Source organism: Acanthochromis polyacanthus, chromosome 2 (genome assembly GCF_021347895.1).
Source record: "Acanthochromis polyacanthus isolate Apoly-LR-REF ecotype Palm Island chromosome 2, KAUST_Apoly_ChrSc, whole genome shotgun sequence".
Taxonomy (NCBI): domain Eukaryota; kingdom Metazoa; phylum Chordata; class Actinopteri; family Pomacentridae; genus Acanthochromis; species Acanthochromis polyacanthus.
The window spans coordinates 47,181,482-47,324,354 of record NC_067114.1 but is presented as its reverse complement, the minus strand read 5'-3'; the positions used below and the strand labels follow the sequence as shown (position 1 = coordinate 47,324,354).

Below are 142,873 nucleotides of genomic sequence, written 5' to 3'. Positions count from 1 at the left end.
CGAGGTTTTCTTTAAAATAACTCGTGCATTTGAATGTCATAAAATGTTGTAATTTTGCAGTCAAAACTGTAAAATTAATTTTATTTTCTGTAAAAATGTGAATGTTTTGTGTGTTATTTTATAGATGGAATACCAAAAATGTTAAATAATGCTCATTTTTTCTGGCATATTAATATAATAAATTAATTTTACTGCTTTTATGTGTCCATATGGTCTTTCTGCTGTTTTATTTTATTGTTACATGAACCTGTCTGATTAGTTTTAATTGAATCTTTTCACATTTTTAAAAAAAATTCTGGACATTATGAAGTCTGTTTTGCTGTTTTGATTTCAATAATCAGATTATTTACTTGTCTCTGTAAGAAGTTATGTTCTGATTTCTGGTTTGAGGTTAAGGAAATGAATCTTCCAGTAAAGTTTCTTGGTTTAATCTCATTTCTTGTACTCTTCTGGCACCACTTGAGCCCAGTAAATGGCTGAAAGCGGTTCTGTGTGTTATTTGTTTTCAGTCTTCCTGTTTAAAGCCGGTGTGTTGAACTTGTGTGTGGTCAGGAGGTGGAGGTGGGGGGCGCCACAGACCCACATTTTTACCAAAACACTCGCCGTCTCTCGGCAACGCAACCAAGACCTAAACGCATTGACGAAGCACAATTGTGTTTGACACCAGGGAAGTGTTAACTGGATAATCCCTGACGGCCGCCCAGACGCTGCCTGCTGCTAATTCAGCAGCGGACAGACGGCTACTGTTCAAACAGCAAAACATACAACACAAGTTTACATACGCTGGGAAATCTGTCAAAGATCTGGAACATTCCAGAACTGAAGGACGTTTGGGCTTCTAAATGTTTGAAAACTCAACAGCTTTCTCAATCAATAATAGGTAATAAACTATCAGCTTTCACATCAATGGAAGCATTTTTATTCCACGCTTTGTGTTGTTTGCTAACCCTACTCTCAGGAAAATGCCAAATATTTTTCCAATATGTATATTTCTTTGAAGATTCTCATCACTTGAGTCATTTTAGAGAGATTTTTTGACCGATTTGGATGCATTTTTAATAATATTTCACGTTTTTGGTCAATTTAGAGATGTTTTTGTCGTTTCAGACAAACTTTGAGTCATTTAGGACAAGAACTGAGTCAGTTTGGACAGGGTTTGGGTATTTGGACAGATTAGAGTCATTTTAGAGTCTTTTGTCATTTTAGACAAGAATTGGGTCATTGTGGACAATCTGATTGAGAAAAAACTTGACTTCCTTTCACTTGAGTCATTTAGAAAAAGTTTATATTTGATCATTTTGGATCCAATTTTAGTAATTTTGGACATTTTTTTCAGTTATTATGGGGTTATAGTTATTACATCAGTACCACTGCCAGCACTGCTTTTCCTGGTCTCTATATAATTAGCTAATGTTTTAATTGTGAGGTAAAAGAAATATCTAGCTAAAAGTAATAATTAGTTAGGTAAATGTTTTTGATCATTAAGTAATGTTAGTCAGCTAATCCTTAGCTAAAAACAATAAATTATTTTCCCTAAAGTAAATATTTTAGTTGAAATTAAAGCATATTTAGCTGAAAGTAAATAGCCCGCTAGCTAACAGATACAAATATGAGCTAAAACAGAAGGCTAGCTAAAACTAAAAGTAATTGGTAGTTAGCTAAATGTACTGAATCGTGACCGAATTGTTAGCTTAAAGCAATAATGATTCTAAACTGTTTCTAAAAGTAAACATTTTTAGTTGAAATTATTACGATTCAGCTGAAAGTAAAGAATAGCTAGCTAAGTTATAAATGTGAGCTAAAATAATTGGCTTGCTAAAATTAAAAAGTAATAAGTAGTTAGGCAAATGTATTGAATTGTTAGCTTATCATTAGCTAAAAGCATAAATGATTCTAAACTGTTTTTCTAAAAGTACATATTTTTAATTTAAGTCTGTGGAATATTTTGCTCAAAGTAAATAGCAATTAGCTAAAAGTTATAAATGTTAGCTAAATTAAATGGCTAGCCAAAAGTAATGAAGGTTTGCTAATCGCATTAATTGTTTGCTAGTTAGTGAGTTCACTGTTAGCCAAAAGCAATAGAAGATTCTAAACTGTTTTCTGAAAGTAAACATTTTTGAAGTAATTAATTTTAGCTAAAAGCAATAATGCTAGCTAAGTTATGAATGTGAACTAAAATTAAAGGCTAGCAAAAGTAGTCAAGATTACTAAATGTATTGAAATTTGTTAACTAATTGTTAGCCAGCTAATAATTATCTAAAGCAATAAATGATTCTAAAGATCTTTCTAAAAGTAAACTTTAGTTTACAATTAACTATTCAGCAAAAAGTAATATATCTTGCTAAATTATAAATGTGGCTTAATAAGACTAGCTGAAAGTAATCAAATTAGATAAATAAACTGAATCGTTAGCTAATTGTAAGTCAGCTAGAGGTTACCCAGAAACGATAAATTATTCTTAACTGTTTTCTAAAAGTAAATGTTTTTAGTTGAAATTAATTAATGTTTAGCTGAAAGTAAATAATAGCTAGCTAAAAATTATAAATGTGAGCTAAACTAAATGGCTAAAAGTAATCAAGGCTACCTATCATATTAAATCGTTAGCTAATTGTTAGCCAGCTAATCGTTAGGCTAAAAGCAATAAATGATTCTAAACTGTTTTCTCAAAGTAAACATTTTTAGCTAAAATTACCATTTAGCTAAAAGTAAATAGCAGCTAGCACAGTCAGTAGTGGTTAGCACTGTCGCCTTGCAGCAAGAAGATCCCCGGTTCAAATCCCGGCCTGGGATCTTTCTGCATGGAGTTTGCATGTTCTCCCTGTGCATGCGTGGGTTTTCTCCGGGTACTCCGGCTTCCTCCCACAGTCCAAAAGCATGCTGAGGTTAATTGATCACTCTAAATTGTCCGTAGATGTGAATGTGAGTGTGATTGTGTGTCTGTATATGTAGCCCTGTGACAGACTGGTGACCTGTCCAGGGTGTCCCCTGCCTTCACCGAGTCAGCTGGGATAGACTCCAGCACCCTGACATAAGCGTTGTATAGAGGATAGATAAATAGCAGCTAGCTAAAAGTTATAATTCTGAGCTAAAATAAAAGTCTAACTAAAAATAATAGGTAGTTAGGTAAACGCATTAAATTGTTAATTGTTAGCTTAAAGCAATAAATGTTGCTCAATTGTTTTCTAAAAGTAAATAAAAGATATAAATGTAGCTAAAAATGATCACAGTTAACTAAACGTATTGAATCGTTAGCTAATTGTCAGCAAAAAACAATAAATGATTCAAACTAAGTAAACATTTTTAGTTAAAGATAATTATTTAGCTAAAATAAATGTTTGATTAACAATAACTTGATTGAATTTTACCGATCAGCTGATGAGAACAAACATTCTGATCAATAATCAATCAGAATCAGTTGTTAATACGTCGGTCGGTAAATATTGTGACATAAATCCTCAGATTCATCTGACAACAATAAAACCAGTAAATGTTTCCTGAAGGTCCACGTTTAATCGATCATTGATTATTGATCAGGAATTTGCTCCACATGTTTATTAGAATCACATTTTACTTCAGATGAAATAAACGTAAAGCAGCAGCAGATTCACATAAATACGGAGAAAAACTGTGCAGTAAAATCCTCATTTAGACGATCAGTGTGTGATATTAATGTGTGACCATTATTGATCCAGAATCCACCCATCACTGACGGTGTCTAGCTTTCTATTGTTTTCTGCCTGTTAAAGGATTTTGGGTGAATTTATCTTCATTTGAATCAGAATAAATAGTTGTGATTTTAAAAAAACAAGCAAGAAATTAAATATTTGTCTTTTACAGTTTCCTAATTTGCTGCTTTTCTCTGTTTTTTTATGATTGATTTAAAACCGTCACGTTAAAACCCGACGTCTCTGAGAAAATCACATTTATCTGAGCAAAAACACATAAATGAAGCAATAAAAGACGTTATTTTTATTATTATTATTATTATTATTAGTGGAGTCTGAAAGAAGATTAAATAAAAACTCTAAACTCAGAATGAGTCTCTTTGATTTCAGTCAAATTAAACATAAAACTGAAGCAAACGTCTGATTTAAACGGCATCAAAACTATTCATAATTACATTTATTTTCAGTCAACAAGTTGTGATTATTTCTGTTTATTGGATTAAAATTATTTAATAATTCAGCTTCTGTTGGTGCGAGGAGCAAACAGGAAAAATGATGTTTTTATGTTGTTTAGCTGCTAAATAAATCAGATTTTATAATTTAAATAGAAACTCAACATTTCATTGAAGAAAAGGAAGAAAATACTCAATTAAAAGTCAGTTTGTTCATTAAAGTTAAATAAATGAGAATTTATCGGATTAAAAACTGAGAACTCGTCACTGAGATAAGGATCAGTTTTTATTTTATTTAATTTCATTAATTTTACAGTTTTAACGTCTAAATATGAGATTCATTCATTTTATTTGGATTACTGTCAATTTTTATGCTGTTTTTTAGTCTGAATGTTGATTTTCTGCCTTTTTTGTCCGAATACATTCAAAGAAACAGTTTTAAGTGATTTGTACAAAAACAGAGAAAAGCAGCCGAAGAGGAAGAATATAGAATATGAATTTATTTTAGGTGATCAATCATTTTGATCACAGAATCAGAAAACTGAATAAAATGAAGCTTTAGTTTCTGATCCGAGGCCCAAAAAAGACAGAATAAAATCAGGTTTTATGTTTTTACATTAGAATAAAAGAAAAACTGAAGGTTTAAAAAGACTTTTATGAGCCGGAGGTGAAATTAAAGCAGAAATAAAACATTTATCTGGAGTTTAATCACATCAGAGGAATAAATCTGCTCCTCTTCAGGCTCACAGTCCGTCATTAAAGTGAATTATTGGTTCATTTAATTAAGAAAATGGACCAAACACATTCACCTAATTAAATTAAAACTATTCTTTAGTCGTTTTTCAAGCAAATGTTCAGAAGATTTTTACCTCATCTGACAGTAAATTTAAATTACTTCAGTTTTGAGCTGAAAGATCAAATAAATCAGCAGAAAATCAGAGAATTAAAGGATTTCAGGCCTTTTAGAGAATTTAATTTAGATAAAAATGAGGTTTGCTCTGAGAACTGCAGGAATCCTTTAATGATGTGATGAAGAGCAGAGTTCATGCTTTCAGCTTCAAAACCCCAAAAACCAGAAAATACAAAGAGTTCAGCATGCAGCGGCACAAAGACAGCAGCAAAACATCCCATAATACACCTACAGTCCTCATCATCCTCAGAAGAAAAGAAGCAGCAGAAAGACTGAAGAGTTAAAGAGTTAAAGAGTCATTAATCTGACTGCATTCAGCGCGAAGAAAAGAAGCAAACAAAAGCTCCAGAAAGACTCAGAAGCAGATCCAGCGATCCGTGAAGCAAAGAGGCAGGAAGGAGGACAGAGTGGAAGAAAAACGAGCAGAAAACACAAGAAAGTGGAAGAAAAACGGAGAAAAATGAAGGAAAAATGGGGAAAAAAGAAAGAGAAAAGAAAGAGAAACGGAGAAAAAGAAAAAAATGAAAGAAAAACTGATGATATCCAAATAAATCAAATAAACTGGAAAAAAATGAAGAAAACCAAATAAACTTAACAAAACTGAAATAAATCAAAAATAAATCTGGAATAAAACAGAAGAAAGCTGGAATGAAATTAAATGAAGCTGAATAAAAAGGGAGGAAATCTGAAATAAAAAGGAATAAAAGCTGAAAACGTGGAATAAAACTGGAGTTAAACTGAAATGAAACGGAAGGAAACTGGAGTAAAAGTGAATAAAAGTGGTTTTATTCTGCTGCAGGTCAGAGGTCACAGCCAGATGTTGTGTACTTTTCGGTAAATTAACGTGAACCGGCTCCGGTCAGTGAACCGTCACCGCGGACTGCAGCGTCTCTCCGGGCGCCGCCGGGCTGCTCTGTCCGGTCTGCGGGGACGTGGGGCTCAGGGACTGGGGAGAGTTCGCCAGGAAGGCCGGGATGTGGGCGGGGAGCCCCGGCAGCCCGGGCACCGAGCCGGGCGTCGGTTTGATGGGCACCGGGATGGCGGGCAGCGTCTGTCCGTGGCAGATGGACTTTAACGGCATCCCGTAGGCCGAGTAGTCACCGATGGGCGCCGCCGGGTCCATCATCCCGGAGCCGTACATGTGCGGCCAGGCGGGCGGCAGCTGGCTGTGCAGCGGGTATCCGGCGGGGCTGAAGGCCGCCAGGCCGCCGGGGACCTTGTACTCCCGGGCGATGATGTTCTCGATGGCGAACGGATGCTTGAAGCCGGACGGCGGCGCGGAGCTCAGGTTGTATCCGGCCGGCATCGGCGGCAGGTGCGCGGCGGCGTGCAGCGCGCTGAGCCGCAGCTTGGCCTGCTGCTGGAGGAAGTGCGCGGCGTCCTGCGGCTTGCTGGGACCCAACGGGTCGGGCGGCTGCAGGCTGCCCACCTTGAAGCGCTTCCTGCGCCGCAGAAAACTCCCGTTCTCGAACATGTCGCCGCAGTTCGGGTGCAGCGCCCAGAAGCTGCCCTTCCCGGGCTGGTCCGGTCTGCGGGGGATCTTGATGAAGCAGTCGTTGAAGGACAGGTTGTGGCGCAGAGAGTTCTGCCAGCGCTGCGTGTTCTCCCGGTAGTACGGGAAGCGGTCCATGATGAACTTGTAGATCTCGCTGAGCGGCAGCATCTTCTCCGGGCAGCTCTGGATGGCCATGGCCGTCAGGGAGATGTAGGAGTACGGAGGTTTCTGGTCGCTGTACGTGTTCCTGCCGGGACGAGGCATTGTTCTGGAGAACCGGACCGGACCGGACCGGCTTCAGTTCGGTCTGACTCTGTCCCGTCAGAGTGGAGAAACTTTATCCAAACTCCGACTCTACTGCCTCTTTACGCACAGACTCCAACTCTGTTTGTCCCGCATCGTCCCGCACACTTCCAGCTCCGCACTCAGGAAAGTTCCGGCAGCAGCTGCGGGTCTCTGCGGGTCTCCGGCAGCTGCAGCGCGGTGTCCGTCCTCCTCCTGCCCGCTGCGCTACGCCGCTGCCGCCTCCATGTCCAGGTCTGGACGGCGGAGACACCGGAGCCTCATTAAACCGGTTCACCGTCACATGACCGGAGGGAGGGGCGGCGTGGGGGTGGGGGCTCCGGTTCCTTTATTTACACCGAAACACGACAAGAGTCCCGTTAATCCACCGGAGAGGAGCGGAGAGGAGGAGAATCCAGCGGAGAGGACCGGAGGAGGTCTGATGGACGGAGCGTGTGTGTGTGTGTGTGTGTGTGTGTGTGTGTGTGTGTGTGTGTGACTAATTTCAGGACAAGTCGCTCCGCTGAGCCGCTGCTGGTGTTTTTAATTCTAATGTTTTTATTTTCGTTTCTTTTTGTTTTTATTTGTTTTTTCCTCCGTCAGTCTGGACCAGCGGCGGGTTTCTTCTCTCATTTTACCAACAGAACTCTGAACATCTTTCTTCCATAATTCGCTGCGTTTTGCTTTTTTAATAATCTTTTTATTTTCATGTTTCTTCTGTTTTTCTTGTTTCTGCTCAGATCTTTATTAAACCTTTGATTCTCTTCAGATTTAATTGTATTTATTTTTATTTTTAGCTGTATTTAGTTTCTTTATTTGCCCAAACTCTCCTTTTATTTAAAATCTTTTCTGTAGAAACGATGAGAACATTTTCTAGGAATCATTTTTAAATGTTTGAATCTTAATTTTTTCTTCTCGTTATTTTAAATCTTAATTAAAACGAATCTGCAGGTTTTATTAGAATTAAGAAGATGAATTCATCAGAGCTTCTGTTTAACGTTTTTCTGTGCAGATAAAAAAATAAATGAAATATAAAAACTATCAGAGCGTCTGTAACAAACATTATAATTATTATAATTATTCTGTTTAATGTTTGTTTTGTAGAAATAATTAAATTCACGAACTGCTGCAGCTTTATTTAGATTTATAATCAGAATAACCAGAGTTTAAGTCCACTAATAATATTTCTTACAGTTATCAGAGGATCAATACTAATTATTGATCATTAATTAATCGGTTCATTTTCTGACAGCTTTAGAGCCATAATCAATCATCTGAGGTGTTTCTCTTCCTCCGTGTTTCTCGGAGCTAAACGCAGCTGAGGGAGGATTAAGGAGGAGCTGCAGCTTTAATACCCCAGGGGCATCAGGGCGGCGGGGGGGCAGATAACAGCCCCAGTCAGAGCCACTTCCACACGTCCGACCTCCGACCTGCAGCTCCGCTTCCATCCATCCCATAATAATCAGCTGCTCCTGCTTATTTATGATGATTGTTTCCGAGTTTTAATGTCAGAATCTGTTCATAAAGATTTAAATCAGCAAATAAAGAAAATAAAGAGTTTTTATTAAATGTTTTTATTTCTTCACTTTTAGTTTGAATCTGATTTGAACTAAAGTTTTATTGTTTCACAGAAAGATTCATTTTCTTTTATTCTTCTTTCATTTTATTTGCCACGTTTAATTCTTTTTATTTTAAATCAGAGAAATCCTGATTTTATGTCAGTTATGAAAAAAAAATCACTATTTTGTTTTCTAATTAGTTATTTATAATCTATAAAATCTGATGATTATAATACTTTAATATGATTCTACTAACTTATGATCTGATTAATTTTACAGATAATTAAATTCCTTATTGATCCAAATCATCACTGATTAATTCTGTTTAATAATTAATCTAATGTGTTAATTATTGTCATGAATCATTAAAGACGTTAATCAGTTTTTGTTCTTACTGAATAAACAAACAAATGTTTGCTTTATAAATATCTAATTGGTAAATATTTACTGGGAGCCAATTAGAAACAGACAGCTGAAGCTCTGATTGGTTACTGAGCAGCCAATCAGAGAGCTGGAATCCTGATGACGTCATCCAGATAAATTCATTTTAATGTTAACCTTCAAACATGTTAATTTAAAACGTTTATCAGCAGAAACAGAGAAGAGCAGCAGATCAGACCGTTATTGATTTATTAAATAATGTATTGATTTATTAATTAACGTATTGATGTATTAATGATCGTATTGATCATTGTTTCCTCACATAAATAAAGCTGAACTGAATGAATCTGGACACACTGATTTAATTTAATCACCGATCAGTGTAACCATAACGATATTGATCATAGATATTCAATCAGCTGTCAGTTAATTATCAGCAGGAGGATCCTCGTTAACGGGACACTAATTGATTGATTGATTAATTAATTAAGCAGCAGCAGAAACAGGGCAGACGGTACAGAGGTTTAAACGGTTGAACAAAGAACTCCTGAACCTTCATCATCTCCTCATTCACTGTTTTTAAGCTGAGAACATTTAGATGAAGCAGAGCTCCTCAGCCCTCCATAAAACCTCCATCATTAACGTCTGAATTAATAAACTGAAAAAGAAGCACAGAAATTGAACAATCACTCTAAAATATGAATGTTTTACTGTAACTTCATAAAAAGATGTTAATCTTGTTACAGATTCTTCTCTTTTTGTAAAAATGACTGATATTAACTAATAAAATGACAGAAAATAGAAATAATGTGCACATTAAACCCCTAAATATTTGTGTTTTTATTTGTGACTTTAACAACATTTGGGCATAAAATGATTCTTTTTATTTAAATCAGCAAAAAGACATTTGCTGTTATTTAAAAGAAAGAATATAATTACTGAGGACTGACAAATAGTAAATAATTCAGTGTAGTTTTACAGATTTTATTTATTTTGTTAAATTACAGACAATTATGAGCAAAATCTTAGAATAAAGGTTTCATTTAGGTCTTAACCTTTAAAAAAACACCGAATACTGCTTAAAATGTGTGTTTGCTGTTTTATAATGTTTAAAAGTAAAATGAAACTATTAAATAGATAATTAAGGTTTGATGTGGACATTATTTTGTGTTACTTTATTTTTATTTACAGTTAACATGTGAGTGAATACATTATTTTATTGATTTTGTCTGTTTTTAAAGGAGTTATTATTTTGGTGTTGATTTAACATTAAAAGTATTTTTATTCATTTATTAATCCATCTCAGATTCAGAGTAAATCTCACTTCCACCTCAGTGGGACTCAAAGCTCTTTACCAGTTCTTCATTCTCATATTAACAAACATGAAGGGATCAAACCGCCGGCCGTCATTAGTGGACAGCCCACTTCACCAGCTGGTCCACAGCCGTCCACTGGGTGGTCCAGATGTTGGGTGCACCCTAGTCCTGGTTCTGTTTCAGAGTTCAGGTTAGAACCAGGTTTGGGTTTAGGTCCTGATTATGGATTATGCTAATGAGCGTCCCCATATAGCCAGAAAGACGTGCATGTGTGTGTTAGTGTGTGTGTGATTTTAAAGTGATGAAGATGATGAACATGATGAAGGCGGTGCTTTAACACCCTCCTCATCATCCATCGACACTTCAGCTGCTCTCAGAGACAAACACACACACTGGTAATGGTGCCTTTGTGAGGACACTAATTAACATAACGCATCATGAGGACTTCAGTCTGATTCTAACCTGAAACTGAGTCTGAGCTCTCAAACAAGCCTTTGAACATTGCAGTTTTAAAAAAGTCCACATTTTTCTGAGTGTGTCCTCATATTCCTACCACGTCTCCACTGTCCTCTGATGATGGAACCATTTCTTTACCATGTCTGATGTGTGTTTGGGATCATTGTCTGTTGAAACATCCAACTGTGTCCAAGATCAACCTTCTGCTGATGATTTTAGGTTTTCCTGAAGAACATGGAGGTGATCCTCCTCCTTCATTATTCCATTTACTTTGTGTAAAGCTCCAGTTCCACAGAGCATGATACTGCCACCACCATGCTTGATGGAAGGTTTGATGTCCTTGGGGTTAAAAAAAAAAAAAGGGCCTGCCCAAAATAGTCTGAAACCAGTCCTTAAAAAAGTCTAAAACAAGGACCAAAATCAAACCTGAACCAGTCAGAATACAGTCTGAAACCAGTCTTTAGCCAAAACTGAAACAGTTTTAGAAACAGTCCAAAACCAGTCCTAAAAAAAGGAAAAACCAGTACAAAATCTGGACCAAAACCAAACCTGAATGTCCAAGACCCGCCCCAGAACGTCAGAAACCAGGCCTCATCCAGGACCAGATCCAGAGTGAAATAAATCCTACACCAACTTTAAATCACATCCAGAACCAGGAGAACCAAGACTGGAACCAAACATAAGCCAGGCCCAAGGAAGTCCAGAACCAGTCCAACATCCAATCTGAAACCAGTCCAGAAGCTCTTCTAGAAAGCCCCAGAGCATGATACTGCCTCCTCCATGCTTGATCGTAGGTTTGGTGTTCTTGGGGTGAAAAAGACCCACCCAAGACAGTCTGAAACCAGACCTAAAAAGTTAAAAACCAGTACAAAATCTGGACCAAAATTACTCCTGTGAATGATTCTAGATGTTTAAAGTCACTTCGGAATGGTTTTGCACACATTTGGACCCATTTTGAATCGACTTCAACTGTTTTTGTGTCAATTTGGGCAAGTTTTAAATTTTTTTAGACATTTTAGTCAAGTTGGACAATTGTTGAGTGAATTTATGAGTTAATGTAGACATCTCCATCACTCAGTTTGGACCATTTCTGCATCATCCCAGGCAACTTTTGAATATTTTTAGACATGTCCAGCCACCTTGGACTATTTTTGAGCCAATTTACTTCAGAATCAATTTGTGCAATTTCTGAATCTTTATCAAAATGTTTTCAGTCACTTTAGAATAATTGTAAGTAATTTTGAGTGAACTTACAGTTTGGACAGGTTTTTAATAACTTTAGACATTTCTGTAGTCACTTTGAACAACTGAGTGAAGTTATGTCCATGTAGACATGTCTTCAGTCAGTTTAGGACGTTTTTGAGTCAATCTTGACAATTTTGGGCATTTTTACATCAACTGAGGCAACTTCTGAGTTCAAGTCAATGATTTTCTTCTACAGATCTTTGTTGAACTCCTCAGACTTTCCCCCTGTAGTGTTTGATTCTAATGAGTGGACCTAATGGTTCTGTTTAAACTGGATCAGAGGAGTCAGCAGCTGTAGTCAACTGGAATCACTCATTAGACGTTAGTAGGTCATGAAACACAAGTTGTGAGTTGAAAAACTCAAATTTCACAGGTTTAGTTGACAGTTCTGCCAAAGTTTAAATTGTCTGTATTTATTCTGTGAGAAAACAACAGTTAAGGTGCAGCAGAAAAAGTGAAATCTGAAGAAATGTGGAGACACCATGTTTAACCTCTAAGACCTGAGCTTTGGTTGGGCTGCATTTAAGGTTTCTTCTAGTTATTTGGGATAAGGAGCAACCAATAAATATAATAATCAGATAATATCTCATTCCTGATTATTACACACACACACACACACACACACATATATATATATATATATACATATACATACATACACACACACACACACACACACACACACACACACACACATACATATATATATGATATTTATATTGTCATTATTGACATGATTGTAATTATTATGAATAACACACTCTTTTTGAAAAAAAAGGACGTCCACATATGTGTCGTCAGGTCCTAGGAGGTAAAAGAATTAAATCTGATTGTTAAACTTTCATCACAGTTAGAAAACCAGAGTAAAGACAAAAAGTTTCATTTTACATTGATAAAAACCCAGAAAACAGACGATCTTCACTAAAGCAAGAAGATAAATGAGATTCATGTGAAAAAGAACTTCAACTATTATAGTGAACATTTAGGCTTCTTTTCTTCACTAAACTAAATCAACATAACATAGATGGAATGGATGGATGGATGGATGGATGGATGGATGGATGGTGTTGATCTTTGATAGCAGCGCTGAGGTCTGAGGGTCGAGGTCGGATCCGTTTCATAACTCAGCGGTTCGATTCCCCTCGACTCTCACACTCCAGTGCTTCCTGGCATTCAGGAGACGATCGCTCCAATTAAACCGCTGATTAAGCAAATCGGAGGCTGATTAGTAAACGAGCAGGAGAGCTGCTAATTAGCGTGTGAATGAGGCGCCGGCGCTCGTTAAGAGGCTCGCTGACAGATTATTAGTCCGCCCGGCTGCCGATAGACGATGGAAACAACCAAAACAGCTTTAATGGACGTTTTATTGCTCCTGATTCTGCTGCTTAATTGGATTTGGTCTTTTATCTTGTCTTTAAGCTGCTCTTCGGATCCATCTCTGCCTGATTTTAAAGCTCAATAACAACAAGAAGAAACTCGTCACATTTCCTGCTTCTCGCTCTTTTCATCCAAACTCGTCCCAAATGTCTGCAGAGATTAAAAAAAAGAGATTTTACAGGACAGTTAGTGAGCAGTGTGGCCAAAACTCCTTCAAGACCCAAAATGTGATGTAATATATAAAGAGAATGTTTATCTTGTGAAAGTATTAAAAAAAAACACCTCAAAGTTTGTCGAACTGCACAAACCAGCTGATGTTTAGTTAGATTTTTTGCTCTTTAGATAAAAACAGCAGCTCTTCTTATTGTTTAGTTTCATGTTTCTGATGATCCTGACGACTGCTTTAGTTTTACTTTGATTTAATGAGTTTACAGCCTTCAGCCAGCAGGGGGCGCTGCAGCACAGGAAGGCTATTAGAAAGGTTTTAATTTGTAGACATTTTGGGTTATTTTGTGATTTTAAAATAACAAAACACTGATGATGTCGTGGTTTCATAGTTTCTGGTTTCCAGTGAAAACGATGTTTATTTTAACAAACTGGTTGAGACCTAACATGGAGCTAAAACTGAACAAATATTTGATTTATCACCAGGAAAAAAAGGTTCATCTGGCTATTAATCCTGCTGTAACCAGAACCAGAATTAATATTTTCATTTCACTTTTAATTTAAAACAATTTGAGTGTTTCTCATGTTTTTTCCTCATAGTTTGGAGATAAATTTTATGTTCATTTCATGATGTTTACTAAAGTTTTTTCATAAAGTTTATCTTCTCATAGTTGTAATTATTTTCATATTTATGTTATCTCATAAATAAGACACAAATATAATTATGTTTTCTGTCCTAATTTGAAGTTTTTCTTAATTATGATGTTTTATCATAGTTTTCACTTGTTCATCTCCCAATTTTACATTTATAGCTCACAGTTCTTATGAAACTTACTTTTATGAATTTAATCTTCTAATTTCTCACTAGTTTGACCTTTTTCGCATAATTTATGTCATCTTGCTCATTTTTAAGTTTATTCATTGATTGTCGCTATTTATACATAAACTTTGGCTTTATTACTGTTAACTTTTAAAAATAACTTCATTTTTCTGTCATAGTATAAAATTATTTTGTTTTTTATCTGATTTTTCTTAGAATTTTTCTCAGAATCACGACCATCTTTCTGACCTCATGAGTTTTTATTGGGGCCTCAGTTTTACTAAATCTAAGATGCGAGAATATTTATTTCTGTTTTCCTTGCTTCTGTTTGGAGGCAGTGATGTTTTCTTTAAACACTTCGACGATCTAACGTGTGAATTTAAACACGTGGCGGTGAAGGACGGTTCCATGATGGGAGTGGATGGAATCATTAAACAAACTCAGTGTTTTTCTGCAGAGGCAGCTGTTATTCTCGGTGAAGTGCTCCCCGCTCGGCTTCCCGTCTGATTAGCGGCTTCATAAATGCAGCCGATCGCAGACGTGAACACGGCCGTCACTCGGGATAACACTCCACAACAGTTTGTCCGGGCCTAATTATTCCATTTGCTTGGACCTGGGTGCCATTTAGATAGGAGCTAATTCAGCGTGGTATAACTCAATTAAAATCCTCCTGACTGGGATTTATGGGACATCAGCAGCTCCTCAGTGGGACCAATGGGAGCGCTCCTTATTCATCCCCAAGTCCTCCTGATATTGCATTTCTGCAGCTCAATTAAATGCAGGAGCGATGAGGATGTTTCCTCCGTCTGTAATGAGGACATCTCCGTCCTCGCTGTGGGTTCAAGGCGCCGCTGAATTAGCGGGAGCTCAGCGCTCATTACGCCTGAAATTAACTTTTAAAAATGTCTCAAAGTGTCCTCTCTGATTAGACCGCAGAGCTTCTCAACCTGCAAACATCTGCAACACACATTTCTGCTTCATCAATGCGGTAATTTTACTGTCTATTGGTTCTTTTCAGGCGAATTGGCGGTAAATCAGACACTGGAGAGACGTCGGACTTTTAAGATGCTCAGGTCCACCAAAGTCAACAACAGAGACAAGAGTTTCTAGAAGATTCACAGGCAGGATGGAGGTCAGATCACCTGGAGAACATCTGAAGCTAAAAACATGAAGCAAAAGTTGAATAACAAAATGAAATGACTTCAATAAACCGTCAGACTCCCTAAACTATGTTCTGTGAGCTTCTAAAAGAGTTCAAGCTTTAAATCTGCAGAGAGGAATAAACCGAGTTCAGGTCCAGTAGAAGGAAAGAACCAGACCTCCTGAAACCACAAACTCCGAAACTGTGACGTCTTTTATACACGAGAAAGTCACTGAAGATCGAGATCTGATGCTTAAACCCGATGAAAGATAAGCAATGAAAAGGAAGGAAAGAAGGTCAGGAACTGGACTGAAGCTTGATCCAGAACAGGTTTAAAACATGAAAACCAGATTCAAAACCAGTCCAAGAATAAGTTCAACACCAGTCTAAACCAGTCTAAGCACCAGTCTAAACCAGTCCAAACCAGAAAACAACCGACAAAAAACAAGACAGAAAACTACAAAAACATACAAAAAGACAAAACTACAAAAACAAGACAAGATGAGAAAATTAGACACAATCTACAAAAAAATGTGACAAAACTACAAAACAAGAAAATAAACTACAAAACAAGACATAATGAAAGAAGAGAGATGAAAAATGATGTTTTATTGTTGACTACAATACAATAATACTGTAAAAAATACTACATATTTGTTTGTACACGTTTAAGTTTTTTTTACAGCAAACTAAGAGTTTTATTCTTTCATAAAATAGGAAAAATCTGCAAAGTAACTTTAAAGATAAAGTATAAATTCTCAAACCTTAATATACAGTTTAATAGCACAAATAAATATTTTTAAAAAATCTAACTTTCCTTTAGAATTACACCAAATGTCTGTAAAATCTGTTTTGACTGAAAAACTGTATAAAGCTTAATTTTATTTTCACAACTTTTAAAAATGTAGATTTTAACATTATTAACAGTTTTGTTTGTTTTCACAGTAAACATGTAGATGAATCCCTGATGTGTGATTTATGAGATATTTTCTATAAATTATCTGCTCTAAACTTGTTAAACATGTTTTACAGTGTGCTGGGCTGAATCAGGATTTAATTTGACACCAGAAAGTTCAAATATTCACAGATTTCTTCCTGCTGAAGCTCCCGATAATGAATTAAATATAAATGAAATATAAAATGAAATCCAGCTGTTCTGATCCTCAGATTACAGCCGTTTGCTCTGCGAGCCGTTAGCCACCGCCATGAATATTTAATTAATAATTAGTCATGTAATTCCTCCTGAGGAGTTATGATCCTGAATGTAATTATTAGCAGCCTTTTTGTTTCGTCCTCATTACTGTCAGGATTGATGTAACATAAACTCCATTAAAGATTAAAGTGGCTCCTTTAATTACGGCGCTCCAGAATTAGCCGACTCAGTGAAGTGCAAATGAGAGCATCGTTCAGAGCAGGCTGGGAGCGGTATGCTAATGCTGCTCACATGGAGACGCAGTGGAGCGACGCCACGGCAGCAGCATGGCAACCACACAGCAACCACATGGCAACAGCATGGTAACGACATGGCAACAACACAGCAACAGCATGGCAACGGCAATGCAACCACACGGCAACAGCATGGCAACAACACGGCAATGACACGGCAGCAGCATGGCAACCACACGGCAACCACACAGCAGCAACACGGCAACAGCATGGCAACCACACGGCAACCACACGGCAACAGCATGGCAACCACACAGCAGCGACACGGCAACAGCATGGCAATGACACGGCAACAGCATGGCAACCACACAGCAACTGCACGGCAACAACACGGCAATGACACGGCAACAGCATGGCAACTACACGGCAACCACACAGCAGTGACATGGCAATGGTCAGGCAACAGCATGGGCAACAACACAGCAACCACACGGCAACAGCCATGGCAACCACACGGGCAATGGTGGTTGCCAGTCTCGTATCTGCATGTTTTAAGCTATTTTCTTTTTCTTTGTGATTTCTTAAAGTTTTTTGTGTTATTTTCAGTCCTCTACAGTTTTTCAGACGTCACCAGTCACTAATAAACTCTTCAGATCTTCAGGTCCAGACTCGGTGAACTCGTCCACGTCTGAACCAAACAGAAAACAAACCGCTGAGGGCGACCACAGAGTTTAGATCTGCTTTAATGAATAATAATGAAAGCAACCGCTGCTCTTTGACACCAGCTTCACTCTTTCTGCTCAGGATCACGTTTAATTGGCTCCTTTAGAAAACAGCCAAACAAGACGATAATTACAGAACATTACGTTGGAATATAAATTGAAGCGGTTTTAGCTTTCACTCTGCTGTCGCAATAAAAACCTCTGGTCCTCCATGCATCCACGTTTAAACTGTTCGTAATGAAATTCCAAATGCGGCTCATCTAATGGAAGTGAAGATTGAAACCGTGTGCAGGGGTTTCTGTGGGTTTTTATAAGCTTTCCTGCTAACTCGGGTCCATTTACCATTGTTTAAAATGTTAATTAATGGACATGTCCCTTATGCTAAATAAAGATTAAAGGATGTTTTGTCCTCAGAGGTTCAGACGGAGTCTAAAGCAGCTTTTAAATCACGAATTAACAAGTGCTTCTGATTTTTTGTCTCTTTGTAGCTTAATGCACATCTTTATAGCAGCTTTTTGAAGCTTTTCTGCATCTTGCTTATAGCTGCTTGTTTCTTTGTAGCATGTCTTTGGTGCTGGTTTGCATCTTTGTGGTCTCTGCTACAACTTGCATTTTGCATTTTGTATCTGTGTCTCCTGTCGCTTTTGCAGCATCTTTGCATCTTTTAGTGGACATCTGCGTCGCGTCTGAACTGTTTTGCATCTTTGCATCTGTTTTTATGTCTTTTGCAGTCGTTTTTTGCCTCTTTGTAGCATTGGATTTGGCATTTTTAGTGACCATTGCATCTCTTAGCAGCTGTTAACAGTGTCTTTGTATTCGTTTATGTCTCTTTTGAAGCCATTTTACATCTCTGTAGCTTAGTTTGGTGTCTCTTTTTTGCTGCTTTGTGTCTCTTTGCCTACATTTTTTGCATGTTTTTGTGTCTTTGCATTGGTTTCGTATCTTTTTATTGCATCTTTTAGTAGCTATATGCATCTTTAGAACCGTTTTGTGTCTCAGTAGATGTTTTGTACCTTTATGCATATTTTCGTCATTATATGCTTCCCTAGTAGCTGTTTTGTGAGTTTTGAAGCAGTTCTTGTGTCCTTTGTAGCCATTTTATGTTTCCTTGTCTCTTTTGTCTCTTCATGTCCATCCTGCGTCTCTTTGTCTCTTTGAGTCTGTAGTTGTTTTTCCTGTTCAGTTGTTTCTGTATATTTGTGCTTTGGGACTCGACTCCAGCAGAAAAAATGTTTTTTCCTCAGAGATCCGCCGGTTTCTTCTGCAGCTGCTCCGATAAGGTTGCCGAGTGTTTGTGATCTGCGGTACATTTACCTCTGCTGATCTCAGGAGCTTTAGTCTGAAAACTGAGGCTGGCGGCTCATAGCATCAACACGTCCTCGTGTTCCTGTTTGCTGCTGCAGCGGAGAAACAGATTGGACAAATCAGTGAATTAACCCACAGATCTCCCGCTGGAAATCCCAGCCGGCTGGAGCTCTTCCAGGAGTTAAAGACGTCTGGAAGAGAAATGAAACAACGGCCTTCTTTAAGGTCAAGATTGCCAGTGGCAGCTCAGCTCAGGCGTCTCCGCTCAACGCCGCCGGCTCGGCTGATTGCTTTGCTCTCCAGATGATGTCAATTTTAGTCCGAGTCGTGTCGAGGACCCTCCGCAGCGCCGCTCTATTATCAGGCGGCGGCTCACACAGTAATAGCGCATTACAGTTCTAATGCTTCCGATTCACCAGCAGCTCCTTGGATCCTCACACTCCCAGTCGGAGCTTCAGCCGCTCGGCCTCATCGGGCCGCGAAGCATTAATCAGAGCGAGGCAGCGACGAGGGACAACCAGAGACTGAGTCATTAGAGACGATGAATCTGCTGTATTTACTCGTCTGTTACGCAATAATAAAGACGGAAAGCAGCGAAGGACAAAAGAAAACGATCTTTACACAGAAGATACCATTCATTCCATTTAACAGAAACCTGCTGCAGAACAAACCAACCGCTTAGAGCAGACCAAACATCTGGAGAGACCAGTTAGAGCAGAGCAAACATCTGGAGAGACCGCTTATTGCAGACCAAACATTCTGGAGAAACCGCTTAGAGCAGACCAAACATCTGGACAGACCGGTTAGAGCAGACCCAAACATCTGGACAGACCGCTTATTGCAGACCAAACATCTGGACGAGACCGCTTAGAGCAGACCAAACATCTGGAGAGACCGCTTTAGAGCAGACCAAACATCTGGAGAGACCGCTTAGAGCAGACCAAACATCTGGACAGACCAGTTAGAGCAGGACCAAACATCTGGACAGACCAGTTAGAGCAGACCAAAACATCTGGACAGACCAGTTAGAGCAGACCAAACATCTGGACCAAACCAGTTTAGAGCAGACCAAACATCTGGACAGACCAGTCAGAGCAGACCAAAACATCTGGACAGACCAGTCAGAGCAGACCAAACATCTGGACAGGACCAGTCAGAGCAGACCAAACATCTGGAGAGACCAGTTAGAGCAGACCAAACATCTGGAGAGACCAGTCAGAGCAGACCAAACATCTGGAGAGACCAGTCAGAGCAGACCAAACATCTGGAGAGACCAGTCAGAGCAGACCAAACATCTGGAGAGACCGGTTAGAGCAGACCAAACATCTGGACAGACCGGTTAGAGCAGACCAAACATCTGGACAGACCGCTTATTGCAGACCAAAACATCTGGAAGAGACCGCTTAGAGCAGACCAACATCTGGAGAGACCGCTTAGAGCAGACCAAACATCTGGAGAGACCGCTTAGAGCAGACCAAACATCTGGACAGACCAGTTAGAGCAGACCAAACATCTGGACAGACCAGTTAGAGCAGACCAAACATCTGGACAAACCAGTCAGAGCAGACCAAACATCTGGACAAACCAGTTAGAGGCAGACCAACATCTGGACAAACCAGTTAGAGCAGACCAAACATCTGGACAGGACCAGTCAGAGCAGACCAAACATCTGGACAGACCAGTCAGAGCAGACCAAACATCTGGACAGACCAGTCAGAGCAGACCAAACATCTGACAGACCGCTTAGAGCAGACCAAACATCTGGACAGATCAGTTAGAGCAGACCAAACATCTGGAGAGACCGCTTATTGCAGACCAAACATCTGGACAGACCAGTTAGAGCAGACCAAACATCTGGACAGACCAGTTAGAGCAGACCAAACATCTGGACAGACCAGTTAGAGCAGACCAAACATCTGGACAGACCGCTTAGAGCAGACCAAACATCTGGGACAGACCAGTTAGAGCAGACCAAACATCTGGAGAGACCGCTTATTGCAGACCAAACATCTGGACAGACCAGTAGAGCAGACCAAACATCTGGACAGACCAGTAGAGGCAGACCAAACATCTGGACAGACCAGTCAGAGCAGACCAAACATCTGGAGAGACCAGTCAGAGCAGACCAAACATCTGGAGAGACCGCTTAGTGCAGACCAAACATCTGGACAGACCGCTTAGTGCAGACCAAACATCTGGACAGACCGCTTAGTGCAGACCAAACATCTGGACAGACCGCTTAGAGCAGACCAAACATCTGGAGAGACCAGTTAGAGCAGACCAAACATCTAGAGAGACCAGTTAGAGCAGACCAAACATCTGGACAGACCAGTCAGAGCAGACCAAACATCTGGAGAGACCGCTTAGAGCAGACCAAACATCTGGAGAGACCAGTCAGAGCAGACCAAACATCTGGAGAGACCGCTTATTGCAGACCAAACATCTGGAGAGACCAGTTAGAGCAGACCAAACATCTGGAGAGACCGCTTATTGCAGACCAAACATCTGGAGAGACCAGTTAGAGCAGACCAAACATCTGGAGAGACCAGTTAGAGCAGACCAAACATCTGGAGAGACCCACCACTACGTTTTAACTATTATCAGCTGGTATTTTAATAATTTATCAAATGACAGATAAATGGTGAATAAACAGTTAAAAATTGTTTTAATTTACATGTTAACTAAGATAAACAAACAAACCAATCATTTAGCAGCAAAAAACAGACATAAAACCATCATTGTTAACCGTTACATTCCAGATTTATTAAAAAAAAACTGAACGGTAAATTAACAACAAAAAATAATTGGATTAATTTACATGTTAACATAAATAAATTCCAAAATTAAATGTTCGCATCAAAAATCTGTAATTTCATGAATGATAATTTGTGCTTTTTAGATGTTTGACTGTAGAATTAAAGTTTTCTTTTACTAGTTGTTTTTTCTGTGACTTTACTGGATATTAGTAGATGTCTGTCTGTAATTTAATAAACATATATGAAATAATGTTACGTTTTTGTAGCTTTTTGAGTCAATTTCTACTTGTTTCACATCGATTTGAAGTCATTTTGTGTCTTGACTAATTTGTTGTGCATCTTTGCAGCTATTGTGTGCATCTCAGCCTCAGCATTAATCAGCGTCAGGGGATACAGAATAATATAATGTTAACAAAATCTAAAAAACAAACAAATGAAACACCTGTAGAATGTTCTTTACAGAGTAATAAATTGTTGTACAAAACACCAGGAGCACAAATTTCCTCAAATTCTGCAACATGTTTGAATTTTTTAACTTCTAGTTGATTAAAAATGTAGAACTGGTGACTTTGCTAGTTCCTGATTAATTTGCATTTTAAAGAACAACCTGACCAACAGTTTTCAGATTTTCTTGTATATTCTGACCATTAGCTGAAGAAAAGTGTCTGCTAGAGTGAATAAATTAACCAAAATGAACAAAACCACTTTAAAAATGCTGATTGAAAATAACAAACTTACATGTGGAAACACTAAAACTCCTCAGAAACATTCAGCTGCTGCTTTATTTGTTCTCTGCAGTGAAACTACTTCTGCTTCCTCAGTTTCTTCTATAAAAACATGAATCTGCTCAAAAATAAACAGACTTTATTCCTGGATCTTTCATTTCCGTCTAAAGGCGTTGAAGTCTGAACATGGAACTGATTCTGGTTTGTCTTCGTCAGCGTTAAAGAAAAGGCCGTCGGTGAGTTTTCTGTTTTCTGTCTGTGCATATATTTGCAGCAGAACTCCATTAAACCGAAGCTGCTTGATAAATAAAGATTAACCGATCAGAAGATTAGCCGACGCTTTTGTTGTGAAATTAACTTTGAAGCGTGGCGTCTCCTGTCCGACGCCGTAATTAAATCAAAATCCTCCTCAAACACGTCGCTGCGCTCAGATTTGGGAACCGTCCGGAGTTTTTAAACAGCTTTAATCTTTCAATTAATTCTCAGGAAACTTCAATGAAACAAGCGGAGCCTCTAATCCGCCGTCGGACTCATTAAAACTTCTCTGCAGGTTTGAAGAAGCGGAGTTCAGCTGCTGGATGTTTATGAGTCAATAAGAGTCAGATTTTACCGCTTTCTGTCCCGTTAAACTGGAGGAAACGAACAAAATATGGAGCAAAGACTCACATTTACCAGCTGATAGGAAGCGTCACGATTCTCTGTTAAAATGACGCTTTTTTAGGCTGTCCAAAGTCAAAAATCTGTTTTCTAATTACAACCCTGCATCACAGGGCACTAAAATAACTGACAAAGTGATGTTTTTACAGCACTTTAACGTCGCTTTTTGTCCACGTAAAACTGAAAAAGAACCTTTAACTGATAAAAATCAAACTGAAGCTTCTTTAAACAGCATAAAGTCCAGCTTTGCTCTGGCTCTCTTGTTTAAACGCAAATTTTTATCATCAAAATCTGAAAAAAAGACGTTTCTACGGTGCTGTAGTTAAAAGTCCATTTTCTACGGCAACGAAAACGGCAAAGTTTGGGCTTTACACAGCACGGAAACCACAACGCTGTTTGTTACGCTGAAAAACAGCAAAAAAAAAAAAAGCTTTTTATTCATGCAGTGCTAATTAAGACGCTAATTTATATGATGTAAAAAGTCCAAGAGGCTTTTTCACTATAACACCAATTTCCACATTAAAAAAACTCTAAAAAGTGCCTTTTTTAAAACATCGTTTTAATCTGAAAGCTGCTTTTTATTGGTTAAAAACTAAGGAAGTGCTGCTTTGTATCTGTTTTGGGGTTTTTTAAGCAGCAAAAAACAAATGACATGCTTTTTCATTTTTACAGCACTAAAACTACAACTTTGTTTTTACGTCAAGAAAAACTACAAAAGAGACGTTTCATGATGATGCTTTAGCTACAACTTCACTTTCTATGCTAGTAATTAACGATAAAATAACTGTTATAGTGACACCGGTGTGTTTTACGGAAACAAAACGCTTCCTCGTCTTTATGGCGGCTAATGCTAACATAACGCTAGCGTTCTACTGACACGTAATGAAGACGTTGTTTCGTCCGTTAGACGGGCTGACAGAAGACGTTTTGAAGGTGAACACGAGTTTCAAACCACCCGAGCAGCACAGTATTTACCGAGATAACGTTCACTTAAACTAATCAGCACAGAGCATCATGGGAGTTTAGCATCAATGGGCGCCATAAAGACAACTGTTAATGACCTCCAAGCAGAGCTAACGTTTTAGTGCCGTTACGTTATATATCAGCTAGCACTTTAGCTAACATTACCTTCAGCCAAATATTAAATACTTAACATTTTAGATAATACTTTATCCATTACTTTTAGCTAACATTTTTGTATCATTCCTTTATTGAACCGTCTACATTTAGCTAACATTTGTCCATTACTTTAGCAAACTATTAATTCCCTTTAGCTAACATTTTGTCCATTATTTTTGGCTAACTATTACTTTCAGCTAACATATTATCGTCATTCCTTCAGTGAGCTCATGTTTAAGACAAACTGATGATTCAGTGATTGTTTATATCGGTGACAAACAGAAAACAGCTGATTTTATGTCAACAACCACGAGTCTGTTCACTAAAACAGAATCAAACTGTTATCAAGTTACCAATTATTGATTATTGATGATCCAAAACTAGCATCTCCAGCTTCCTGTCACAAACTGTTCTTCTTTTCTATCAGCTGTGTTTCAATAAACGGAGGATCAAACTTCTTCTGTGGTCGACAATGAAGCTAATCAGGATTGATTTCTAAATTTGTAGCTCGTATGTTGAACCTGATTCTTATGAGCTGCCACAGAACCGACTCTGGTTAAAACTATGTTTACGTTAGCATCGAGTTAACGGTTTATATTTGAGCATCTGATTGGAGAACACGTAAAAGCAGCGGATCCTGTTTGCTCTTAGGATCATGAACACAGATTGTGTTGACTCGTTTCGTCTGATTCTTGGTGTTGGTTTTAAACTGTTTCCTGACGGCAGCGTTTCCTGACAGTCCGGCGACGTCTTCATTTCCAGAACAGTGAAGTTGTGCAGAAATGACGAGGCTTGGATCATCATTATTCATCAGTGAGCAGATCGCTGCACTCACAGCTCCGTGTTTGATGCATTTCTGCAGCTGTAAAGCAGAATAAGTGCGAGTTTCTGCAGAATCAAGATGGATGCCGAGCACAGACGGCGGCGGCTGATGGAAGCCACCGGCGAGGCCACTCCATCTTAACATGGCCGCCCTGCGTCTTATGATATCTTATCATTAGTGGAGCAGACAGTGATGGAGCGCTGCCTCACCGCCGGGACAAAAGTAACCTTCTTTCCATAATAACGGCCATTCATCACTTCTTTAACTGTCACCGGACGAGAGCCGCAAACAAAGTGGGATTTAAGGATCCGGGGGGGTCCGGATCCACGCCGTCTGATGTGTTCAGGGACCGTGGGACCAGACAGCGCCGCCGCTATTAAACAGGAAGTCCTCCATTATTCTGCTGCCACGTCCCCGAGGACCACCCTCAGGTTCAGGTTGATCCTGTGAGACGCTGCTGAGGGCCGAGAGCTCCAGAGGTCATTTAAATCATCATAATTATTAAAATTATTATCAAAATATTAGAAATAATCTGCTGCAGAACTGATCCGTTTACCTGCAGGAAGCTTTTATTGATCGTCACGTTTGTACTTGTAATAATTTGATCTTTTTCAATTATTAATAAAAGTTAGATTTATTTTCCTGTTAACACATCAGATCTGTTTTTAATTCATCTGTCATCCTTCTTTATGTCTACAGATCATATTTATCCCTGCAGATTCTTATTTCTTTGTATTTTATTCTTTCCATACATTCTGTTCATATCTGAATATACTCGTTTCCTTCATTTAATTTCCATTTTTTTGTACATTACACGGCTTTAAAGACAAGATTTTTTTTTATTAATTCTGTAAAACAAATCTAAAATTTCCAATATTACAGCAGCAAATGGCATAGAAAATAAAGAACATCCTAAATAAACAGGTATACAGAAATAGAACATTCTGTTGGTGGTTTTACAGATTCTTACTTAAATGGAAAATATCAACAGAAGCATTAATAAGGAACAGATTTTTATGGTGTAAAATGTGAACAGGAAATAATAATACACCAGATATTTAAACTGTTCATCATTCACAGAATTATTAACGTGTTCTCAGTTCTCTTTTGTGTCTACTCTTATTTTCTAGATGCCATTTTTTTCTATTTACTAATAAGCGTTTTTTATTTATTTGTGTGTTGTGTTGCTCTTTGAATAAACTTCACTTTTCATTTTATGAACCCTTTATCTTCTCATTCAGTGTCTCTATGGAGGTTTCTTTGCATTTCCTGTGCTTTTCTTTGTGTTATCTCCACTTTTCTTTGTATATTCTCTGCTTCCTGCTGCTTTCTTGGTGATGTTTGTCTGTCTAGTGAATAATAATGTGTGTAGCTTTTTGTTTTTCACTGCAGAATTTAACAGAAACTCACAATAAAATCAAAATTAATCAGGACAACAAACACAGTGACAGTCAACTGTGTGTGTGTGTGTGTGTGTGTGTGTGTGTGTGTGTGTGTGTGTGTGTGTGTGTGTGTGTGTGTGTGTGTGTGTGTGTGTTCTGACAGTCAGCTGATCGATTTCTTCACTAACAGCTACAAACACAATCATCTGCTCGTTTGTCGGCTTAACTGAGACGTCGATACTGAACCAACTGAAGAGTCAAACACGAGTCATTAAACCTCCATCTGTCACACACAGGAACACACACTAACACACACAGCTGTGCATTTCCACACTACAGAAGACATCACAATGAAGCAGCTTGTTACTCTGTACATCTACCACCAACATCTAGACCTTTATGGACACCAACATCTAGACCTCTATGAACACCTAGACCTCTATGAACACCTAGACCTCTATGAACACCTAGACCTCTATGAACACCTAGACCTCTATGAACACCTAGACCTCTATGAGCACCTAGACCTCTATGAACACCTAGACCTCTATGAACACCTAGACCTCTATGAACACCTAGACCTCTATGAACATCGAGACCTCTATGAACATCGAGACCTCTATGAACATCTAGACCTCTATGAACACCAACATCTAGACCTCTATGAACACCAACATCTAGACCTCTATGAACACCAACATCTAGACCTCCGTGAACATCTAGACCTCCGTGAACATCTAGACCTCCGTGAACATCTAGACCTCCGTGAACATCTAGACCTCCGTGAACATCTAGACCTCCGTGAACATCTAGACCTCCATGGACACCTAGACCTCCATGGACACCTAGACCTCTGTGAACACCAACATGTAGACCTCTGTGAACACCAACATGTAGACCTCTGTGAACATCTAGACCTCTATGAACTCCAGGTTCTTGTTCCTACCAATGAGTCCACATCAACATTTAGTCTAAACATCTAAAAACTGGAACTTTGTCTGGACCAACTTGAACCCATCAGATTCTACTGATGTTATAGCCTCAAAAAGTGGAGAAATGTGGACCAAAGACTGGATTCCAGTAGAAATATGGATCCATTGATAGATATACACTTACAGGAACTTTATGGAGACACAATACCAAGCTGGACTGAAAAAAAGCACTTTTTGCTGCTTTCAAGGACCAATAATTATTGATTAGTGTGATTTTCGACATTTAAGACAATATTTATCTTAATTTGCACAAATTTAAAGTAATTTCTGACAAGATTCAAGTTGTCTTTGGTGAAATGTCGACCAGCGTCTGCATTTTTAGGAGGAATGTGTGTAGATCTGAGGTGAATCAAGCCTCATATGAAGATGGATGGACGGAGTTCTGCTGCAGCTCAGTGAGATCATCCTTTACCTGGACAGGTGTGACCGAGGCCGCCGCCATCATCACCACCTGACTGCTGCTGATATTTACCTGAAACCATCTAACTACAGCTGAGACTCCAGTTTATTAAAGCTGACAGCAGAACTTTAATGTGGATTTTAACAGGCTGACGGGTTCTAGTGGAAGGAATATTTATAGAAACTGTTTTAACGTCCACATAGCAGAGTATTAATATCGTTAGAGTTAATATCCACATTTTAGAGCTAGAAACTCTTCACACGTCTATTCATGAAGCAGATACTCTGGAGGAGACGCGTTTAGAAAAGTTTCTATCAGACTCACAATAAGCAAAAATCACATTTACTAGAGTTTTACACCTTCAGCAGTTAAATCTTATGTAAATAAATGTAATTTTAGCTAACATTTAATTGATATATTGCAGTTATTTTCAGATGACACTTAATTTACTGCTTTTAGCTATTTAATACTTTTAGATTAGCTTTAATTTAATCCATTACTTTTAGCCAACTGCTTTTCGCTGACACCGAGTTAATTTAGCTAACATTTAATCTGTTACTTTTTGCAACCTAATACCTCTAGCTAACATTTCAGCTAGCATTAGGCCAAATACGTTTAGCTTGCTGTCACTTTTAACTAAAATTTTAGCACCATTACTTCTAGCAAACCATTTAGTGCCTTGAGCTACCATTTTAGCTAATGTTAGACCCAGTCCTTGCAGCTAAAAATGTAAAACTTTAAGCTAACACTGAATTCACATTTTAGTCATCACTTCTAGCAAATTAAGTACCTTTAGATAACATTTTAGCTAACATTTGATCCACTATTTTTTTAGCTAAATATTACTTTTTAGCTAACATTTCAATGATATTACTTTTAGCAAACTATTTAGTAACTTCAGCTAACGTTTTAGCTAACATTAGACCCAGTTCTTTTAGCTAACTATTTGAAACTTTAAGCTAGCATTTAACTAACATTTAATCCATAATTTTTAGTAAACTATTCAGTACCTTTTTTTTTAGCATCTTAGCAACAATAAATCCATTACTTTTAGCAATCTACTACTTTTACATTTCAGTTCCGTTGCCTTTAGTAAACGGTTTATTCCTTCATTTTTGGCAATGTAAGTTGTCGTTAAGATTGAAATGATAGTTTTCTGTTTTATGTACCACCTTTAGCTTCTCTCAGACTAAAGTTTTGTGTTATGATTCTCAGACCAACACTCCCTGAACTCTGAAGTACTGTCGAGTTCCTCAGCCTACCCGTTACTGTTAAAGTAAATGATCGTGAACTGTATAATCTGAGTTTTTCTGTTCCTGTGGACTCTGTGTTTGAACTGGCAGAACCTATTGGCTTCAGCCTGTTAACTTCTGAGGAAAATGGGTTTTAAGTTGAAGCAGTGATTGGATTTGAGCTGAATAATGGATGTATGTGTTGAACAGTGACTGAGCAGTGACAGAGAGATTAATTAGCTGTTGGGACCATTTAACGGAGGCCTCGCTGCCTCCATGACGGATGTGACGGATCACGTCCATAAAGGAGGTCGAGTGTCCTATGAAGACATGAGTCTCTCTGACAGCAGGTTCAGTCTGAAGCTACTTCATCCCATTAAGGAGAAAAAGCAGGAAGGAGCGCAGCGGAAAAGAAAGTTAATATGTAATTTGCTTCGGTTTGTTAAGTGACCAAACTCGGAAAAACAGTCAAAGATCCTCCATCATGTCAGAAGAACCAGACAGAGAGGAAAGAGCTGCTGGTGAAAGAGAAACACAGAATAATAATTACAGAATGAGACACAAAACAACCACAAAGAACCACAACATGACAACAAAGAGACACAAAACAACCACAAAGAGACACAAAACCACAGAGGCACAAAACAACCACACAGAGACACAAAACAACCACAAAGAACCACAACATGACAACAAAGAGACACAAAACACCCACAAAGAGGCACAAAACAACAACAAAGAGGCACAAAACAACAACAAAGAGGCACAAAACAACCACAAAGAGACACAAAACAACCACAGAGACACAAAACAACCACAAAGAGACACAAAACAACCACAAAGAGACACAAAACAACAACAAAGAGAAACAAAACAACCACACAGAGACACAAAACAACCACAAAGAGGCACAAAACAACCACACAGAGACACAAAACAACCACAAAGAGCCACAACATGACAACAAAGAGACACAAAACAACCACAAAGAGACACAAAACAACCACAGAGACACAAAACAACAACAAAGAGACACAAAACAACCACAGAGAGACACAAAACAACCACACAGAGACACAAAACAACCACACAGAGACACAAAACACAAAGAGACACAAAACCACAAAGAGGCACAAAACAACCACACAGAGAAACAAACAACCACACAGAGAAACAAAACAACCACACAGAGAAACAAAACAACTACAAAGAGATACAAAACAACCACACAGAGAAACAAAACAACTACAAAGAGATACAAAACAACCACACAGAGAAACAAAACAACTACAAAGAGATACAAAACAACCACACAGAGAAACAAAACAACTACAAAGAGACAATGACTTCCATGAAGTGTCAGTGACCAATAGGAATACAGAGATGGTAACCTTGGTGACGGCAGACAGACTCAAGAACAGTCAACCTTTGATCAGCTGATCTCATCTATAGTCCAGGTTCAGGTGTGACTCTGAACACATCATTTCCCATCAGCCCCCTGTCATCACCCTGCTGCTCCTCATCCAATCAGAAGGCTCCACATATCCCAAAACATTGAAAGAGAGAGAGAGAGAGTGTGTGTGTGTGTGTGTGTGTGTGTGTGTGTGTGTGTGTGTGTGTGTGTGTGTGTGTGTGTGTGTGTGTGTGTGTGTGTGTGTGTGTGTCTTCCTTCCTTCCATCCATCCATCATGTTTCTGTGTTTTAACTGAAGGTCACTGGGCTGTAAATTTAATTATATCTGAGCTCGAATCAGGATCTGATCTCAGTAATTAATTAGTCTGACACCGTTTTGTGTCTGTGTGGGGACCGAACGTTACCCAGACTGACCTGGACCTGGACCTGAGCTACACCTGCGTCCGTTAATCAGTTATTAATCAACAATTAACTCTTTGTGGTTGTTTTGTGCTTTTTATCAGCCAATCAGCTGTTTCCTGTCATCAAAATAATAACTCTGATCAAAAAGAACCTTTTAAAGACCCACATGAAGAACTTGATTAATCGTCCTGGAACTGGCCGTTTTTAAATTTAATATTAAAATTATCGAGTGTTTCTGGTACAAAATGTTTTATTTTGGTGTTTTACTCCCGGTCCGCTGCTTCCTGTTCAGACTGTTGAACTTCAGATTACTAGGAGCTAATTAGCGCTAAAGCAGCTAATTAGCGGCTCCATGTTTGCAGACTGGGATCAGAGCGGCGCCTGATTAAAGGACTGATCCAACAGAATCACTCACAGCTCAGAGTGTTTGTCTTCGGCTGAGGAAACACTCAGACACACATATTATGGGATGTTTCCATTCGGATCAGATTCAGCAACGAGCAGCTTCACAAAAGAAAGAAATTAGATTTATTGAAGGTTTTTATTCCACCTCTGACCTCTTTTTAAATAAAAATGTGTAAATAACATGATTCAATCTGTAAAAGTCAAACTGAACATTTAAGACATTTTATTTGACTGTTTTTAATTTATTCTGATGTATTTAAATAATTTGCTCCACATTTTATTAATTCTTTAGTTTTCCCTCTGATCAACCTTGCAGCAGATCTGATGGAAATTCAAGGATCTTTTTTTAATCAAGCTTTTGATTAGTTTAATGGATTTTATTTCATTATTACTCTTCTTACAATTTAGCATTTTTATTTTATTTTGTCTCATCAGTTCCTGTGTTTTCAGTCCTTCATTAATAAGATGTTGGAGGTCATTGTTTGTTTGTTTTATTGCATTTTTCGTTCCGTTCATGTGTAAAGAAGTTTCTCTGTGAAAACTGCTCTATATAATCTGATTGATTGGTTAATTAATCAACCTATTATTTGCCTTTAAGATGTCATGATTAAGCTTTGTTTGTTTATTCGTTTATTTAGTCTCTGGTCCAGTCATTTCATTCTTAGTCTCTGTGGACAGAATTCATTAGAAATTAAACTGAGGGAAGATAAATCCAGTAAAATCTCATTTTCACTGTTTTGTTCTCATGGTGTGTAGACGGTTTTACTCTGGTAGCTAACAGCGTTAAGGCAACAAATATTCAAACCCATCAGGAGAACTACAATTAACTACGTAAAGACTAAACCTGAAAACCACCAAAAAGATGCAAAAACACCAACGAGCATCACTACGAGCTACGAAACTGATAAAAGTAGACAAAAAAACAACAAAGTAGACACAAAACCAAACAATAGAGACATTAAAACAAAGCAAATGGACAAAATACTAATAAAATAAACATTAAAACAACAAAATAGACACAAAATGGACACAAATCAAGCACAAAGTGCCATAAAAAAATCACCAAAAATAGATGCAAACAGTCAACGAGAACCAGAAAATATAAAACAATCTTTCAAATCCATCAGCAGAACTACAATTAACTCCTAAAAGAGTCAAATTTACCTAAAACTACCAACAAAAAGAAGCAAAAACACCAAAAAGAGTCACAAAGCAATCAGAACGAGCTACAAAACAGATAAAAATGACACTAAACCAACAAAAACAAACAAAGAGTCAATAAAACCCACCAAAAATAGACGCAAAACAATGAAAGACACACAAATAAGATGCAAAATACAACAACATTATTTAAAGCCATCAGGATAAATTCTAATTTGAGAATTCTCCATAAAGGACTTCTGAAAAGAAGCAGTGCAAACAACAGGGACTGCAACATCTCGTCCTTTCAATGAAAAGCATCAGCAGAACTGCAATCACAGCTAAAAGAGTCAAATTTACCTGAAAAAAGAGTCACAAAACAATGACAACGAGCTGCAAAACAGATAAAAATAGACAAAAAAAAACAACAAAATACACACAAAGGCAACAAAAGAAACATAAAACAAGAACAAAAAGCCAAAAAAAAAAATCACCAAAAATAGAAAAGAAAACAACCGAAGAGACGAAAAATGATGCGAAATATAAAAACGTGTTTCATCAGTAGATTTACTGCAGATCTGACAAAGTTCAAGTCTTTAGTTTCTGAAATCAGCTGCAGGTCCTTAAAACTCTTTATCAGTTTGATTTGAAGCTTTAAAGTCGGAAACTTTTCTGTCAGAACAACAAAAAACACAAACTTTCTCTCATGTTCAACAAGTCAAAGACAAAAAACTAAACATGAAACCGTCTGTCTGATCAAAGCGAGCGTCTGCTGCTGCTCTGCTGCCTTCCTCACTCATCATGACTCATCGACTCCTTTCTAAACCTCCAGATTAAACCAGCAAACAAACAATTAGTGGAGTCAACGAGAACAATTAACAGGAGGCCCAGAGGAGCCAATGTGCATCCAGAATGAGCTCATTATCATACGGTGAAGGATGGAGGAGCTGCTGCTGTTAGCGGAGCATTAATCAGCTGATTAACCTCCTCAGAGGAACCAGCTCACAATGACATCTGAAGCCCCAGAGCAGCAACTTTCACCGTTTCTGTCACATAAAGTCAGAATTTAATCCTTTAAAGTTAAATAAATGGATTTAGTGGTCGTCCACAGCAATGTAGAGGCAAGAAAACACAAAAATCTACCGAGAAAATCCAGAAAACGAACACAAAGAGCAAAAAACAATAAAAATCTACCAAGAAAATCCAGAAAACGAACACACAGAGCCAAGAAAATACCAAAATTATATCAAAAAGATCAACAGAACAAACAAAAAAAACTGAAAAATACACCAAAACGATCGAGTAAGCAAACACAAAGAGCAAGAAAACACCAAAAACAACCAAAAAACAACCAAAAATGATGCTAAGTGAATGTTAGCATGAAGAGAAACACCAAAGATTCATCATTCAGACAGAATCTGTTCAAAAGGAGGCTGAAAGTCTGAACTTCCACTGGTTTACAGACAACAATAAAGAAACACCAAAAAGATCCACAAAACAAACAAAGAGACACAGAATACAAAAAAGTCCCCAAAGAACACAGAACAGATTCAAAATCTAAACAAAGAACGACAATTAACTGCTAAAAGACTAAAACTGACCTAAAAATCACCAAAAAGATTAAAAAAACACTAAAAGTCAGAAAACAAACCCAACCAGCTACGAAAGACAGAAACAGACACTAAAGCACAATGAGCCAAAAAAACTCACCAAAAACATAAGCAAAGCAACCAAAGAGACACTAAACAACCATGAAATGACAGAAGAAAGCATCCAACCTGCAGCATGAAGCTACAAACAGAAGATATAAAACATGAAGCAGCTGAACAGCGTTTCACCTGTAAGCTGATGTCTCTGAGATCCAGCAGCTCGTTGGACTCACCTGGACATCACAGTTCAGGTGTCCTGGTTCTGATGGTTCTCCTGGTTCCTCTGCAGCAGAACAGAACCACAGTTTCATCCTCAGACTCTGGAACTCCTGAAGATCAGCAGCAGGTGTGACTTACTGAGCATGCTCAGTAGGAGCTTCATGAGTCCAGTTTACTGAATAAAGGAGACATGATTTGATGTGTGGCTGCACAGTGGAACAGTGGTTAGCACGTTCGCCTTGCAGCAAGAAGATCCCCGGTTCAAATCCCGGCCTGGGCCTGGGATCTTTCTGCATGGAGTTTGCATGTTCTCCCTGTGCATGTGTGGGTTTTCTCCGGGTACTCCGGCTTCCTCCCACAGTCCAAAAACATGCTGAGGTTAATTGGTTACTCTAAATTGTCCGTAGGTGTGAATGTGAGTGTGATTGTGTGTCTGTATATGTAGCCCTGTGACAGACTGGTGACCTGTCCAGGGTGTCCCCTGCCTTCACCAGAGTCAGCTGGGATAGACTCCAGCACCCCCCATGACCCTAGTGAGGATAAAGTGGTGTATAGAGGATGGATGGATGGATGTAAACAGTGAATCTTCACCTCTTTATTTAGACTTTGTGGCTGAATCCCAAACCCCCCCTACACACTCCCCCTCCACTACCGAGTGTCACTCCAAAAGAAGTCACACTCACAGCTGTGGAGGGCACCTATTATTGAAGGGGGAGGGTATAAATACGATCGTCAGGAATGGGACGCCCTGTCGCCTCACCGGAAAACGGAAGACGTCATCGCCATGGTAACACAAAGACGCCTACTGTCATGGCTGTAGCGCTGTGGCACAGGTTGCAACTAACAAGGATCGCTGCTGCTTCCAGAAGACAAAAGCGTCCCACTTTTTTTTCACTCACATGTTTTCCAATCCTATTATCTGGCATTTCAAATCCAACAAATCAATAAATGAATTCTGTCAGTTGTGTTCAAATTTTAAGGTGTCAGGGGGTGCACAATTAAATCAAACGTCAGCAGAGAAGATTTGTTTCTTTTGATTTATCTTTTTTCACCACTCTTTTTGTGATGTTCTGTCAGTGTGAAAAAGGCGTGGGAGAAATAAGGAATGCATGTGGAACTCACATCTATATGTTGTTTCCTCCTCCATTTCGATGTTGCACTTCCTGAAAAAGTTGTCCAGAGTGAGCATCGATGCAGACTCGCTATTTAAGGGCTGAACAGTCCACTCTCCCTCCGCACTACGCGGTTTGGGACGGCCCTTAATATGGAGGACCCTCCACGGGAACGCGCAAACGGAGGGGTAGTGTGTAGGGGTAGTGTGAAGGGGCGGTTTGGGATTCAGCCTGTGAATCTGTGTTTGGGTCAGACTGAGCACACTCAGAGGTCAGAGGTCATGGGGAGGCTCCACTACACACATGTTCACTTACAAACATCATCACAGACACACAACTTGCAGCCTGAGGAAGGAACTGAAAGATGGAGGATAAACAGGATGTTTGTGTTGTTCTGATGATTTGACGTCTCGCTGTGTTTGCTGTTTGTGCTACAGTCTTTATCTGTGTTCATAAGAAACATGAAGTCACAGCTTCTAGATTCTTCTTTTCTCTGCAGGTTTATTCAGAATTCTGATATTTATGTATGATCAAGAAACATGAAGCCGCAGAGAAAAGAGATCAAATAACGCATATCCTGGTTAATTACTATCAGAATAGAAACAGAGGAAGTGTGAATGTTGGTGGAGAGAATCTCTTTTATGTCTGATGTTCTGCTGCCATCTAGTGTTTGATGCAGTTTAAAGAAAAACAGAATTATTTAGCTTCTGTGATATTTCTGTTGTAGAGCTTTAAAATGTATTTAAAAGAATAAAAATGGTCATAAAGGCTGAATAATCAACAACAACAGGGTGTTAAACTAAAAAACACATTAATTTATTTTTAGAGCAACAAAAACAATGAAAACAAACATGAGTTAAAGGAGTTCCTACTGAGTCACAAACAAACAGAACCTTTAAAATACACAGCAGGAGATTTTATAAGAAAACATTTAAACAGAACATCACATCTGTTTGTGGTCATTTGTGTGTTTTTGTACACATGTTTGTGTTTCTGCCCCACAGGAAAAAAAAACGCAATCTGAGAATAAAGACAAATCTTTTTATGTACTTTGTATTTATTTACATTTTGCTTTACTGTTGATTTTATATACATTATATTTATCATTCGAAGGTTTTTTATTATTTTTTAAAACATTTTCCTCTTTGTAATTTAGTATTTTTGTCATTTGTTTTAAGAATTTATAGTTTTTAATTAATATTTGATCTTCATTGTTTTTGTTGTTTACATGTAGGCTTTGCTTTTAACCTTAAATATTTTCATATAAATTTGTTATTTTTTAACTTCATTTAGATGCATCATTTTTAAGTCTTAATCTAGTTGTCTCTATATTTAGCTTATATTTTCATTATTTGTTTTCTTGTTGCATCACATTTTTCCTGCTTTATTAAAACAACATCTTGTAGAAAAGAAATCTTAAAAAAATGAAACGAATACAATAAAAGATATTTTTTTTGTTGTTGTTACTTTTGCTCATAAACAAACAGAAAATAAACAGAAAAAAATCTAAATGTTGGACGTCTGACATCTCTTAAATGGACCCGTAAAAAATCTAAATATATTAAAAGATAAGAAGAGAAGATTATAGATGAAATATAGATAAAATTGATTGACTGATCGATACTGCATGGATCCCCTGAGAAAACTTGTCACAGTTTCTGCGTCAAGTCAGCGACTTTCACACCAAAATCTGATTCCTTCCCTTCAAAATAAATGCACAGACTATAGCAGATCATATTTCCAGAAATATGAGAGAGACCGTTCAGCAGGTTTTAAATTTAAGTCCAACATCTAATCCGTTGACTACACCTGAATCCGTTCAAAACGCTCATTAAATCTAAATAAATCTATGAATTTAAATTTTTAAATCGTGTGGATTACTTTTATTTTGAAGAGCCCGAGCGGCAGTGTGATGTCATCTTATTGCTGCTAGCTTGTTGCGCAGGGACGCAGCCGTTAGCTCAATTAGCTCGCTGTGTGTTTGTAGGAACTCTTCCGCTGTTAGTAGTTTAATCATGGCCTACCAACTGTACAGGAACACCACGCTGGGGAACAGTCTGCAGGAGAGTCTGGACGAGCTCATACAGGTGAACGAACGGCGACACGGCGGCCGCTGGCTCCCCGGTGCCCCGCATTAGCCTCCTGCTAACAACTCCATCCGCTGGTTAGCCGTTAGCTGCTAACTGCACTTTGTTTCTGCGCTGATTCATTTCTGACCGCAGCAAACATCATCTGTGTAGCTAAAATACAGTAGTTATTAGCTGCTGTAACTAATTAGCATCGGTGTTAAAGTCCTGACGTGTCGGTAAACGGTGAGTGAAGGTCAGAAAGTTAGCAGGAGCTGATTGTTCATTAAAATCAGCCGTGAAGTCACAGCAGAGTCACTGTTTACCTTCAGGACTCTTCTGATCTGTTGGGAAGTACTTTACCTTACTGAATCGGAATTTATTCTCCGCTGCAGATACAGTCTGTTGGATTCTCAGCTGACATGATGCAGAATGAACTGTTAATCAGTCCAGTTGTGTTTATATAGAATTTAAAGCAGAAATGTAAAAAAAAAATCACAATTCCAGCTCTTAGATGTGAAAAATGCAGCTTGTCTCCTGATAAACTGAATATTTTTTGGATTTAGAGGAAAATCCAGACCTGGAAACTGTCTGAGTTTATCTGTTTGTCTTTGTTTTAACTCTCAATACTCTCAGAAACTCATTTATGAAGTTACAGCCTGAGTTCTCAGGATTTCTGCTGCTGTCAGTTAACACGTCCCACAAGACAAGCTAACATTAGCTCAAAACAAGCTAACATTAGCCTGAACAGGATAACATTAGCCAAAGCAAGCTAACATTAGTTAACAGAAGCTAACATTTGCCAAAACAGCATAACATTAGCCTACACAAGCTAACATTAGCCTAAACAAGCTACCGTTAGCCTAAACACGGTAATGTTAGCTGCTACATTAGCCTAAACAAAATATTAGCTGCTACATTAGCCCAAACATGATATTGTTAGTCGCTACATTAGCCTTTATGGAATAATGTTAGCTGATATATTAGCCTAAACAGGATCATGTTAGCCGCTACATGAGCCCAAACAGAATATTTAGCAGTTGCTTTAGCCCAATCAGCGTAACATTAGCTGCTACATTATCCCAACAGGGTAATGTTAGCCGCTATATTAGCCCAAGAAGAATAGTGTTAGCTGCTACATTAGCCCAAACATTGTAATATTTGCCACTACATTAGTCCAAACAGGGTAATGTTATCCGCTACATTAGATAAAGTTAGCTGCTGTGTTAGCCTGATAAAGGTAGCCTAGCCAGAATGATTCCAGATGTTGCGTTTCTGAATCTGCTGTTGGTATAAAACCATTTCTCTGCTTCTTGTTTTACTGTAAACTTGTGACTTTCCTGAATAAAACAGAACTAAACATTTCTGATTATTTTGTCTTCAGACTCAGCAGATCACTCCTCAGCTCGCCCTCCAGGTTCTGCTCCAGTTCGATAAAGCCATCAACACGGCGCTCGCCAACCGGGTCCGAAACAGAGTCAACTTCAGGGTGAGTCCTCCAGGAACACCAGCAGGAACCTGAGAGAACACTGACCGGTTCTGTTTATCTGACCCGGTTCTGTTTCCGTTCTCAGGGTTCTCTGAACACGTACCGGTTCTGTGACAACGTGTGGACGTTTGTCCTGAACGATGTGGAGTTCAGGGAGGTGACCGACCTGGTGAAGGTGGACAAGGTGAAGATTGTCGCCTGTGACGGGAAGAGCGAGTCGACCCAGAACAAAACGGACAAATGGTGAACATTTCACTTCCACACGCTTCACACGGGAACGAGACAGTTAGCCGCTATATTAGCTTGAACGAGACAATGCTAGCTGTTACATTAGCCTGAACAAGACAATGTTACCTTAAACGAGATCACAGCAGCCACTATGCTATGCAGAAAAAGCTAACATTAGCTGCTGTGTTAGCCTAATTAACATAGTGTTACCCCAACATGCTAGCCTCTGTGTTAGCCGCTAAACAAAGCAATGATAGACAAAACAAGATAACATCAGCAGTCAGATTAGCTTGAACAACACGTCTTTGGCCTAAACAGGATGTTAGCAAAAACAAAATAATGTTAGCCTTAGCAGGGCATTAGCTTAAACAAAAAATAACATTGGCCTAAGCAAGATTACATTGACGTCAACATTACCCAATGCTACACTGTGTTAGCTACTACAGTAGCCTAAAAGAGATATTAGCCACTACTTGGCCCAAAACAAAATTACCTTAGCTGTTAGCTTAAGCTGTTAGGTTAGCCTAAAGAGGTTCTTGTTAGCTTAACTGCTATGTTAGCCTAAATAATATAAAATTAGCTGCAATGTCAGTCTTCTGCTGTGTGTGTATTTCCTGTAGCTAACAGGTTTCTTCTTCTGTGTGTGTATTTCCTGTAGCTAACAGGTTTCTTCTTCTGTGTGTGTATTTCCTGTAGCTAACAGGTTTCTTCTTCTGTGTGTGTATTTCCTGTAGCTAACAGGTTTCTTTTTCTGTGTGTGTATTTCCTGTAGCTAACAGGTTTCTTCTTCTGTGTCTGTATTTCCTGTAGCTAACAGGTTTCTTCTTCTGTGTGTGTATTTCCTGTAGCTAACAGGTTTCTTCTTCTGTGTCTGTATTTCCTGTAGCTAACAGGTTTCTTCTTCTGTGTCTGTATTTCCTGTAGCTAACAGGTTTCTTCTTCTTCTCTTCAGATGCAGATGGACGTCTGAGTTTCTGTCAGCTGATCTGGACTGTACATATAATTTATTACAGCACAGTCGAATGAGAGAGTGTGTGTTTACCTGTATGTGTGTGTTTACCTGTATGTGTGTGTGTTTTTTTATCTTCATCAGTTTAAAGGAGGTTTTGTTCAGTTTGTTGTTTTGGACCTGAATCATCTGTAATAAAACTTTATTTAAAACACGATTCTTCTTCTCCTCCTTATTAGCTTTACTGAAAGTGATCAATAAATGTTTAATAATCAATAACTGATAATGTTTCAGTTAACAGGATCAAACTATTTATAGAGATGTTAAAATAATAAAATATGAGCATCTTCAGCTCGAATAGTTTTATTTTTATATGTTCATTTTGTACATTAATTTTACTAATTTATAAATGTGAATCTTGATAGTACTTTAATAGTTTTATTTACATATATATGAATAAATTACACAAAAATAAAGTTAAGTACACATAATACATACATATATATATATATATACATATGTACTTATTGTTTTTTTTTTTAAATTACTAATTTAGGGAACTCCTTACAACTGAGAATCATAAATTTTATGTACTTTGAGTTTATTTACATGCATTTTTATTTTATTTTTAGAATTTATTTCTATTATAGAAATTTCATTTTTGTCATTTATTTTAAAATTCATTTTTTTTCCTGATTTAATTTTAGTTGTTTTTTTCATGTAGTTTTTGCTTTTAATTTTAAATATTTTTTATAATTTGTTTTTTAGATTTAGTTATTTTTATATATATAATTTTTGGTGGGCTGCACAGTGGTACAGTGGTTAGCACTTTTGCCTTGCAGCAAGAAGATCCCCGGTTCAAATCCCGGCCTGGGATCTTTCTGCATGGAGTTTGCATGTTCTCCCTGTTCATGCGTGGGTTTTCTCCGGGTACTCCGGCTTCCTCCCACAGTCCAAAAACATGCTGAGGTTAATTGGTTACTCTAAATTGTCCGCAAGTGTGAATGTGAGTGTGATTGTGTGTCTGTATATGTAGCCCTGTGACAGACTGGTGACCTGTCCAGGGTGTCCCCTGCCTTCACCCGAGTCAGCTGGGATAGACTCCAGCACCCCCCATGACCCTAGTGAGGATAAAGTGGTGGATAGAGGATGGATGGATGGATGGATGATTTTTAGTCTTAATCTAGTTCTCTCTATATTTATTTATTTATTTATTTTTATTTTTCTTGTTGCATCAAATCAAACAACCAGAATATTTTTTTTCTGCTTTATTTAAGCATTGGGTAGAAAAAAATCGTAAAAATGAAATGATTACAGTAAAAAATGTTTTTTTGTTGTTTTTGTTCGTAAACACAGAGAACATAAATAGAGAAAAATCTAATTCTGGACGTCTGACGTCGGATAAATGACCTAGAAAACATCTGGATGTTTCTAAAGACAGAAGATTAAAGATAAAATACAGATGAAAGGATTTATTGATCGATACTGCATGGATCCTCTGAGGACAGGAAATGGCTTCTGATTCCAGACGACTGAACAGAGACGGATGGAGGACGAGGACAGGTGAGGACAGGTGAGACAGGAAGTCAAACATCAAACTCTGATTTTCAGTTTCTGGTTGTAAATGAACTCTTCGTTTTCCTTTCCATGATTTCTGAACCTCAAACGTCTGATTTGATTTAAAAGTTAAAAAAAAAACAGTAAAGTTTGGATCTGAAACCACCTGATCATCGACATGTTTGAACATTTAAACTCAGTCTGGATCAGTTTATTAGGAACGCTTCTGCTGTTCGGCTCCACATCAGGTCCTTCAGAATAAAGTCACAAATTTAAAAAAAAAAGATCAAAATATTCTGTTAAGGCTGAAATTATGAATCCATGTTTTACTGTTCAGCTTAGAAATGACTAAAACTAATCATTTGTTTTTTTCATTTAGTTATTGGACAGTTTCTAACTGATAATTTGGAATTCATTTCTTCATTAATAATAATTAATCAGCTGTTTGGTTCTAAAATGTCAGAAAATTTCCTCAGAGATTTTCAGTTTACTGTCAGAGGAAAGAAACCAGAAAATATTCACGTCAAAATTCAGACTGTTTTTATTTTTTAAAAATGACTCAAATCTATAAATTGATGATCATTAATAGCTTCAGCATTAATCTGCTTCAATTAAACTGATCTGAGAGTAAAACTGTAAATATTAATGTTCACTTTGTTCAGCTGTTTCTGCTACTTTCTCCTCATTTAACCTCCTGTTGTTTTCATTTACAGGCACAAAAATATTGTTTCCTTGTCTGAAAAAATTCCAAAAATTCAGCAAAAAAATCCCAAAATTTCTGAAAATTTGCAAAACCTTCAGGAAGACAATTCCAATAATTTCTTAAAAATGTCCCTTATAATTGTTATTTTAAAATAACTAATTTGGCAAGAAAATTTTTAAAAATAAGTACAAATCTTCCAAAAAACCTCAAAAATATCTAAAGTGATTACATATATATCAGTAAAACTTCTAATATTTTCTTTAAGAACGTTCAGAAAAAAATCAGCCAAAATCCAGCTAAATGTTCTTAAAGAAACATTTTTTTAACTTTTCTTTTTCCCCATCAAAAATTCCCAAAAATGTTGATAATGTGGACATCAGATGTTTCACTGTGAAAATATTATTTACTGGTCTGAAAAGAATCCAAAAATTCAGCAAAAGATTCCCCAAATTTACAGAAAATTTACAAAATCATCAAGAAGAAAATTCTAAAAATTCCTTAAAAATTTTGTTTTTAAAAAATCCACAAATTTGGCAAGAAATAAATGTTTAAAAAAAAAATTGTAAATATATTCAAAAAATCCTAAAAATATCTAAAGTGATTCCATATATATATATATATATATATCAGCAAAACATTCAGAAAAAAATCAGCCAAAATCCAGTGAATGTTGCTGGATTTTGGTTAATTTCTTCTGAATGTTTCCAAAGAAACATTTTAACTTTTTATTTTCTACCAAAAATATTTCTGAAAAATGCTGAAAATCTGCAAGTTTTCACTTCGAAAATATCATTTTTTTCTACATTTTCAAACTTTAAGGACAACAAGACGAGGGTTAAAACAGTGAAGCTGCTGTTCCGAATAAACTGACCGCTGAGTGTTTAAAGTTGTGTTTCCAGATGTTTCCAGGTGTTTTTCGTTCAGGTCCAGATGCTGCTTCTGACATTTAGCTGCCGATCAGTTCATAGAGTTCTTTAAGACTCGTGACAATAAATGAAGGAAATGTGTTGAAGGTCCAGCAGGGGGCGCCGTTCAGTCGGTGAAGCGCTGGCAAGCCTTCTTCCAGCGACACGCCGTGCACCACTGCTCCCTGTGCTCGATGCCGTACACCTTACGACACTTCTTAGCCTCGCCTCGGACCCTCCTGATAGACAGAAACATAATATATCATCTATATAAACTATAAATACTGTAAATATAACAATATACAACAATGAGATAACAACACCAACCTGCAGGGGGCGCTGTGATGCTGCAGCCACTGTTCACCAACACTGACTGAACGAACACGAAAGGACACACCCTGAAGAAGAAGAAGAAGATGTTTATGGTTTGTTTTAGCAGAAACTAACACTGACTGTTTAAAATGTTAATATTTGTTGTTGAAAAGTCAAAAAGACACAAAACGTCTCAACAGCAAAACAAAGAACAACTCAGAACGATGCAAAAACAACAGAAACAGAAAAAAACATAACCAGAGAGACGAAGAATTAATGTAAGGACACACACAGCTACTGAAAAAGACACAAAAGTGGCATTAAATAAATCACATATTAGCCACAAAAACACAGAAACCAACAATAAAATCAACAAAATCAACCTTAAAAGGACACAGAATGTAAAAAGAGAAACACAAACCGACTAAAAAACCCGAAGGAGAAGCAAAGGAACCACAACAACACATGGAACACCCACAAAGAGACACACAAAACACATTAAAGATGCAAAATAAAGACAACCAGATGCTCAAATACATGCAAAACTATCAGAAAGAAACACACACCAACTGAAAACAATGCAAAATAAACACACAAAAAACCACAACAACACACAATACTGATATAAAGAGACGGTAAACCACAACGAACAGAAGACAAATGAGGCACAAAATGACCACAAAACATAAAAAACTACTTTAAAAAGATGCTAAATGAACACAGACAGACACACAAACACGCCACTGTCTGGTTTGTGTGTCTGTTTGTGTGTCGGCCTGCAGGAGGCGACGCTGAGCCGATGGAAACCTTTGAGGGGTTTTCCAGAAGTAAAGGACTGAACAGAATGAAACCAGTTTAAACCGGCTGCAGCCGCACAAAAACACACAACTGAACAACCGAAAGCAGAAGTGAGACTGAAGCAACGCAACGAAAATAAATGAGACGAGAGAGCAGGAAAACCAACAACAGAAGATGAGAAATGAAAAAATAACCAGAAAGACACACAAGACAAGCACAGAGACACATAAAACAACTACAAAGACACACAAAACAACCACAAAGAAACACAAAACAACCACAAAGAAACACAAAACAACCACAAAGAAACACAAAACAACCACAAAGAAACACAAAACAACCACAAAGAGACACAAAACAACCACAAAAGCACATAAAACAACTACAAAGACACACAAAAGAACCACAAAGAGACACAAAATGACCACAAGGAGACACAAAACAACCACAAAGAAACACAAAACAACCACAAAGAGACACAAAACAACCACAAAAGCACATAAAACAACTACAAAGACACACAAAAGAACCACAAAGAGACACAAAATGACCACAAAGAGACACAAAACAACCACAAAGAAATACAAAACAACCACAAAGAAACACAAAACAACCACAAAGAGACACAAAACAACCACAAAGAAACACAAAACAACCACAAAGAGACACAAAACAACCACAAAGATGCAAAACAACAACAAAAAACACAAAACAACTTCAAAAACACAAAATAACAAAGAAAGATGGAAAATTCACAAAAAGAGAAACAAAACAATCACGAAAAAATAAAAAACAGCGAAAGAAAACGTTAAGTAAACATAAATACGCACAAACAACCTCACTTGAACACACAGATGCACAAAGCAACTAAAAACGATGCAAAATCACACAAAACTAAAGACACGCAAACCAACTAAAAACGTGAAACAGTAGCAAAAAAAATAATCACAAAAACACACAAAAAAAGACACAAAATGAACACAGACACTGACTGGATCCACAGTTTCCATAAACCACAGCTCTGAGGGTTCACCTGTTTGTGGCAGGTGGTGGGCGGAGCCGTCCCTGGGAAGGTCGGCGTGGTCAAAGGAGCTGCTGACACCACCTGACCTGGAGGAGGAGGAGCCTAAAAAACAACATGGAGAACATTACAAACTAATGTTACACATTTAGCTTTACTCACCACAAACACCACAAACAGACACAAAACTACCACAAAGACACACAAAACGACCACAAAAAGCCACAAAACACTTGCTGCTGTTTTAACTATATAATTTAATCATGTCACTAAGCCCCGCCCCACCTGGTAGGAGTGCTCTGATTGGACCTGCCAGAAACTGCCGGAGGAGGAGGGGGCGGAGCTACTCAGAGCGCCGCAGGAGGGGGAGGAGGGAGACGAGGGGGAGGGGGGAGGAGGGAAGAGGGGAGGAGGCGAGGGGGGGGAGAAGGAGGAAGGGACGGGGCCACACAGCAGTGGAGTGGGTGGAGACTGGCACAGCGGCTGCTCCCATTGGTTTATCTCGGTGTAGTAGAAATCCTCCTCACTGCGGGAACAGCGCTCATGTTCACCACCACGGCTGGAAGGTCAGACGGTAAAGGTCAAAGGTTAAACAACAACAGAGACACAAAGAGACACAAAACAACAACAAAGAGACAAAACAACAACAAAGACACAAAGGGACAAAAAATAACATCCAAGATGCAAAACAACAACAGAGACATAAAGAGACACAAACAACAACAAAAGTAGAAGTTAAAGGTTATTATTGCAGAAAAATGAAGACCATTTAAAATACAGTTTGGAAAACAGAATTACAACTTTTCAACTTCATCGTTTTCAGACTGAGACTCAGAACATTTTTTTTAACTCAAACGTTGTCCAGATGTGTAACCTTCAGAACTCCAGATGAGAGGCTGAACGTTCATGTTTGGTTTAGTCTTTAGATCATATCTAACTCAGGTGTGTCAGGGGAGCCTTACCACAGGTGTGTCGTCCTGATGTGGCGTTTGATTCCCACTACAGACGTCAGAACTTTCCCACAGCTCGGCCACAGACACCTGAACGCTGCCTTCACCGAGTTCTGCAGGAACAAACTCACGTAAGCGTCTTTATTTTGGCCCTCTGCTGCCACCGTACCTCCGTAGATCAACGCTCACCCTGCGTTTCCGCGGCGCCGGCTCGTCGAATAGCACCTGCTCCAGCTCCATGTCCAGGCCCTCGTCGGTGGGCGGGACCACGCCGGCGTCAGGCTCTGCGATTGGTGGAGAGGGCATGGGGCTGGAGGGGGCGTGGCCGACACTCCAGTAGCCGCTGCTGCCGCTGTCGGAAAAATCACTGCCACCGCAATCCATGGCTGGAGCTGGAGGACCAGAAAACACCATCAGAGCTCCAGAAAACACCATCGGAGCTCCAGAAAACACCATCGGAGCTCCAGAAAACAACATCGGAGCTCCAGAAAACAACATCGGAGCTCCAGAAAACAACATCGGAGCTCCAGAAAACATCATCGGAGCTCCAGAAAACACCATCAGAGCTCCAGAAAACATCACTGGAGCTCCAGAAAACACCATCAGAGCTCCAGAAAACATCATCGGAGCTCCAGAAAACAACATCAGAGCTCCAGACAACACCATCAGAGTTCCAGAAAACATCAGAGCTCCAGAAAACACCATCGGACCTCCAGAAAACAACATTGGAGCTCCAGAAAACATCATCAGAGCTCCAGAAAACACCATCAGAGTTCCAGAAAACATCAGAGCTCCAGAACACATCATCAGAGCTCCAGAAAACATCAGAGCTCCAGAAAACACCATCAGAGTTCCAGAAACATCAGAGCTCCAGAAAACACCATCGGAGTTCCAGAAAACATCATCGGAACTCCAGAAAACAACATCAGAGTTCCAGAAAACATCAGACCTCCAGAAAACATCATCGGAGCTCCAGAAAACATCATCAGAGTTCCAGAAAACATCATCAGAGCTCCAGAAAACAACATCAGAGCTCCAGAAAACATCAGACCTCCAGAAAACATCATCGGAGCTCCAGAAAACATCATCAGAGGTCCAGAAAACATCATCAGAGTTCCAGAAAACATCATCAGAGCTCCAGAAAACAACATCAGAGTTCCAGAAAACATCAGACCTCCAGAAAACATCATCGGAGCTCCAGAAAACATCATCAGAGGTCCAGAAAACATCATCAGAGATCCAGAAACATCAGAGCTCCAGAAAACATCAGACCTCCAGAAAACATCATCGGAGCTCCAGAAAACATCATCAGAGTTCCAGAAAACATCATCGGAGCTCCAGAAAACACCATCAGAGTTCCAGAAAACATCATCGGAGCTCCAGAAAACAACATCAGAGTTCCAGAAAACATCAGAGCTCCAGAAAACACCATCAGAGCTCCAGAAAACATCTGAGCTCCAGAAAACATCAGACCTCCAGAAAACATCATCGGAGCTCCTCTAAAAGCAACAAGATCAGATTTAATCACCAAAGATCAACAAAGGATTCCTAAAAATGTCTCCAGAGTAAAAATAAATGTCATCCTATCCGTGATCGTTCTTTAATTATTCAGACTTCTAATTATCCTGCAGAATACTGAAGGTTTATCTAAATGTTATCAACTAACATTCTGCTGTTTTTTACCTAAAAATAATAATAAAATAATAATGAGTAGTTTCTAAAAATAACAGATTTTATCTAGAGGTAAAAATCAAGAATGATGGAGGATTTGTTCTGAATTTTATTACTAACATTTTTGCTTTTGTAAGTGTTTTTCAAATATGCTACGGATGTTTGTTTGTTTTGTGTTGTTTTTTATTGTTGCCTGTTGTTGCTTATCATGTTTGTTTTGTTGTTGTTTACGCTTGCTGTTATAATTTCTTGTCATCTGTTATTGCCTGTTGTAGTTTGTTGTCCATTATTGTTGTTTGTCATCTGCCGTCACTGATTGTTGTTTGTTGTTGTTACCTGTCATCATTTGTTGTTATTGTTTCTGGTTGTCCATTGTTGTTGTCTGTTGCAGTTTTTGTTTGTTTTCTGTTGTCACTGTAGTTGCTTATTGTTGCCCTCTCTTGTTGTCACCTGTCATCATTTGCTGTTGTTGTTTACTGTTGTTGTTTGTTGCTTACCTGTAGTGTCTGGGTGGGTGGGGCTCTGCAGCAGGGGGCTGCAGGACAAACTGCTGAGGACCATCGCTGCCATCAGCTCGTCCATGTCCACCTCCTGAGGACGCTGCTCACTGCAGGATGACAGGTAAACAATAAACAGTAAACATGGAGGTAAACAGTAAACAAACATGCAGGTAAACATGGAGGTAAACAGTAAAAAACAAACAGACCTTTTGGGGACATCGATGCAGGAGGAAACTGATCTGCAGGACGGAGACGATAACGGACCGTCGATCTGATCGACACCTGAAGGTTCACCTGCACACTGGAAGTACACCTGAGGGAGGAGTCAGACATGGATCAACCTGACTGGCTCACACAGCTGTCGGTCAAACAGAACTTCCTAATGAGGCCTCAGACACTGAGTTTTCCCCCTCAGGGGCTTTTAACAGCTTTTACAAAGAAATAAAACATGGTTCTGGGATTTTCTAAACCAGAAACTCCCAAAGACTCCCTGAACCTCAGAGGGACGATTCTGTAGTTTCCAGGAGATGAAAACAGGAAGTAGAATTAAATGTTTCTAGAGAATCTCTGCAGTAACATCCACCAAACTCCTGGTAGGGTTTTTCTCACCTTCAGTCCAGGATGAACTCTGGATCTGCTGCTGGCCTGTTGTCCTGCTGCCGTTGCCATGGTGACGTCGGTCTCACCTGTCTCCAGGTGTGTGTGAGTCGGACAGGTGGCGCTCAGCAGCGCCCCCAGAGGAGAACGTTTCCCCAGACGAGTCTTTGGTAACATTTCTGCAGAAAACACAAGAGTCTGTTATAACAAAACCTGATCACAGATATGCATCATGTTATTGGTAAAAACAGCTGATCACTCAGAGAACTTCATACAAGAGGTGGTGAAGAAACATCGACTGAGAAAAACTTGAAGATGGAACCATGAATCATTAGAAACATACTGGAGGGTGTAGGAAGAAGAGCTAAAGTTATACAACAAAGCTAACTACATGGATAATGTCATAGAAACAATTAACTGTACAGCGAAAGTCAAAGAAAGAAGCTAACTGTACAGTTAAACTTATTCAAAGAAGCTAACTACACAGCTAAAGTTATACAATGAAGCTAACTGTACAGCTAATGTCATAGAAAGTAGCAAACTGTACAGTTAAACTTATACAAAGAAGCTAATTACACAGCTAAAGTCATAGAAAGAAGCTAACTACACAGCTAAAGTCAGAGAAAGAAGCTAAGTAAAAAGCAAATATTATACAATGAAGCTAACTACATGGATGTCATAGAAACAAGCTAACTACACAGCTGAAGTCATACAAACAAGCTAACTGTAAAGCTAATGTCACAGAAAGAAGCTAACTGTGCAGCTAAAGTTATACAAAGAAGCTAACTACACAGCTAAACTTATAGAAAGAAGCTAAATACATCACTAACGTTATAGAAAGTAGCTAAATACACAGCTTAAGTCATAGAAAGCAGCTAACGGTACAACTGATGTCACAGAAAGAAGCTAATTACACAGCTAAAGTCAGAGAAAGAAGATAAGTAAAAAGCAAATATTATATAACGAAGCTAACTACATGGATGTCACAGAAACAAGCTAACTACACAGCTGAAGTCATACAAACAAGCTAACTGTACAGCTAATGTCACAGAAAGAAGCTAACTGCACATTTAAAGTCATACAAAGAAGCTAACTACAGAGCTAAAGTTATAGAAAGAAGTTGATTCCAGTCAGTTCATGCTGCCTTTAATAATAGATTGTTAGAATTTCATAATAACAGCAGCATTTTGAGATATAACACTTTATTCTCATCTCTGGTTGTTTCCTGCAGCAGCTTTAACAGCAAATAAATCTGGATTCAATAAAGTTTTCCTGCTTAATGAAAACTTTATTTGCATGTACTTGAGTAGGATTTAAAGTGTCAGACTGTTACTGCAGTACTTTTAAACGTGTTCCTGATGCTTTTACTGAAGGATGTTCTGCCGGGAAAACCTCAGCGAAGGATTAAAGCTCTGAGAGAAATCACAGTGAGTCATTTACAGTCAGAGAGAGTGTGTGTGTTAGTGTGTGTGTGTTAGTGTGTTTTAGTGTGTGTGTTAGTGTGTGTTACTGCAAATTCAGTAACTAACTGGTCGGAGGATTAAAGTGATGGCAGCAGATGGTTTCAGCTGTAAATCAACACTTCTTCGTCCCGTTACATCTGTTAACGGTGATTACTAAACTCTGTCGCCGTGGCAACGCCATGAAACATGCCGAATGGTTTCCTGTTAATCAGTGACTCACAGTTAAACCAGTCTGCAGCCGAAACACAACCACGTACAGTAGGAAGAGAAACACTGAAACAGGAGAAAGTTTGTGGACAAAAATCTAAACTGAAACAAACACAGATGTAGAAATATGCAGAAGATGGAAATGTGTCAAGAGTTATCTTCATTCAACCCGAGAAAACACATAAATAAACATCCACAAAGCAGTTTTTATTCAGTGAAGATAGCATTAAATGAAGGATAAATCCAGTGTAGACATTGTTAATGTGCTAAATGACTGTTCCAGCTGGAAGATTTTTAATGGAATATCTACAAATATCTCCCCAAAGTTCTGACTGAAACCCATCAAGAACCCGTGGACTGATGAAGAAATAAGTCTGAGGCTGAAAGACGGCAAACATAGTTGGACAGCACCATTTGTCGTCTTTCTGCCTCAGACTTGAGTCAGTTAAACTAATAGTATAATGATACCACCACCTCCATGCTTGATGGTAGGTTTAGTGTCCACAGGAGCCAAAGATAAACCAGAAGATTGAACCCAGAAAAAGTGAATTTAACCAAACATTAACATTTCTGTTTGGAAATTTATGATCCAGCAGATTTATTTATATTATATTATATTTATATTATTTATATAAACAAGACATCTTTAATAAATCTATGAAAGAACTAAAATGCAGGATTGTATTTTTACGATGTCTTTACTATATTTGTCCTGTATTTTAACTATATTTTTTACTGTAATTTTACTACATTTTACTCTGTTTTTATTGTATTTTCACTACATTTTAACTGTACTTTTTAATACACTTTTACTGTATTTTTAATATATGTTTCTATATTTTTACTCTATTTTCACTATAACTTTGATATATTTTTACTGTGTTTTTACTATATTTTGCTATATTCTTTTTTATTTTTATTCTATTTTACGGTATTTTTTGCTTTATTTTTAATGTATTTTTGATAGATTTTTACTATATTTTTGCTGCATTTTAACTATATTTTTACTGTATCTTTACTATATTTTTCTATATTTTTTCTGTTTATTATATTTTTTGTATATTTGTACTGTATCTTTACCATATCCTTTCTATATTTTTACTGTATCTTTATTGTGTTTTATGATATTTTTAATATATTTTACTGTATTTTTACTATATTTTCACTGTACTTTTACTACATTTTTTTGATATTTTTACTGTTTTTACAACATTTTTTCTATATTTTACTGTATTTTTTCTATATTTTTACTGTAATTTACTGCACTACCATTTAAAATTTCTGCTCACTTAGAAATGTCGTTATCGCTGAAAAAAAAAGCAGCTTTTGTTCAATGAAGATAACAAATGAGTGGTAAATCCAGTCTAGACATAATTGATGTGGTAAATGACTATTGTAGCTGTAAATGTTTAATGGAATATCTCCATAGGGGTACAGAGGAACATTTCCAGCAACCATCACTCCTGTGTTCTAATGCTACATTGTGTTAGCTAATGGTGCTGAAAGGCTCATTGATGGTTAGAAAACCCTTGTTCAGTTATGTTAGCATATGGATAAAAGTGGGAGTTTAATAGAAAACATGGAATTATCTGGATGACCCCAAACTTTAGAACGGTAGTGTAGCTATAGATAGAAATAAGCAAAATAAATAATTCAAAGCGTCAAAAAGTGAAATATACATATCTATCTATTAACAGGATAGTGAACAGAATTTGAAGTTTGATCGTCATTAATCTTGTGATTTATCCTCTGATCCGTTCAGAGACTCGATCTACAGCTCATCAGTTAAAGTTTCATCTTGTAAACGGATGAAACAGAGCAGATTTCACTCTTTTAGATTCATTTGAATGGTTTTTATTCTCCTGATTAGGACTACTTCCTGTTCTAAACTCTGTACTGAAGGAAAACATTTAAATCTGACTGAGACAAACTGATTAAATACAGATTTTACAACGATAGTATCGAATGAAATGTCTCAGTGTGAGGAGAACACAGACATTCTGTTGTTTAAAACTGTCTAACTGATCAGATTATTGATAATAATTAGTTGATCAGTATTTTCCATCCAGATCCAAACACACCCCCGTCCGTCTGCAGCTCTCAGCCAATCAGATCGTCCAAACAGTCCTGAATGAACAACAACTGCAGCTAACAGCCTGAACTCAGAAAGACAAACCAAAGCCTTAATCCTCTAAAACCAACAGAAACACAGAGTTCAGCCTCTCCACACCTGCAGATTCTCATTATCACTGATCAGAAAAGAGGCTTCAGGATGTTCTAACTCTGCAGATCTTCACCAGACCTTCATCTGAGAGGAAACAGGAAGCAGCAGTTTAAATAAACAGAGATAACAGAATGTCACCAACCTGAATTCTGAAGACACAACAAGCAGAAGCAGAAGAAGCTCCGCAGAGACTCTGCAGCTCAATGAGACTGAAAACTGCAACTGAAGACCAGCAGCAGAACCGGAGTCTAGGAAGACCAGGACCGGATCAGGACCGGATCAGGACCAGAGTCAAGAAACCAGACCAGACAAATGATCAGCTGGGAGTTTCCATCCAGTCAGGACTCAACAGAAGCTAAAAACACAGCTAAAATCATGGAAAGAAGCTAATTACACATTCAAAGTCATAGAAAGAAGCTAACTACACAGCTAAAGTCACGGAAAGAAGCTAATTACACAGCTAAAATCTTAGAAGCTAACTACACAGGTAAAATCCTGGAAAGAAGCTAACTGCACAGCTAAAGTAATAAAAGACGTTAACTACACATCTGAAGTCTTAGAAAGAGGCTAACAATACATCTAAAGCCATAGAAAGAATTAACAACACGTCTAGTCATAGGAAGAAGCTAACAACACAGCTAAAGTCATAGAAAGCGGCTAACTACACATCGACATTCTTAGAAAGAAGCTAATTAAACAGCTGACGTCATAGAAAGAGGCTAACATCACATCTAAAATCATGCAAAGAAGCTAACTACACAGGTAAAGTCATGAAAAGAACGTTTTTACTTTTCTTCTGTGTTGTGTTTTTTATTTTGTGTTAAATCTCCAGGAACTAACCTCCAGCATACACATCAGTATTAAACCTCTAAACTGAGGAGACTCCGGTCCGGATCCGCTCCAGGATGTCCCATCAGCCCCCGCGGCTCCTCAACCTCGTAGTAAACAAGAAAACCACGTGGGGAGGAGCTGGATGCTGATTGGCTGAGCTGAGCTGTGCAGGAATACACCCCACTGAGGTCTGTTGTTTACCCGCTGAACACTGGAGTAGTACTACTGCAGTACTCTCATAGAATAGTACAGTACGCTCAAATAATACTGCACGGTTCTCACATAATACTGCAGCACTCTCTAACAGACTGCAGTATTCCCAGATAAACTGCAGTATTGTCATTATTACTGCAGGTTTTGCGACCAACAGCTGGTGTCTGGAGGAATTTTCTGTGTTTTTGCTGCAGATTTCATATTTATTCCACCTGTGGAGGAACACATGGATCCTCTGAGTATCTGGTACCGCAGCAGAGTGTAGTATGTGCAGCAGCAGCGTAGTACGCAGCAGTACGTGCAGCAGCGTGGTACGTGCTGTACTACAGTACGTTCAGTTCTCCTGTGTCCTCAGTGACAACAAAGAGCAGCTTGTAGGCGGAGAGAGAACTTAGTCATTATGTAATGTGTTTGTGGAGCTGCACGTAGCGCGGGCACACACACACAAACACACACACACACACACACACACACTCACTCCGTCGTGGGCTACGTGCTTTCACTGCAGCAGACGCCTGTTTTTGTACTGAGTCACAGTTTGACCCACTTTCTGTTGGTTTAAACTGATTCACAGCCAGCAGGAGGAATCATCTGCTAGTCTGGATCTTGTGGAGGATTTAACACCTCCATGGAACCAGAAGAACGAGGAGGAGAGGATCGGGACGTCTTCAGTCAGAAGTTAGAACCATGGCAGGCAGAGAAAATAAACTTTTCTTTCATTATTATTAATAAAAGTATAAAACTAAAGTTGTCTCCTCAGACTTCTGTGGAGGTTCTCAGTCCTCCAGGTTCTGGTGATGGTTGGAGCTTCAGGAGGAACCAGCTCAATGTTCTCCTGAAGACCATCCATCCCCTCATCCTGTAGATGCTGAAGTGTTTCCATGATTCCTCTTTGTTCTGCTCATCAGATGTTCCACCATGCTGAATGATCTCCAACAACAGATTTGCTGGTTTTAAACTAATTCTGAGTCATTTTTGGGTCATTTTCAACACATGTGAAGTCAATTTTTAAAATGTCATGATGGACACATGTTGAATCATTTTAAAAGTCATCCATCCATCCATCCATCCATCCATCATCCATTCATCCATCCATCCATCCATCCATCCATCCATCCATCATCCATCCATCCATCATCCATTCATCCATCCATCCATCCATCCATCAATCCATCCATCCATCCATCAATCCATCCATCCATCCATCCATCATCCATCCATCCATCATCCATTCATCCATCCATCCATCCATCAATCCATCCATCCATCATCCATCAATCATCCATCAATCATCCATCCATCCATCCATCAATCATCCATCCATCCATCCATCAATCATCCATCCATCCATCCATCAATCATCCATCAATCATCCATCCATCCATCCATCCATCCATCAACCATCCATCAATCATCCATCCATCCATCCATCAATCATCCATCCATCCATCCATCAATCATCCATCAATCATCCATCCATCCATCCATCCATCCATCCATCCATCAACCATCCATCAATCATCCATCCATCCATCCATCCATCATCCATACATCCATACATCCATACATCCATACATCCATCAATCATCCATCCATCCATCCATCAATCATCCATCCATCCATCCATCAATCATCCATCCATCAATCATCCATCCATCCATCCATCAATCATCCATCCATCCATCCATCAATCATCCATCAATCATCCATCCATCCATCCATCCATCATCCATCCATCCATCCATCCATCCATCATCCATCCATCCATCCATCCATCCATCCATCCATCCATCATCCATCCATCCATTCATCCATTTGTTCCTCTCATGCCCCCGTCCAGCAGCAGATGTTCTCCACATATAGATCCAGGTTCTGTTCCTGGTTTCTTCCTGTTAAAGGCTGTTTTCTATCCTCTGTCTCCTTAGGGCTGCTCTGGGGTTCATATGAGTTCATCTTGAGACAGTTTGGCTGTAATTATCACTGCATAAATAAAATTGAATTGAATCCATCATCTATACACCGCTTAATCCTCATCAGGGTCATGGAGGGTGGAGTCTATTCCACCTGGACAGGTAACATTTTGGCTGTGTCCGAAATGGCATACTAACGTACTACATACTACATACTCAATGAGTATATACTGTATACTACGTACTATAAGTATGATTAGAATGCCTACCGTTCACACTGTAGTATACTACTACGTTTCCCATAATGCATTTCAAACCTCCGACGACAAAAACCGCAAGTACGGCTATCAAATATCTCGGCTGAATGCCGGCTTCAGGTCGATTTTACGCTAACAAACAGTCGCATAATTAATGTGGTAATTTCAAGCCGGCACTCCTCATGCAGTTATTAGCCAGATTATGCGAATCGTTTCAATTGTAGCTGCAGGCTACTGGAGGTAGCTGCTACTTGTTCTGTATGCAAAGCGAGCTGCTGCAGCTAGCTGCTAGCATTCAGTAGCACGTTGTGAGGCGTCTGACAAATTTAAAACGTTGGTCAGAAAACGCCTATTTCTCAAATCTGTGGGGTGATTAGGATGACTACTTAACCACATAAAATAAAATAAAAATCGCCGCGGTCCGGCCACAGATCCCGCGGAGGCTTGCATTTCGGTGGGTAGCTCACAAAGCATTATGGGGCGATTGAGTATGACTAGTGTGGTCACCTCGCATACTTAAAAAATTTCCGGATATAGTATACATCCGGGTATTTCTCGCGTACTCAGTCTTTTCATACTATCTAATGTGAACGCACTACATACTTATTTTGACGTCACACTTCGTATGAGTAGTACGTTAGTATGCCATTTCGGACACAGCCTTTCTTTCTACCAAAAAATTTAGTTTCCTTTGAAAAAAAAAAAATCAGCAAAAAATTTACCAAATTTCTGAAAATTTACAAAACCTTCAGGAAGAAAATTCCAAAAAATACCTAAAGTGATTACGTATATATCAGTAAAACTTCTGACATTTTCTATAAGAACATTCACATAAAATCAACCAAAATCCGGCAAAATTTGCTGTTCTTAAGGAACCTTTTTTTCCACAAAAAAATTCCTCAAATTTCTGAAAATTTGCAAAATCTTCAGGAAGAAAATTCCAATGATTCCTAAAAAGTTTCCTTTGAAAGTTTAGAAGTTTTACTGATAAATATGGAATCACTTTAGGTATTTTTAGGATTTTTTTGGGAAAGATTTTTGCTCATTTTAAAAAAATATTTACAAGAATTTGGGGGATTTTATATATATAAATATATATATAATATATATATATATATATATATATATATATATATAATATATATTATTTATATCCATTCACATAAAAATCAACCAAAAACCAACAATTTTTTTTAATAAATGTCCTTTAACATTTTTTCCACCCAAAAATGTTGAAGATGTGGACATCAGAAGTTTCACTGTGAAAATACCTTTTTTCCACCACAGTTTCAAACTTTTAAACGGGTTAATGTGACCTGCAGTTAAACAGAAAGCGTTGGACCCTGACTTTGTGTTTGCTTCATGCTGTTTCTACTGTAACTAAAGCTGCTTCTGATCGATGTAATTCTACAGTATCTGAGTCACCAGCTGGACTTTTCTGCTGAACTCTGACTCATAACCTCAGCAGGAAGTTTCTGAAACCTTTTCTTTCCCTCTTTAACGTGATTCATCCTGAAACCTGAACGTCTCCACAGTCAGCAAACCTCCCAAAGCTCCAACACTTCAGTTCCATTAAAAACTGATCCAGCGCCATGTTTCTGGTTGGTTTATATTCTTTAGTTTTACTGCACAAACCTGAAAAACTGTTAAACTTTCACCACAAACAGCCTCAAGTTCATCCTATCGAAGCAACACAACAATAAAAGGTTCACTTATATAGAAATATAAAACATAAAGCAGACTAAAAGTGGATTTTTACAGAAATAAACTGAGATCAGAGCAAGATTTACTAAATAAAAGGTGAATTTGTTTTTTAAAATAAGCGAGTTCTGGTTTCCTCCATAATAAATGTCGTTTTTAATCAGATATTTTTTATTTTCTATCGTGTTTTTGTTCATTATCTTCCAGATCTGTTGTTTTCTTCTTCATCCTTTGGTTCTTGTCTTTTCTCTTTCAGAGGTTATTTTTGCAGCTTTTGTTATTTGACCTTTGACCTTTGTCTTTCATCCATTAACCTTCCTTCTGTCTTCCATTATCCTCCATTTTCTTCTGTTGTTATTCTATTTTTCTTCCATTTTTCTTCCATTATCCTCCATTTTTCTTCCATTATCCTCCATTTTTCTTCCATAATCCTACTTTTTTCATTCAGTATTCTTCCTTTTTCTTACATTATCCTTCATTTGTTTTTTCAGTATTATTACATTTTTATTTTCCTCCATTTTTTCTTCTAATTTCCTTCATTGTTTCATTTAGCATTGTTTCATTTTTTCTTCCATTACCCTCCATATTTTTGTCCATTATCGTTGGTCTTCCATCCCTTGTCTTCTGTCCATCTCTGTCCTCCATCTTTTCCTTTTTGTCCTCCATGTTTTGCCGTCCAGGGTTAGTCCATGTCTGTCCGTCTGTCCGGTAGCGGAGGCTTAGGCTCCTCCTCTTCCCCTCTCCTCTCCTCAGGTGAGTCTCCAGGTAAACCACCAGGTGAGTCGCTGACGTTCATCTTCTTACTCACTCGAGCATAAATGGAGTTTAAATTTGCTGCTGGAGGAACGTTGGGATCTCCGTTCTGATTGGCTGTCAGTGATAATGCGTCGTTGCTGCTCCGCCCCCCATTGATGACGTCGTAGACGTGGGCGGAGTCTGAAAACAAACATAAAACCTGATGAGTATAATGTGATTTATGTCGTCTGTTAGCTGATAAATGATCTCATTTTTCTGCCTGTTTATTTATCTGTTTGTTTATTTGTTTATCTGCTCAATGAGACAAATTTTCTGCAGGAGTTTTCTGTAAATTTTTTAATCAGTAAATTTATTTGTCTATTTATTTATCTCTGTTTACTCACATGGTTAACTATTTATTTATTTGTTTACTTGTTTTTTGGAACTCATTTTCAGCAGGAATTTTCTGCATTTTTAAAAAAATTTCTGGAAGTTTATTTTTGCATTTTTTTTAGTATATTGATTAATTTGTTTTCCTAGTTTTGTTTATGTATTGTTTACTCATATGGTTCCGTATATGTTTATTTATTTGTTTATCTGTTCAGTAGAACTCATTTTTTGCAGGAATTTCTTGTATTTTCATTTTTTCCAGTTTATTTAATCTGTTTATTTCAGTTTGCCTAATTATTTATCTTTTAATTTTTTTATCTGCTTATTTGTTCATTTATTTATCTGTTTATTTTTACCTCTTCATTTTTAATAACTGTTTTTTTTATCTGTTTACTTATTTGTCATTTCATTTAGTTTATTTATTCGTCTTTTTAAAATAGAGTTTGTTTTAATTTTCTGCTTTAGATTTGAACACAACTTTCAAGGACAGAGAGGAGACGACAGAAAACTGAGCAGAAAGTAAAAATAACGAAGAGAAAAATAAGAATTAATGGAATAAATGAACTGATAAACAACCAGACAAATAAACAGATCAGCTAACAGGTAAATCATTAAAAATGGCACCAAATAAAACAACTAATGAGCAGATAAACAAACATGTAAACAAGTAAACAGTAAACAGAACCGTGGCTCTGTGGCGCCACCAGGTGGCTCCTCCAGGGAGGGAAGGAAACTGGAGCTTCTTCAGGACCAGACTCTGAAACAAACAGGAAGAAAGAACGGCATCATGGGAAACGTAGTGAAGTTTATCCACAGTTTATGTAGTTTTATCATCAGGAAAGTCGTTCTAGGAAGTTTATCATCAGTTTTATCTTAGATGAGTGTACCATAATTCTGAACAACTTGGAGCCATTTTGGACAAATTTTGATTCTGGACATGATTAAAGTGAGAAATATCTAAAAACTGGAACCTTGTCTGGTCCAACTTTAACCATCAGGTTCTGCTGATGTTAGAGCTTCAACACATGGAGAAATGTGGATCAAAGTCTGGATTTCAGTAGAAACATGGATCCATCCACAGATATACACCAACAGGAACATTTTGGAGACATGAGACCAGCCTGGACTGGAGGTTTTTTCTATATTCATTACCAATAATTGTTTATTTTGGTCATTTTGGACTGTTTTGAGTCTTTCTCTGCAGGTTTCAAGTTAATTTGGACAGTCTTTATCTGATTTTAGACAAAATTTTTAATCCTTTTGGGCAAATTTGGAGTCATTTTTGACTCATTTTAAACTGTTTCAAGTCAGTTTTTACACATTTTGAGCAATTTTTGGTAATTTAGAGTCATTCTCACCAGGTTTCAAGTTAATTTTTATTTTAAATTTTTAAATTTTTAAAATTTTTTAATAATTTTGGACAATTTTCACATCATTTTGGATAATTCTTGAGTCATCTTAAACAGGTTTCAAGTCTAAATATCTAAAAACTGGGACGTTGTCTGGTCAAACTTTAACACATCAGATTTTTTTTATTTTCAGGTCCAATAATTTCAGAGTGTGTCCTCTGCTGGATCCATTCAATCATTTTAATCTACTAGAAACTGTTCTGTCTGGTCTCATCACTGCTAATGTTAGTTTTATTTAAACCATTAAAAGTGTCACAGATGAGACGTTTTTGCTAGAACTTAACAAATAACTTCCTGGTGTGAAAATGTTTCATAAAATTCAGTGTTTTTTATCATTTAAGACGTTTATGAATAAAATATTTCCTGAATTCTGCCTGAAAACAAACTGAGGAGGTTTTTCTCTTCTCATTTCCTTTTTTCTTCTTTTGCTGAATAAACGGACCTGTTTGGCTCTGCGGCGCCCCCACGTGGCTCCTCCAGGGAATGGATCCTTCAGGACCGAACTCTGGACACAAACAGAAAACTTTAGTTTAAATCTAATTTACTGACTTTTCTGCCAACATGTTACTGATTAATGTAAGAACAACAATCAGCTAAGACTCTAATCACTGCAGAAACTGATTTAAAGCTAAATTTACTTCATGAAACTGGTTTGCTAACTGAAATTTTTTTACCTTTAACACCAGAGCAGCTTCAATTAAATCCTTGTTTTCACAATTATAATAATCAAATATTCTTCTACATAACATTTAACTTCCAGGATGAACTGATTTTGATGAATAATCAACTTAAAAAACTTCAATAATTAATTAATAATTTGATGTTAAAACGTCTTTTCTGTCTGATGTGAAGCTTTTGCTGAAGAATTCATTTTAATTTAATTGAACTATTACATTTAAAGACTTTAAACATGAAAACAATAAATAAACAAGTTCAACTAAAGATGAAGAACCTTTAATTAAATCAACTTATATTTATGTAGCCAGGTGTTAAATTTGTTAAATATAATTTTTCACTATAAAGTTGTTGCTTCTATTGTTCAGTCTGTTTATTTTGTACTTTCTGTATTTTGTCTAATAGACCCTTTAATGACCCACGTCACTAATGACGTCACAGCTTTAGCTGGAGGCAAAAGAGGAAGCCCGCGGCCGGACAGAAAGGCGAAAGACTGAGGGACTAGGCTCTATCAACTTTTCTAAAATGTGGTCCTGCTGTGTTTTTGGATGCCAGAATAGGAGGAATGACATTGGCGAACGCAAATTAAAGTTTTATAGGATTCCACCGAACACTCGTGCTCAGAGGGAACGAAGACAGTTGTGGTTAAATGCACTGAGGTGAAAAGACTGGACAGAGACGATCAGCTGCAGTCAATTCCAGCCATTTTCAGTACAAAAATCGCTAATATTCTATTTGTAAATAAAAAATATTCAATTCAATTCAATTCAGCTTTATTCCATACACTGAGTCCAAATACACACACCATAAGAACAAGGACACAACAAGACACAGAAAAAAATACAATCAAAAACAATAACCCGTTAAATAAGACGAGAAATACAGGGAATATTGGACGCGCATGGAGAGGTGCATTTCCTTGAAAACGACCGATTTGTGGATTTTATACCGACTTCAAGACATGTTTTGGACAAAATAGTTTACTGGCTTGTGTCGTCTGGATGTAAAAGGTTGGATTATGGCCGTTTTTTGTGGAATATTTTCATCTGTGTGTAATAATGAACCCGGAAATGTGAGTCGCGCTGTGTACGTTAAAGCCGTGTATAGAGAACGGATGGATGGATATTCGTTGTTTGTCGGACAAATGTGTTTATATTACCCGCTGTGGTAATCGCATCTGAAAGTGGTTTATACCGGCGGATTCATGAGAATCTAAGCTTTCCATCGGCGTATAATGTTTATATAATCGCGTTTGCAGCCTTCGGACATTCTTTAAATTTCTATGCAAATTAGTAAGTGTACCGCCGGCGGTACACTGAAGCTTAACGGGTTAAAAATGCTCGAGTTTGCGCTGCAAACTCCCAGCGCAAACTAAATACTCCCAGTCCTGCTTGACTTCTCGCTCCGCTTTTGCCTCCAGGATAAGCCCCGCCCACAAAAAACGTCACAATGTTTGTAAACAAATAAAGGGTCTATAGTTATAAAAACCCGGACATGTCGTGGTGTTATTTCATGTAGTTATTTATTTTGGCCACAGGGTGTCAGTGTTGTTACATTTTGGTTTGGTTAAACGAAGTGCATTCTGGGTATTTGTCCTTGTGTTCCTGTTGCATGCCAGTGAAAACAGCTAAGGCTGAGTTTAAGTGGTCAAGTGATCAAGTGCGAAGTAAGTACAGACAGTTACAGAAAACTTATGACAGGAAGACCCATGTATGCGCTTTTATTTGATGTTTTCGTGATATTACAGCTGCACGGAGGTTCAACTGTGAGAATTGGCGCCGGGCGTCGATCGCCATTTGCGATGATAAGTAGCAAGGTAATGCTACAGGCAGCTGCGTCATTCTGGCTAGCATTCCTTGATAGAGTGATTTTATTTGAATAAATCGTTTATTTATCTGAAACTCTATTCAAAGGTGACCCAGAGTGTGGTCTTCAGGATAACTCTGGAACTCTGGACCGTAGTAGCAACAGGATCTAATCACATACATACTGTTTATGTATGTGATTAGACCGAGTCCACTGCCGTATTTTTTGTATGTTTAAGTCGATTTTGTTATTTTATTTCATGCCCTCTGCCAAACTAGTACGGTGAATGCCAACAATAAATTTGCAGCTACAAAAAACCCAGAAGTATTGTGTCCTGTGTGATGTGAACGATTCCACGGGCTCCATTTAAATGAACTGAAGCTCGACTTTAAACTACAGAGTTCAGTTGATGCCACATTATCAAATCAAGCGTCAATATAATTTTGAGTTGAAAAGTTTGTGTCTACATCAGTCGTTAAAGCGTTCAGATTAAATCCTCGGACGTTTTCTGACCTTTCTCGTCGTTCTGGATCTCGTCAATCATCGGATTCTCTCTGGCTTCTTCCAGCTTCACCTGCAAATAAACAGAAACTTAAACTCACGTTTCATCCCATCAATGTTTCCCAGGTTTAGCATTCATTCAGATTTCTGTCTGTTACCACTCTGATCAGAGACGAAGGGTTTCTGTCCACCTCTGGATCCTTCAGCTCAAAGGAACGTCTGGAAAACCAACAGGAAATGTTAGAAAAGCAGTTCAACAGCGACTAGAAAATAACATATGTTTATTAGATTTATGGACGCAAAATTATTCTTTGTCAATAAACCAAAAAATATTGACAGTTACTTGAAAATTTGTTCCAAATGACACAAAACTCACCCAGAATAACATAAAAACTTGTTCAAAATGAAACATAAATCGTCCAAAGTTTTTAAAAAATTGTTAAAAAATAACTAAAAAACTGTTCAAAAGCCCTGAAAAGCTTCTTCAAATGACAGAAAATTATCCAAAATTACCCAAATATGTACAAAAGCAGTCAAACTTTGTCCAAGTGGACTCAACATTTGTTCAAAATCACACAAAAATCCGTCTAAAATGACGACAATGTCTTGAACTTGTCCTAAATGACAACAAGCTCTTCAAAATGTCTCAAATCCTGTCGTAAGCAAATTGAAGCATGTTCAAAATGTCTAGAACTTTCTCTAAAATGACCTGAAATACATCAAAATTTGTCCAAAATGTCTTGAAATGGTTATGAATGATTCTAAATTTATGTAAAATAAAACGTGTCCAAACTGACCCAAAATTAGAGAAAAATGACAAAAAACTCACAAAATGCTTCAACATCTGTTCAAAATAACCCAAAAACTTGTCCTAAACAATGTAAAACAACATGGGCAATACGTCCTGAACTTTCTGACCCAAAACTTGTCCCAAATGTCTTGAAACGTCTCATAGATGACCTCAAATGTGTCCAAAATAGCAAACACGTCTTCAAACTGACCCAAAATGTGTCCAAAATTACCAGGACCTCCCAAAATGCTTCAACATCTGTTCAAAAATAACTCCAGACTTGTCCAAAACTATTTAAAACTTCACTAAAATGTCTTGAAATTTGTTCCAAATGACTTAAAGCTTTTCAAAATGACTCAAATCCAGTGATAAACCATTCACAATACGTCTTGAAATTTTTCTAAATTACTTCAAATTTGTCCAAAATGACAACAACCTCCCAGAATGCTTCAACATCTGTTCAAAATAACTCCAAAGAACTTTGGTTTATGTATTACTAATTAAAGACAGGATGGGAATCGTTTTGAAAAGGTTTGCGTTATTTTGATCAACTTTTGAGTCATTTTAAGAAACGTTCTGAAGCATTTTTTAATGAATTTCCTCCATTTTCTACAATTTTCTGGTCTTTTTGGACCCACCTCTATGGACTTCAAGGACCTGGAATGTTCTGAGACTAAACTTCAAGACTGAAAGCAGGAAAGGAGAACGTCTCTTGGAGAAAGCTCTAGAGTAGACCTACCGACAACTGGAGAAAGTTCTAGAGTAGATCTACCGACAACTGGAGAAAGTTCTAGAGTAGACCTACCGACAACTGGAGAAAGTTCTAGAGTAGACCTACCGACAACTGGAAAAAGTTCTAGATTAGGCCTACCGACAACTGGAGAAAGTTCTAGAGTAGACCTACCGACAACTGGAGAAAGTTCTAGAGTAGATCTACCGACAACTGGAGAAAGTTCTAGATTACGCCTACCGACAACTAGAGAAAGCTCTAGAGTAGACCTACCGACAACTGGAGAAAGTTCTAGAGTAGATCTACCGACAACTGGAGAAAGTTCTAGAGTAGACCTACCGACAACTAGAGAAAGCTCTAGAGTAGACCTACCGACAACTGGAGAAAGTTCTAGAGTAGACCTACTGACAACTGGAGAAAGTTCGAGAGTAGACCTACCGACAACTGGAGAAAGTTCTAGAGTAGACCTACCGACAACTAGAGAAAGCTCTAGAGTAGACCTACCGACAACTGGAGAAAGTTCTAGATTAGGCCAACCGACAACTGGAGAAAGTTCGAGAGTAGACCTACCGACAACTGGAAAAAGTGCTAGAGTAGACCTACCGACAACTGGAAAAAGTTCTAGATTAGACCTACCGACAACTGGAAAAAGTGCTAGAGTAGACCTACCGACAACTGGAAAAAGTTCTAGAGTAGATCTACCGACAACTGGAGAAAGTTCTAGAGTAGACCTACCGACAACTAGAGAAAGCTCTAGAGTAGACCTACCGACAACTGGAGAAAGTTCTAGAGTAGACCTACTGACAACTGGAGAAAGTTCGAGAGTAGACCTACCGACAACTGGAGAAAGTTCTAGAGTAGACCTACCGACAACTAGAGAAAGCTCTAGAGTAGACCTACCGACAACTGGAGAAAGTTCTAGATTAGGCCAACCGACAACTGGAGAAAGTTCGAGAGTAGACCTACCGACAACTGGAAAAAGTGCTAGAGTAGACCTACCGACAACTGGAAAAAGTTCTAGATTAGGCCGACCAACAACTGGAGAAAGCTCTAGAGTAGACCTACCGACAACTGGAAAAAATTCTAGATTAGGTCTACCGACAACTGGAGAAAGTTCTAGAGTAGACCTATGGACAACTGGAGAAAGTTCTAGAGTAGACCTACCGACAACTGGAGAAAGTTCTAGAGTAGACCTACCGACAACTGGAGAAAGTTCTAGAGTAGGCCTACCGACAACTGGAGAAAGTTCTAGAGTAGACCTACCGACAACTGTAGAAAAATCTAGAGTAGGTCTACTCTAGAATTTTCTCCAGGGAACGTTCTCTTCTATGGACTTCAAGGACCTGGAAATATTCTCAGTATGAAGGTAGAACTCTGATCATTGGTAAAGTTCCTGGAGATGAAGAACCAGATGTTCTGAGGAGGTCAGGAAGGAACTTTAGTCCTCTTTGGTTGATTTTTTTGAATTTGACTTTTTATTGGAATTTCACCTGTTTTGTGATAATTTTGTTACATTTTGTAGTGATTTTGGGAGTTTTTTCTGACATATTTGAACATTTCAGGGTAGCTTTGGCTCATTTTGGGGGGATTTTGTGTCTTTTTGTGGTAATTTTGGCTGTTGTGGTGATTTTCAATCTTTTTAGTTATTAACGTTGCTGTTTAATCAGGACTTAGATGTGTTTTCCCTCTTAAATGTCATATATCTGCTGGACTGATGAGGAGGTTCTGAGGAGGTTCAAGTGGTGAATCGGTGACTCGATGAACTGACCTGTTGCAGTCGCTGCAGAGAGACGTGAGGAAGACAAGGAGGAGGATGAGGAGGATGAAGAACCCGACAGATCCGGATGACAGGAACCAGAACCCGCTGAGTTCTGCTCCGACTGCAGCCATGATCCTGATAGAACACAACACAAACACAGTATTCATGTTTTCAGTGTAACTGAACCAAACAGTCCAAAGCTGTCAGACATCAGTAAACTGTTGAATAAACTGTAGTTAAAACCGGTTATTTTTTACAGCGTGTTTAAAGCTTAAGGTTAAATATTTGACTTTGAACCACTCCTACTGAAACAACAAACATTTCATGAGTAACGTCTGAATACGTCCTGAAGAATAAAGAATGTTCATGTGAATATCAGAGGATGAAGGTTTTACTTTTACCTGAACAAGTCGGTTTCAGCTGAACGACGACTGGAGTTTAATCATCCTGACAAAATAAAAACACAACGATTCAAACATTCATCCTCTAAGAGATAATACACAAAACAACCACAAAGACACACAAAACAACCACAAAGAGACACAACGACCACAAAGAAACACAAAACAGCCACAAAGACACAAAACAACACAAAGAGACACAAAACACAAAGAGACACACAACAACCACAAAGAAACACAAAACAACCACAAAGAGACACAAAACCACCACAAAGATCTCTGCTCATTCTATAAAATGTATTTTTTGTGCTAAAACATGATTTTAAACCATTTCCTGAATGTTTGTTTTAATATTTGAATCGTTGCTTTAGAACGTCTCGTACGATTTTGTGTTTGAGAGTTTTCATTGTTTGTCAGAAGCCTTTACTGTCCTCCATTAAACAACATCAGAGGACGAAACTACGACGATGTGACGTTTAAAATAAATAAAAGACTAAAATCAGGTGTTTCACGGAGAATACTCCTACATTCCTCCATACCTCTGGACAGTTAAAGATCCCATTAACAGCAGAATAAAGACAATACGTGAGTAAAGACTCGTTCCTGCTGTAGTGGGACTAGTTAAAGACTAGATAATGACTCGCTAAGGACTAGTTAAGGACTAGATAAGACGTACCTGCAGGCAGTTGGAGGCTCCGTTGGCTCTGAGATCCTGCTGAAGGTTTATTATTGACAAACTGAACAAACACCGAGCTGCTGTTTGAGCTGCTTAAAGAGACACACACACACACACACACACCGATACACACACACTGATACACACTGATACACACACACCGATACACACACACTGATACACACTGATACACACCGTACAAACACACAACTGCACAACAATGTCGCTGAATTCTGCTCCTAAAAATATGGGCTGAAAAATGACTTCCTGTTAACAAACTAAAGGTGTTTTTTGAAGGAAAACAGAAAAATAAAATCAATATTTAATAACAGGAGAGTTTCTGAACTGATGGACAGTTTGGCTGATGAAGGCGGCTGGTTTTCTTTGAGTCTTTTATTCTTCAAGACTCTTAATTAAACTTTTCCTAATTTGAATAAGAGTCGAGTTTTCATCTGATAACGAGAAGAAACTGTTCTTAACACACACGAACAACCAAAACAAGACACAAAATGACACAAATAAAAAAATAAAATTACAAAATTTGACATAAAAATAGGAAAAAGTGAAATAAAATGACAAAAATAAGGACAAAATGACACAAAACTAAAAAAAAACATGACAAAGTGATAAAATTTGACACAAAAACAAGAAAAAAGACACAAAATGACTAAATGTGACACAAAAACCAAGACATAAACTGAGGAACCTTTAATTTACTATCTTCCTGTTTACCAGTTTATTCTGATTGGTGCTGGAGGTTTGGGGGCGGAGCTAATGAGAGCCAGATTTATGTATAATTTACATATCGTGAAGAAAATGTTTACTGAGTCATTGGTCAAGAACTTTTATAAATGTTTTTGCATGACGTCATTAAAACACCTTCAGAATAAAAGCTGCTACCTGTAGTGCCACCTTCAGGTGACTTTATTCTGCTGCAGAACCACTCAGTTAAACTCTACGAGACCAAACAGTGCGAGAACAAACTGAGGGAAACGGAAACAAGACAGAAACACAAAGACGGAACAGTCTACATGTTTCCGTAGTTTGGTTTGTTGTCTACATGTTTCTGTTTTCAAATTTCCATCTTCTTGTTTCCGTTTAAATCTTCAAGTTTATGTATTTATGTTTTCGTCTTCGTGTTTCCGTGTTTCCTACTTCCTGCTTCTGTCTATGTGGTTTCATCTTCGTGTTTCTGTCTTCTTTTTTCCATCTTCATGTTTCCGTTTCCATGTCTCCAACTTCCTGTTTCCGTGTTCTTGATTCCGTCTTTGTGTTTCCGTCTTCATGTTTCTGTATTTTAGTTCTTTGTCATGTTCCTGTCTTCCTGATTCCATCTTCATGTTTTTTGTCTTCATGTTTTTGGTCTTCGTGTTTTTGGTCTTCGTGTTTTTTGGTCTTCGTGTTTTTGGTCTTCCTGTTTATTTGTCTTCGTGTTTTTTGTCTTCGTGTTTTTTTGTCTTTGTGCTTCCACCTTCGTGTTTTCGTCTTCCAGTTTACATCCTCTTGTTTCTGTCCTGCTGATAATCTCATTAAACCCAAATCAAACTGAAACTGAACTTTATCAGCAGCTCCACCCGAACACAGTAACTGAAACTGAACGGCTGAGTGACTTGACGCCCAGCTGCCAGAGAGAGATAACAAATGCCACAACGAATAACACCACAAACACCACAAAAATACTACAAATACAACTACTACAGCCACTACAGCTGGTCAGAAGAACAGGAACTGGGTTGATTCTGCCGTCAGGAAAACAAACAGTTCTCGAAGGAGGAAGCTGATTATTCAAAGCACCAGGAGTTATTTAATGCCCAGCTGGAAGATAACAATTCTAATTTAGTGAAAATGAGCATTTTATGATGGCTGACAGAATAATAAAGTTGCATCAACTTAATATTGCGTGTAAGTGAAACTCTTCATTTTGATTGAAAAAAGGTAAAATTAATAACTTTGAACTGCAGATTTAAACTCGCCTCCTTTATTTAAACATCCCTGTTGGTTAGACCTCATAATAACTAATATCTGACATTAAAAAGTAATAAAAACTGATTCTCTGAACTCAGTGGAGTTTGATGGTTGAACAGTTTTGTTAGAAGTCATTTTAAATTCTAAACATTGATGCAAACGGCTGCATTTGTTTGGTGTTGACTCCAGACAGTATTTCTGATATTCCAGCTAATAACAGGTTGATGTGTTAATAATCGTTATGGAACATGTTCAGTGTGATGATGCGTCCGGAAATCGGACTAAAACGGTTTTATTTTCTGTTGTACAATAAAAAAAAAACACACCAACCAGTACAGCTCATTTTGATCTGCTGAAAGTTTCTCCTCCTATCTTTCTCTCCTCCTGCTCCTCCTTTCCTCTCCTCTTGCTCCTCCTTTCCTCTCCTCCTATCTCTCTCTCCTCCTGCTCCTCCTTTCCTCTCCTCCTCCCTCTGTCCACCGTCATCCAGCAGCAGAGCATCAGGCAGCAGAAGCAGCAGCAGCCCAGCAGGAGGCGCTGTTCTCCGAAGCGTCTGATCAGCGTCGGCCGTCGCCACAGGAAATCGTGGAACAGCGCCTCCTGCTGGACCAGCGTGCCAAGTGCTGATAGGATGTGGGACAGCTGGTGGGCGTGGCCGATGATGTCATAGCGTCCTGGAGCGAAGCACTCCGGTACGGGGCAAGAGAAGAAGAAGAAGGACAGCAGGAACAGCGCCACCTATTGGAGGAACAACAGGAAGTGGTTAGACATGTGATTTAATAGCCACTTACAGACAAAGAACTAACTGGTATTTCTATAAAAATTTAGATTTTTTTTTACATTTTTGACATGTTTTTATAGTCTGCATAAAGATTAACTGTACCTCGTTTTTAACAGATATTTTCTGTGTACTTCAATTACCTGGAACTCTGAAAGTATTCATAGATTGAAGGTAAAACTTCATTACATAAAATAAAATTCAGTAGATCTGTTTGTTTTTTCAGGTAAAGTTGTGATGCAGTACATGACTGATCAGTAACCATTAATAACCAGCTGATTGATGATCAGGTTTTGTATTTAGATTTTCATTTAGTTTTATTTTTTGTCTTCTCCTATTAATATTAACCTAATGTTATTGCTATTGATTTATTTATGATTACTGTATATTGTAAAGTTAAATAAAGATTTGAAAAGAAAAAAAGGTTTTGTATTTAGTGAAAACAGCTCCACCTGCAGGAGGTGCAGCATCACTGCAGGGCTCCATTGCTGGGCAGTGAGTCGTTGGGTCAATGGACCAATCACCAGCAGAAGGCCGGCGCTGGTCGGAACCAGCTGGACGAACTTCCTGTTCAGAGGGTCCAACCGGTGGAAGTGTAGCTTAGCGTAGCAACAGGCAGCAAAGGAGAGCCAGGCCAGGAGGGCGGAGCCTGGAAGGAACACCTGAGAGCAGAGGCGGAGTTACAACACCTGAACACCGATGGGTAGTCATACATCCAACCAAAGAATATCAACCAACAAACATCCAGTTAGACATCCAACCATCAAATATCAAACCATCAAACATCCAACCAACGAATATGCAACAACAAACATCCAACCAAATATTAAACATTCAACCAATGAACATTCAACCATCAAACATCCAACCAATAAACATCCAAAATTCCAGCAGTCATAACATTCACCCATAAAACCATCCAACAGCAACCTTTTTCCCAGCATGCTTTGCATTTATCCACCCATTAAACTATCCAACCACGGATCAACAAACCTTTCCCAGCATGCTTTGCGTCCATGCAGCATCGGCGCTGTAAACGCTCAGAGCCAAAGCACAGCCGTACTGGAAGACGGCAACGCCAACGCTGTCCAGGAAGATGAACCAATCATGAAGCTGCTCTGAGTGGGACTGGAACAGGTGAGCTGCAGCGCTGCAAAAGGTGAGGAAGAGTCAGGTAAGGATGCACCAATCAGCATAGGCTATACAGTCACCATCAAACATCCAACCATAAAATATCCAGCCATCAAACATCCAACCAGCATAGGCTATAGTCACCATCAAACATCCAGCCATCAAACATCCAACCATCCAACCAGCATAGGATATAGTCACCATCAAACATCCAACCATCAAACATCCAACCAATCTTTAAACACCAAAAATCCAACCATTCAACCAATAAACATCCAACCAATAAACATCCAACTAACCTTTAAACATCAAGCATCCAACCATAAACATCCAACCATCATGGTTTTAGTCAGCCTGAAGCTCAACATCAAGCATCCAACCACCAAACATCCAACTATCAAACATCCAACCATCTAACATCCAACCAACCATCTAAAATCCAACCAACCATCAAACATCCAACCATCTAACATCCAACCAATCATCTAACATCCATCCAACCATCTAACATCCAACCAACCATCTAACATCCATCCAACCATAAAGCATCCAACCCACCATCAAGCATCCAACCCACCATCAAACATCCAACCGCCAACCATCCAACCACCAACCATCCAACCAATAAACATCCATCCATCAGACATCAGTGCTGGTAACTCAGATTAGTTGCGGCTGCGCTGACTGCCATCTTTACTTTAACTCTAGAACTCACCTGAAGCTCAGGTACATGACAGCAGAGAACACGTAGAGGACCAACGGCAGCGAGGCAGCATCCAGGGAGAAGCCCTGACCTTCAGGACCCTGCAGCCGAAAGCCCAGAATCCCCTGCAGAGATCAGAGGTCAGAGATGGGAGCAGCAGATCACCTGACCTGTGACACCTGTGACACCTGGCAGAGTCTCACCCCTCCCCTCAGGACGGCAAACATGGTGAACCTCAGCGTGATGCAGACGGCGGCCAGCAGGTGGCTCCAGACGTTCAGCGTCTGGTTGTGGATCTGGAGGAGGCTGAGGATGTAGCAGCGCAGCGGCAGACCTGGAGGACGGTAACCTGACAGGATGAAGCGCCGCCGGAGCAGAGGGGGGACGTCCACGTCTCGGACCGGTGGCGGGAGGGATGGCAGGAGGTGGGACAGGAAGGACAGGCACAGAGGGGGAGGGGCGAACGACACCAGAGGCATGATGGGAATTTCAACCAGCTGCTCTGGATGGAGGTAAAAGAAGCTGATTATCACAGGTGTGGACTTACCTGTAGAGAGGGGCTCTACAGGTGTGCCGGAGTTACCTGTGGGGAGGAGGTAAACCGGTTGTGGTGGTGTTATATCTTTGATAATGATTCACTGTCCATACGGTTGTATTGCGTTGTTTCTGTTTTAATGAACCAGCTGCCAACAACATGCCTCATCACTGTGTGGGGTACCATTTACATTCTTCTTCTACCTGCTTCAGACTGCACTATACATCTAACAGTCACTATGAGCCCTCTGCTGGACTGAAGGAGGTAATGCTTGACTTAGGCACTGCTGTGAACTCCATGTGAACAACAAATACTTAATGAACATAATGGCAGCAATGAGTGTTAACAGTAGCAACCGTAAATATGTAAATCTGTCAAAACAGTCGATGATTTACTGCGATACGACAGGTGGGTTTGGTGGTTACACAGGTAGGTAGGAGGACAGACATGTGTGTTGATGGTTCTCAGAGGGTTAAACAGGTGATGTAGACAGGTGTGTTGGTGATTGGACAGGTGTGCAGGAGATTAAGTGTTCTGTCATTTCAGATGAGTGTGAAGTCAGACAGGTGTGTTAAAGAGGTGAGTAGTTAGTTCAGACAGGTGTGATGGTGTTGAGACAGGTGTGTTGTGGTTGTAAAATTACACAGGTATGTAGATTGTTCCTGTGGACAGGGTAGCAGGTTTGTGTTAGTGGACAGGTGTTTTAAGCTTCAGTGTACCGCCGGCGGTACACCTACTAATTTGCATAGGAATTTCAAGAATGTCCGACGGCTGCAAACACGATTATACAAACACTATACGCCGATGGAAAGCTTAGATTCTCATGAATCCGCCGGTATAAACCACTTTCAGATGTGATTACCACAGCGGGTGAGAAAAACACATTTGTCCGACAAAAACAAATATTCATCCATCCGTTCTCTATACACGGCTTCAACGCACACAGCGCGACTCACATTTCCGGGTTCATTATTACACACACAAAAAAAGATTCCACAAAAAACGGCCATAATCCAACCTTTTACATCCAGATGACACAAGCCAGTAAACTATTTTATCCAAAACATGTCCTGAAGTCGGTATAAAATCCCCGAATCGGTCGTTTTCAAAGAAATGCACCTCGCGATGCCCGTCCAATATTCCCTGTATTTTTCGTAATTTTTTTTATTTAAAAATAGAATATTAGCGATTTTTTGTACTGAAAACGGCTGGAATTGACTGAAGCTAAAAGGGTTAAGCCTTTAGACAGGTTTAACCATAAGTTCTTATCTTAGACAGGTCACCAAAACTGACTAAAGTTTCCATAAAAGTGCTATAAAAACACGTATTCTGTGTGTGCAGCAGCGCCCCCTGCTGTGTGGAGGTCAGCAGCTGCTGGTCAGTTCTACTGTTACAACCTGGAACAAAACAGGTAAACAAACTCAGTGTGGTGACTAAAAATGATTTATTGGAACCAAACTATCCCAAATGTGTACAACAAACCAGAAACAGAAAACCAAAAAGCCTGCAGCTGGAGCTCCTGTAGGAGTGAGGATGTTCTGCAGAGTGGAGACACCTGATCCACCCCCCCTTAAGATTAGTATGTAACTGAAACTAAAGCCTGTATCAGACAAACACAGCTCAGAATTATTAATGACAGCCTTAAAGCTACAAACATGTGGAATTAGATAAGAAATGACCAGAATCTGCACATTTATACATTAATAAATGTATTCTTGGGGTCTACAAGAACTTCACTGTTTAGAAACTCAATTCTTCCTCATAAAGAACAACAGACTCTGTAAACTTGGTACAGAAACTGAAGCTGAAGATGCTTTAAAGTGGATTATCACAGATTTGATCTCCTTGTCAGTATGAAGTCCTAACCCCAACAACAGGTAGAACCAACGTACCTGCAGGAGGATTTCTGCTGTTCCCTGCTCCAGAACCTTGGTGTTCTGGTGGGTTCTGGTCGGTACTTAACGCTGCAGATCATCACATGAACACCAATGTTCTCCAACGCTCACAATGTGTTTCTGTTTCCACTAATTACAGCAGAATTCAGCCTGAATGACTTTCAGACGTCATGCGACTCAAACACACAGAAACCTTCCTGCAGCCGCCAGACGGCAAAAAGCTCCACAAAGGAACGCTTATATTCCTGAATAAAATAAAAAACAGGGATGTTTATATTCCTGAATAAAAAAACAGGAAAGTTTATATTCCTGAATAACAAACAGGGATGTTTATATTCCTGAATAAAAAAACAGGAAAGTTTATATTCCTGAATAACAAACAGGGATGTTTATATTCTTGAACCAAAAAAACAGGAACATGTATATTCCTGAATTAAAAAAGAGAACATTTATGGAATACTTAAATTCCTAAACTTCCAAACAGGAACATTTATGGAACGTTTATATTCATTACCTAAAAAAACAGGAACATTTATAGAACTTTTTATTCCTAAACTGAAAAAAGTAATGTTTATGGAACATTTATATTCTTGAATTTCCAAACTGGAACATTTATGGAACTTTTTATTCCTAAACTAAAAACAGGAATGTTTATGGAACGTTTTTATAACACAGGACAGTAAACACATCAGAACTGCAGGAATTAACTTTTTCAATTAAAAAAAAAGAGTTTAAAATGTGAATCAGATAAAGGAAATACTAACAGATTAGAAAATAAATGCTTTAATTGAAGGTACTTTGAATAATAAATTAAAAAACAGATGTTTAATAAATGTCAGAAATGAATTAACTCTAAGTTTGGAGGCCACAAAAGTTCTGGTTTTATGAATACAAACTTCAATAAGAAATTTTAAAAACATGTAGTTTTTATCTTTACCAGTGGAGAAAATCCAAAACAACAACCAGAAAAACTGAGAATTAATCAATAAGCTAAGCTAATAAGATGCTAACTGCTAATAACAACACAAACACATTTAGTTTGAAGTCCTGGTTTTATTTTAAACTGAATGTTTCTGTAGCTTGAAATGCTGCTGAGCTGCTGCTGGCTCCGCCCCCTTCAGGAAGAAGACTCGCTGAATCTGTGATTGACAGAAAAACATGACATCACAAACATCATTACACCACGTTAAGCTCAGACTAATTAATGCTCTGATTTAGATTCGGGTTCAGATTCAGGTTCAACTACTTCAGAGTCAGGCTTATATTCAGGTTCAGATTAAGGTTGGGTTTAGGTTAGATCAGGTTAAGTTCAGATTTAGATTCAGGCTCAGAGTTCAGGTTCTTTAGGGTACCGTCGGTTCAGTTCCGGCTGGTCTTGGTCCAGACACAGGTGCAGCCGACGGCCACAGAGCGGTAGGATGTGGTGTAGCAGCGCCCCCCGTCCTGCCGGGTCAGAACCAGGATGTTCTGGGTGATGGGGACCGAGTTCAGTCTGTCGGTTTGTTCCCCGTTTGGACCGGAGCAGAAGCTGCTGGTGCACTGGGCCTCCCAGATGGTGGTGGGGATCCGGTCCTTCACCGTGGTCCACCTGGATGCCACAGAGAGAACGACGTTAAACAGCAGCTAGCATTAGCCACATGAAGCTAACGGGGCTGCAGCGCCCCCTGGTGTGTGGAGGTGGAAGTGAGTCATAAACCCAAACCTTAAAGGGGAACTTTATCAGCAGAATGAAATTTGCTTTATCAGCAAATTTCATTCCGAAATCGCGCGATAGCTTGCGGCAAAACCAGTGTTTTGGCGCGAGCTATCGCGCGATTTTGGAACGAGATTTGCTTTCTAGCGTCCTGAGATTTGGATACAGACCACAACAAATAGCGCTGACCCTAACCCTGCCTGGCTAAATACTGGAGCTATGTCGAAAATTCATTTCTCCATCACTCACATGTATGAAAACACAAATGAAAACAGACCCCAGGTTGAAAAAAACCGAAGTTCCCCTTTAAAACACAGCTCAGAAATATTAGCAGCTAAAAAGTCTAAAATACATGATATTAAAAGTTTATGAGAGCTTCAGTTTTCAGTGTGAATCAGAATATGATTGACTCACGTCCATTTCCATGGCGACAGAGATCTGCTGTGGATGTTCCCGTTTCCTCCCGACAGAGACGAGGCGTCACCTGAGATCTCCAACATGGCGTCACACCGAGGAGAAGCCACGGCCGAGGACGAGGAGAAGACCCACAATGCACTGCAGAACACCTAGGGACAGGAAGTGACCTCAACTGAGCAGTGGAACACGCCTGGCAGATGTCCAGATGTGTTCTACTGACTTCAGACCGGAGCAGTGGAGGGTTTTTGGACTGCATTTTGGGAAACATTCAAACTCCTGGTAGGTTCCTAGGTAGTTCCTAGAATCTAGAACCTACGAAGAACTATCTAGGTCCTAGATGGTTCCTTGAGGATTTATTTAAAGTTCTTGCAGTTTTCTGGACTGACTGACCTTCAGTTCTTAAAGCAATGATGGACTGTGGTTTCTCGCAGCTGATTGGTTCTTGCCATAATATGGATTCTAACAGTTGTCAAACAGGGCTGTCTACTGTGGACCAACCTGACTTCTGATGGACCAACCCCACAAGCAACACCTGTGAAGTGAAACTATTTCAGGTTCTACCTCATGAAGCTCATCCAGAGAATAACAAGAGTATTCAAAGCAGGAATCAAAGCAAAGAATCGAACAGAACGGACAGATTTGGAGTCATTTATGTTCATTTTTAATTCAAACTGAATCATTTTGAACAAACTTTGAGTTTTTTGGGACTTGTTCATTGTTATCTGGGACTTCTTTTTGGTTAGTTATGACAAGATTGAACTCATTTTAGACATTTTTTGAGTCATTTTGTACAATTTTTTAACACGTTGTGGGAAACAGGTTTCAAGTCATTTTGGATTCATTTGAACTTGTTTTAAAAGTTGTTTTGAACAGATTTTAAGTCATTATTAGCATTTTAATTCAAGCTGAATCATTTAAAGAATCTAAGATATAAAAGATGTTCTGACTTATTTCACACTTTTTATTTCCTACATAACTCTATTTGTGTTCATTCATAGTTTGATGCCTTCAGTGAGAATCTACAACGGAAATAGTCATGAAGATAAAGAAGAACCATGAAAGGAGACGCTGTGTCCAGACTAAAGACTGCTAGCATAGACGACACCATTTATCAGCAGGAACTGTAAAACAGAACAAATAGATTCAGCTTTCCTTGATAATATGTGATGTTTGGTTCTGTCAGGAAAATTAACTAAAAGTTGAAAATATCATTAAAAGAATCTCCAGAAATGATTCGTTTGCAACAGATTCTGTGAAAAACTCAAATATTCCTGAAACAATCGGATATTTATCAGTTTATTCCAGAATGTTTCCCAGTTTCTGCTCATTCTATCCAAACTAGTGAGTCGTAAAAGTCAGAAATAGTCGATCAGCTGACCTCAGAGTTGATAAAACTTATTAGTTCAGATATAAAATGACTCAGACTTCATTCGTTTCTTCTATAACTGTGGAAGAAAACGCTTTAATTTACACTCGACTTGTTTGGAAAATGATGAAAGACTCTGAACATTAAACACAACTCTGATTACACAAGTTTTACCGTTTTATCGATTATCTTCCCACTGAGACGATTATTTGGTTTTCTCTCCTCAGCTGTCAAACAATCTGATATTCCTCCGTTAATCTCTTCAAATCTGATTTATAAAATCAAATATTGATCATCTATTGATTATCTGAAGTCGAGTCCAAGTCGATTTTATCAGTTTGTTTTCAGCTGAGAGCAGATTTTAGTTTGTCAATAACCGATCGATCACAGATTGGAGCTGATAAATGATATTGATCCTCACCAGCAGAGAGCAGACGTGGAGCTTCATGTTGTCCTGGTCCTGTTGGTTCTGGTCCTGTTGGTTCTGGTCCTGGTTCTGTCGGTTCTGGTTCTGTTGGTTCTGCTCTCACATCAGCAGCCTTTATGACCCTCGGTTCTGATCTGAGAGCAGATACGGAGCCGGCGGGAGATTCCGGTTATCTGCGTCCATCTGCTGCTTCGGTTTCTGATCTGATAAAATCTCAGAGCTGAAAAAGAACCGAAACCTGAAGACTCGACGTTTCTAACTGATCAGATATCAGAGATAAACCGAAGCTCTGAACGTTTTCTGCTCTAGGAGGAGAAAACTAAAACGAACTGAAATAAAACTCAGATTATTCTATAAAACTACCACTAAATAAATAAACTGAATACATCACAGCTTCTATTTATTTACAGTTCAATTAATTAATTATTACCATTTTTTCTTTATTTACATCATATTACTTTATGCATTATTTATTTTTTATTTCTTTTATGTGTATTTTATTAATTATTTATTATTGTTTTGTTTATTCTATTCATCTTACATGTGAATTTGATCAAATTATCCATTTTCTATCCACCGCTGTATCCTCACTAGGGTCATGGGGGGGGGCTGGAGTCTATCCCAGCTGACTCAGGTGAAGGCAGGGGACACCCTGGACAGGTCACCAGTCTGTCACAGGGCTACATATACAGACACACAATCACAATCACATTCACACCTACGGACAGTTTAGAGTAACCAATTAACCTCAGCATGTTTTTGGACTGTGGGAGGAAGCCGGAGTACCCGGAGAAAACCCACGCATGCACAGGGAGAACATGCAAACTCCATGCAGAAAGATCCCAGGCCGGGATTTGAACCGGGGATCTTCTTGCTGCAAGGAGAAAGTACTAACCACTGTTCCACTGAGCAGCCCTGATCAAATTATGTTATTTAAATTTAATAGTTGAATTTTTCATTTGATTTTATTAATTTTTCTCATATAATTTTATTCTATTCATTTATGAAATAGAGTTAATGATTTTACCTTCATTTTATTCATTTTCTGTATTCAATTTTAATTATTATTTTTTTCATATGTGATATATTTTTATGTATTCATTTCATTCATTTATTACCTTTATTTTAGTTATTTATTTTATTTATTTCATTATGTATTATTTGTATTTCATTTATTTTGTTGTTCACATTTGTATTTTGCTTTTTCATTTAAATGTCTTCTTTATTTTTCATATATTTTTATTTTTGTTGACTAGCATTATTTTATTAATTATTTTTAATAAATTTATTTTATTACTTTACCCTAATTTTATTCATTTTCTATATTCAATTTTAATTACTTATTTTTCATATAATTTCTAAATTGATTTAAATCCTTCATTAACTTCATTTTATTTATTAATTTTTTTTAAATTTTATGTGTGTATTTTTATTATTTCATTTATTTTGTTGCTGATAATTAATTTTACTTTATTAATTTCTTAATCTCATTTGTATATTAAGTTTTTTAGTTTTATTTGTTTTTTAGCTTTTTTTGTTATTTTGATTAAATTGATGTTATTACTTTACCCTCATTTTATTCATTTTCTATATTCAATTTTATTTAACTCATTTTTCATATGTAATTTGTTATAAATTCATTTCATTCATTTTTTAACTTCCTCTTATTTATTTATTTTATTTTGTACATTTCATGTATGCATTATTTTTATGTTATTTGTTTTGTAATTTATATTTTATTTTACTTTCTTAAATTATTAATTATATTTATTTTTCAGAATATTTTATTTAATTCAATTAGTGACTTCATTTTATTAATTTAATATTATTCTGTTTCATGTATATATTATATTTATTTCATTTATTTTGTCGTTCCTATTTTTATGTTTCTTAGTTAACCTATTAATTCAACAATGTTAATTATATTTGAATTTTATTTATTTATGAAATTTATTTTATTTATTAGGTTTGATCCTGTTCACTTTAAGTATTTATGTTTTATTTGTTTTTTGAATAAAAATGTTTGACATTCACTGTCAAAAGAAAAAAAATACAAACATCTCACTATGTAATAATGATAATTATATTATTATTATTATTATTATTATTTGATGGTAATTATGAAACTTTTAGTCTGTTTTTTTTACAGTTTACAGACTACACATGCACACACATATTTATGAATATAAACACAAAAGTTTTGTATTTAATGTCTGTCTTGTTTTCTTAATTTAACTTTTAATTATTTTCTGCAGTTCTATTTTTTGACAGCTGTAATCACAATAATGTGTTAAATCTGTTTGTTAACAGTTAAAGGTTTGTATTTTATGAATACAAAGACTGAATATACATAATAAAACAGCTCTGATATTCAAACGGACCAATCAGACAGACTTCACTCTATGTCATCACCACTCTGCTTCCTGTTTCCATATATGGCGGCTAGCACGCTACCGCGGCCCCGCCCCCGGCTGTGACATCCCAGCTGTGGTTGCGGTTGTTTTGAGGTCGAAGCTGAGCAGGTTTCAGTCTGTCTGTCAGCATGTTCCTGACCTGGTTCTTCTGAGAGGAAACCAGAGATCATCTGATAAAGTCTGTTACCGTCAGAACATCAGCGGCTCTGCAGCCGGGAAATATCTCCTGAGTCTGCAAGTCCACCTGAAGCATGCTACAGAAGTTAGCTGTGGAGGGATGAAGACATGAAGCTAGCTTAAAACATGAAGCTAGCTGTGTAGGGAGGAAAACATGAAGTTTATCCTGCAGCTGGTTTCACAGAGGAGACATGTTGTCACTTGGACCGCCTCCTACAGGCAGAGAGCAGAACTACCGGTTTTAGTTCATATTTAACTGCTGGGAATCTATTCCAGTATTAAATAAAACAACAAAACCTGGAAGATGGAGCACTGACTTCAACACCACTTCCTAAATCTTACTGGTGGGAAGTTTAAAAAAGTAAAATTACGATTTGCCATTAACACATCATACTAAATTACTTTAGCTGTGTAGTGAGCTTCTTTCCATGACTTAAGCTGAGTAATTAGCTTCTCTCAATAACTTTAGCATTGTAACAAGCTTCTTTCTATGACTTTAGTTGTGCAGTTAGCTTCTTTCTATGACTTTAGCTGTGGAGTTAGCTTCTTTCCATGACTTTAGCTATGTGGTTAGCTTCTTAATATGACTTTAGCTGTGTAGTTAGCTTCTTTCATTAACTTTAGGATTGTAGCTAGCTACTTAATATGACTTTAGCTGTGTAATGAGCTTCTTTCAATAATGTTAGCTGACTGATTAGCTTCTTTCATAACGTTAGCTGAGTGATTAGTTTCTTTCTATAATGTTAGCTCGGTAATTGGCTTCTCTCAATAACTTTAACATTGCAATTAGCTTCTTTGTGTGACTTTAGTTGTGTAATTACCTTCTTAAATATGACTGTAGCTGTGTAATTACCTTCTTAATATGACTTTAACTATGTAGTTAGCTTCTCTCAATAACTTTAGGATTGTAGCTAGCTACTTAATATGACTTTAGCTGTGTAGATAGCTTCTCTCAATAACTATAACTAGCTTCTTTATATATCATTAGCTGCGCAGTTAGCTTCTTTCTGTAACTTTAGTAGTGTAGTTAGCTTCTTTCTGTAATGTTAGCTGAGTAATTACCTTCTCACAGTAATTTTAGCAATGTAATTAGCTCCTTCTTTCATTGACTTTTGATGTGTTTTTAGCTTCTTTCGATTACTTTAGCTGCACTGTTACCTGACTGGCAGATAGGGCTGGGCGATATGATGATAGATATCGTCTGGACGATAGAAAATGTTTATCGTTTTATGTGAAGATCCTATCGTTTATATCGCAGTGTCGCAAAACATGCTTTTTGGCAGTATTTTACGTCACCAACGTGCCTTATGGAAAGCCCAGGCACACCAACTTACTGACTTTCTCGCTAAATCTAGCGACTTTCCAAAGCTTCCTAGCGACTTTTTTTGTCCAAAGCAACTAGCGACAAATCTAACGACTTTTTCTGCCGTTTTGGAGACTGACAGGAAAACTGGGATCATTCTGCAGTTACTGTCCTCAACAAGCAGCAGGTGCTGCTGTGAGCTTCTCCCCCTCCCAGGGCACAGGCTGTCAGTCCAGTAACCCCACAGCAGTCCCAGTGTCTGATTAGAGGACAGATCACTCAGCGACCAGACGGCAGGTGAATCGCGCATGCACAAAGTCACTACAGATCCCATCCAGACTTACATAGCGGGATATAAATGAAAATGTTTCTTCACTGTCATACTAAAATAAACCACAGCATTTAGCCTCTAGTACAAAAACATATTTTGGGTGTTTTATACTCACTTTTTGGTCTCTTCCACAACGTTATTCCTCTCTCCTACAACGTTGATTACAATTACATGCAAACTGGGAAATATGCAAATTAGGCGATGACGTCATTTAGCGACTTCTCGCGACTTTTAGGACAGCCAACAGCGACTTTCCTTACTGAGGAGTTGGCAACACGTGGCTAAAACATAAGCAGCTATGGAGGAAGACGGTGGACTCGACTCAGAAGAACAATCTAAACAACAAGATGACGAACAACCAGCTCAAACCAATGAGCTTGTACCTAAAAGAGGGGGAACTTCCGTCATATGGCGGTGGTTTGGATTTAAAAAGACCGACAAGGATCAGACTACCGTACTTTGTAAGGTATGCCGCTGCCCGGTCCCATTCATTCATTGAATTTACCAAAAATATGCTATAGCGTTATGTATATCGTATCGGGATATAAAATTTTGGTCATATCGCTCAGCCCTACTGGCAGAGTGCAGGAAATTGAGATTTCTCTGGCTGATGGAATAAATCTAAAACCATGTTTTCTCCTTTGACAGATCTTCAGGTAGAACACTGACCTCCTGTAGATCTTCATGTGGAATGACATCCTCTTTAATCTGCTCTTGATCAATAAAGATTCTTACTGCAGCAGCAGAACTGAGGGCTCATTATCCTCCATCATAGACCTGTTTATCTGTAGATTAACAAACAATAAGTAAACTGATCAATCTGTAGATTAATCAGTGATCTTCTCTGATGTATTTGAGGAACCCGGTGTGGTCGGTAAGTTCCACCTCATCAAACCAGCCACACCTGGACGTGAGGTCATCACGCCCCCCGTCTCTATGGAAACCGGTAACCCCGTTTGAATGTGGGAGGTGGAGGAGGAGGAAACAATGAGGAAGATGACAACATTTCATCTAACCTCAGAGTCAGTTTGACCCAGAAGTTACTGAATAAAGTTTAGATTTAATGACTTTTATTCTGGTTTTATTGCTTTTATTCTGATGTTTTCTGAGACAGGAGGTGTTTATAATCTGGTTTATTTTATTTATAGATCAGTGACTGTCAGACTGTTTCTGTTTTATTTGTTTGTTTGTTTTTCCTTTTTTATATTTCAGATTTTTTTTAAATTTCATTATTTAATTTCTATATATTTAATTTTTTCATTTATTTATTTATTTTATTTTTTCATGTTTTAATTATATGGCTCGTAAAAATCTATTTAATTAATTTAATCTACTTATTTAAATGTCAGGGTCAGATATTCAATTAATTTATTTGATTTTTCACATGTTTCCAAAATTTAATCATAACTTTTTAACTAACATTTTACTTATTTCATTTGCTTATTTCAATATCATTTATTAATATTATGAATTCCATTTCATTTATTTAATGTCATTTATTTCTGTATTTATTTATTTATTAGATTATTCATGTTTTCATTATATTTAATAGTATTTTTTTAAAATTCAATTTTATTTATTTCATCTGCTTATTTAAATGTCATTTATTTATGTATTTATTTATTGGATTTTTATATTTATTTTTATGATCATTTTTAAATTACATTTTATTTCACCTTATTATTTCAGTGTCATTTATTTCTATAATTATTGACTGGATTGTTCATGTTTTTGTTGTATTTTATTTGACAAAAATCAATTTCATTTATTTACTGTACTTATTTTAATGCTAATTATTTATGTATTTGTTTATTAGATTTTTTCATGTTTTCATTGTGTTTATATTTTATAACATTAATAAATTAAAATTTGATTTATTAAAATTAATAAATTTAATTAAAATATTTTAAATCATATTTTTATTCATTTCATCTACTTATTTCAGTAAAATTCATTTATTCGTTTGTTAATTATCTTCTAAATGTCATTTAAAATTTATATTTATTATTTCATTTTTAAATATATTTTTTATTTATTGTATTTATTTTTTAATACATTTTTTTCATGTATTATTTTGTGTTGCTTTTATTATTTTTTACACTTAGTATAAATTTAAACAATATTAAATACTGAATAGTTATTGACAGAAAAGAGATTTTAAATGACAGAGAATGAAAGTAGAAAAATAAAAATAAATAAAACTTACCTCCAGTTAAGATGCTGTTAGATGGTTTTTGGTGTAATTTATTAATTAATCCTCCATCAAAACAACAGCAACAATAATCTGACAAGAACGAGGAAAACTAGAAAACAGAACAGAGACGTCTTAAAGTTCACTGGAGCCATAAAATGTTTTTTTAAATATAGAAAAAAGTCATAAATATCTGAAGATGAACAATAAACTAAAAATAAAACAACATAAAGCCTGGAACAGTGGACTCATATTTGGAATTAAAATTAAATACATTAAAATATTATACAGGAATTTAGTGGAATCAACCGATTAATTCATTTAAACACACATTTGTTTGAGAAATTTATTTATTTTTTTCCCAGAGATGATTTCCATCGACGTTAAATCGAGCATCAGACTCTTATTTTGTTAATTTTTTGGATTTAAAAGCTGCTGATTCTCTTTGATAAGTTTCGGTTGTTTTTTTTTTTTCAGTTAAACTCCTGGTCAGTCGTGAACACATAAATAAAATTTATTCATCATATTTTAGTATTTTATCTATTATTACTCTTGTGGAGGTTTTTTTTTGTACTTCCTGTTTTGATGTTTATTTTATTGTATTTTTACTGAAGTCCCAGACCTCCAGCATATCCGGACTACAGACTGTAAAATATAATATAATTATATTTATATATTACTATTATGGTCCAGACTGTCTGTTTGTGCACGAATGGGAAATAAAAATCTTGATTCTTGAATCTAAATTTAACTAAATCCTTCGTATTAAATGAAAAACTGATTCTTTCAGCTGATAAAAACGCTGGTTTAACTTCCTGTCAATAAACTAAAATCGATTCATCAACAAACAGTTCTAATCTGCAGGTTTAAACTCCTGAAGACGACTTTAAACGTCTCAGTTGATCTCATGAGGTTTGATAAAAGGATGAACCAATGACGTACATATATAGCAATATATATATATATATATATATATATATACGTCATTGGGATGAACTCACAGAAGCAGGAAGCAGGTGGAGACTGGAGAGGAAGAGTGACGCCCTCTGCTGGACGGAGGGAGAACTGAAAACAAAAAGAAATTTTTGAAAAATCAGAAGTTTAAAAACTTCCAGAAGCTTCACAGCTGATTATGTCTAATTTAGGTTTTTTTCTTGATTTATATTTTAGATTTTTTGTATCTTTTCTTTTAATTTAATTTATTTAATTTTAGTTTTCATATATTTTTAATTCATTTAATTTTGTTCCTTTAGTTGTTTTTTAAAGCCCGTATATTTATCTCTTTGCTTCACTTTTTGTTTGATTATTTATTTATTTAATTTTTCATATTTTCATTACATTGAATAATTATTGATAAATGGCATTTTGTTCCATCTACTTATTTCAGTGTCATTTATTTATGTATTTATGTATCAGATTTTCAGGTTTTTCTTGTATTTGATGATTGATTTATTTAGATTTATTTTTTCATCTGCTTATTGTAATGGCATTTTTTATTTGCTTATTTATTTAATTTTTCACATTTTTGTTGTATTCAATAGTATTTTAAATTATATTGTATTTATTTCACCTACTTATTTCAGTACAATTTATTTATGATTTTTCATGTTTTTATTGTATTTAAAAATATCTTTTTATTTATGTATTTATTCATTGGATTTTTTTTACATTTTTACTGTATTTGATCATATTTTTTAAAATTACATTTAATTTATCTGATCTGCTTATTTTAATGTAATTTATTTATGTATGTATTTAGTGGATTTTCAGGATTCATTATATTTAAAAATAGTTTTTCATTTATGCATTTATTTATGAGATTTTTCAAGTTTTTATTGTATTTTAGACTTCCAGTGTCTCTCGACTGTTTGTCTAATATAAATCTTGAACCTTGAAATCTTAATTTAACAAAAATCCTTCTCATTAAATAAAAAATTTGGACAAAAAGTACAGAACCTTTCTGAGAATCTGTTTGTTTTTCACTTTTTTTCAGGTTAACTTTTTCTATGACTTTAGCTGTGTAGTTAGCCTGTTTATGTGACTTTAGCTGTGTAGTTAGCCTGTTTATGGGACTTTAGCTGTGTAGTAAGCCTGTTTATGGGATTTTAGCTGTGTAGTTAGCCTGTTTGTGTGACTTTAGCTGTGTAGTTAGCCTGTTTATGGGACTTTAGCTGTGTAGTAAGCCTGTTTATGTGACTTTAGCTGTGTAGTTAGCCTGTTTGTGTGACTTTAGCTGTGTAGTTAGCCTGTTTATGGGACTTTAGCTGTGTAGTTAGCCTGTTTATGTGACTTTAGCTGTGTAGTTAGCCTGTTTATGGGATTTTAGCGGTGTAGTTAGCCTGTTTATGTGACTTTAGCTGTGTAGTTAGCCTGTTTATGTGACGTTAGCTGTGTAGTTAGCCTGTGTATGTGACTTTAGCTGTGTAGTTAGCCTGTTTATGTGACTTTAGCTGTGTAGTTAGATTGTTTAAGTGACTTTAGCTGTGTAGTTAGCCTGTTTATGTGACTTTAGCTGTGCAGTTAGATTGTTTAAGTGACTTTAGCTGTGTAGTTAGCCTGTTTATGTGACTTTAGCTGTGTAGTAAGCCTGTTTATGGGATTTTAGCTGTGTAGTTAGCCTGTTTATGGGACTTTAGCTGTGTAGTAAGCCTGTTTATGGGACTTTAGCTGTGTAGTTAGCCTGTTTATGTGACTTTAGCTGTGTAGTTAGCCTGTTTAAGTGACTTTAGCTGTGTAGTTAGCTTGTTTATGTGACTTTAGCTGTGTAGTTAGCCTGTTTATGTGATTTTAGCTGTGTAGTTAACCTGTTTATGTGACTTTAGCTGTGTAGTTAGCCTGTTTATGTGACTTTAGCTGTGTAGTTAGCCTGTTTATGGGATTTTAGCTGTGTAGTTAGCCTGTTTGTGTGACTTTAGCTGTGTAGTTAGCCTGTTTGTGTGACTTTAGCTGTGTAGTTAGCCTGTTTGTGTGACTTTAGCTGTGTAGTTAGCCTGTTTGTGTGACTTTAGCTGTGTAGTTAGCCTGTTTATGTGACTTTAGCTGTATAGTTAGCCTGTTTAAGTGACTTTAGCTGTGTAGTTAGCTTGTTTATGTGACTTTAGCTGTGTAGTTAGCCTGTTTATGTGATTTTAGCTGTGTAGTTAGCCTGTTTATGTGACTTTAGCTGTGCAGTTAGCTTGTTTCAGTGGTCAGAGGTTTTGGGTTAAACACTACAGAGGATTTAAACTGCAGTGGAAGAAGTCCGGAAGTGCTTTTAGCTGTAATTCTTTGTGTTTATTTTGCTACTATGGAGAAATAACAGGTGATGTTTAATCCAGATGTGGTGGTGAAATCTAAAGACCTGTAGAAGGATCATAATGTTTCTGATCCTTTCATTTTATAGCTTTAGTCTCATTTTCCAACTGAAACCAGAGAAATGTAAAGTTTAAAGCTTTAGACTGTGTGAAAGTTCACTGTTTCAGAGGTGGCGAAGTCAGAAGAGTTTAGTCATCCGGGGGCTGCAGACGGAGCAGGAAGCAGGAAGTGGCCTCAGAGATAAGATCGATAAAGGAGGTCAGGAGGAGCAGCATGAAGTGATGATGCTGCAGAACCTGCTGCTGAGTCACCTCTAAACCAGGTCACTGCAGACCTGCTTCCTGCTACAGAGGAGCTCCAGGAGGTTCAACCACTGGTTCAGGGCCCCTCCAGGACCAGGGTCTGAGTTCAGGACTCTTAAAGGATCAGGGTCTGGGTTCAGACGAACAACATGCAAGCAGAACCTGACGATGACATCACAATGACTCAGTTGAAGTTCTGATTATTTGCAGCTCAAACTGAAACTCTGATCACAGGTAAAGACATGATATAATCTGTCAGGTATGATTTGTGATATATCGGGTTTTGGTTCAATGACTTTGAGACCGATGGTCAGAAATTTAGGGGTGATATTTGAAAGAAACCAAACTGAGCCAGTAGTCAGAGTATGTTTCTGTCAACTACGTCTTTTAGTCAAAGTGGAGCTTCTGGACCCAGATCCCCATCACTAAAGAAATCAAATCCTTCAGTTTAAAATGGCTTTTAGTAGCTAGCCTCATGGTGACATTTTACTTCAGTTTTTATGTATTAGCTTCCAGATGTACACTATATTGCCAAACGTATTTGCTCACCTGCCTTGACTCGCATATGAACATCAGTGACATCCCATTCCTAATCCATAGGGTTCAATATGACGTCGGTCCACCCTTTGCAGCTACAACAGCTTCAACTCTTCTGGGAAGGCTGTCCACAAGGTTTAGGAGTGTGTTTATGGGGATTTTTGACCGTTCTTCCAGAAGCTCATCTGTGAGGTCACACACTGATGTTGGACCAGAAGGTCTGGCTCTCAGTCTCCGCTCTAATTCATCCCAAAGGTGTTCTATCGGGCTGAGGTCAGGACTCTGTGCAGGCCAGTCCAGTTCATCCACACCAGACTCTGTCATCCATGTCTTCATGGACCTTGCTTTGTGCACTGGTGCACAGTCATGTTGGAAGAGGAAGGGGCCAGCTCCAAACTGTTCCCACAAAGTTGGGATCATGGAATTGTCCAAAATGTCTTGGTATGCTGAAGCATTCAGAGTTCCTTTCACTGGAACTAAGGGGCCAAGTCCAGCTCCTGAAGAACAAGCCCACACCACAATCCCCCCTCCACCAAACTTTACACTTGGCACAATGCAGTCCCACAAGTATGGTTCTCCTGGAAACCACCAAACCCAGACTGGTCCATCAGATTGGCAGATGGAGAAGCGTGATTGGTCACTCCATAGAAGGCGTCTCCACTGCTCTAGAGTCCAGTGGCGGCGTGCTTTACACCACTGCATCCCACGCTCTGCATTGTACTTGGTGATGTACGGCTTGGATGCAGCTGCTCGGCCATGGAAACCCATTCCATGAAGCTCTCTGCTGAAGCTCTGTTCTTGAGCTAATCTGAAGGCCACATGAAGTCTGAAGGTCTGTATTCATTGACTCTGCAGAAAGTTGTCCACCTCTTGGCATCCTCTGACCCGCTCCATCAGTTTACGTGGTCGACCACTTGGTGGCTGAGCTGCTGTCGTTCCCACACACTTCCACTTTCTTATAATACAGCTGACTGCGGAATATTTAGGAGAGAGGAAATGTCACGACTGGATTTGTTGCACAGGTGGCATCCTATCACAGTTCCACGCTGGAATTCACTGAGCTCCTGAGAGCGACCCATTCTTTCACTAATGTTTGTAAAAGCAGTCTGCATGCCCAGGTGATTGATTTTATACACCTGTGGCCATGGAAGTGATTGGAACACCTGATTCTGATTATTTGGATGGGTGAGCAGATACTTTTGGCAATATGGTGTATCTGATGTGTTATTCTGGGTTTGGGCTGCACAGTGCATCAGTGGTTAGCATCGCTGCCTCACAGCTGGAGGATCCTCGGTTCTCGTCCTGTCCTTCCTGGATCTTCCTGCATGGAGTCTCCATGTTCTCCTGCACATGTGTGGCTTTTCTCCATGTTCTCCTGCACATGTGTGGCTTTTCTCCATGTTCTCCTGCACATGTGTGGCTTTTCTCCATGTTCTCCTGCACATGTGTGGCTTTTCTCCATGTTCTCCTGCACATGTGTGGCTTTTCTCCATGTTCCTTCCTATTAAAAAACAAAATACACAGAGACTTTTAAAAATAGAAAGGCTAAACAAGCTAAAACAGGTCCAGAGGTCCAGAAGCGTTTCTCTCGCTGCTTTTTAAATGACAACAGTGACATGTATGAGGAGAGTTTTAGGGACTTTGTAGAGCGGTCCAGTCATTAGCAGCAGAAAACTGAAATGAGGATCGACTGAGAGTGGTACGAAGTTTGGGGATGAGGAGGTGAATGAAGAACAAAGAGTAGAGCTATGAATGATGAGTAATGAACGGAGACAAGGAGGGTTTGGTGGATGAAGAGACACCAGTTTAACTGTGATCAGGAGTGGACAGATTCCAGTTCACAGGTTGTAGAAGCTGCAGTGGTGTAGGAAGGAGCTCTGCTAGTAAAGCCGGAGGTGGATGAGGACAGATGGTGTCTGGTTTATGGAGGGCCAGATACAACACCATGACCCAATATTAGAAGCAGAGACGCTTTAACATGGAGGGATTTGGAAGAATGAAGATTTATTGTGGGAGAGAAAGCTGATTCTAGATTTTACTCTGGAGATGATCTGATCTGTTTTCTGAATGAAATCAACAATCAAACCAAACCAAATAAAAAAACATCGATGATTGTTTTTGAGCAAAAAGATGAAAATCTGAATTAGAAACTGAAAAAGCTGAGCTCCTAAATTCTCTCTGGATGAAATAAAAGCTCCATAAACTCCTGATCTGAATAAATAAACATCCCAGAATGTGGTGGCCAACAGACTCCTTTTAGATTTCACTTTGAGCCAAAAATAACAGAAAAGCTCAAATCAGCAGACCAACTTTTAGAACTTTCTGAGCTGCTTTGACAGAAACAATAAAAGAGCAGAAAATCCTCAGTTTCATTTCTGTCGGAGGGATTTTCTGAGGGAAACTTTCTGCTTCAACGTTTTACTGAAAATTCAGATTTCTGCTTCGTTTTCTGTTCAGAATAAACTTCAAAAGTGCAGTTAAAAAGGGAAAAAAAGAAAAATTCTCACAAAAACATTAAAAAATATGTTTAAAAATCACAGAAGTGCCAAAAATATACTAAAATTTGTCATTAAAAAACAGAAAAACTCTGTTTAGAGGAACTAAATCAGGTTTATTTCTGTTTAGAGAAAAAATATGAAAGTTCAGCAGGAATTTAACTTTTTTCTTTAAATGTTCGACTAAAATCAGTTTATTTTCCTTTTAAGGACCAAATATTTCACATTAAAGTGTTTAAATGTTTAGTTTTATATGATTGAGACAGAAAATATCACTAATAGGCTTTTATTAACGTCTCTTCACAGATTATTGATCTCTTGGTTCAGTTTTACTGATTTATTTATCAATAACTTGATGATAAATCAGAAAAACTTTCATGTTTTATCTTAAATATTCCTTCAGATATTCTTGATCAAACAGATTTAATGAATAAATCTGACAACAAAAATGGGTTGATGGGCAGATTTTTAAATAAGTTTCAGAAATATTTTTATAAATATCAAGATTTTTTGCTCCTTGTTTTTAATTTACCTAAAAATCTTCCAGTTGATCTTAAATTAGAGAGAAATTGTTCATATTGACTCTAAAATCTGTTAAAATCGTCCAGAATTGGATTAAAAATTGTATAAAAAAAAGAGAGACTTTCAGTTTTTTAGTTTTTGATGTGAAAAACCTGAACAAAGTTTGTTTCTCTTTTATTTTAGTGACTTTTGGAGACGAATGACGTTTTATTATGGAATAAAAAGTTCAGGTCTATTTATTAAATATTAACAAACGCTGGAACATCTGAGAAACGTAATAAAACCAGAGAACAGACGGAGGACGTTTCCTGATTTATCATCAAGTTATTGATTCATAATCAGTAATCAGACTAATAGATCAATAATCTGTGATTATGGAGACATTATTGATCAGTTTCTGAGTCATTTTAAACCATTTATTCCTCATTTCAGATGATTTATGTGATTTTCGCTCCATTTTAAGTCACTTTGGATCATTTATTCTCATTTTAAACAATTCTTTTGTCATTTTTAGATAATTTTTAATCCAATTCTGGACGATTTTAACAGATTTTGGAGAAATTTTGAGCAGTTTCCAAAATTTGATGCAATGTTACAGCCAATGTGAACAATTTCTCTCTGATTTTACATAAACTGAGATGTTTTGGGAGATTTTTAGGTAAATTAAGCAAAAAGAAGGAAGAAGTGAGACTTTTAGAGCAAAAAATCTGGATATTTATAAAAATATTTCTGAAATTTAACATGAAATTATGAAATATTTATTTAAAAATCTGCCCATCAACATATTTTTTTCAGATTTATTCATTAAATCTGTTTGATCAAGAACATCTGAGGAAATATTAAAGATAAAAACATGAAAGTTTCTCTTATTTATCATCATGGCATTGATTTATAATCAGTAATATCAGACTAATCGATCAATAATCTGTGAAGAGACGTTAATAAAAGTCTCAGTAATCTAAAAGTAAACATTTAAAACACTTTAATGTGAAATATTTGGTCCTAAACATGAAAATAAACTGATTTTAGTTGAACTTTTAGAAGTGATTGAGCAGAAAAACTAAACTATGGATGATCTAACAGTTTTAATGGTTCAGATGATCTGAGAAGAAACTTCCAGGTTTTTATCTCTGATCAGAGCTGCTGATTATTCACATTATGTCAGAAGGTTTTCAGTTTACACAGACTGTTTGAAGTGTTGACGGGTTGTGATGGAGCCTCTGCAGCTTCAACGATGAATCCAATTTGAAGCTGCTCACTCATCACTTCTGCAGCCCAACATCTGAGAACATCTGAGAAGATCTGACCTAGAAAAGCTCCGTGTTCGCGGCAGATTCACCTCTGAGTCGACTGAAAGTGGGTCGAGGCCTCGTCATGCGGTTCCACTTCAAACGCAGGAAGAGACGCTGTGACATCATCAGAGGAGGTCCGAGCCCCGAGGAGACCAGATAAAAGCCCAGAGACCAGGAGAAGACCAGCAGAGACCAGCAGAGACCAGCAGAGACCATCAGAGACCAGGAGAGACCATCAGAGAAGAACCAGGACCTGAACCTGAACCTGAACCTCCAGCAGAACCCGGGGAACCTTCTTCCATCTGAACCATCCCAAGGAGAACCTACAGAAGAAGCATCAGAATGTTTTCATCAACAAGCTCCAGCAGAGCGACGGTAAGAAATGAGAAACATAAAAACACGTTTAAACCTCTGAAATATCGTCGATTTTTTTCCATAAATCATCTAAACGTACGTTTGGAATCAACACAAAAGCTGAAGGTACGGAGGCCTGCAGGGTTCTTGATGACATAAATAATAAAAAATATGAATAAATCAGTAAAAACACGATAAGTGAACATTTAAGTGTGAAATATTGCAACAAATTCCTTATTTAATGTAAATTTTCATAGAAAATGCTGCTCAGGTGTAATTGGCTGAACAGAAAAATATGAAACAACTCTGAATATTTAATGCATAAAAGTAAATTTATTTCAATAGTTTATGACATTTTTATTTACAGATTTGTCTTTATTCTAACCTGTATAAAGGATTGAGAGCACATTTTGTAATATTTCTTGTATTATTATTTGAGATTATTTCAGATTTGAGATGACAAGTTTTCATAATAATTTAATTTTTAGCATAAATTTTAAAACGATTTAGATTTTTTTCTTCTCAGTAAAAGCTCCGTTTTGTGGAGTAAAATCTGGATTCTTGTTTTTAATTCATTTAGTTTTGCGCCATAAAGTCTATAAATTTGCAGTTTTTCTTTGGAACAAAAAGAAAAAGAATTGAAAAATTCTCATGAAAACGGTTAAGTTTAAAAAATCTCATAAAGAACTAAAGTTTCTCATAAAAACACAAAAACTATTTTATTGTGAAAAGTTCTTCCTAAACTGACGTCAGTTTCCTGTAAAAACTAAAAACTTTCATGTGAATTATTTCTGGCTGATCAGTGATCAGAAAGTAATAAATTCATGACATATATTATCAATATTATATTATTTTATTTCTTCAATTTTTAAATATTTTCCTGATTTTAGCACCAAACTGTGAGATGGTTTTATTTTTATCTTTTCTTCATTTTTTCATTTAATCTTTTAATCAGTTTTATTTATATTTATATTATTTAAACAGTTTTTGTTCATTTTTAATGTTTCTTGTTTTATTTTTTATTTTTTGCTTAATTTTTGATTCTTTTCTGTCAACTTTTTGTAATTTTCTGATTTTACTCAGATTGTTTGTAAGTATGACGTCATCGTACGTTTTTGTGGCTCCACCCCTTCAGGCCGTCGTCATGGCTGCGATGATGGTGATGGTGATGATGATGCCAGAGGTCAACGCCATGCCGAAGACCTCAAAAGCCCACAGGAAGTCCTCTGATGGCGCGCCCCCAGAAACAGTCCCCCTGAAACTGGACTCCAACACTTTGGTTCTCAGCGGAAACATCCGTGTTCTGGCCAACGACTCCATCTCCCCATGGACATACAAGTGAGTTAGCATACATGGTTAGTTAGCATGATCTTAGCTTGTTGCTGACGTGTTTTTGACGTGTCTTTAACATGTTTTTGACAAGTTTTTATGTGTTTCTGATGTGTTTTTGGCAAGTTTTTCACATGTTGCTGACATATTTCTGATGTGTTTTTGACACGTTTCTGACCTGTTTTTGGCGTGTTTGTGACGTGTTCCTACCGTGTTTTTGATGTCTTTCTGACATGCTGCTGACATGTTTCTAATGTGTTTCTGACATGTTCCTGACGTTTCTGACATGTTTTTGGCGTGTTTCTGACGTCTTTTTGGCGTGTTTCTGATGTGTTTTTGGCGTGTTTCTGATGTGTTTCTGACATGCTTTTGATGTGTTTCTGACCCTCCTCAGCGTCTCCAGTGACGACTCTCTCTTCCCTCCGGTTCTGTCCGAGGCTCGTTGTTTGCTGAAGGGCTGCCTGGACCGTCACGGCCAGGAGGACCAGAACCTGGAGTCACGACCCATAATGCACCAGGTGATGATGCTGCGCCGCATCAGGTCGACAGGGGCGGAGCCTAGCTACCATTACCGACTGGAGTTTCGCCGCGTCGCCGTCGGCTGCACCTGTGTCCGGCCCGCTGTCGTAGAGCAGCAATGAAGAGCCAACGATTAGCATCAGTTAGCATCAGCTAGCATCAATTAGCTTCTACTGACACCAGAAAAATAATCAGCAGTAAATAAATTCATCCTGATGAGTCCAAATCATAATAATATTTACAGAAATATTTGAATTTATTAAATCAGATTGAACCAGAATTAAAAAGACAGAAACTGTTTCTACCAAACAGAAAACCTAAAAACAGTCAAATATTTAAACTTCTTTTTAAATCACACGTAGCTCATAATTTACACATTAGCTATTAACAGATTACTGTCTAACCAACTTTGCTTCGGTTTGTTTTCATGTGTCGCCTACATGCTGCTCACTGCTGAACCTGTTTATTTCTACAGATTTGTATTATAATTAATTCACCTGCAGAAACTACTTGACTACACACACATTATATTCATACGTGTATTATTTATAGTTTAAGGTTATTTATTGAAGTGTTTGATCTTCAGCTGGTATTTATTGGTTATTTTAATGTATTTATATCGACTCAATAAAAGAACACAGAACAAAGCAGTAAAGTGTGTTTGTTTTATTGTTGGATTTAAAATATAATGTGATTTCTGTACATCGTCATCGTAATTTTACTGTACAAGCAGCTGTAAACACTCATTCACACTAATGTTAGCCGCAGGAGCTAGCTAGCTGTTTGTTAGCACAGCCAATGGGTCGTTCAGGAACAAACATGCAGCTTCAACCAGGTCACGCATGAAGGAAACACGGAAACACAACTCCAGATGCTAGCATGAGTGGTAGCTATGCTAACATTAGCTAACGGTTGATATTCAGACACAGAAACTGAGAAATGAAAGCTGGGCTGTTTGTGTTTCATGTTGTTGCTGTTTTATTTCATTTTGGTGGTTTCAGACGTTTACCTCTCTTGGGACTCGTCTTTGTTCAACCCAACACTCGTTTTTGACTTTCTGTGTTCTGACTTGGCTTTATCTGTGTGGTTTTCACTGGACTTGGTCACTAGTTGTGAGACTCGTCCGACGTCTCGGGGTTTTGACTTGGACTCGTCTGAGTGTTTCAGTTTCTACTCGTCTCGTCTATACTTTATGTGGCTCTCAGTAATTGTCAAGGAGACTTGTTTAGACCAAATTCTTGTTCATGCTTTAACCTGTCTTGGTCGTTTTGGTTCTAAGACTGATCCTGGTTTGGTGGTTGTTGGGTCTCGAAGGTGTTTTGACTCCAACTCGACACTGTCTATGACTCGGACTAGTCATTTTTTGCTCAGACACAAATTATAACTGTTTCTCTAACTTGGACTCGTCTTTCTGAGTATTTTGGACCGGACTTGTTTGTCTCTGAGGTGAGTTGATTCGGACTCGCTCCCAGCTTTGACTCGCCTCAGACAGAAAAAACTGTCTCGGACTTTGATTGTTCTTGTTGGTGCTCTAACTCGGACTTGTCCTGCTGATGTTTGGACTTGGACTCAACCCTGCCTCTGACTATTCTTGTTTTTATTTTTACTGATGGTCGGACTTGAAATTGTTCTAGTTTGGGGAGTGTTCTCAGAGGGGCTCTAACTAGGACTCATCTTGTATGTGTTCTGACTCGGACTCGACCCTGTCTCTGACTCGTCTCATGGGGGCTTTTGTTCAGATTTGTCTCGGTTTGGTGATGCTCTGAATTCCACTTCTGTTCATTAGTAGCTCAGACTGGACTTGTTTTGGTTTCTAATCCTCTAACTTGGACTCATCTTGTTGGTGTTTTGACTTGGACTTGAACCTGTTTCTGACTTGGACCCGTCTTATATTTGTGGTTTTCAGATCTGCCTCAGTCTTTGCTTTGAATTAAGCTCATGTAGTTGAGTAGTTTGGACTTGTTTGGAATCTAGTCGGTGCTCTAACTCGGACTCGTCTTGATGGTGTTTTGTCTCAGACTCGACTCCGGCTTTAACTCGAGTCGTCTCGTTCTCAGACATTAACTCGTCTAAAACACCAAGAACAGCTGATTTGTTTGTCGCCTGCTGTTGGTCTAGACTTGTTTTTAACTTGGACTCGTCTTGTGACTTCAGCCCTGTTTGCTGCTTGTGTTGCACCTCCAGCTGCCACTAGATGTCTCTAAAGAGCTGCATGTTCCTGTAATGACTCAAACTGTCCAGCAGATGGAGCTGTTGGACTCAGATTAACTATAAATCCAGGTCACTGAGTCCCACCGAGTCCCCACCGAGTCCCCACCGAGTCCCAGCCAAGTCCCTTCAGGTCCAGACAGTCCAGCCTGCCGTTTGTCATGTATTTTCTGGACTCGGTTTGTGTGAAGTTTCCGTAGCGGTGTGGGTCCAGCTGCTGTCCATGTTTGGTTGATAAAAACACAATCACACACACACACACACACACACACACACATGAACACACTGTCGGCATGGCAACGAAGCACATAAAAGTCATCTGATGACGACTGAATCTGCAGCTCCATTTCTCCATGTTAAGAGTTCGTCTCGGTAAAAAGAGTCCGGATGGAACCGAGGAGGTGGAGCGCTCTGACTCGCCCTAAGTCCTCCTCATCTTCTTCTTCTCTGTTCAGAGTCACTTCCTGTCAGTCGGAGCAGCGCCGGGTTCATCAACCAGCCTCAAAATGGCTTCCAAATAAGGTTCAGCTTGTGTTGTGATCAGGCCATCAAGACACCTGCAGGCAGAGAGCAGAAGGCTAACGTTAGCACCAGTTAGCATGAGTTAGCACAACACAAAGTAAAGGAGACACAACATCTAAACATCTACAGGAACAAACGCTACATGTTCTGCCCACAGGCGTGCTTCTTCTGGTTTGTTCCAATAACACAACACATAACTTACTCTGTAATGAATCAGATGCTAATAAATAGTTGCTACTTCCTGTTTGGATGAAAACAAACATTTGGGAAGCAACGAAGCAACAACACCACTTCCTGTCAAATGGTTTCTGCTGTAACTGGTTTTCTGTCATTTTGTTTGTTTTGCTTCCATTTTGTTGAGTTCTGTCTCTGTTTGTTGTCATTTTTTAGCAGTTTTGTGTCGCTTTGTGGTTGTTTCATGCTGTTTTGCGTCTAACTGTGATAGCTTTGTGTCTCTTTGCAGCTGTTTTCTGTCTCTACGTGTTTGTTTTGCCACTTTTAAGTAGTTTTCTGATTTTCTGAAGCAGTTTAGTGGTCATTCTCTGTCTCATTTTGTTGGTTTTGTTTCATCTTCGCCTCACGTCTCTGAGGCCTTTTTGTGTCTCATTCTAGGTGTTTTGTGTCCCTTTGTGGTCATTTTGCATCAGTGCATTAGTTAGCACCAGTTAGCACAACACGAGCTAAAGGACATTTCAATGGTGACATCTAAACATCTACAGGTAGAAACGTGACTCGTTCTGTCCACAGACGGGCTTCTTCTTGTTTGTTTCAATAACTCAACACATAACTTACTCTGTAATGAATCAGATGATAATAAATAGTTGCTACTTCCTGCTTGGATGAAAACAAACATTTGGGGAACAACAAAGCAACAACAACAACAACACTTCCTGTCAGATGGTTTCTGCTGTTCCTGGTTTTCAGTCTTGTCTTGGTTCTGCTGGTTCTCTGACTCTGTGACTGTTTACTGGTTTCTTATCGGTGTTTTGAGTCGGACTCGTCTCTCTGGATGTTTGCTCCAAACACGTGTCTTGATTATAGCGGTTGTTTGGTTTCGACTGAGTCTGACGTTAACCAACAGAACTTTATTGCTGCCATCTTGTTCTCGTGGAGGTTTTGAATCGAACTGTTCTTGACTTTACAGGTAGTTTCACTTTGAACTCGGCTCAGTTTTGTCGGTTTTCTTACTCGGACTCGTGTTGGTCAGTGTTTTGATCTGGACTCATTATGGTTGACTTTCGTGCTCTGCCTCATCTCTGGGTGTTTAGACTCAGTTTAACTTGGACTGATCTGGTTTGGTGGGTGGCTCTGACTGAATCTTTATTCAGATTATTCTCGTCCTCGTCGGTGCTCTGACTCGTCTTGTGGGTGTTTTGACTCGAACACTGATCAGTCTGTTAACATTCTTTGAGTTTCCAACATCTAACCTTCATTGCTGCCGTCTTGTTCTTGTGGAAGATTTACCCCAAACTTTTCTTGACCTTACAGGTAGTTTCGTTTGCTACTGGTCGCAGTTTCGTAGATTTTCTGACTCGGACTTGATTCCTTGAGTGTTTCGACCTGGACTCGTTGATTTTCAAAATTAATTTGACAAGAAATCTTAGGACGTTGTGGAGAATTTTAAGGAAATAGTTTCACCTAAAGCTACAGTGGACAGCTAGGCTAGCTTCTCCCTTCTTAACATTTATGCTAATCGAAGCTAAGTTAAGACCTAGGACATCATCTGGGTTTTCCAGAATGTCCCCTTAAATAGAAACTACGTTGCTTTTGGGTAGGGTTAGGGTTAGGACTTGAACTCGGACTCGTCTTGATGGTGTTTTGTCTCAGACTCGACTCCGGCTTTAACTCGATCAGTCTCGTTCTCAGACATTAACTCGTCTGAAACACCAAGAACAGCTGATTTGTTTGTCACCTGCCGTTGGTCTTGACTTGGTTCTAACTTGGACTCGTATTTGACTCGACCTCAGAGTTTGTGACTTCAGTCCTGTTTGCTGCTTGTGCTGCACCTCCAGCTGCCACTAGATGTCTCTAAAGAGCTGCATGTTGCTGTAATGACTCAAACTGTCCAGCAGATGGAGCTGTTGGACTTAGATTAACTGTAAATCCAAGTCACCGAGTCCCTACCGAGTTCCCACCAAGTCCTGGTGAGAGATCTTGGGATGCTGTGCAGAATTTTTAGAAAATAGTTTCCCCTAAAACCGCAGCAGACAGCTAGGCTAGCTTCTCCCTTCTTAGCATCTATGCTAAGCTAAGCTAACACCTAGGCCATCATCTGGGTTTTCCAGTATGTAGAATTTAGGCTGGTGTTGGTTGGTTGATGTTCTGGTCCTCACCTCCACGCTGTGCTTCTCCTGAAACACACAAACACAAACATCGGTCAGAAACAGAACCTGAAAGTGTTTCTGGTTCTTGAAGGTGTTTTTGGTTCTGAAGGTGTTTTTGGTTCTGAATGTGTTTTTTGGTTCTGAAAGCATTTGTGTTCCTGAGGTTCTGCGGTCAGGTTCTGGTCCTCACCTCCTCCTGCAGCTTCTCCTGTGATGCGTTCAGGTGCATCAGTCGCTGTTCCTTGTGGGCGTCAGCACGGTGCTCCTGGCGCTCTTTGGTCAAAGCTTTCTGAGCGACTTCCCGCTCGTGTTCCCTCCGCTCGGCCAGATGCTTCAGCAACTCGGCCTCCTGACACTAGGGGGAGCCAGAGAGCTTCAGGTTAGTGACTCTAAAACACAATCCGGTCAGTTTTTGTCAGATTTCAGAGATCAGGAGTGCACTTCCTACCTTCCTCCTCTCCTGAGCGGCGTCCAGCTTCTTCTGGATCTCTTCCAGCGATGGTTTCTGGCGAGGCGGCGTTGTGGCCCTCAGCTCGGGGCCTCCGTCGAAGGTGGGCGGCTTCAGGATGACCTCGAAGGCCTGGCCGCTGGCACGCTTGCTCAGCTCGATCACCTCCATGTCTCGGATATTGCACAGGTTCAGGTCCACCACGCCGGCTGCTGCAAACACAGGAAGAGGAGAAGGTTTTAAACTCACCAGGTTCAGTCTGAGAGAAAAACATCAAAGAGATTCAGAGAAAAGATCCAGAAGAAGACGAACATCTACAGCTGTTAGTTAAACCAGCCTCTGAGGTCTTTTTGTGTCTTTTTCTAGCAGTGTTCTGTCTCTTTGCAGCTGCTTTCTGTCCTTTTGTGCTTGTTTTACTTCCATTCTGTCTAGTTCTGTCCGTATGTGTTCGTTTTGTCACCTTTAAGTAGTTTTTTTTTCTCTTTTTTATTAGGTTTCTCTGAAGCAGTTTTGTGTCTATGTGGCCGTTGTGTGGCTCTCTGTAGTTGTTGTGTCTCTGTGGTTGTTTTGCGTCTCTGTGGTTGTTTTGTGTCTCTTTGTTGTTTTGTGTCTCTTTGTGGTTGTTTTGCATCTCTTTGTCGTGGTTTTGTGTCTCTTTGTGGTTGTTTTGCGTCTTTGTGGTTGTTTTGCGTCTTTGTGGTTGTTTTGTGTCTCTTTGTGGTTGTTTTGCGTCTCTTTGTGGTTGTTTTGCATCTCTTTGTGGTTGTTTTGCATCTCTTTGTGGTTGTTTTGCGTCTCTTTGTGGTTGTTTTGCATCTCTTTGTCGTGGTTTTGCGTCTCTTTGTGGTTGTTTTGCGTCTCTTTGTGGTTGTTTTGCATCTCTTTGTGGTTGTTTTGCGTCTCTTTGTGGTTGTTTTGCGTCTCTTTGTGGTTATTTTGCGTCTCTTTGTGGTTGTTTTGCGTCTTTGTGGTTGTTTTGCGTCTTTGTGGTTGTTTTGCGTCTCTTTGTGGTTGTTTTGCGTCTCTTTGTGGTTGTTTTGCGTCTCTTTGTGGTTGTTTTGCATCTCTTTGTCGTGGTTTTGTGTCTCTTTGTGGTTATTTTGTGTCTCTTTGTGGTTGTTTTGCGTCTCTTTGTGGTTGTTTTGCGTCTCTTTGTGGTTGTTTTGCATCTCTTTGTCGTGGTTTTGTGTCTCTTTGTGGTTGTTTTGCGTCTCTTTGTGGTTGTTTTGCGTCTCTTTGTGGTTGTTTTGCATCTCTTTGTGGTTGTTTTGCATCTCTTTGTGGTTGTTTTGCGTCTCTTTGTGGTTGTTTTGCATCTCTTTGTCGTGGTTTTGTGTCTCTTTGTGGTTATTTTGTGTCTCTTTGTGGTTGTTTTGCGTCTCTTTGTGGTTGTTTTGCATCTCTTTGTGGTTGTTTTGTGTCTCTTTGTGGTTGTTTTGCGTCTCTTTGTGGTTGTTTTGCATCTCTTTGTCGTGGTTTTGTGTCTCTTTGTGGTTATTTTGTGTCTCTTTGTGGTTGTTTTGCGTCTTTGTGGTTGTTTTGCGTCTCTTTGTGGTTGTTTTGCATCTCTTTGTGGTTGTTTTGCGTCTCTTTGTGGTTGTTTTGCATCTCTTTGTCGTGGTTTTGTGTCTCTTTGTGGTTATTTTGTGTCTCTTTGTGGTTGTTTTGCGTCTCTTTGTGGTTGTTTTGCATCTCTTTGTGGTTGTTTTGTGTCTCTTTGTGGTTGTTTTGCGTCTCTTTGTGGTTGTTTTGCGTCTCTTTGTGGTTGTTTTGTGTCTCTTTGTGGTTGTTTTGCGTCTCTTTGTGGTTGTTTTGCGTCTTTGTGGTTGTTTTGTGTCACTTTGTGGTTGTTTTGCCTCTTTGTGGTTGTTTTGCGTCTTTATGGTTGTTTTGTGTCTCTTTGTGGTTGTTTTGCGTCTCTTTGTGGTTGTTTTGCGTCTTTCTGTGGTTGTTTTGTGTCTCTTTGTGTTAGGTTTCTGTCCCTTGGTCTATGTTTCATTTTTCTTCTCGGTCATCTTGTCGCTAAATAACTTTATGCTATTTCATGCTAGTTTTGTGTCTGTATGATGGTTTTATCTCTCGTTTAGCAGTTTTGTGTTTCTTTGCAGTGGTTTTCTGTTCTTTTGTGTTTATTTTGTTCCTTTTTTGTGTCTAGTTCTGTGTTCATTTTGTCACTTTTCAGTAGTTTTCTAACTTTGTCATAGTTTTGCATGTTTCCACTGAGCTCTATGACTCCAGTCTCTCCATATTGATGTGTTGCTGTACTGTTGTCCCCCAGTGCATGATGGGAAAAACTCTAATCCTCAGAGTTTCAGGGATGACCTCACTCCTGAGGAAAGTCTGATTTAATTTAAACAAAGTTCACGTTTCGACTCTGACCTTCCTTCTGCTCGGCCGGCGGCTCTGGATTTTGGGGGAGGATGCAGGAGCAGAAGAGGGACACCAGGGGGAGCTCTCGCATCTTCTCTCTGTACGCTGCAACATTCAGAAGATAAAAAAAACATGAAGAAACACTGCAGGAACCAAACAGGTTCAGTCAGGATGAGAGACAGAAGGAGTTTTACCTGCTAGAGTCATCCTGCTGCTGAAGACACGGTGGTGAGGTAGAGTCTGTTCCTGACGAGACAAAGCACACAGAGGAGAGAGTTCAGCACAAAAACACAACAAAAACACAGCAAAAACACAACAAAAACACAGCAAAAACACAGCAAAAACACAACAAAAACACAGCAAAAACACAACAAAAACAGAAAATCAACCCGCAGAAACACCAGAAACCCACAGGAACAAGGTATAGGATGTGAAACTGTGAGAGAAACTCAACATTTAAACATCATTTCTGTTCAGGAGTCGATGCAGAAGCTCACAGTTCAAGAACCTCTGCTGACCTTTAAAGCTTTCATGAAGCATCTTCTCTGAACTCAGATGTTTTCTGTCCAGCAGCTGCTTCATCTCTGGAGGTTAAAACATCTGAAGGCTGACGGTGAATCAGAGACACGATGTTCTGACTCCTGATGATCACTTCAAATCATTTATGGAACTGTTTCATGTCTGCAGCTTCCAAATCAGCCAAACTCTCAGCTTTTATTCCAGAAACACACAAAGAGATCCAGAATCCACATTTATCTGCTTCAAACCACAACCAGACTCCAAAAACATTCAGACATCAGATCAGAGGAAAGCAGCAGCTCTTTCTACTTTTCTGCAGACAAACGGTGAAAAACATGAATCTGCTGCAGAAACCAGCCCAGCATTAAACCTGTAGCGGGTCTTCAGGTTCAAACACTCAGAGCAGAAAGAAGCTCTGCTGCTCTGCTTCAATCTGCATGTTTATCCCTGAAAGAGCCAAAAACACAGACAGACTCAGCTCATCTGCACACTTCTCTTCATTTTTCACATTTCACTGCTAATGTTTGTGCAGGAATCTGTTAAACTGAAACAACCAAACAGCTGAAACTGAAACCAGCCACTTCTGATCATCAGCATCTGTTATTTTTACATCCTGCAGCTGATCTTCAGCTGCAGGATGTAAAAACATTCATCTGCAGCATTCAGATGAATGCCAACATTCATCTGCAGCTCTGCTTTCATCTGCAGCCTCCACACCAACCTTCACCCCGTAAAGAGTCACAAACACTCATGTTTGTGCAGCTTTTTTCTGCAGACAAACAGTAAAAACATGAATCTGTTGAATGCAAACTGAACCTAAAACCCACTCAGAGCAGTTTAACATCGTAGCATCTGTTATTTCTACATCTACAACCTGCAGAAAGAAGCCAAACATCCACATTTATCCTGCAGTCTGAATGACGGAGCAAAAACACAGAAAGCGGTAAATCAGAAAACAGAGAAAAGCAAAAAAATCTGCAGAAAAACGACGAAAACGCAAATTGGATGGAGAACCTGAGTCTTAAGCATGATGTCATAAATTTGTGTGTGTGTGTGTGTGTGTGTGTGTGTGTGTGTGTGTGTGTGTGTGTGTGTGTGTGTGTGTGTGTGCGCACTAAGCGATGATGTCATTGTTGCCAGTAACGCATCAGCTTCTGCAGAGACGAGCAGCTGGAGTCAGACAACAAACTGTGGAGGAAAGCAGAAAAACAAGCAGGAAAAGACAAAGAGAAGAAAGAAAAGAAAGAAAGAAAAGAAAGAAAAGGAATAAAAGAAATGAAAGAAATAAAAGAGCTAAATCTGCATCAGAGACGGGCAGCAGAACACAGATGAGCTGCAGCGGATCGTTTCTTTCTTCTGTTCTGAGGATAAAACCTGAAATAAAAGTGTTTTTAAGGCGAGCAGCAGAAACTCACCCTGCAGCGACGCTTGTCTTCGTCTCTCTGAGCTCTGCAGCTCGGCAGCATCAGCACCTCACAGCACCCCATGACATCACCACACAGCCCTCCCATTGGCCGGCCGGGATGCAGGGCTGTGATTGGTCCAGCAGGGCGGAGGCAGCAGCAGGAGGAGGAGGATGAAGAGGAGGTTTGAATCCTCCTCGTCTCCAACCGAACGGAGGATTTTACTTGAACTTAATGAGTTCAGAAAGAACACGCTAACCACACGCTAAGCACATGGAGGAGAAACATGAAGAAAAGTAAACCTGAGAAGGTTTCAATGTTCCAACATGAAGCAGAGAGCAGCTGAAGAAACATCACAGAAAACTATTTCATCTGTCAAACTTGAAGTTTCTCACAGAAAAGCAGCAAAAGAAAAAGAAAAACAAAGATTCTGTTCATCTATGGTCAAAGTTTGAGCTCATTTCTGCCACTAACGTCGACATTAGCTCAAGATTCACATGTATGACCACAGCTAGGCTAGCAGCAAGTCACTAGCATCCCCACGCTAATAACTAGCATCTGTAGGAGAGTCGCAAACATTCCTAAGATAGCATCCATATGCTAGCAACTAGCATCCCTATGCTAGATGGTAGCATTCCTGGACTAACAGCGAGCATTGCAAGTGTGGTGGTTGGCATTCCTAGGCTACTTATTAGCATATATAGGTAGCCACAAGTCAATAGCATCCCTATGCTAGCAAGTAAAAATCAATATGTGAATCAATAGCATACCTTACCTAATTTCTAGCATCCACAGAGTAGCAACTAGCATCCCTACACTAATGATTAGCAATTGCAGGAGTGTCTCAAGTATTCCTAGACTAGCAACATGGGCCTAGCATCCCTATACTAGCAACTAGCATCTCTAGGCTAAATACTGGCATTCCCTAATCAACAGCTAGCATCACAAGTGCAGTGGTTAGCAATTCTAGGCTAGTCATTAGCATATCTAGGTGATGACAAGTCAGTATCATCCCTATGCTCGCAAGCAGATATCTCTCGATGAGTCACTAATATACCTTAGATAATTGCTAGCATTCATAGAGTAGCAACTAGCATCCCTACACTAATGACTAGCAACTGTAGGAGTGTCACAAACATTCCTAGGCTAGCAACATGAGATTAGAATTTCCAGGCTAGCAACTAGTATCTCTATGCTAGCAACTAGCATCTCTAGGCTAGATACTGACATTTCTGGATAAATAGAATAGAATAGCAATTCCAGGTTACTCGCTAGCATATGTAGGTAGCCACAAGTCAGTAGCATCCCTATGCTAGCAAGCAGAAATCTCTAGATGAATCACTAGCATACCTTGGCTAGTTGCTAGCATTCATAGAGTAGCAACAAGCATCCCCTCACTAATGACTAGCAACTGTGGGAGTTTCACAAGCATTCCTAGGCTAGCAAGATGGGCCTAACATCCATATGCTAGCAACTAGCATCTCTAGGCTAGATAGTAGCATCTGTAGGCTGGATAGCAGCATTCCTTGATTAACAAGCTGGCATCACAAGTGTGGTGGTCAGCATTCCAGGCCAGTCACTAGTATATCTAAGTAGCATCAACTCTGTAGCATCCCTATGCTAGCAAGCAGATATCTCTCGGTGAGTAACTAACATACCTTAGATAATTGCTAGCATCCATAGAGTAGCAACTAGCATCCCTACACTAATGACTAGCAACTGTAGGAGTGTCACAAACATTCCTAGGCTAGCAACATAGGACTAGCATCCATATGCTAGCAATTAGCATCTCTATGCTAGCAACAAGTATCTCTAGGCTAGATACTGACACTCCCTAATTAACAGCTAGCATCACAAGCATAGTAGCTACCAAGTCTAGGCCAGTCACTAGCATATCTAGGTAGCAACAAGTAAGTAGCATCCCTATTATAACAAGCAGAAATCTCTAGGTGAATCAATAGCATACCTTAGCTAATTACTAGCATCCATAGAGTAGCAGCTATCATCCTTATGCTAATGACTAGCATCTGTATGAGTGTCACAAGCATCTGTATGCTAGCAACTAGCATCGCTACACTAAACATTGCTATCAGTAGGCTAACAGCTAGCATTCTGAGTGCAGCAGCTAGCATTTCTGGGCTAGTAGCTATCAGTGTAGGGAAAATAGCAGAAAGTGCAGTGAGCTAAGCTAACAGCTACTCTGCATTTGAAACATAAACTTGTTGATTTAACTGAGGAGCTAAAATCATGATTAGCATCCGGCTAACTGCGCAGCTCAACAACTGATGTGTATGAAAAAAGCTTGGAAAACTGCGACAGACTTTCCTGCAGATTATTGAAGCTAAACATTTTTTTATTTTGCATCCTGATAAGTTTATTGTTCAGAGATGTTAATGATCTCATGATAAATGCAGTAAAACTGATTTAATGTGAATGAATGTTCTGTTTCTGGGTCGCTGTGAGGAAATGTCAGTGCTAAATTTGAAGTCTGACTCCGACGTGTTGCTCATCGTCAGAGCTGATCGTCTCCATCTGTCGCTGATTCACGGCCAAACAGTCTGGAGCTCGTTAGATCCAACGGTTCAAAAAACTCTGGAGGGTTTAATAACGATCAATATGCAGAACGGCTGATCAATACGCTGAGCAGCTGATCAATACGCAGAACGGCCGATCAAAACGCAGAACGGCCGATCAATACGCAGAACGGCCGATCAATACACAGAATGGCTGATCAATACTCCAATTATTGGCCAATAAATCACCAGAACATTGAGAAACATGCTGATGGAAGAATAAAAACGGAGTAAATATTAAATACAAACATTAATTAAATCAAGGGTTGAGGGTTAAAGGACTGCAGCTCCCATGATGCACTGCAGCAGAACACAATGTCCCATGATGTAATGCAGCTGCAGTGTGTGTCCTCCTATCTCTGTGAGGACTACACACCAACAGGAGCTGCTGTTTAGGTCACGTATGTAACGTACGTTTGTGTGTGTGTGTGTGTGTGTGTGTGTGTGTGTTGATAAGACGCAGCAACAAGGGGAGAAACCTCCACATCACAACTGATGATGTCACCCACAGCCAATCAGCTGAGAGCTTTCAGAGGCACCTTGTCTTTGTGTGTGTGTGTGTGTGTGTATAAGGGTGTGTGCACGTTTGTGTTCCAACATTAATTACGCATTACTGCTCTGTGTGTGTGTGTGTGTGTGTGTGTGTGTGTGTGTGTGTGTGTGTGTGTGTGTGTGTGTGTGTGTGTTTGTGTATAAGGGTGTGTGCACGTGTGTGTTCCACCATTAATTATGCATTACTGCTGTGTGTGTGTGTGTGTCTGCAGCAGACAGACAAGAGGTGTGATGTCGGCAGAGGGGGCGGGGCTTCACTTGGCGCTGCAGATAACTGGAAGAGATGACATCACCTCTGAGCCAGGACGATGAGGTCACTGCTCTGAGCTCCACAGCAGTGATGTCATCACAAAGAGAGCGAATGAGGATGAGTCACCGAGAGGCTGAGGTCACACTGGAGTTAGTTAAAGGTTATATTTAGGTTAGTTACAGGTTAGTTAAAGGTTCTATCTGGGTTCCAGGGAGGTTCGTTCACTGTCTGACCTCAGATATATTAAATAAAAGCAATAAAGGAGCAGAATTCCTCCGTTTCATTAAACTGCAGATCAGAAAATACTCATTCTGGTGTTTTCAGATGGTCACTGTGTAAAAGTTCGATTTTAAAATCAGCTCTGTTTACTGTCATTAGAAAATACACAATAAAATATGGAATAAAACTTACAGAAGTACTGCAGAGTCACTGGTAAATAATACTGCACCATCAATCCACCGATCACCAATCCACCGATGACCACCAATCCACCGATGACCACCAATCCACCGATGACCACCAATCCACCGATCACCACCAATGCACTGATCACCACCAATCCACCGATCACCATCAGTACACCGATTACCATCAATCCATCGATCACCATCAATCCACCGACCTCAACCAATCCACCGATCACCAATCCACCGATGACCACCAATCCACCGATGACCACCAATCCACCGATCACCACCAATGCACCGATCACCATCAATGCACCGATCACCATCAATGCACCGATCACCACCAATCCACCGATCACCACCAATCCACCGATCACCACCAATCCACCGATCACCACCGATCACCACCAATCCACCGATCACCACCAATACACCGATCACCACCAATACACCGATCACCACCAATACACCGATCACCACCAATCCACCGATCACCACCGATCACCACCAATACACCGATCACCACCAATACACCGATCACCATCAATCCACCGATCACCAATCCACCGATGACCACCAATCCACCGATGACCACCAATCCACCGATCACCACCAATCCACCGATCACCACCAATACACCGATCACCACCAATACACCGATCACCACCAATCCACCGATCACCACCAATACACCGATCACCACCAATACACCGATCACCACCAATACACCGATCACCACCAATACACCGATCACCACCAATCCACCGATCACCACCAATCCACCGATCACCACCAATCCACCGATCACCACCAATACACCGATCACCACCAATACACCGATCACCACCAATACACCGATCACCACCAATCCACCGATCACCACCAATACACCGATCACCACCAATCCACCGATCACCACCAATCCACCGATCACCACCAATACACCGATCACCACCAATCCACCGATCACCACCAATCCACCGATCACCATCAATCCACCGATCACCATGAATCCACCGACCTCAACCAATCCATCGATCACCATCAATGCACCGATCACCACCAATCACTTTACGGAGGCGACCGTCTTAAAGTCATGTGATGCTAAGTCTGAGCCAATCAACATGTAGAAAAAAAACAGACTAGAAGCTCAGACGCTGTTTGAAATCTAGAAGACAGATTCAGTTCTTTTGTTTTTAGGGTCGTACAGACAGATTCAGTCTAGCCAGGATCCATCCCATAATGCTGATACTTAAAGCTGGTTACAGAGGAAAATGAACAAAAGAACTGATTCAGTCTTTAGATTGTGCGTCTTTTTAAAAGTGATTTTGGAACTTTTTGTCATAATTTCACTGTTTATGTGAAGTGATTTTGTTGTGATTTTGTATTTTTGTTGCGGTTTTGCATCTCTTTGTGGTGATTTTACATGTGTTAGTGATGATTTGGGATCTTTTTGCGGTGATTTCAGATCTTTTCTTGCTTGGACTTGATCTTCAGGCTTCTTAGATCGTCAGATCTGAACTTTTCGAGGCTAATAAACCTCCATCCTGCAGTATTAATACTTCTCGTAGTTGGTATACTCATGATACTTCAGTATTTCTACCATTGATATAAGCAGTAAACTGAATCTTCTCTCTGTTTTTGGTTTATTTTCTGATATTTCTTCAGTGTTTGCTGCAGTAATGATGCAGATTAATGCAGACTTTAAATGGGATACTTTAGATTTATTTCATCAGACTGATCTTACAGCCTGTTTGACGGTTTTATTCTGTTTGTTTTATTCTGTTTACAGTTATATTTGACTGGTTTTATCCTGACTGAATGTTCATCTCATCATTTTATCCACTCTGGTTCTTTATTTTCCTCCTGACCGGCCTGCAGGAGGACTTCTGCTGAATTAACGGAGCTTCATGTTAAATGAATGAACAGTTGGACTCTGGAGTCGTGTTTGATTCGAGCCGTCGTGACCGATGAGGATGAGGAGGAGGACGAGTCTGAATCATCACTAACTCCATCTGTTCCCAGAAAACTGCAGAGCGCCACCTGTAGGCTGACAGCTGAGTCCTCTAAGCATCAATATGAGGAGATAACGTTTCCATGTGTTCCTGCAGAAGCAGCAGAGAATCCTCTGCAGGATGCTCAGCTTCAGTCCATTCCTGTGTAATGAGCAGTTTCTGGTTTTTAGGCTCAATGTTCCACTTTCATGTCTAATATTTCATCTATGCGTGATTTGACTTTAATACTTTAAAAGTTCAAATCAAACTTCAGCTGGTTTCATCTTGTTTGTCTCATATTTGACTCCATCAGGATGAAACCAGCTGAAGTTTGATTTTCCTTATAAATCCTCTCAGCACTTCACAAGCAAAGGTTTAAACGAAACCACCAGAACCAGGATCCATCCCATAATACTGACGCCTAAAGCTGGTTACAGAAAATATGAACGAGAAACAGATTCAACCTTCAGATTGTGTCTTTTTAAAGGTGATTTTGGAACTTTTAGTCATAATTTCACTGTATTTTGTCGTGTTTCAGTGACAATTTTACACCATTTTGGGGTGATTTGGATCTTTTTGTAGCCAAGTGATGATTTTATATCTTTTTGTGATGACTTTGCGTGTTTCAGTGATGATTTTACAACATCTAGTGATGAATTTGCATCTTATAGTGATAATTTTACATCTTTCAATGATGATTTAGCATCTTTGAGTGATGATTTTACATCATCTTGCAGTGATTTTGCATGTTTTCATGAATTCTTTCTGACCGATCTGTCAAAACTTACTGAATGTTTGAAGAGTTGTTTTCTGTGTTTTGGTTTTCAGCTCCATAGTTTGAGTGCTACTCAGTAAAAAGTGAGACTGTGTGGTGAGCGCTCCTCTTCATGTGTGGACTGTTTGTTCTGAGTGGGCTGGAGCCGGTGGAGGATGTTTGGGTTCGTTATCCTGCTGCTTTTATCCTGTTAGATAACAGAACGAGGCCTCCTCACGCTCCAGTCTGGCAGCGTTGGGCCGTTCTGTTTCCTCACGCTCGGGTTTTTTTGTCCTCCACCGAGCGGAGATGAGTCATGTTGAGCCCGACCACGCTGCTGCCGGATCTCAGCGCTGAGGAGGCGTCAGAGTGTTGGCAGATGGTCCATTCACAGAGAGAAGACATGAATGAAGCTGCTGGAGACAATCAGCTGCTGACAGACCAACACCAAGCGATCACAGAACAACGGCTGCTTCCAAATGTCACTTTATTTACCGAGATCCTACATGTTTGTGGAGGTGGACAAATACTCAGAACATCAAACCCCACAGTAATGAACAGACCGGTCCACATTTATCACTGTTTAATGGACTTTTTCAGAACTTCAACAGTTCAGATTTAGGAGGAGAAACATCTGAGTTCTGATAGAAGCTGACCCCAGATCAGCACAAAAAGATGCAAAATACATCTTTTTATGATGACTTTGCATCTTTTTGTGTTGATTGTTTCTTTATGTGACGATTTTGCATCTTTGTAATGATTTGGCATCTTTTTGTGGTGATTTGGCATCTTTTTGTAATGATTTGGCATCTTTTTGTGGTGATTTGGCATCTTTTTGTGGTGATTTGGCATCTTTTTGTGGTGATTTGGCATCTTTTTGTGGTGATTTGGCATCTTTTTGTGATGATTTGGCATCTTTTTGTGATGATTTGGCATCTTTTTGTGGTGACTCTGTATCTGTAAACAGTTTCAGCTGAAGTCTGAATAACAAATACGAGGGAAACAAAATGAAACCATCTGACGTTTTATTTTCCACATCATAAATCCTCTCAGTGCTTCACAAACAAAAGTCTACATGAAATATAAAAATATAAGTTTTTCTCTGAGGGGGAGAGCAGCCAATCAGCTTCTCTGAGTGAGTGAGGTCACAGGTCACCTGATCAGACAGGAAGTTCAGTTCAGAGTCCAGGTTTAGTTTCCGCCGTCGTAGCTGAAGGACTGATCCAGGTGATAGTCTGGACCCACCGAGGGAAACTCACCTGCTGGGGTCAGGGGTCAGAGGTCAGGGGTCAGGGGGCATCGCACACTTCCTGTTTCGGACCTGAACCACTTCCTTCCTCTCCTTCAGGAAGTTTCCGAAGGCGTCGCCCTCTTTGCTCTCCTCCGTGACTGAAAATCAAACGTTCACATTTTAGTTTCCACTGATTTTTAACAACCGGAGCCGTTAACGTTCATCTTCCAGGTTCTGCAGACGACGAGGTCTGACTTCCTGAAGCTTCTGGAGCTGAACGTTGCTCATTAGACCGGTTTAGTGACCGATTAAAAACCTGCAGCTTCAACAGAATGACATCCAGCAGGAACGTGTTTGTGTTTACTTACAGCGTGTTTTTGTTTATTTATGTTTACTTTCAACATGTAGCTGTTTATTTATAGAGTAATTTTGTTAACATTTTTTTAAATTTATGCTGTGGATTTTCCTTTATTTACAGCATTTATTTTGTTTATTTACAGCATTTATTTTGTTTATTTACATCGTGTATTTTTCTTTACTTCCAGCCTGTAAAAATTGTGTACTTTTATTTACATAATCCATTTTGATTGTTTACATCATTTACAGAATCTATTTAGTTTATTTATATCAATTATTTTGTTTATTTACATCGTGTATTTTTGCTTTTTTTTACATCATGTACATTAATTTACAGCCTATGTTTCTTTCTGTTTACATCATGTGTTTTTTATTTATATCATATATGTTTGTATATGTACAGTGCCTGTTTGTGTATTGTTTACAGGATGTATTTGTGTTTTCGTCTCTTTGTTTACAGGATGTATTTGTGTTTTCGTCTCTTTGTTTACAGGATGTATTTGTTTACAGGATGTATTTGTGTTTTTGTCTCTTTGTTTACAGGATGTATTTGTGTTTTTGTCTCTTTGTTTACAGGATGTATTTGTGTTTTTGTCTCTTTGTTTACAGGATGTATTTGTGTTTTTGTCTCTTTGTTTACAGGATGTATTTGTGTTTTCGTCTCTTTGTTTACAGGATGTATTTGTGTTTTCGTCTCTTTGTTTACAGGATGTATTTGTGTTTTCGTCTCTTTGTTTACAGGATGTATTTGTTTACAGGATGTATTTGTGTTTTTGTCTCTTTGTTTACAGGATGTATTTGTGTTTTTGTCTCTTTGTTTACAGGATGTATTTGTGTTTTTGTCTCTTTGTTTACAGGATGTATTTGTGTTTTTGTCTCTTTGTTTACAGGATGTATTTGTGTTTTCGTCTCTTTGTTTACAGGATGTATTAGTGTTTTCGTCTCTTTGTTTACAGGATGTATTTGTGTTTTCGTCTCTTTGTTTACAGGATGTATTTGTGTTTTCGTCTCTTTGTTTACAGGATGTATTTGTGTTTTCGTCTCTTTGTTTACAGGATGTATTTGTGTTTTCGTCTCTTTGTTTACAGGATGTATTTGTGTTTTCGTCTCTGTTTACAGGATGTATTTGTGTTTCCGTCTCTTAGTTTACAGGATGTATTTGTGTTTTCGTCTCTTAGTTTACAGGATGTATTTGTGTTTTCGTCTCTTAGTTTACAGGATGTATTTGTGTTTTCGTCTCTTAGTTTACAGGATGTATTTGTGTTTTCGTCTCTTTGTTTACAGGATGTATTTGTTTACAGGATGTATTTGTGTTTTTGTCTCTTTGTTTACAGGATGTATTTGTGTTTTCGTCTCTTTGTTTACAGGATGTATTTGTGTTTTCGTCTCTTTGTTTACAGGATGTATTTGTGTTTTCGTCTCTTTGTTTACAGGATGTATTTGTGTTTTCGTCTCTTTGTTTACAGGATGTATTTGTGTTTTCGTCTCTTTGTTTACAGGATGTATTTGTGTTTTCGTCTCTTTGTTTACAGGATGTATTTGTGTTTTCGTCTCTTTGTTTACAGGATGTATTTGTGTTTTCGTCTCTTTGTTTACAGGATGTATTTGTGTTTTCGTCTCTTTGTTTACAGGATGTATTTGTGTTTTCGTCTCTTTGTTTACAGGATGTATTTGTTTACAGGATGTATTTGTGTTTTTATCTCTTTGTTTACAGGATGTATTTGTGTTTTCGTCTCTGTTTACAGGATGTATTTGTGTTTTCGTCTCTTTGTTTACAGGATGTATTTGTGTTTTCGTCTCTTTGTTTACAGGATGTATTTGTGTTTTTATCTCTTTGTTTACAGGATGTATTTGTGTTTTCGTCTCTGTTTACAGGATGTATTTGTGTTTTCGTCTCTTTGTTTACAGGATGTATTTGTGTTTTTGTCTCTTTGTTTACAGGATGTATTTGTGTTTTTGTCTCTTTGTTTACAGGATGTATTTGTGTTTTCGTCTCTTTGTTTACAGGATGTATTTGTGTTTTCGTCTCTTTGTTTACAGGATGTATTTGTGTTTTCGTCTCTTTGTTTACAGGATGTATTTGTGTTTTCGTCTCTTTGTTTACAGGATGTATTTGTGTTTTCGTCTCTTTGTTTACAGGATGTATTTGTGTTTTCGTCTCTTTGTTTACAGGATGTATTTGTGTTTTCATCTCTTTGTTTACAGGATGTATTTGTGTTTTCGTCTCTTTGTTTACAGGATGTATTTGTGTTTTTATCTCTTTGTTTACAGGATGTATTTGTGTTTTCGTCTCTTTGTTTACAGGATGTATTTGTGTTTTCATCTCTTTGTTTACAGGATGTATTTGTGTTTTCATCTCTTAGTTTACAGGATGTATTTGTGTTTTTATCTCTTTGTTTACAGGATGTATTTGTGTTTTCGTCTCTTTGTTTACAGGATGTATTTGTGTTTTCGTCTCTTTGTTTACAGGATGTATTTGTGTTTTTATCTCTTTGTTTACAGGATGTATTTGTGTTTTCATCTCTTTGTTTACAGGATGTATTTGTGTTTTCGTCTCTTTGTTTACAGGATGTATTTGTGTTTTCGTCTCTTTGTTTACAGGATGTATTTGTGTTTTCGTCTCTTTGTTTACAGGATGTATTTGTGTTTTCGTCTCTTTGTTTACAGGATGTATTTGTGTTTTCGTCTCTTTGTTTACAGGATGTATTTGTTTACAGGATGTATTTGTGTTTTTATCTCTTTGTTTACAGGATGTATTTGTGTTTTCATCTCTTTGTTTACAGGATGTATTTGTGTTTTCATCTCTTTGTTTACAGGATGTATTTGTGTTTTCATCTCTTTGTTTATTTGTTTACAGCGTATCAAAGCGTTCCTTTCCTTACCAGTGTGGTCGATGTCGTCCGTGTCACTGTCTTCCTCCTCCTCCTCGCCGTCGTCATGGTTACCACGTGTCATGATGAGGTCACTGGGCCCGGCGATGTCGGCTTCCTCTGTGGACAGGAAGTCCGTAGGCCGGTTACAACAATAAATGCCCGAAGAACAAACTTGTAAATGATCCGTTTTCAGCGTCGGATCGTTTACCGGTGGACGGCGTGGACGTCATCTCCACTGCTCCAAGGTCCTTCCTCAGACGATCCAACTGCTGCTGCTGCTTCCTGCTCTGAGCCTCGGTCTGGAGAAAACAGGATGGAGAAACTTGAAGCAGGATGAGGAGAAGGAGAAGAAACAGAATAACAACCAGAGGAAAACAGACTCACCAGCTGCCGTCTCAGTCGTTCATATTCTGGTCTGTAATCTCTGAGGAGGCAGAGTTCAGCTGGTCAGTAACTCACGTCTCCATGGCAACAGATCAAACCTCCTGTCTAGTCCTGCTGCTAAAGCTCAACGTTCTCCACTCACCTCTCGTACTCCTCAGCAGCGTCCTCCACCTGAGCGAACAGCTGGTCCAGCCCACTTCCTGTCACCGCGGACACGCCCACCACCTGCAGATGGACAGAACACCTGGACTGGTCAGGCCTGATGCCACGTGTCCACTACATGTGATTTTCCCACACTGCAACGCAACGCATCTGAAAATCACACGATGACGGGCGGTCACTCGCGAACCGCTACGTGGTCACATGACCGAGCTTTCAGCTTGGTGGTCCGGTAGATGAGTCAGACCACCAGCGGCTCGGACACAAACTTTATCTAATATCACAAAAACACTTCAACGAAAAGTATTTCTGAAAGCATTTGAGGCAGAAATGATCTGCAGCAGCTGAATCTGTCCTGGTTTTATTTCACTGACGGGTAGTTTAGATGTCTGAGGACAGTTTCAGGATGCGTGGGATCTCTGCATGCCGGGTCCAGACTACTAAACACTCCACAAGTGGCATGCTGGTCCGGTTTTGTGATCCGGTGTGTTTACCTGCAGCTCATTTGCATAAAGTAGACTGGACTTCTACTTTATGTAAATTGGATGCAGCATGCAGAGATCCCACACATCCTCAAACTGTCCTCAAACATCTAAACTAACCGTCAGTGAAATAAAACCAGGACAGATTCAGCTGCTGCAGATCATTTATCACCTCAAATGCTTTCAGAAATACTTTTTACTGAAGGGTTTTCGAAGTAAAAGGGAAAGTTTGTGGCCGAGTCGCTGCGTTTATCAACTCATCTTCCAGACCACCAAGCTGAAAGCTCGGTCATGTGACCACGTAGCGGTCCGCTAGTGACAGCCTGTCATCTGTGTGATTTTCAGATGCGGTGCGTTGCCGTGCGGGGAAATCACATGTAGTGGACACGTGGCTTCAGGCTACAGCTAACCAGCATGTGTGTTGTTCTCCAGAAGCTCTCACCCTCAGGCTGGTGTAGAACTCGTCCAGGACCAGGCTCATGGACCGGGTCAGGTTGCTGACGTACGACGTCTCCTGGTTCAGAGCGTCCTGGAACACCTCGAAGTCCTGCATCCACTCCACGGCGAAGCTGTGGTCGATTATATCGGTCTGAGAGGGTAGAGAGGGCAGGGTCAACAACAACAACAACAAGGTCAACAACACCAGCAATAACAGGGTCAACAACAGGGTCAACAACAACAACAACAAGGTCAACAACAGCAATAACAGGGTCAACAACAACAAGGTCAACACCAGCAATAACAGGGTCAACAACAACAATAACAGGGTCAACAACAGGAGAAACTCCAACAGGAGAAACAACAACAGAAACAACAACAATAACAACAGGAGAAACAACAACAACAGGAGCAATAACAACAACAGGAGAAAACAACAACAGGAGCACCTCCTGCTGGTCCTCACCTTGTTCATGACTACGATGAACGGCAGTTTGGTCTTGTAGAGAATACTGGAACACACAAACAGGTAAACATTAAATCTGATCTTTTGTAAACTACGGCTGGACACAGTCCGTTTGTTTCTAACAGTTTGGGCAGAAATGAAGCTTCTGACAGCTAACAGTAGTAAACTATGAACCTGGAGTGTGTTAGTGTATGCTAGAGTGCCTGTAAAACCAGAGTGGCGACATGACGGGTCCAAAAATTTTTGGTCATGTGATCTATAGGAGCCATTTTGTTTCCAATTCATGAACGCCGGGTTTTCCTGTTAACGTTGTTTACACCGCAGAGAGTAATTCTAGGTCCTTTTTCGCTTCATAAATACCTGAAAAATGACGGGCAGTTGTGTCTTTGGGTGCACAAATCGATCAGAGAAGGGATTACACATGTTTAGATTTCCCAGAAGTAGTGAAAGAATGAAACTGTGGGAAAATAAAGTCCGGAGAGTGGGATGGAAACCGACTTCATCATGATTTTTGTGTCAGGTTAGTCCATGTATGTACTTTCATGTTATGATGTATGGGTGAATGACAGATAGAAAAGTTTGATGTGATTTTAGGCAGTTGTGGTTATTTTGACTTTGACCATTTTCATGCATGGAGATGCATGAAATACGGGCCGCTGAAGTTTAACAGGGTAACCCGTTAAACTTCAGCGGGCCGTATGTGCAAACGTATTTTACTAAATACACCGAAGCTGCAAACTCGATGATAGAAACATTATACACCCATGCAAAGCTTAGATTCTCATGAATCCGCCGGTATAAACCACTTTCAGATGTGATTACCACAGCGGGTAATATAAACACATTTGTCCGACAAACAGCAAATAACGTAAACAGCACAACTCACCTTTGAAGGCTCAAAACTAGTCACAGATGAAAATATTCCACAAAACGGCCATAATCCAACCTTGGACATCCAGACAAAACAAGCCAGTAAATTATTTTGTCCAAAACATGTCTTGAAATCAGTAAACAATCCATAGTTTTCGTGAATGTGCACCTCGCGCTGCGCGTCCCATATTGAGTGAATGGAAACAAAATGGCTTCAAATCCCCAGTTGTCGGTACTCTGGTTATACAGGCACTCTAGTGTATGCAGTCTGTCAGCACCTCCTGCTGGAAAACTGAAGCCACTGCCGAGTTATTGTCGTACTTTCAGTAAATCGTATAAATATGCGCAGCTGGTCTCGTGTCAGTTTGTTCTTATTGTTTCAGCAGAGAGTAGAAAAAGATGCAAAATCACCAAAAGATGCAAATCTATGGTTTAAAAAAATAAAATAAAAAAATCACCAAAAAATACGTGCAAACACTGAGAAAAACACCTAACACTAGTAAACTGGTAAGAACGCAAAATCCACACAAAAATGAGCAAGCCCCACAAAAAACACAAAATGAAATATAAAATAACCAAAAACATGATTCTGTGTTCTAAACTTTGTGCTTCCAAACATCAAAAAGATGCAAAATAAATAAAAACTGCAAAACCCCCTCATGATACGAAAAAGAGCTAAAACAGAGGCGAAATCCCAACAAAATGAAGGAAAATCATCTAAAACGCATGAAAATACAGAGAAAAAACACAGAAGACACCAAAAATTTTTTTTAAAAAGTCATCAAAAAAACACATTAAATTAAAAAACACTAAATGAAACACAGAATCACCAAAAACACACAATTGCACGTTCTGACCTTTCTGTTCGTCCCCGTTCACGTGTTGTAAATAACACGGTAACTTACCTGCAGGCGTAGAGCATGTTGGACATGAAGGTCACGGGGCTGACGCTGCGAGACGTGTCCATGACGTAGATCACAACACACGGGAAGGACGACGCCTGTAACACACACATGATACAAACACAACATAAACTGTCGTCATACGTGACACAAACATGTAGTTTTTTCTTCATACGTGACACAAACATGTAGTTCTATCTTCATACGTGACACAAACATGTAGTTTTTTCTTCATACGTGACACAAACATGTAGTTTTTTCTTCATACGTGACACAAACATGTAGTTTTTTCTTCATACGTGACACAAGCATGTAGTTTTTTCTTCATACGTGACACAAGCATGCAGTTTTTTCTTCATGCATGACACAAGCATGCAGTTTTTTCTTCATACGTGACACAAACATGTAGTTTTTCTTCATACGTGACACAAGCATGCAGTTTTTTCTTCATGCATGACACAAGCATGCAGTTTTCTCTTCATACGTGACACAAACATGTAGTTTTTTCTTCATACGTGACACAAACATGTAGTTTTTTCTTCATACGTGACACAAACATGCAGTTTTTTCTTCATACATGACACAAACGTAGTTTTTTCTTCATACGTGACACAAACATGCAGTTTTTTCTTCATACATGACACAAACATGTAGTTTTTTCTTCATACATGACACAAACATGCAGTTTTTTCTTCATACATGACACAAACGTAGTTTTTTCTTCATACGTGACACAAACATGTAGTTTTACTTTCATACATGACACAAACATGTAGTTTTTTTCTTCATACATGACACAAACGTAGTTTTTTCTTCATACGTGACACAAACATGTAGTTTTTTCTTCATACATGACACAAACATGTAGTTTTTTCTTCATACGTGACACAAACACCCTGTTCTACAGTCATACGTGTCGTTAGCGCCCTCCACTCACCAGAGCCTCGGTGATGATGGTTCCTGACGCCGACCAGGTGAAAACTTCGATCTGACCCGGAGTGTCGATCAGAACAAACCTGCAGAGGAACTCAGGTGAGACTAAAGAGACCGACTGAGAACTTTACCAGTGAAATAAATAAATACAGCTTCTGTTTGTTTTAATCTGTTTTATAAAGTTGTGAAACAAAAGAAACGCCTGCAAATAAGAGTCCAAAGAAATAAATAAATGTAGAACTTCTGAAAAAAATTAAAACTTATTTATTACATTTTCTACAAATCTATTTAATTTACTTCTTTCATGGCGTTTATATTTATTCATTCACCTGTTTTTATTGATTTAAGCAGTTTTGAATATAAATTTTATTGATAATCAAAAAAGAGAATACATATATATATTTAAAAAGGACCTACTTTCATTAATTTAATTTGACTGAGTTGTAAAATAAATGCAGAATTAGCAAATATTCAGGTGAAATAAATAAAATTAGTCATTTAAAAAATTAATTATTTAATTACTACATTTATTATTATTTGTTCATTTTTTTAGTAATTGATTTATTAATAAATAAGAGAGAAAATATAACATTCATCTGAAATAAATTTTAAAAATATGTCCTTTAAAAACAAAACAATTAATTTTATTACTGCATTTATTATTATTATTATTATTAGTTAATATACTTTTTCATTAATAATAAATCTAAAGGTTTAATTTACAGATTTATTTTTATGTTTACTTCTGTATTTATATTTATTTGACTATTATTGATGTAAACAGTTTTGAATACACTGGGCATTAAGAATGATAATCAAAAAAAAAGACAACAAAATAAATGCCTTTTTATAGTATTTTTCTTTAAAAAAAAGACCTTTTAAAAAAAAGACCAGAAAAAAATGACTAATTTTTTTAATTTCACAGAGCAGTAGAATAAAATCAGCATTTGGAAATAATAGAAATATCTTTATTTAATCTGAAATAAATTAAATAAATGTGTCTTTTAAAATAAAACTATTTAATTACTGCATTTAATTTTCTTATTATTTGTTTATTATTTTCTTTATCAAAAGGTGAAACTGACTCACTTCTGTGTTTATTTTAAAGTGTTTATATTTATTTAACAATTCCATAAATTAGGGACACAGACTGAATGATTTGTTAAATCAGTAAATAAACTGTTCAGCCTCTCAGAGACTCTCTGGGTTTAAATGTGAAACTGAAATGGACTTTTTATGTTTTTGGACACTAACCGGTGATTCTGCTGCTTCTTCTCGATGAACTGCATCACCTGAACACAACAAACACAGTTAAAGGACGACAGCGCCACCTTCAGGTCAGAAACCAAACATCTCAGACACTTTTGGATGGAAACAGTCAGAGCTTCTCTGAACTAAACGACTGAATAAAAAGGTTTCAATAAAACAGTTCAGGACAGAAGCAGCGTCCTAAAAACACAGAAAACTCTCCAGAAAAAAATAAAAATAACAAGAGACGCTTATAAGAGGATCTAAATTAGTTTCAACATCATTAATAACGGTGTAAAGTCTGAGCTTTATACGTAAATTAACCACATTAGTGTTCATAATTAATAATAATAATAATAATTATAATAAAGAGTCTCAGCCTCCGTCTTTATTAAAGACACTTAACGCAGGTTTAAAATCCCAACATGTGGATTAATCCAGAAAAATCACAGCTTAAAAAACACAGAAACCCGTCTAAAAACGGATTCATGGAGTCACCTGGTCGAAGCGAGTCGCAAACAGGTTCAGAGACGTCACGATGCCGCCGTTAGGACCGAGTCCGTACTGCTTCATCACCTCCTTATAGTTCACCGTGTCCCTGATGTCTGCAGAGAGAGAGGCTGCAGTTACAGGGGTCCCTGAACGCATCACAGTTTACAGGTGGTCCCTGAACGCATCACAGTTCACAGGTGTTCCCTAAACGTATCGCAGACAGGATGGAGTTACAGGTGGTCCCTGAACACATCACAGACAGGATGGAGTTACAGGTAGTCCCTGAACAAATCACAGACAGGATGAGTTACAGGTAGTCCCTGAATGCATCACAGTTTACAGGTGGTCCCTGAACACATCACAGACAGGATGGAGTTACAGGTAGTCCCTGAATGCATCACAGACAGGATGGAGTTACAGGTAGTCCCTGAATGCATCACAGACAGGATGGAGTTACAGGTAGTCCCTGAATGCATCACAGACAGGATGAGTTACAGGTAGTCCCTGAACACATCACAGACAGGATGGAGTTACAGGTAGTCCCTGAACACATCACAGACAGGATGGAGTTACAGGTAGTCCCTGAATGCATCACAGACAGGATGAGTTACAGGTAGTCCCTGAATGCATCACAGTTTACAGGTGGTCCCTGAACACATCACAGATTACAGGTGGTCCTTGAACGCATCACTGTAGAGGCCGAAGTTTACACATGTTCATAACTGCTTCACAGACAGACTGAGGTTTCCAGATGTCCCCTCAACGCCTCACAATCATTAGAAGCTGCAGTTTCCAGATGTTCCCTGAACGTCTCACTAATCTCCATCAGTTCCTGCAGCAGCTCAGAGTCCAGCATCAGTTTAAATCAGCAGCTCTGACGACACTTTTACCTGAAACCAGGTGAGTTTTTCTACCTGGACTGTTCTCTGTGGGCGGAGCTTTTCAAACGGCAGCATCACCACGACTACGTTGATAAAATGTGATGATGTTTGGAGAAAGTGGGAGTCACTTCTTAACGTCTCTGGTTACCATAAAACTACAGGAAACTTTAAAACTGACGTGTTTTTGTTGTGATTTCTCGTTTGTATATTTTTAGAGAACTTTCCAAACTCCGTGTTCCTAAAACCTTCATCAGAACAGAAAATACAACAGAACAGTCACAAAGTCGTCGTGCTTTAAAAGAAGTCTAACGAGCAGAAACCTCTCTGGAGTTTAACTGCTGCAGATCAGTGGCGGTACATGAACAGTCCAGGAAATAGACGGGTCCTACCGATGTTGGCGGGGAACGGGACTTCATGGACGGCCGGGTCCAGGTTGATGACGTACGGAGGAGATCTCTGGGTGTGAAGGTGAGCCGTCAGCCGCTGCACAAAACACCACAAACACTGAGGTCAGAGCACACAAACGACACACCTGCTGCACAGCAACTACACCTGCTGCACAGCAACTACACCTGCTGCACAGCAACTACACCTGCTGCACAGCAACTACACCTGCTGCACAACAACTACACCTGCTGCACAGCAACTACACCTGCTGCACAACAACTACACCTGCTGCACAGCAACTACACCTGCTGCACAGCAACTACACCTGCTGCACAGCAACTACACCTGCTGCACAGCAACTACACCTGCTGCACAGCAACTACACCTGCTGCACAGCAACTACACCTGCTGCACAGCAACTACACCTGCTGCACAGCAACTACACCTGCTGCACAGCAACTACACCTGCTGCACAGCAACTACACCTGCTGCACAGCAACTACACCTGCTGCACAACAACTACACCTGCTGCACAACAACTACACCTGCTGCACAGCAACTACACCTGCTGCACAGCAACTACACCTGCTGCACAACAACTACACCTGGCCTCAGGTGTCATCAGACCAGTGACTTAAGAAGATATTCAGGAAAACCGGGTTATAGAGTATCAATGAGCAGGAAAGATCAAATATGAAGGAATCTGCTGGTTCTCCTGTTGCTTCCTCTGCTGGTTCTTCGTGTTCAAGTTTATCAGATTTGTGACTTTCTGATAAACTTGTTCCTTTAAATGTCAGATTTTCTGGAGCGTTTTGTTGTTTCTCTTCACTTTTTGACGTAGGTGGATTTGAACAAAAACACCTGTTTCAGGGATGGTCTGATTTATAAATCAAGCTGAGAAAAGTTGGGATTTAGGTCCAAAACGTGACTTGAGTCAATCCAACAAATCATTCAAGGCTAAAGTTCCACAAAGACAGGGACTCCAGGCTGTGACTAAACAGTCCCATTTTGTGCCTAAAATTTGAGACAGTGCGAGTACATTTTTCATCTGCTCATGTATGTGCCACCAGTAAATTTGCAGATTTTTGTCAGTCTACTTTATGCAAATGAGCTGCAGCCCTCTCTGGGTAAACACCGGATCACTGCTGGAACATCATGCCACATGTGGTGCATTTAAAGCAGTGATCCGGTGTTTACCCAGAGAGGGCTGCAGCTCATTTGCATAACATAGACTGGACTTGTACTTTATTCAAATTGGATGCAGCATGCAGAGATCCCACGCATCCTGAAACTGTCCTCAAACATCTAAACTGGGCGTCAGTGAACTAAAACCAGGACAGATTCAGCTGCTGCAGATTATTTAACCCTTTCAGAAATACTTTTCACTGAAGTGTTTTCAAAATAAAAGGGAAAGTTTGCAGCTGAGTCGCTGTGTTTATCCGACTCAGCTGCCGGACCGTCAAGCTGAAAGCTCGGTCATGTGACCACGTTGCGGCTGGAGTGCTGTCACGTCATCCAGACCGTCAAAGATGAACACAACCTGGAAGTCTTCAAAGCTGCACATTCCTGCTTCTTTGATGTCAGTGAACATGTGATGTAGAAGCTCCACCAAACTGTAATTCTTAGCTTTCAGCAGACTGAGCTCTCGGAAGGTGAATGACCGTGCTGTGGCCTGCTCGATATCCATGCGATTTTCAGATGTGCTGTGTTGACGTGAGGAAAAATCACATCTAGTGAACACGTAGCTTAAGCTGTTTATTATGTTAACTGCTGCACAGTAAAATGTGAACTGAAAACATTATAATTTCTGCATTTATTGTTCAAGTATTTATCAGTAATACAGTCAAAATGAGAGGAAATGTGAATATTTACTTTGCAAGTCGATTTTGGTGTGTGCCCCTAAATTTTCTGTTTGCACTCCTAAAATTTCAAGTTAGGGTCCACTGTGCTCCTAGGAAAAAAATGAGTGGAGCTCTGACAAAGGTTCATTCAAGTTCACATAATCAGGATACTTTGATCCTGGTCAAGAAGAAGAGACACCTTTAATGTTTGTTCTTATATAGGCAGACAGCTAGCCTGATAGTGAGAAGTTAGCCTGACAGTTAGCCTGACAGTGAGACAGTTAGCCTGACAGTTAGCCTGGTAGCTTGACAGCTAATCTGAGAGGTTGCCAGTTAGCCCAACAATTTACTTCTTGATTAACTAAATTAAATAAGTCTGGCTCACCTGATAGCTCACTTTGTGGAACAGTCTCTGAAATCTACTCTACAGTTAAACTACAACACCTGCTAGCTGGAGGCTAAACTGAGCCCCAACCCAATAAAAACGGGTCTATTTTGGTGCAGCTGAACAGCTTTTATCCAGATTTTTAGGAATGTTTTAAAAAGATTGAGTAAATATTCTAAATGTGTTCCTGAACATCTGCTGTTTCCTGTCAGACCGGAAAGCTTGCTGAATCCAGCAGTCAGAAACCTGAAGCTTCAACAACAAGAAAACAAATGAAACAAACTAAACCCGTAGCGGATGTAATAAATACTGAATAAAAAAATAAACAAAAACACGTGGCGCAGGACGCTAACTCATGCAGCTAGCCGCCGTTAGCCTCTCCTGCTAACGGAGTCAGACTCACCTGGACGAAGGTGGTTTTCCCGGAGCCCGCCATCCCCAGCACGATCAGACACACCGGCTTGTCCCGAGCAGCAGGCTCCGGTGCTCCGCCGTCTCCTCCCGCCGCTGAACTCTCCGGTAAAACCGCCTCAGCACCGGAGCTCGGCGCCGCTGCCGCCATGTTGCTGGTTGTTATGACAACTGGCTGCCGTCAGAAAGCAGCTACTGTCGTAAACTTGAGACTGCTGTGAGTGTATGAAGATCTAATAATGTTAAAATCAGCAGCAAAGGACGCTATAATTTAACTATATAGTACTTATACTCATATATGCTGAGACATGATGGTACAAGTTTAGTAGTTCACTCTGTCTTTTATCACAAGATCATTTTATTTTTTGTTATTTGTTGTTTTCCATGCATTTTTGGGGAGCATTATTCTACATTTTAGATTTACCTTTTGGGTTGGATAAACAATTACTTTGGAATTTTAGAAAATATAGAAAATATATATACATTTAAAAGTAATTCAGTAGTAAAATTCAATGGTTTTAACAAAGTTTTGCTCTTCGCTAACGATTTAATCCATTACTTTTAGCTAACTTTTCCTTAAGCTAACCGTTTATTTCATTAATTTTAGCTAACGTTTGCTGTTTGCGACGTATTTAACCCATTACTAGCTGACATACCAACATTTTAGCTACCTTTTCCTTTAAGCTATCTATTTAATTCATTATTTTTAGCTAACATTTCCTATAAACTACGCATTTAATCCATTACTTTTGGCTAACTTTTCCTTAAACTAACCATTTATTTCATTACTTTAAGGTACCATTTGCTGTTAGCTAACTATTTATTCACTTACTTAAAGCTGACTTTGGATAGCCGACCATTTAATACATTTGTTTTAGCAGCTTTTTAAAATTAATTTATGTAAACATATGGAGGTGGACGTGTCAAACAGACGACAGAGTAAAACTGCTGTACTCTGATACAGAAACAACAGAAAAGACACAACATGACTGAAGGAAACGTTTAATTCTTCGTTAAAGTGCACAGTTACAAATGAGTACAAACGTGAGTGTTTGAGACGAGCAGCACAGTCAGTGAGGCTTTCACAGAATAAACTCAAATAAAAAACAGTGATGGAGAAGTATTTCGGCTCGTGATGTTTCTCCTGTCTACAGTACTAACCAAAAAACAAACAAAAAAACTTAAGAGGACATCTTTACACGTCCTGCCGCAGAATGGTACATTTCACAGGCTTCTGTCCAGCAGAGGGCGACGGTTTGCCTTTAAAACACTCTTTACAGTGATCCGTTGCTAAAACACACAAATAAATAAAAATTAAAAAATAAAGTTCTGTGTTTTTAAAAAAATACACTCAAAAACAAAACTAAAAAATACTTTTGTTATGGATTCTACACTAAACACACAAACCGGCCGTGTTTACAGTGTTTTTAATGGGTCTGTGTGCTGTCTAATACTGTCCAGGACACGGTTACCTTAGCTTAGCATAAAGACAGATAATTAGTGACATAAAATCAACTTTAAAGGTTGTTTTATTCTGAACACCAGCAGAATTTAATTCAAGCTGACAGGAAAGAAAAGAAATTAAAGAACTTTGGAATACTGTAATGTTCAAAGACGACTAAAAAAGTTAATAAAAATGGTGAAAACAACAGCAAGTATCTGTCAAATAAAGATGCTTTTTAAAACTATAGAATTTTATGTTCACAGTTGGAAAAGAACAAATTACTGTTTATAAAAAAGCAGATGTTTCATTTAGACATTGTTCACAGTTTTGACCTGTTGAGTTTTTTTTGTTTTAGGGTTGACATAAATTTATATGTTTTTTCTTTGATTTTAACTGACATTTTCTGTAATTTATCAAAACTTGAAAAAATAGCACAATTTTATGGTCTACATTGACCATTTTTTAATGTTATTCGTTAAAGTATTTCAAGCACCTTATGACTCCAGTTTGGAACGATTCTGCAGAAATAAATCTTGCATTATAATATTTATAATAATAATGAGGAGCACATTATAGCAGCTCCAGACCTAAAACAACTGGACTGTTCTCCTTAAACTTCACATTTTGTGGGAGGAAACTGAACTAAAACTTTCTCAGTTTCATACTTGCTGCCTTATTAATCAACAAAACAATCAGAAGTTTTTCCTACTTCTTTCTCAAAGACCCGGACTAGCAGTTTCCTTCTGTTTCCGGTCATTATGCTAAGCTAAGCTAAGCTAAGCTAGCTGTCGCCTGGCTTTAGCTGGTCACTTGCAGCCTTTGTGGCCTGAACTGAGCCTACATTCATCTGCTTTGGTGGATTTCACATTAATCAGAAGGTACAAACTGAAAAATTAAAAAAACTAAAACATGTGAAATCATCTCCAGTAAAGTTTAATCTGAGTTAAAACTGCAGCTCTCTCACTCCTACTGTGTTAGCTACAATCTGCAGAAGCAGAGGAGATATCTGAGGTAAAATGTTAGTGCGATTAGCTGAAAATCACAAAACAAGCTAGTTTTGATGCGTGGTGAGGAAGCGTGCCATTTCTAGTGTTAATCTTAGAGCTAGCTGATAGAATAGCTTGCTAACATCCCATTATAGTTGACGCTGCCTTTTGTTGGAGCTGTAGTTTGTAAAAGACGTTCTTAAACGGCGGATGCTAATGTTGGCCAAATGTTAGCTTGCTGTGTAATCTGAGGGTCTCTGAAATGTAGCTCCTGCTAGTGTTTTCCTGATTTGTTTTATTTGTCGAGACGGAAATTAATGGTGGTTTTAGCTAAATGCTAACATTAGCATGCTATTACAAACTTCAGCTATGTCTCATGGTTGCAGCGCCCTCGTGTGGTTGTAGTAGTTATGACGGGATGTAAGGTCAGGTGATGTAGAGATGAAACCACGAAGTCGCTATAGGGAGGAGGTTGGGGTGGATGGAAGGGTTCATGGGAGGCTGAAAGAAAACGATTCTGTTGACTAGGAACAAACTATCGCATTATTGGATCTGATTTTCACCATTTTACGACTCACAGCTACATCTCATTGTGACGACGCCCTCTAGTGGCAGAGATTTTTATGACGGGATGTAATATCAGGTGATGCAGCGACCATGACGTCATCACAGGGAGGAGGTCGGGGTGGATGGAAGGGTTGACAGGAGGCTGAAGGTAAATGATTCTGTTTCTGGTTCTGATTTTTAACATTTTATGATTCACAGCTATGTCTCATAGCGCCCTCTAGTGGCTGTAGAGGATACTAATGGGACAGAAGGTCAGGAGATGTAGAGCCATGGTGGCAGCGTAGTGAGGAGGTCAGGGTAGATGGATGGGTTCGAAAGAGATTCACATTCAAAGTTGCTCTATTATCAGATGGGATGTAGAAGTGGTCGTGGTTGCCACAAAGGGATCAGTGCCCGTTAATATGAAGCTGCTTTCATCTGATTCAAAGATAAGAGAAAAAAAACAGCATGTATCCTAAGACAAATATTTTCAAACTGAAGGAATTTTATGTCAGTCTGAGGTAAGTGAGAAGCTTTGTCGTTGTGGGCCTTCTTGGCAGAAGTGCTTTCAGTTTCTAACCAGGGTTCCAGGACCTCTCAGCCGGAGGTGTGTCCATGTTTATGTGTGCTTGCTCTGTCTAGTTTTGGATTATTTGGAGATTATCTCAAATGCAAAGTAGTGTTGTAACCCTCGTGTCGTCCTGCGGGTCAAAATTGACCCGGTTTAAAGTTTGAAAATGTGGAAAAAATATAATTTCACAGTGAAAATTCTGATCTTCAACATTTTTGGGAAATGTTTGAACATTTTTTGGTGGAAAAAAAGAAATGTTTCCTGAGGAACATTCACAAAAAAATCAACCAAAATCCAGAAAATTTCACTGGATTTTGGTTGATTTTTAAGTTAATGTTCTTAAGAGAATATTATAAGTTTTACTGATATATATGTAATCACTTAGATCTTTGTAGGATTTTTGGGGAAGATTTTTACTCATTTTTTGAAAAATATTTACAAGAACGTTCTTGCCAAATTTGGGGATTTACAAAAAAACTTTTAAAGGAAACTTTTAAGGAATTATTAAAATTTTCTTTCTGAAGGTTTTGTAAATTTTCAGAAGTTTGGAGATTTTTTTGCAGAATTTTAGGATTTTTTTTACAGACATGGAAACAATATGTTTTAGGAGAGTTAACCTGCTCTATCAGTAAGTAGTTCTTATTTCATTAATTCTTAACCTAAAGTCTGTAGGTTGAAGCAAACATACCGATGTTTTTAAGGTGGAGCATCTACCTGAGCATGCTAATAGATGCTAATTTTTCATCAAAATTGGCAGTCATTTATCGTGCTGGGATCAGGGATGTCTAGACTGAAGACTGTTTTTATGTCGTTTGGCAGGTTTTGGCCTTCTGCAGTTTAGTGTTTTGCCAAACTTTGTAATCCGTTTTTCCCTGAATAGATCATCATTCCCTAAAAGAACATCATGCTGGATTAAGAGAGACTTGAAACTAGTGATTGAGACCAAAAACTTAACAGCAAATTGTTCACTGAGGTAAAAAAGTCGATCAGAAGGAGCTTAAATCGCTCCTAACTTCTTTTCACAGAGGATTCGCCCCCTGCTGGCTGTTAGACAGAATGCAGCTTCAATAAAAGACGAAAAAGTCAACCTCATGAAGGGAGAATCACCAAAATGGGAGGGACTGGTTGATAACTTTCAGCAGTTGATCGACCCCCGATGCCATAAAACCTCCCTAAAGACGTGTCTGACAGAGGAAACATCTCCGACCTGCAAACTAAACGACCTGCTGATGTGAATAATGGAAGCAGCAGAAGGATTCAGCACCACGTTGGCAGACGTTTGGTTACATTGCGTGGCGTACTACCGGCCTGACGCAGGTGCAGCCAACGGCGACACGGATGAACTTCTTCCTGACCGCGTATTTGCTGGGGTCTCCTGGACAGGAAGTCTTCCACAGCACCATCGGGTGGCTGAACACCTCCCTGGAGTTGTAGCTGTGGTCCTCATGGCGGTTGATGATGCAGCCAGCGCAGAGACACTCAGCGACGTAGATCTCATGAGGAAACCTGCTGTCATTTCTGTCCAGCCTGGAAGAAACGATGAGCAGCAGGTTTTTACTTCAGTCACCCATCAAAATAAAAGCTTCTGTTGTCTCAGGAGAGTTTTAATCAAGCAGCATGTTAGCATGAACCTGTTGATGTTTTAGCCTTTATGTGTCTCATTTTCGTTGTTTTATGTCTTGTTTTTGTCATTTTGTCTCAGTTTTGTCATTTTGTGTCTTCTTTTTGTCCGTTTGTGTTTTGTTTTTGTCGTTTTCTGTTTCGTTTCTGTCATTTTGTCTTGTTATTTTGTGTCTTGTTTTTGTCCTTTGTGTGTTGTTTTTGTCATTTGTCTTGTTGTCATTTTGTGTCTCGTTTTTGTCGTTTTGTCTCATTTTTGTCATCCTATGTCTTGTTTTTGTCACTTTGTGTCTTATTTTTGTCATTTTGTGCCTTGTTGTTTTGTGTCTTGTTTTTGTCATTTTCTGTCTTGTTGTTGTTTTGTGTCTTGTTTTTGTCATTTCCTGTTTTGTTTTTGTCATTTTGTATCTTGTTTTTGTCGTCTGTCTTGTTTTTGACATGTTTGTGTCATTTTGTGTGTCACTTTTGTCATTTTGTGTGTCATTTTCTATTTCGTTTTAGTCGTTTTGTGTCTCATTTCTGTCATTTTATGTATTGTCGTTTTGTGTCTTGTTTTTGTCATTTTGTGTCTCATTTTTAAAATAAGATAATCCTTTATTACTCCCCACATCAGGGGAAACTTCCAGTGTTACAGCAGCAAAAATCTTTCAGAGCAGCACTACCTATGTGTACAGTAAAGATAATAATTGTAATAATAGCCATAATATCTACATTGTATACAAGAACGAGGAATGAAAAATGAATAAATACCGTATTCCTACACTAGAAGTCAGCAGAAAGTGGCTTGTGGAGTAAAAGCAACTAAAAAAGTGCAGAAAATGCAAGGATTTAACCATGGTTTGAGATGATATTGTTATAATTGTGTTTGCCATTTTCTGTCTTGTTTTTGTCATTTTCTGTCTTGTTTTTGTCGTTTCCATCCTCCGTCAGTGTTCCTACAGAATGTGCAGAGCAAAGCTATGTCCTCTCTTCTATTTTCCATCTTTTCATCCATTGTCAGCCTTGATTGAATGTCTCCCTCTACCTCATATTATCAGGATCAGACTCATTCTTTGGACTGTTTTCCATCAGTGGTCAGCAGTAACAGCTAGCTAAATATCTAGCTTCTGCTGCTGAGAAAAAGATCACATTAGCATGGATTAAAATAATTAATTTCACATATTTGCAAACCATCCCTGAACAGAAGAGGATCTCATTTATCAGCTCCATGAAAAGACAAAAAACAAAATGTAAACTCACATTTTTAAAAGTCAGTATCATGTAGAACTGTTGTGTTTTATATGTAGGTGTTCCAGTGTATATTAAAAGCAGGTTTAATGTGTATTTTTTATGACAAATGAGTGAATTATCCTCATTAAAGAACACCGCTGCACTAAATATTGGTAGAAATGATTCATAATGGAGTTATTAGTGAGATATAAATATGCTGAACTGCTTTTACTGATACGTCACAAGATCTGGAGCTGAGTGTGAATAAAAACATTCAAAAACTGTAAAAGTACCGTTAAATAATGAGATGCTTGGCTCATCAGAAACGCTCACATGTTGTAAAAGAACTAATGATTAGAGGTAACAGTACTGATGTGTTATTTACAGCAGTTCTAACAGTAAACATGTAAACAGACACGTCTCAGAGTCTCCATCACTAGTTATCAGCTCTACAATGACCTGATAAAAACAAACACTGAGGATGTTCCACATGATTTATATACAGCTCGTCATTTCCACCACTGATCGGTAATTTCCTGAGATATATAATCAATTAACTTAAACTGTAACATCCCACAGAAATAAATAAATATCAAGTAAAATCATCAGAATCATTCAAAACAACAAAATGACGCATTAAACCCAGAGGAGAAGCTCCACCAATCAACAGTAATAATACAATACAATACAATATAATATAAACACTGCTGGACTCACCGGTACCTCCACGGGGACAAGGAGCGGCTCTGCGTGTCCTCGTGCAGCTCCTTGCTCACCTGTGCGCAGGTGGGCGCTCGCTGCTGCGGTGACGTAGGCTGAGGGACGTTCAGGCGCTCCCAGTACCTCCTCTGCAGACGGTTCTGGAGCTTGATCAGCTCCTTCTCACCGACACACCGGGCCGAGGACCGGAGGGGGAGCAGCAGGACACCGAGCACCACCTGAGGAGGACAGAGACCGACAGAGAGGCGTCAGAGCCGGGAGCAGGCCGGCACACGGTCCGCCCCTCCCCTCCCACCGGTACCGGCACCGAGCCGTCTTACCGTGTGAAGCACGAACCGGTACATGTTGGGCCAGAGAGCTGAGAATGAATGAGATGCTTCATCACTTGAAATTTATAGGAAGGCATGGAGGCTCAGCAACAGCACAACACGAGGAGAAACACACCCACACAGACACACAGTGACACACCCACACAGACATAAGCCCCGCCCCCTGACCGGTGTGTGATTGGTCCTACCACAGTTATATATATATATATATATATATATATATATATATATATATATATATATGTCCTACAGTCAGCAGGATCCAGTATAGATGCTGCTGACTGTAAACAACCTCCATCCACATCACTGACTTACCACCAATATGCAGCAATATCAAGCCACAAGATGCTAACATCTATCTAACCATCTATCTATTCATCCATCCATCCATCCATCTATCTATACATCTCTCCATCCATCCATCCATCTATCTATATATCTATCAATCTATCTATCCATCCATCTATCCATCCATCTATCGATCGATCGATCGATCAGTCTATCTGTCTATCTATCTATCTATCATCCATCTATTGAGAGATAGCTAATTATATATATATATATATATATATATATATATATATATATATATACGTATGTATGTATGTATGTATGTATTTACTGTGTTTTTATTATTTTTATTGCTGTATTTGTATTTTATTACTATGGTTCAAAAGTTTGGAATCACTTAGAAATGTTGTTATCGTTGAAAGAAAAGCAGCTTTTTTCAATGAAGGTAGCATTAAATGAGTGATAAATCCAATGTAGACATAGTTAATGTGGTAAATGACTATTCTAGCTGTAAACAGCTGATTTTTAATGGAATATCTCCATAGGGGTACAGAGGAACATTTCCAGCAACCATCACTCCTGTGTTCTAATGCTACATTGTGTTAGCTAATGCTGTTGAAAGGCTCATTGATGATTAGAAAACCCTTGTTCAGTTATGTTAGCACATGGATAAAAGTGGGAGTTTTCATGGAAAACGTGAAATTATCTGGATCCCAAACTTCTGAACAGTAGTGTAATTATCGATGCAGATTTTGATTTATATTTCTGTCATGCACGCACATGGAACTGATAAACTGAACTGACATCATGGAGTTGTGTTAATGTGCTGCATGACATCACACATCTGAATCACACTGTGCACGCTGCTACTGTAATCCTGTTGTGTTTCTGTTTTTAACACATAACAACAGGTTTTAGGATGTTTCCTAGGAGATTCCTCCATCTCTGCTGTGTTTCTGTTGGCTGACTCAAGCAGCAGGAATGTCAGTCCTCCAACCTTTTCTCTGCTGGAAACTCACCAGTTGCATGGACTTAAAAAAAATAAACACTGGGTGAGCCTTGGGATGGGCGGTGATACAACAGAGCCCTCCTCCTCTGAACCCACTGCAATAAAAGCAGCTGCAGCCTGAAATTAGAAACATACCAGTTTTCACTTCATGGTGCTGGAAAACTTTTCTGAAACACAAATAAAGCACTTTCATGTTTTAGCACCTGCACACAGTCTACAGAAGCAGGGGTATGAGCATACGGTTCTAAGGCAAGCTCAGAGGATAGTGACTGAACCGTCACACATCCTTCATACAGAATGCAAGCTCCTTCCCTCAGGAAGACGGTACAGAGTCCCTAACTTCAGACTCAACCGTTTTAAGAACTCATTTGTTCCCATCTCCATCAAACTCCTAAACAATGCTGCTTAGGCCGAAGATTGTGCAATTATTTTTATTTTTAATTTTTTATAGCGTATGTTTGCGTATGTGTGACCTTCGGCACATGTGCAATACTGTTTTTTTAAATGTGTTTTTTGTGCAATATTGTTTTTATGTGTTTTTTATGTTTTATGTGCAATATTGTTTTTATGTGTTTTTTTGCACAATACTGGTAGCACAGCTCTGAGTGCAAGACAAATTTCCCCAAGTGGGACAATAAAGTATCTTGAATTGAACTGAATTGAATTGAGTACCTCTTCAAAATAAAAAACTTAACTCTGTCAGCACTCAGGAGATGAATTCTTTTGAAGTTGAGGATTTCCTTTGATAAATCAATGGCAAAGAGTTCAGAGAGCAGCCAAAGCTGTGATTCCTGAAATAAAACTGAGTCCAACTGTGATTCCAGTCAGTCTAGCTGATGAACATGGTTCTAAAAGGAACCTTCTCAGTTCTGGACCTACGGACTGGGTCTATCTATGTCTGCATCATGGCTCCACATGGAGAAGAGTCATAGGAGTCATAGTACCATTAATTAGGAGATCTAGAAGGAGTCATAGTTCCACTAATCAGAGCTCCTAAAATGACTCCACAGACAGTGAACTACTTTCAGGCCAACATTAAACGGCAATTTGCAGCAAAGTCCGGTTTCCCAAATGTAATCGGCGTAACTGACTGCACTCATGTTGCTGTAAGGGCTCCGAGTGAAGATGAATTTCTCTATGTGAACCGAAAAAATGTACATTCAATCAGTGTACAAATTATTTGTACATCGGACATGATCATAACAAATTTAGTGTCAGGGTGGCCTGGGTCACACATGATTCATTCATCCTGATGCACAGCAGTGAAAAGACTGCAGGGGGCGCTGCGTGAAATGCCGTGGATCAGCAGCTTATTTATATACAGATACATTCATGAGTTACTTTGCATTGACCATTCATGGTAAAATGTGGGTGTGTTGTGGGCGGAATGTGAGGTGGATCCACCTGTGCAATCTTCCAGCTGGTGTGTGATTACAAAGGGGAAATTGCATACAGCTGTGGTTACGCACAGTTTTGTAAATCAGAATATTTTTTGGTGCACGCCTATTTCAGATTTTCGGTGTACGCAAACTTTTAGTATGTATCCTACGCAATGTTTTATAAATGAGGCCCCTGGTGTTTGGTAGAACCAGACCAGGACTACCACAGTGGAAGGATGGTCCTGACTGATGACTGATGACATTTCTAGATGCAGCATGAATACCTGAGGATAAACCAACATATTGGCTGACAATAAACTAGAAGAAGAGGAATATTCCAGCAGGAGAACATCCAAAGAACAACAAGAGCTTCTCCACTAGAACTGAGTGGAACCAGGACCTGGACAGTGAGAGTCTGACCTGAACCCAACAGAACCTTTGTGGAGAAAGAAAGAGCAACACAACCAAAGAAGAATGTGAGCAGAAATTCATGGGCTCTGGTTTCCTCCATGCTGAGGAGAAATAAAGGTGGACATCTGAAGGACTGAAGGAACCACCTCCAGCTGTCTCAGATCTTTTCAATGGTTCAACAACTATGGAGTTAAAAGATGTACGTTTGACTGCACTGTCAGTTCAAAGCACACTCCTGTTTATCGGGCTCGATTCCCAGCACTGATAAACCTGCAGCAGACACGTCAAACAGGCTGCGGGACTTTCTGCCAAACATCCAGACGAGCCGGCAGAGTTTCAGGGACATTCCTGGTGAGCTGGGCTTCCCTCAGACATAAAACCAGCCATCGTGGTGACCTCAGCAGAGTCTGAAGCACAACGGGGCTGGTTTCAGATTCACCGTCCAGTTCCCCAGTTCTTTTTGTCACAATGTTCCAGGTAACATAAATGCTGTTTTCTGTTTGCATCATGTAGTGTCCTGTAAATAAAACCCTGGAGCAGGGAGGAGGGCGGGGTGGAAGGGCGGGTCCTTGTAGCTCAGAGACCATCAGGGTGTATGAAGAGTTTCACGCTGAGGGGAAGACTCAGGAGGACGTTTGAAGAACTGCAGTTTTTGGTACTTTGGCATTGGTTTCAGGAAGTGACGGCGCCCTCTAATGGCCGTAGTAAAAAGTCTGTTCATGGAGGAGATCTGAGTGATGGATGGGCCACAAAATGCTGAACATGTGTTTCATGTCTTGCTTTTCAAATGGGATTTTTATTTTCACCTGCTGGCAGAATGTTGTTAACAAATGTTAGCCACATACGGCTCAAGCTAAACATGCTAACACAGCTAGCAGGAGCAAATTAGGGGCAAATAAATTCAGTAATTCTACTGCTTGAAAGCCCTCGCGAGGACCAACAGCCCAGCTGCATGAAAAGTTTTTAGATGTGGACTGGGTTAGTGGTCTAAAGACTTTAGAATTTTATGCATTTATTAGTTTTTTTATTTCATATTGGTTTTACAAGTTCTTATCCTCTTTTCTATCTTGTTTTTTGCATAGATTTCTGTTTCATTTTGGCCTACTCAGGTTGGCTAACGTGCCTTATAAACAAATGTAATTTGATTTAACTGCTAGCACGTGCTAAACTAGCTAAAGTAGCTTCTTTTTAGTTCAACAGTTACTTCATCTGACAATCAACATGATCCAGGAACTAATCTGACTTCCAGGCACACTGTCGTTTCTCTACATTTTCTTACAAATAGTTTTCCTTACTTCAGGTAGATTTCCAACAAGAAAAATTACGAGGTGAAACATTGCTAACCAAAATGTCCAAAATGACACGAAAATTGCTGAAAATGATTAAAAATATCAAAGAAGTCCAGCATGTTTGGTATGAATGTGACCCAGCCCTGCAGCCCGTGGAGGTCTGCCTCGATCCCCCAGCCCCACAGCCCATGGAGGCCTCCATGGGCTGTGGGGCTGGGGGATCGAGGCAGACCTGCATGTGCTCTGGGGACGATACCGATGAATCTTCCATAGGCTGCGAGGCCAAAGTTACGGGGCCCAGGAAAGTGGGAGTGAGACGTCTGCTCATTTTTTTTCTCTTTAATGGCGGGTTTCAGCTGGGAATGTAGTGGCCAGTCTGGTTTCGGAGGCAAATTTCTCTCTCTCTTTTATAACGAGTGTTCAAGTAAGGCGTGGTCTAGCACATTGTGTGAGCTCTTTTCGTCATCAGAGTATCCTTCCAATCGCGACAACTGTGAAAGAGTGAATTAATTTTATCCCTCATCTCACTTGTCTTCACGTTCCAAGCCGTCATTGGTAGAACTAGCACGGTGTGGTAAACTCCACACCCTGAGCTGACAGTTTCCAGGACAAAATTGTCCTTTTCCTTATGCTTCTGGCGCTCGCGAGGAGAAAGAAAACCACGGCTTCCAGTGTAACGGGCGCAATAGTAAGTAGGGCAGGGACCCGAAGTTTTTGCCAACCAAATTGCAGAAAACTCATCGGAGCAAGGCCCAACACCGCACACTCGCTTTTCCACAGGAGAGGGTACTCCATGCGGGTAACTCATAGGGTTAGTCAGCTGTAACACCGCCCAGTCGGTGGAAGACAGCGTAACCTGCAACATCGCACTCCCCAATGCTTCACCTTCATCCCGCTGATACAAACACAATTCCCTCGTCTCATACTTGAACACATAACCCCAGCTACTGCGACCTCCATAAGGCTCCAAAGACCACTCTTCGTGTAAAGACTCAGATGGTGGCTTCTGAGTCCGCCGCACATACACCGCAGTCTTCGTTGGACGATCAGGGGTAGCCTTAGAGTTTTGCAAAATAGTCACAACCGTCTCGCTGATCATCGATGCTCCGTTGGGACTCTTTTTCGCAAACATGTTAGTGAGTGCACCTTCAACTAGTAATAGTATTAGTAATAGTAGTAGTAGTAGTCATTTCTTTCTTAATTTATGCAAATTTATGATGATGTCATTGGTTGCTTAATTTATGCTGACCTCATTGCTTTCCTAATTTATGCTGACCTCATTGCTTGCCTAATTTATGCTGACCTCATTGTTTGCTTAATTTATGCTAATTTATGCTGACCTCATTGCTTGCTTAATTTATGCTAATTTATGCTGACCTCATTGTTTGCTTAATTTATGCTGACCTCATTGTTTGCTTAACTTATGCTAATTTGTGCTGACCTCATTGTTTGCTTAATTTATGCTAATTTATGCTGACCTCATTGTTTGCTTAATTTATGCTGACCTCATTGTTTGCTTAACTTATGCTAATTTGTGCTGACCTCATTGTTTGCTTAATTTATGCTAATTTGTGCTGACCTCATTGTTTGCTTAATTTATGCTAATTTGTGGTGACCTCATTGTTTGCTTAATTTATGCTAATTTATGCTGACCTCATGTTTCCTTTTGTTCGCCCAGTGAACAAAAGATCCATCAAATTTTGACACATTGTGGTTAGATCCTCTCTCTCATGGAGATGGAAGTATTATAACATGGGACTGCATGTTGAAGACATTTCTTGATGCTGCATGAATGTGGATCAACCAAAATACTAGCTGAGAAATCAAATGACTACAGATTTGTTCAGTGACTTGATTTCTGTTCAAACTGATTTGAAAACTCGTTAAAAAATACCAAATTATTGTCCAAAATGATTAAAAACTCTCCAGTTTGACTCTAAATTTGCCCAAAATGAGTCATACATTTCCAAAGTAACTATAATTGTACAGAACTTGCTAACATTTAGCAGATCCTCTGTAGTTTCGTCACTCTGCACATTCCTCAGGCTGCTGCTGACTTCCTCCTCTCAGGTGATGCAATGCGACCGCAGGCTCCACCCCCTCGGTATAAAGGTGAGCTACCTGGATTTAGAGCAGCAGATGACTCAGCGTCTGCAGCAGATCGCTCAGCTGATGAAACTCGTGCAAACAGTGACCTCAGCTCTGTGGTATCCCTCAGCAGGACACGTTTCTTGTGTTTGTGTCGCCGTCGATGCGGAAACAGACGAACTTTAAACTGGAAATGAACTGACATGACAAACGGGAAAAGACGTTCAGGCTTTGATGTCCTTGTCTTAGTTGTCAGGGGGAAAATCGAACCCTTTAATCCACAAACCGTCTGAAAAATGACATTGTCGAGATGCTCTATTTTTTGTATTTAACTTCTAGACCCACTCAGTGTTCTGTTTCTGGAAGAAACACATGAAAACTTGCTGAAATATACTTCATGTATTTAATTATTGTTTCTGGGCATTCAAAGACACTTCACAGGTAAAAGACAAATAATAGACATCAAGTCTGACGTAGAAACCAACTCTTTATATTTTGGCTGTCTGGAATAGTTTGTATATATGGAGCAATAGGAATGCCAAATCAAAATATAAATAAATAAATGTGGAAATATAAAGAGAAATAAATAATTAAATAAATAAATGTGGAAATATAAAGAGAAATAAATAAATAAATAAATAAAAGGAAAAAACAGAAAAGGTAAAAGCAAAGACAAAATTTTCCTTTTATTTATTTATTTATTTATTTCTCTTTATATTTCCATATTTATTTATTTATTTATTTATTTATTTCTCTTTATATTTCCACATTTATTTATTTATTTATTTATTTCTCTTTATATTTCCACATTTATTTATTTATTTATTTATTTCTCTTTATATTTCCACATTTATTTATTTATTTATTTATTTCTCTTTATATTTCCACATTTATTTATTTAATTATTTGTTTATTTATATTTTGATTTGGCACTCCTATTGCTCCATATGTATATTCCTGTAGCTTGAGAATAAAGAAAAAAAATGGTCTAAATTATGTGATTTTAGCTCCTTAAATGTGAATATTTTCTGTTTTCTTTCCTCCTCTGTGACGGCAAACTGAAGATCTTTGGACAAAATAAGACGTTTTTAAAAAACTAACAGCAGATTACTTGTTCACTGAATTTGAAAACTGAAAACTGATTACAATTAACAATTAGATCAGTTTCTGCATTAATAAATAATCAAAATTATGCAGCTGGAGTCGTTGAATCTGCAGTAGAAACGAGCAGTACACTCTTGAAACGAATCGCTTAATCAGTTTGAGAACACTTTCAATTTAAAAACCGTCTAAAGTCTGCGTCTCTGTGGTAATAAAAAATAAAAGTTGAAGAAAAGTTATTAATTTAGATGAAATATGGATGAAATGGAAGAAAAACTAACAGCAGACTGCAGGTCAGTAAGTTTAAAAGCTGAAAACTGATTAAAAAATAACAATTAGATCAGTTTTTGCATTAACAAATAATCTTTAATTAAAAATGAAATTATTTTGAGTTACTTCTAATAATATTTTATTTATTCAACAAACTACCGAAGTGAAAGGAATTACACTGTAAAAAATTAACTTTTAATCAATGTTTTTTAAAAATAATTTACTGCTATTTTAATGTTTTTTCCTGTTTTGTTAAATTACAGATATTGACGGGTAAAATATGAGAAAAAAAACCTTAATTTGAAAGTTAATCACATCAAAAATCTTTATTGTTTCATATGGAAAATTATTCTTTTACAACATTTGACGGTAAAATTACAGAACATGCAATTAAAACTCACACAGTTTAACTAAATTAATTTATTTTCCGAAAGGTTTCAGCAGATATTTTACAGCCATTGATTGTCTCAGTCTCTTAAGTGATGTAAATGTTTTTATACCAGTTTTTAACATTTTTACTGTTCATTTACAAGTTTATTTTCTTCTTTCTTCTTTACTTTTGAATGCAGTTCTGTATCTGAACACCTGATAATTAAAAACAAAAAAGATTTTAACATTATTGTGTCAAGCATCAGAACAACGTTTGACATCTAAAAGTGTGATCTAGCTTCATAAATTACAAGTTGTGTCTTTATTGCAGTCAGTGGAAGTGATCTGGCTTGTCCTTGTTTTCTGCAAAATTTCTTATCTTTTCTCTGTTCAGAGGGATTTCTTCTGATTCTGATAAAAGCCGTTCATTGTTTTCTTGGAGGTTCACTCCAAAAACTGATCAGAGCTTCCAGCAGAAAACTTTTCGTTTGCAGCAGAAGATCAGATTTTAAGCTCCTGATTGAACCGCTCTGATACCGAGAAGAAGAAAAGTGCTAAAAAGGTTTTCTAAAAACATCTAAAAAGAATGTTTTCCCTTTAAAATGAAGCACGGATGCAGATATTTGACTACATGCGTCAAAGACACAAAAAACACCACAAAGACACGCAAACTACCACAA

General features: G+C 38.6%; 10 protein-coding genes and 1 long non-coding RNA gene across 13 annotated transcripts; 2 read left to right on the top strand and 9 right to left on the bottom strand.

Moving 5' to 3' along the window:
- Window positions 1-5,052: 5,052 nt before the first annotated feature.
- LOC110961171 (forkhead box protein B1-like) lies at window positions 5,053-7,262 on the bottom strand. The gene has a single exon (XM_022208679.2). The coding sequence runs from the start codon at window positions 6,784-6,786 to the stop codon at window positions 5,887-5,889; it is 900 nt and encodes a 299-aa protein (XP_022064371.2). The 5' UTR covers window positions 6,787-7,262; the 3' UTR covers window positions 5,053-5,886.
- Window positions 7,263-37,022: 29,760 nt separating this feature from the next.
- Window positions 37,023-40,052, top strand: gtf2a2 (general transcription factor IIA, 2). The gene is made up of 4 exons (XM_051938952.1): window positions 37,023-37,190; window positions 38,554-38,658; window positions 38,744-38,901; window positions 39,839-40,052. Coding segments are annotated over exons 1-4 (336 nt in total). The 5' UTR covers window positions 37,023-37,118; the 3' UTR covers window positions 39,840-40,052.
- A 1,036-nt stretch (window positions 40,053-41,088) lies between these two features.
- On the bottom strand, window positions 41,089-53,147 carry znf395a (zinc finger protein 395a). The gene is made up of 10 exons (XM_051938811.1): window positions 52,886-53,147; window positions 48,862-49,028; window positions 48,459-48,565; window positions 48,250-48,359; window positions 46,271-46,473; window positions 46,094-46,194; window positions 45,417-45,690; window positions 45,144-45,236; window positions 43,328-43,398; window positions 41,089-43,239 (listed from the first exon to the last, which is right to left on the bottom strand). The coding sequence occupies exons 2-10, from the start codon at window positions 49,024-49,026 to the stop codon at window positions 43,128-43,130; spliced, it is 1,236 nt and encodes a 411-aa protein (XP_051794771.1). The 5' UTR covers window positions 49,027-49,028; window positions 52,886-53,147; the 3' UTR covers window positions 41,089-43,127.
- A 4,398-nt stretch (window positions 53,148-57,545) lies between these two features.
- si:ch73-204p21.2 (uncharacterized) lies at window positions 57,546-67,932 on the bottom strand. The gene is made up of 8 exons (XM_022208686.2): window positions 67,528-67,932; window positions 66,852-66,897; window positions 66,460-66,585; window positions 63,330-63,390; window positions 63,184-63,244; window positions 60,632-60,694; window positions 59,466-59,537; window positions 57,546-58,591 (listed from the first exon to the last, which is right to left on the bottom strand). Exons 3-8 carry the CDS (start codon window positions 66,579-66,581, stop codon window positions 58,338-58,340), a joined length of 633 nt encoding a protein of 210 aa, XP_022064378.1. The 5' UTR covers window positions 66,582-66,585; window positions 66,852-66,897; window positions 67,528-67,932; the 3' UTR covers window positions 57,546-58,337.
- A 543-nt stretch (window positions 67,933-68,475) lies between these two features.
- LOC110961169 (membrane progestin receptor beta-like) lies at window positions 68,476-72,596 on the bottom strand. Its single transcript, XM_051944907.1, has 6 exons — window positions 72,308-72,596; window positions 72,117-72,229; window positions 71,264-71,420; window positions 70,723-70,932; window positions 70,017-70,230; window positions 68,476-68,510 (listed from the first exon to the last, which is right to left on the bottom strand). Exons 1-6 carry the CDS (start codon window positions 72,581-72,583, stop codon window positions 68,476-68,478), a joined length of 1,005 nt encoding a protein of 334 aa, XP_051800867.1. The 5' UTR covers window positions 72,584-72,596.
- Window positions 72,597-75,377: 2,781 nt separating this feature from the next.
- Window positions 75,378-84,965, bottom strand: il17a/f2 (interleukin 17a/f2). The gene is made up of 5 exons (XM_022208690.2): window positions 84,869-84,965; window positions 78,432-78,657; window positions 76,642-76,793; window positions 75,887-76,122; window positions 75,378-75,673 (listed from the first exon to the last, which is right to left on the bottom strand). Exons 2-4 carry the CDS (start codon window positions 78,456-78,458, stop codon window positions 75,894-75,896), a joined length of 408 nt encoding a protein of 135 aa, XP_022064382.2. The 5' UTR covers window positions 78,459-78,657; window positions 84,869-84,965; the 3' UTR covers window positions 75,378-75,673; window positions 75,887-75,893.
- An 886-nt stretch (window positions 84,966-85,851) lies between these two features.
- Window positions 85,852-94,880, bottom strand: LOC127531006 (uncharacterized). Its single transcript, XR_007937799.1, has 4 exons — window positions 94,761-94,880; window positions 93,343-93,618; window positions 88,999-90,487; window positions 85,852-85,918 (listed from the first exon to the last, which is right to left on the bottom strand). It is a non-coding gene; the product is annotated as an uncharacterized LOC127531006 (long non-coding RNA).
- LOC110961166 (interleukin-17F-like) lies at window positions 94,765-95,964 on the top strand. The gene is made up of 2 exons (XM_022208673.2): window positions 94,765-94,987; window positions 95,373-95,964. Exons 1-2 carry the CDS (start codon window positions 94,794-94,796, stop codon window positions 95,617-95,619), a joined length of 441 nt encoding a protein of 146 aa, XP_022064365.1. The 5' UTR covers window positions 94,765-94,793; the 3' UTR covers window positions 95,620-95,964.
- Window positions 95,965-96,148: 184 nt separating this feature from the next.
- On the bottom strand, window positions 96,149-105,394 carry stmn4l (stathmin-like 4, like). Of its 3 annotated transcripts, none has more exons than XM_022208683.2 (7): window positions 105,304-105,394; window positions 103,564-103,615; window positions 103,379-103,474; window positions 101,000-101,208; window positions 100,742-100,906; window positions 100,561-100,578; window positions 96,149-98,262 (listed from the first exon to the last, which is right to left on the bottom strand). In XM_022208683.2, the coding sequence occupies exons 1-7, from the start codon at window positions 105,373-105,375 to the stop codon at window positions 98,254-98,256; spliced, it is 621 nt and encodes a 206-aa protein (XP_022064375.1). In that variant the 5' UTR covers window positions 105,376-105,394; the 3' UTR covers window positions 96,149-98,253. The 3 variants fall into 3 exon arrangements, with proteins under 3 accessions (XP_022064375.1, XP_022064374.1, XP_051794857.1); XM_022208682.2 differs by having other exon boundaries at window positions 101,000-101,211; window positions 105,304-105,393; XM_051938897.1 differs by lacking the exon at window positions 105,304-105,394 and adding an exon at window positions 103,888-104,534 and having other exon boundaries at window positions 101,000-101,211.
- A 7,435-nt stretch (window positions 105,395-112,829) lies between these two features.
- On the bottom strand, window positions 112,830-126,730 carry gpn1 (GPN-loop GTPase 1). The gene is made up of 13 exons (XM_051938818.1): window positions 126,554-126,730; window positions 123,927-124,020; window positions 122,663-122,769; window positions 122,171-122,208; window positions 120,921-120,999; window positions 119,987-120,081; window positions 118,212-118,257; window positions 117,750-117,896; window positions 116,809-116,891; window positions 116,667-116,706; window positions 116,491-116,581; window positions 116,292-116,399; window positions 112,830-113,210 (listed from the first exon to the last, which is right to left on the bottom strand). Exons 1-13 carry the CDS (start codon window positions 126,710-126,712, stop codon window positions 113,104-113,106), a joined length of 1,194 nt encoding a protein of 397 aa, XP_051794778.1. The 5' UTR covers window positions 126,713-126,730; the 3' UTR covers window positions 112,830-113,103.
- An 817-nt stretch (window positions 126,731-127,547) lies between these two features.
- LOC110961179 (interleukin-17C-like) lies at window positions 127,548-134,097 on the bottom strand. Its single transcript, XM_022208691.2, has 3 exons — window positions 133,978-134,097; window positions 133,655-133,875; window positions 127,548-131,635 (listed from the first exon to the last, which is right to left on the bottom strand). Exons 1-3 carry the CDS (start codon window positions 133,999-134,001, stop codon window positions 131,392-131,394), a joined length of 489 nt encoding a protein of 162 aa, XP_022064383.1. The 5' UTR covers window positions 134,002-134,097; the 3' UTR covers window positions 127,548-131,391.
- Window positions 134,098-142,873: the final 8,776 nt, after the last annotated feature.

Coding starts and splice junctions, on each gene's coding strand:
- LOC110961171 (XM_022208679.2), bottom strand. CDS start 6,786: ATGCCTCGTCCCGGCAGGAACACGTACAGCGACCAGAAACCTCCGTAC.
- gtf2a2 (XM_051938952.1), top strand. CDS start 37,119: ATGGCCTACCAACTGTACAGGAACACCACGCTGGGGAACAGTCTGCAG. Junction 37,191..38,553: donor GTCTGGACGAGCTCATACAG/GTGAACGAACGG, acceptor TTTTGTCTTCAG/ACTCAGCAGATCACTCCTCA. Junction 38,659..38,743: donor GAAACAGAGTCAACTTCAGG/GTGAGTCCTCCA, acceptor TTCCGTTCTCAG/GGTTCTCTGAACACGTACCG.
- znf395a (XM_051938811.1), bottom strand. CDS start 49,026: ATGTTACCAAAGACTCGTCTGGGGAAACGTTCTCCTCTGGGGGCGCTG. Junction 45,237..45,416: donor AATCAGAGCACTCCTACCAG/GTGGGGCGGGGC, acceptor GTTGTTTTTTAG/GCTCCTCCTCCTCCAGGTCA. Junction 43,399..45,143: donor CCACCACCTGCCACAAACAG/GTGAACCCTCAG, acceptor CTTCTTCTTCAG/GGTGTGTCCTTTCGTGTTCG.
- si:ch73-204p21.2 (XM_022208686.2), bottom strand. CDS start 66,581: ATGGCTGCAGTCGGAGCAGAACTCAGCGGGTTCTGGTTCCTGTCATCC. Junction 63,245..63,329: donor CTTCGTCTCTGATCAGAGTG/GTAACAGACAGA, acceptor GTTTATTTGCAG/GTGAAGCTGGAAGAAGCCAG. Junction 58,592..59,465: donor GGTGGCGCCACAGAGCCACG/GTTCTGTTTACT, acceptor GTTTGTTTTCAG/ACTCCGCCCACGTCTACGAC.
- LOC110961169 (XM_051944907.1), bottom strand. CDS start 72,583: ATGCCTCTGGTGTCGTTCGCCCCTCCCCCTCTGTGCCTGTCCTTCCTG. Junction 70,933..71,263: donor CGCAAAGCATGCTGGGAAAG/GTTTGTTGATCC, acceptor CTCTGCTCTCAG/GTGTTCCTTCCAGGCTCCGC. Junction 70,231..70,722: donor TGATGCTGCACCTCCTGCAG/GTGGAGCTGTTT, acceptor TTCCTCCAATAG/GTGGCGCTGTTCCTGCTGTC.
- il17a/f2 (XM_022208690.2), bottom strand. CDS start 78,458: ATGAAGCTCCACGTCTGCTCTCTGCTG. Junction 76,794..78,431: donor TCCACGTCTGCTCTCTGCTG/GTGAGGATCAAT, acceptor TCCTGTCCCTAG/GTGTTCTGCAGTGCATTGTG. Junction 76,123..76,641: donor CTGTCGCCATGGAAATGGAC/GTGAGTCAATCA, acceptor TGTGGCATCCAG/GTGGACCACGGTGAAGGACC.
- LOC110961166 (XM_022208673.2), top strand. CDS start 94,794: ATGGCTGCGATGATGGTGATGGTGATGATGATGCCAGAGGTCAACGCC. Junction 94,988..95,372: donor ATCTCCCCATGGACATACAA/GTGAGTTAGCAT, acceptor GACCCTCCTCAG/CGTCTCCAGTGACGACTCTC.
- stmn4l (XM_022208682.2), bottom strand. CDS start 105,375: ATGGGGTGCTGTGAGGTGCTGATGCTGCCGAGCTGCAGAGCTCAGAGA. Junction 103,616..105,303: donor AAGACAAGCGTCGCTGCAGG/GTGAGTTTCTGC, acceptor TTGTCTCGTCAG/GAACAGACTCTACCTCACCA. Junction 103,475..103,563: donor CAGCAGGATGACTCTAGCAG/GTAAAACTCCTT, acceptor TGAATGTTGCAG/CGTACAGAGAGAAGATGCGA.
- gpn1 (XM_051938818.1), bottom strand. CDS start 126,712: ATGGCGGCAGCGGCGCCGAGCTCCGGTGCTGAGGCGGTTTTACCGGAG. Junction 118,258..119,986: donor AACATGCTCTACGCCTGCAG/GTAAGTTACCGT, acceptor TGTGTGTTCCAG/TATTCTCTACAAGACCAAAC. Junction 116,707..116,808: donor GCTGCTGAGGAGTACGAGAG/GTGAGTGGAGAA, acceptor CTGCCTCCTCAG/AGATTACAGACCAGAATATG.
- LOC110961179 (XM_022208691.2), bottom strand. CDS start 134,001: ATGTACCGGTTCGTGCTTCACACG. Junction 133,876..133,977: donor ACCGGTTCGTGCTTCACACG/GTAAGACGGCTC, acceptor TGTCCTCCTCAG/GTGGTGCTCGGTGTCCTGCT. Junction 131,636..133,654: donor TTGTCCCCGTGGAGGTACCG/GTGAGTCCAGCA, acceptor CGTTTCTTCCAG/GCTGGACAGAAATGACAGCA.